Here is a 144,179-nt window from a genome sequence, read left to right as displayed (position 1 = left end):
TATTTATGTGCCTAAAGATGGAGATAGGTGCCTAGTGGGATCTTCAAAAGCATCTAGTGGCTTAATTCCATTGAAATCTATCTACATAATTAGGTGCCTAAATACCTTTGAAAATCTGGCGTTGTCCTTTAGGGATGAGATCCCTCCTCTTTCACCCTTCATAAAATACCTTCATAGTTTCTTTGCATGAATTAAAAAGCAGGTACTGAACACTGGTCACCCCACTCACCCCTACATACATACACCCTGAAAAAGGTTTTATTTATATTCTGCTGCATTGCAAAACACAGGATCCTGATTCTTCTTTCCTCCATACATAACCCCATGTGGCATGAAGCATGTATTTAATATGACCCGCTGACTCTTCAAAATTAACAGGAAGGCCATTAATGGTATTAATATGCATGGCGAGTAATGTACGAGGCAGATAATTAATGGCTCAAGTAGACCAGGAAAGCAATGAATAGTAATCAAGCACTTTGCTTCCTGTGGCTGACTCATGCTCCCCAGTGTCTCTTGCATTTCTATTGATGGCTGCAGTTAGGTCTCTGCCCATTACCATTTCGTGATCCTCTCCTGAGATGACCCCAAAGACCAAACATTGTGTAATTATTAATAATTAATAGTTAGCACCTACAGCACTACAACTTCAAAGTGCAATGCAAACATTAACTAATACAGTCCTCAGACCTGCCCCCATTAATGGCTATGCTCCCATTGACATCAAGGGGAGCAGGACTGGACACTTTTATACCCTAACCATTAAAGGTCAGATCGTGAGAGGCCCTTGGCGTGTCTGCAAAGGGGCATGCAAGAAGCCACCCCACTGTTGCAGGACCTGCTCTGCCTGCATTCTGTGATTGCTTGCACCATACGCAGGGAGCAAGAGGCTGAAAAGGGGGCGGTGAGGAAGAGGAAGCAGGGCCGCTGCTGGGCCTTCCTCCACATCTGCTTATGGAGCTCGGCTGGCACGCTGAGGGGCAGTCTGCCCCAGAGAGACTAGCTGGGCCTGAGGCACTGTGTCTCTTGTGTTCTCTAGGGTAACCTAGCTCCACAGCTCCCCCTACACAAGCCCAGGACATGAAGAGAAAAAGCATTATCCAACCCTTACATATTTAAACACACTTATAGCACAAATTTACTCCTTGAGAAGGCTCTTCATCTGTCTGTGTGTCTGTCTGTCAGCTGGAGGCATATACAAAAGAGGACTGGAAGAATCCCACTATTCAGAGAAGGCATAGTTATGGGAATTCACATAGAGAATATGCAAGGAGAGACCTAGATAGACAGAGCCTTGTTCAAGCCCTAAGCCCAGCCTCATGGCATGGGAAGGATCCAGATTTCTGTCTTACAGGTACACAAGCACCCTCTGTCTTTCCTTTTCTCACACTGCACCTCTCTTGAGCTCCTCTGTGCAATGAAAGCCTGCCAAACTCAGGCAAGGTTGTTTTTTTTCTTATGACTCAAGCTGTATTTACATAACAGCCTGGCATTTCTATCCTCTTCTGTGCAAGGGAGAGCCCCTAGCAACAAGCGATACAGAAAACAAACGAAGAGGAGCTTTAAATCAATGATGCTTCAAATGGATCTGCAGACTAAAATGTACCACTGCGTAATTCATGTGCCCACGTGCTTTCCAACAGAGCAAGCAACTGCCAGACGATTAAACAAGCATACACTGTAGATGTCTCTCTCCACTGCAGAACTGAGACAACCAGAGCTAATAGCTGCACAATGGTGAGTGGCAGGGGAAGGAGAAAGGGGGACATGGCATGGCACCAAGCCTTGCTCCCACGTGTGAGTTACAGCTGCTCTGCTTTCTTCTTTCTCTCTGCTATGTAAATAGTTTTAGTGGAGGGTGGATCCTCAGAATTTCTGCCTCTATTCCCCTTGGAAAACATGTTCTCTTTTGGGGAAGGGACCTCTGTGCTAATCCGCTCCATTTTTGAAATCTGTCTGCACTACCACTTATATTGGTATAACTTATGTCGCTTAGGGGTGTGACTTAAGTTACACCAATATAAGCACCAGTGTGGACAGCGCTATGTCGGTGGGAGAGCGCTCTCCCGTCGGCATAGAATAATTACACTAGAGATCTTACTGCGGTGCAGCTGCATTTCTAGTGTAGACATAGGGCTTGTCTACACTACCCGCCGGATCGGCGGGCAGCGATCGATCCAGCGGGGATCGATTTATCGCGTCTAGTCTAGACACAATAAATCGACCCGCTGAGCGCTCTCCCGTCGATTCTCGTACTTCCCAGAATTCGACGGGAGAGCATCAGCAGTCGACTTACCACAGTGAAGACACTGTGGTAAGTAGATCTAAGTACGTTGACTTCAGCTACGCTATTCACATAGCTGAATTGCATATCTTAGATCGACCCCGCGTGGTAGTGTAGACAAGCCCTTAGCCTCAGTTTGTGATGTGTCTGGCTGTGGGTGCTATTTTTGGGTGCTACTGCTCATGCCCCTATAATATGATATCCTTGGTGCATTACTTCTACAGTTTTTCTTTCTTTTTCCCCCATTCCCCCCCACCTGATTCTTCCTCTTCAGCATCGCCATTGTGTTTTGCAGGCACTACCCAGTATGCTAATTTTCTCTCATTAATTCTCGCAATGCTGAAAGTTCGACAGAGCTTTGCACTGTTCTGTTGAAAATGCTAGCCTTGCTAAAAAACAAACAAACCCCAAACATATTAATGAAGGAATAGCTGGCTGTTTTGCTCGCACATGCCACTAAATCAGTTTAATGGAATAACACAATTAACTGAAAAACCATTAATACCAAAACTGAGCTGCTGAAAGCAGAGACTTCCAGCCCGGAGGTCCCAGTTGTATTGACAATGGCACATTGAATACATTAGCCTTTGGAGGAAGTAAGCTCAAACTGCCCCATTGCAGGGCTCTACACCACTGTTAAGCACTCACAGGCCTTGGCTACACTTGCAGCTGTACAGCACTGTGAGGTAAACCTGTCTTCGTGCAGCTGAGTAGGGAAAAGCGCTGCAGTCTGTCTACACTGACAGCTGCCAGTGCAGTGGCGTGGCCACACTTGTAAGATTTGCAGCTGTGTTGGGAGCGGTGCATTATGGGCAGCTATCCCAGCATTCATGTGGCTGCAACGTGCTTTTCAAAATGGGGGAGTGGGGTGGATTGTGAAAGGGAGTGTGGGGGGGAGAGAGAGTGCTTTTTGGAGAGTGTCAGCTCTCTATTTTGCAAGTTCAGAACTTCCGGCCCCCTGCTCATTCATTCACTCACTCAAAGCAAGCTGCAATCTGTTTGCTTTTTTCTGTGGTAGGAGCTTTGAAACCGGCACTTCTGCATTCCTGCAGCCAGTCACAACAATGGAGAGGATTGGCCACTTGACAAGGTGATTAGTACAGTGCTGCAAGCGTTTACACTCACACCCGTGAGTCCTAGCCACTCCACTGCAGCTGTTATTCCGCTCGGAGATGTGGAGTACCTGCAGCGGTGTACCCAGGGAGATACAGCGCTGTAAGTGCCCTGCCAGTGTGGACGGGGAGTGAGTTACAGCGCTGGGGGAGGCTTTACAGCGCTGTAACTTGCAAGTGTAGCCAAGGCCACAGAATCAAAGAATGAAATCTTGGGCTGTGATCTAATTGCTGTTCTAATCAGCCAGGATCTACAGTTTGTTAGCCTCACTCCTCTCTCCACTCTCAAAAGGGTACACAGTAGTTTAACATTCACTTAATTCTGAGAGTACACAAACTAAAGGACATGACAAATCCAGTTCACACATCACAAAGCATCAGGAAAACAACTGCCCATTCTAATGTGTGCACAATAATCATGATAATAATGAGACATGCGCAGAGCCCAATGTAACATGTAAGACCCAATTAAGCCTCATTTTAGGGATGTCGGTGGAATGCAGTAGTGCATAGTGCCTTAAGATGCATTTGAACCAAAGCTCAAACCCAGATGTTTTTACATGTAGTGTGAAAAGGAGTAACTCAATGGAATCAGAGTTTTACAGAGGTCAGTATCATTATACCCATTTTACAGATGGGGAAAGTGAAGTGACTTGCCTAAGCAGGCCAATGGTAGAGCTGGGAATAGAACCCCAGTCTCTTGATTTCTAGTCTAGTGTGCTATCAACTAGGCAACACTGCTTCCTAGTTAGTTGTGTCCATTTACACCAGCAGAGAATTATGCCCCTCCCCCTTTTTTTAAACAAACAACCTTTCATTCCCATTTAGTTTTGCATGTGATTCACTACTTCGTGTGACAATGGACTCCGGGACAGAGGCTGTTTTTTAATAAGTACCTGTACAGTGCCTAACACAATGGGGTCCTGATCCTTGACTGTTGCCCTCCAGCACTACCATAATACAGGTAATGAACAAGAACAACTAGATTATACTAGTAAAATCCCACGTGGAGTTGTATTGATATGGACACAGGAGACATAAGGGAAATTAAATAAAATGTCTTCTGTTGTCAGAACAGGGCCGCCCGGGGGTGGGGGGGGCAAGTGGGGCTATTTTCCCCGGGCCCCACAGGGGTCCCCACGAGTATGTCGGAGGCTCCCCCCTCCTCCGTCTTCCCCCATCCCGTGGCGTCTCAGCTAGTAAGGGGGCGGGGCTGCGAGCTGCGGCCGAGCGGCGGGAACTCAGGCCCTGCTGGAGACACCACGGCGCTGCAGCGCTGGAGGTGGCGTGCTGAGGCTCCGGGAGAGGGGGTACTGTAAGCGCATGGTAAGGGGCCGGGGTCGGGCACCCCCCGACTCCATCCCCCCACAGCCCTGACCCCCTGCTCTGAGCCCAGCCCCTCTGAGCCGGACACTCCCCGACCCCATCCCCCCCCACAGCCCTGACCCCCAACTCTGAGCCCAGCCCCTCTGAGCTGAACACCCCCCTGACCCCATCTCCCCACAGCCCTGAGCCCAGCCCCTGTGAGCCGGGAACCCCCCAACCCAGAGCCCAGCTCCCCATCTAGCCCTGGGGAATAGCAGCACCACCCCAGGCAGCAACAGCCCATTGGCACCAACCATCACCATCACCTCTGAGCCGGACACCCTCCGACCCCATTCCCCCCCAGCCCTGACCCCCAGCTCTGAGCCCAGCTCTTCTGAGCTGGACACCCCCCAACTCCATCCTCCCCACAGCCCTGACTCCCAGCTCTGAGCACAGCCCCTCTAAGCTGGGCACCCCCCACAGCCCATCCCCCAGAGCCCTGACCCCCAGCTCCGAGCCCAGCCCCTCTGAGCCGGACACCGCCCGACCCCATCCCCCCCACAGCCCAGACCCCCAGCTCCGAGCCCAGCCCCTCTGAGCCGGGCACCCCCCCCCGGCCACATCACCCCCACAGCTCTGAACCCCAGCACTGAGCCCAGCCCCTCTGAGCCGGGTACTCCCTGACCCCAATACCCCCACAACCTAGACACCCAGCTCCGAGCCCAGCCCCTCTGAGCCGGACACTCCCCGACCCCATCCCCCCCCACAGCCCTGACCCCCAACTCTGAGCCCAGCCCCTCTGAGCTGAACACCCCCCTGACCCCATCTCCCCACAGCCCTGAGCCCAGCCCCTGTGAGCCGGGAACCCCCCAACCCAGAGCCCAGCTCCCCATCTAGCCCTGGGGAATAGCAGCACCACCCCAGGCAGCAACAGCCCATTGGCACCAACCATCACCATCACCTCTGAGCCGGACACCCTCCGACCCCATTCCCCCCCAGCCCTGACCCCCAGCTCTGAGCCCAGCTCTTCTGAGCTGGACACCCCCCAACTCCATCCTCCCCACAGCCCTGACTCCCAGCTCTGAGCACAGCCCCTCTAAGCTGGGCACCCCCCACAGCCCATCCCCCAGAGCCCTGACCCCCAGCTCCGAGCCCAGCCCCTCTGAGCCGGACACCGCCCGACCCCATCCCCCCCACAGCCCAGACCCCCAGCTCCGAGCCCAGCCCCTCTGAGCCGGGCACCCCCCCCCGGCCACATCACCCCCACAGCTCTGAACCCCAGCACTGAGCCCAGCCCCTCTGAGCCGGGTACTCCCTGACCCCAATACCCCCACAACCTAGACACCCAGCTCCGAGCCCAGCCCCTCTGAGCCGGGCACCCCCCCGGCCCCATCCCCCTCACAGCTCTGACCCCCAGCTCCGAGCCCAGCCCCTCTGAGCTGGACACCCCGTTGACTCCATCTCCCCACAGCCCTGAGCCCAGCCTCTGTAAGCCGGGCACCCCCCAACCCAGAGCCCAGCTCCCCACCTAGCCCTGGGCAACAGCAGCACCACCCCCAGGCAGCGACAGCCCATTGGCACCAACCATCACCATCACCATCACCCAGCAATAGCCCATTATGGAATTGCAAATGTATACATACCATTAAAGCATTTAATGTTTTTAAATAATTTATTTAGTGTATTGTCAAATTATTACAAATTAATTTTTGAATGTATTTCACTGGTTAGTTTTTACATTTCCAAATACATGTTACTGGAGTTTTGCAACTTTTTTTTATGGAAGGGGCCCCTGAAATTGCTTTGCCCAAGGCCCCTGAATCCTCTGGGCAGCCCTGTGTCAGAAGATAAATATCTGGAAGCGATTGTAATCAGTGTTTCATTTAGTAGAAGGTGAAACTATCTGTGTTATGCAGCTGATCAGACTAGATGTTCCTAATCACCCCTTCTGGCCATAAAATGTATGAGCCTGTGAAAGTGATATGGTTTGGGCACCAAATACCTGAAGCTGGTTGGTGTGGGGTGGACTTGCGGGCTCAGGTATTTCTAAGTCCACAAATGACTGTCCACTCTGCATTGTAAACCTGGGTTTGCAATTGCTGGATCCACATCTCCCAGCCATGCTAACGCATCCATACTGAATCATGCAGACCTTTTGACTTGGGTCTGCAGCTTGAGGTACATCCACACTGAAAAAGGGCAGGGCTTGGACCCAAGTCACAGCAGGACTTGGGTTCCCACCCACACCGAGAGCCCGGGCTTAGTGTGCAGTGTAGACATACCTTCTTTGTCTTAGTTCCCGATCTGTAAAATGAGGATAATGACATTTCCCAACCACATATGGGTGTTGTACATATAAGTACTTTAAAGACTGTAAGGGGCTCATATACTATGCGGATGGGGGCCATGTAAGTACCCAAGGCCTGGTCTGCACTAGAAAATTAAGTTGATTTAACTATGTTACTCAAAGGTGTGAAAAATCCACACCCTGAGCGGTGTATTTAAGATGGCCACACCCCCAGTGTAGACAGCACTAGATTGATGGAAGAATTCTTCCTTTGACCTAGCTACTGTCTCTCAGGGAAGTGGATTAACTACACCGACCGGACAAGCCCTCCATAATGTCTACACTGAAGCACTACAGCTGTGCGGCATTTCAGATGTAGACAAGCTCTAAAATAAATAGCAGCTACAGTGCTGCAACCATAGACCAAAAGCTAGTAAGAATGATTTCATTCTAAAAACACGTTGAGAGTGGACATAAATAGGAGGGGGGCATGTGCTGCTTCCCTAGTTGTTGTGCTATAATAGTGGGAGAGCAGGGAATAGAACCATGGTCTCTTGATTTCTAGTCTAGTGCGCGATCAACTAGACATTTGGGTTCAAATGATACTTTAGGTTACAGGTGAAGGTGAGCTTGGATGCAGATGAATGTTATAGGGTGGGCTGGCCCTTTAAGGGATTTTGCCTCAGCTCAGCTGCTTCCCTAGGGATGCAAGGTCAGAGAGAATGAGGTTTGGCTGGAGCTACCTGCAGTGAAGGGTATGGCAGGAGCTGAAGCTTGAAGGGGCAGGATCTCAAGGAAACAGCAGCACCTGAGTTCAGGACATGCATGGTTGAACCCGGCTAGGAAACAGCAGTGTGAGGAAAAGGCTTGTTTGATTTCAGTTGTTATTTGAAAGGGGATGTTTTAACAAACCAGGCCCCAAGAAGGGTGGGTGATTTGATTGATTGACCAGAGCCTGGGTGTAGATTTTGAGAACAGCAAGAAGGGGAAACTGAGGAAGCGGCAGGGTTTGTTGCCTGATTGAGTAACATCCTTTTACAATGAAGAAGTCAGCACGCAATTCAGCACTGTTGGCTCTCTTTGTGGGCTATGCCAGTGGTGCTGGGATAACAAATGACATTGCAAATCGGGAGTTGGGGACCCATTGTAGTAGGCACTGTGCATATAAATAGTACAGGTAATAAAAGACTCCTACCCTAAAAAGCTTACAATCACAGTAAATTGCTTTGAGTTTCACAGGAAAAGCACATTGCCCTAGATCTTCAAAGGTATTTTTTAGGCACCTAACTCCCAATGCTTTTCATGCGAATTAGGCATCTAAATACCTTTTGAGGATCCATGACATTATGTTTGGTTCTTGACCATGTGATTTGTATTTTTACTTCCTGACTATTAAAACTCATTCACCAAAAATATTTAACAAGAATAAGAAAGCTCCAGGGCCCAATTTTACTCCCATTGAAGCCAATGGCAAATTTCCCACTGACTTTATTAGGAGCAGGAGCAGATCCTTATAGCCTTTTCATTCTCCCTTTAAGCAGTCATAATGCACTATTCACAATGCTTCGCTGTCATATTATCTGAGTGTTAAAGGCTGAGCCACTACTCTCTATTGGAATAGGCAGAGTGCACTCAACTAACTCCTGTGTAGAAGGCTGCTGGCAAAGCTCGACTTGCAGTCAATAAATGCAGAATTTTGTAACCACTTCTCCACTCCCCACCTATTCTTTTTCTCCCTCGCTCTCCAGAACGGGATGACTCACATGTTATACTAACCTACATTTGGCTTGGCACCCACCATATGTTATAACTAGATGACAGAGTCACCCTGTTCTCCCTCTAAAGTTCAGTGTATCTTACTTTTTTTAGACCGAGAGCAGTGCTGTGGGGACTGACTCGCTCATAGAAGCAGTAATAGAATATAGAGCCTTCCAATTCTAGGCCAGGGCCAAAGTGACTAGTGATTTGGGGGTGTACCCATTTGTGGGTGCCCCGTTTGAGATACCTTAAAGAGGCCCGGTTTTCAGATAATGGTGAGCAGCCCCCTTCACAGCCGACCTTGAGACAACCAAAAATGAAGGCACCTGAACTCAGAAATCATTTTTGAAACTCTTGGGTCTGTAGCAACCAAACGGTGCTGCCTGGACAGATGGATGGTGGCTCCTTGGTGAGAGAAGTTTGGCAATCTCAGTCCAATTAGCAGAAGACAGGTGTCCATGTCACAGACAACTCCAGCAGTTATTGCCCAGCCTAACTGCAGTCTCAGCAGAGAGATCCAATGACAGAACAGTCACAGGTTGAATTACCTGCTCAACACTAGTAATGGTCTGTCTAGGTCCAGGCAGAGAATGGGGCAAGCTTACATTTCTGCTATCTATGCTGCACCTGTTCGGTGAGTCAAAAGAAGGCTTCACTCTTCAGGATTATCAAGCCAGCACTTCAATGTACAGACTTTTTTTTATTGTTAAAATTGCAGGTATATTGGAAATACCGGCTCAGTATAATGAGCCAGTCAAATCTAGTAACTACTGTTACAATTTCTCAATGAAATAAGCATTAATGCATCAATTTTGTTGGAGGATAATGGCTGTTGCTCTGAAGCGTAGTGCAGCAGGTCAGGTTTGGAAAGGAGCTTAGATGCTTGGCCTTGGGATCTCAGGAAGGAATTCCTGCAGACAAGGTAAAACAAAGCTGAGAAGCAGAAGAGGTTGAAAGTTTCTGTCATGGGAGCGCTGCTTCTGCTGCTGAGCAACGTAGGTCAAGTGGTGGAGTTCATCTGTCATGGCATAGTCCCAATGCTTCTCCTGCAGGAAGGGCAGCTGGACAAGAAACATCAAGGAGTGCCTGGGAGGAAGCAGAAGAAAACAGATTACAGTTACTGCAATGGGAACATACTGGGTTCAAAACAGGACAATTAGATCAAAGGCCAGTCCATGAAATTTCAGAGATACAAGGCCAAACTAGTCCTTATTGTAACAGCACTGAAATCAGTTGAAGTATAGCATGGATTCTGTCCATGTGGTCTATTGTTCATTAGCATGGTTTGGCTGTAATGAGACTATTACAATATGTGTTCATGCTGATCACAGAGGCTGTAGGTCTCAAGTGGAGATAGGCTTAGCCCTAGATTTCCAATTCAGATCCAAACCTGAGTTTCCACAGTGTTCAGGGGGGGTTGGATTCAGCAACTCCAGTTCCAGCCTACTACTGAGACAGATATGAGCTTTAGTGTCCTGATTTGGAACCTGAAGCTGAATCTCCCTGTAATTCAAGAATGGGAAGATTCTTGTACCTAGTGTTTCATTAAAGAGAGGTTCTCCAAGTATAGATGCAGATGCACACTTCTCCATCATTCTGTGTGTCCTGGATCTGGTGTTCCCATTTGGGCCCATCTTTAGCGAGAACCGTTCTATCAATAAAAGTATTTAAGCAACAGGGGCCAGATTCTAGGCTGATCTAAATCAACATAGTTTCTTTGACTTCAGTGGAGCTATGCTGATTTACACCAGTTGAGGATTTGGCTCCATTGTTACCCAGTTCTAACCATGTGAACCTCGTCTACAGTAGACAAATGACTCATTTATGACATTGTAAACAATCCCAGGTAGAAAGAGGGAGGGCGGGGGGAAGATGGCAGTGAGAGGGACACAAAATAAGAGCATACAGTGGCTGTCCAAAATATTTCATAGAGAGACAGACAGGTTTTCCAGTTCTTTCATAACATTAAATCCTGCTTCAGGGAGATTGCTGCACACAGCATTCTTTGATATGTTATTCTGAACATCGTTTTACAGAGAGGACATGATTGCCCTTCACTGGAGCAGATGGGTAGCCCCCAGGAACTGCTGTACTTTTTTATGCTGCTTGAATACTAACACAACACGGCAAAACGGCCTAGGATATCCCAGCCCCACAATATACACTATTACGAATGTCTAATCTGTTCAGTCCTGCAAAAGCCACCCTGGATTGCAGCTGTGCTGATAAAAAAGTTTTATTGACGACTGGGCATGTTACCCAAGGTCCCACCTGACTGGTTCATAGAGACACCTGATTGACAGAGTCTCCCATATGTCCTAACAAAACCGTTGTGGCCAGCTATGCTGAGCAGAACATTACAGCTGCTTCTCCTGCCCCTCCGCCTGCAGTGAAATCGATAGAGAATAGCAATAAGGTTCAGAGCATCCCCGATGACAAATCTATTGCTAAAACCAATGTTTCATTAATGACAAACAAGGTGCTCTCCAAGAACTTCAAGGTTGATTTGACCTCAAGGCTTTTAGCTGGAGAATATTCATTTTATACAAGGGGGAAAAACAGTGTAAGATTAACACTTTACACTCATATCACACCTACTATCCAAGGATATTAGGGCCAGATCCTCAGCCACTGGAAGTATTTATTTATATTTAAATAGTAAAAGAGATGCCTATACAAGAGCTCCAGGGCAACCTGACACTTCTGTTACAACAACAAAATACTCCCAGCAGCATTAAAGAACACAGGAACACAGAAATCTACTTGAAAAGCCAGCCAGATGCCAAAAAACTCCTGTCCACTTGCTAGTATTCTGGGCATATACTTTCAACCATCTGGAAAAAAACCCAGTCAACAGAGAAGGCTGGGAAATGATTTTTGACCCTATGATTGGCAACAAAATCCCTGAAATTTATTAGTGTAAGTAGAATTTTTAGCACAAAAAAAAATTTGTTTAATTGTAAAGCCGTTTTCCATTAGGAAAAAAAATTGGAGTGAATTTTTTTGAGCAGCTCTACTATCAAATAGGTGGCTTTAAGTAGAATTGTGCTGATTGATGTCATTTGTGGGTTTGGCCACAGAGGTTAAGTGACTTGAAACAGATCACATAGCAAGTCACTGGAAGAAATGGGAATGGAACAAAGAAGTCCTGACTTCCAATCTGTGGCATGCGAGATGATGCCTTTAAGGGCTGAACTTCCCAGTCAGAGAGTCTAGGCAGGGCACTGGGAAGCTCTTGCTATGCACAGCCAGTTGGAGCTCTCTTGCATGCACCTTAAGCACTGAGTGATCACTTAACACCACATAACCCATTGTTCTAATGATTAATCAGTGGTTCTCCATACTCTGACATTGCGTTACAGCCGAAAATGTTTTGAGGACCCCCCCATAAAGGGAGTGGTCGCCAACACTCCCAACTTGTTTGAGACACCCTTGATCCTCAAGTTAAGAAGCCGGGTTCTAGAGTAACAGAAAGAAAACAGAAGCATATTCTACTCAATTATAATTGGGGTAAATCTGGAGTGAGTCCAAGGTGTCAAACTCGTTCCGTTAAGAGGGTTATAATACAGTTTTAATTACGGTTACAAAGTTGGCATCACATTACTCTCAAGCCACACGCCGATCTCCCACTGATGTCAGTGAGAGGTTTGCAGAAAGACAGATGTCAGGATATGCCTCTTGCGCAGTAACAAAACTCAAGCTCCCATTGCATTCAACAGCACGCTGAAGGGAAAATGTTAGGCAGGGTGCCTTTGGGACCAGCACTGTTTCTGACCTTTGTTTATTAGCAGGTGGAATTGCCCAGTCTGCACACACAAGTAAAGTAGATGCAGCCACTAGTTTGGTGGACAGCGATACACCTTCATTGTTTTAAAATCTGGCCCTTTTCTGGTGATGATGTGAGGCTTAAGAATTAGCCTCCACCGAGATGAACTGAGTGCAGTTCACAGGTCTCAAAGGGCTAGATTGTGACTGGTTCTACAGCCTAGAAAGGAGGGTAAGGAGGAGTAAAAATCCCCTTTACACCTTCTCACAGACTACCTGGGTCTTGGGGCCTGGTACAGGGATAAGGAGGTGCTGAGTGCCAGGTATGTCTGAAACATGCCTCCTAATGTCACCCAATAGGTCTCATATTGTGTCCTTGGTCCTAATTCTCGTTCGCACTACAGATATGTCTACACTTAAAATGCTACAGCACTGTAGCGCTTCCATGTAGACACTCACTACAGCAATGAGAGGGGTTCTCCCATCGCAGTAGTTAATCCACCTCCCGGAGAGGCGGTAGCTGGGTTGATAGTAACTATGCACATAGAAGTTTTTGGTGTAGACCAGCCCTAAGAGTACGTCTACACTGCAATCGAAGGCATGATTGCAGCTCCAGTAGGCATACCCTCACCAGCTTTAATCATGGCTAAAAGTAGGAGGGTGGCACAGATGTCACTGCCTAGGATCCTGGGTACATACTTGCATTGCTAACCCATACTGGTGTCAGTGCTGCTACAACTCCACTGCTATTGTTACCCAAACTAGTTAGATGAAAGCTAGCAGGGTCACGTCAACCTGAGCTGCAATCACACCTCTGAGTGCGGCGTGGACCTATTCTAAGGCTATTATACACTGTTCCTCTTTACACTGTCAGAAGTGATGTAAAGCATCCGTAGAGACTTAGACCTCTTGTTGGATCCAATAGATGATATCTAGTGGGATTTTCATATACACTCCAGCCCCTTTGCCCCATTCTGGCAGTGTAAATGAGACTTAAATGCAATTTGTGCCCATTTTTACGCCAGAGCAATGTAATGTGGCCTTAGTGCAAACAAGGATTAGGTCCTTTAGGCTTTGTTCTGCCACCACTGCTTGACTCCAGTTTTACCTTGGTGCAGCTCCGTTGAAATCAATGAAATCAGTTACACCATGGTAAAACTGGAGTCATGCGGTAATGACGGGCCCCTGACGAGCCAATTCTGCAAGCCTTGTTCCTGTCAGAAATCTTGATGCGGGTAGCCCCATTCACTTCAGTGGAACTACTCACAGGAGTAAGGGTTTGCAAGACTGGACCTTTGCTTTGTGGAGTCAATTCCAACTGGTGTCCCACCACACTGACAATGATGCGTCTTGTGAAGGGTCAAAGGAGACGGGGGAAACTACCCAAGGCAGCTCACAACCTACTTACTCTGCTTGCTTACTCTCTTTGCAAGCTCCTGTGCGATGATGGAAGATCCAAGTGGCTAGAGTGCTAGCCTGAGATAGGGGTTGATTTTCCTGTTCTGCTACAGCCTTCCTGAGAGGCCTTGGGCAAGCCGCTGTCTGTGCTTTAGTACCCCATGTGTAAGATGGGGCCAATAGCTCTTCCCTATGTCATAGGGAGTTGTAAGAAAGAATACGCTGAAGACTGTGAAGACCTCTCATCACATAGTAATGGGGGATAGAAAAGTGCCATAGAAAGTTGTGGATCAGATAAGGGCCTGATGATTCCTAGCTGCTTTTATATGTTCCCACAATGCTTAACATATTCTTCCTCACTTTTCAGTGGATTCTCGCTGATCAGATGCAAAGGCTCATTTCAGGTCAAAGCAAACTTTCCTTGATCAAGTGGTTTGTTGCTTTTTTCAAGCAGATGTTACCATCCCTGTAGTGAGGCAGACTGCCCCACTCCCTGAGAGTGCGGGCTGCAGCAAGCCAGTGCACCTGCGCAGACAGGGAGCCAATTAGAGAAGGGCTTATTAGGAGCCAATCAGGGCACAGATTGGAGGCAGCCAATCAGGGCCAGGCTCAGCCCTATAAAAAGAGCTGCTCAGGACAGGAGCACTCAGTCTGTCCCAGACCTTTGGGGAGGAAGGTCTGTCTCCTGAGCAGGAGACCAGCACCCAGGACAGTGCAGTACCGGGCATGCTCAGGGAAGCAGAGTGGAGCTTCAGCCTGATACCTGCCGGGCTGCTGGCCCTGAGTAGAAGGGCCTAGAGGGTGCAATGGGGTCAGAGGGGAAGTGACCCAGGGAAGGCTGAAGGCAAGGGCAGAGAAGGAGGGGCAAGAGGCTACCGTTAAAGGGTCCCTGGGTCAGGACCCAGAATAGTGGGCAGGCCTGGGTCTCTCCCTTTCCCCCTTGTGCTGCACCGGGCCATGGAGCAGTGGCCAAGTCAGGCTGCAACCTGCCCCTTGATGGAGGGGCTAGACTTGGGGGTTGTGGCAGGCCGGTGCAAAGACTCCTGTTAACCATCCCCCCCCCCCCCCCCCGGAAGGGGGTGTGGATGGACTAAAGGCCACTGCCGCAGGGCAGTGGTCCTGAAGAGGATGCCGCAAGCTGGTGAGCGATGTGGGCTCAGACGCCAACTGAGGGCGAGATGACGGACGGGACACCACCAGGAGGGGGTGCTCCATGGGACAGAGCTAATTCCCAAGACGACCCGTAGGAGGTGCTGTGGTGGTGAGTCCCAACCCCGTTAGAATCCCTAATTGATGAAGTAAGCTTTAGCTGTCCAAAAGCATGATGGCCAAACCATAAAACCAGGCGGTGGGAGCAGCGTGAAGTTGGCACTAACTTAAATGAATTCATCTGCCTATAACTGCGTGTGGGATGTTGTTGATTCCATTTTGTTGCCAAGATCAAGGCTCTATAATAAAGGGAAATGATCAAACAGGCTCAAGAATAAATTCAATGCATTGGCATGATTGTTTTTCTGAGAATTGACTCGCCAAGTTTTCATAGTGCCTTTTGAGTCCCCTTTTCTAGGCAGCGTCGAACCACGTATTAATTTTGTATTGCTTCAAACTTTACGGCTCTCATCTTGAAACATGCGGATTTTGAATTGCTGATCGGACTCCACTGCTGAGCTTGCATCTTTTATTCAATAATTAACATGAAAGGCTCTTGGAAGCCAGCTTTACTTCCCTACTGACTCATGGACATCTACTGCTCAGAGCATCACCATGGTAGTTGCTTTGTGTGATATCCATTTCTACTCACAGGGGATTCAAATAAGACCACTCTGATTTTAACAGACACGCAAATGAAAGGTCAGTGCTTTTAGCCATTAATAAATCCCTCTGGCCTCTTCTGAACAGAGAGGGAATAGGAAAAAAAATCCTACTAACGTTTGTATTGTCTGTATAATTTTATGCACTAATCCAAGTGCCAGTTGCTCACAACATTGGCTTTGATGACTGGAGATTTGAGCACAGCAGTTAATATTTTGAGATGAACACTTCAGGTAGATTGATGCCTGGATACCAGTGTGATGAGGACTTTAGAAATGCCCAAATATCTGGGGCCAGTTCCTCAGCTGATATAAATTGGCACAATTCCCTTGAAGTCCGATACATCACTTGGAACAGATACTCCATCAGTGTCTATCAGCATTGTCCCAATAGAACTACACTGGTGCAGGATCTAAGCCATATGATGGTATCTGAATTTTTGTTATACAAATCAAAGGATCATTATAGAATTGGAGACAGGAGGGTCAAATTGCAAGGCGATGTGTAAGTTAGAGACCCATAGAAATACTTACACTCACTTACTGATGTGTATGGAAGCCCTTAAAAGGTGCAGGCTAAAGTCGGGCGGGGACTGCTTTGACTTACCCCTTCATATACCCTCCGCTCATTGATTTATTGTGAGCTCTTCTCTTCTGATTCCTTGGCATCCAAGCTGCACCATCTTAGACTCACTTGGGTCAAATTCAGAGGTGATATTTAAAGTGGGGGCATAAGTTACACTTTGGTAAGTGATTCCTACAGGAATCTTGGAGCCTAATCCAACGCTCATGGAAGTAACATCACTGAGCAAACCAGGAGCCAGAGCCAAAGCTCACTGAAGTCAACAAGAATCTCTACGCTGCCTTCTGTGAGCTTTGGCTCAGGCCCCATGGGCCATCAGCAGCCTCCCTAAAGAGTGCAGTATCCTCTCTGCACAGCACCAGTGCAACTTCTTCCTTGCTGCAGCCTGTCCATCACTAAGGTGTCTGCAGATCACTGGACTGGGCTTCTGACTTACAGCCAGTCTGCACTGCGTTCCCACCCTCCCCGGCACGAGCAGCTGTCCTTCCCTTCCTAGCCTTCTCTCTTATGTTGGCCATCACTGCAGAAACTCTCCTGCACTGTCCTTTATTAAAGAGCTAGTCTGCACTTCAGATGCTCTGCCCTTTCCTCCTGCTGCTGAGCTGATGTATTATCTCCTGTCCCCCCCCTGCACTGAAATTGTCACTGGCTGGGAGTTTTCTTTATTGTGCATCTCAGTGGGGAGATAGAGCTGGATGCAGTTCAGCTATCATCCATCAAAATAATTCAATGGCCTCTGCATAGTCTGGGACTCGGAGCTAATCATGCTTTGGTTTTTCCTCCCCCACCCCGAACCACCCGGTGGCCCAAGCTACATCTCTTTGGAGCTGTTTGGTTCTGGGCAGCTCGTGTTCTGAATGGGATATAGAGCAGAACTGTGTGAGGTGAGTCTTCAGAAGGCTGAGTCAGCTCTCTCTGCAACGGTAAATCTATCGGTGACTCCACCAAGGACACTACAGAAAGGGCAAAGGCATATGCTGAGGAACATAAAACCAGAGGCTCGGAAGCAGGAGGGTGTTTCCTTTTCAATTCACTGGCCTTCAGGCCTGAGGTAATTTTTCCCTCCTTAAAGGGACAAAAAACCCTTCCCCCTTTCTATAAGATTAAATGCATCTCCTATAATTGTGCATTAACCTTTGCTCCTGCATTAGGCTGCTGTGGCTTTGCACCCTGATGCTCTTAGCTCAGGATTCCAATTAGCCAAAGTGGCTCTTTGAAAGACTCCTTTGTTCTGAGCCACCAAATAATGGAGGAAACCCGTTAATGCGAGGGGAGATGGATCGCTGCTCTTCTTACAGCTCACCAGAGGTTTGGTGCCCCAAGGACAGGAATGAAGGCTTATTTTCTTAAAGCGTGAGCTAAAGGGGCCTTTTTGTTCACCAAAGGGCATTTCAAGGCAGCTTTCAGAGTGGGAAATCTTTAGCTCACCCCTGTTCAAATGTGTTTGCCTGACCAGGCTCCCCATAGACTAAATTGGGGAGAGTAGGGCACTCCCTCATCTGATGACATACAGCAGGGATATTTATAGGAAAAGCTTTTTGATGGCCTGAGCTGGAAATCTCATTTCTAGCAAGCCTCTTCCCGGGTAATTAAATAGCATACTCCAGGGTAAGAATATTGATCTGGCCCTGCTGCTTCCGGCCACTCCTTCTCTGCAGGGAGACCAAGGGCCTGATTCTCAAGAGAGCTTCAACTCACTTTAGGGGGAACAAGATCGGGCCCATTGCTGCCATGTAGAATAAATACCATGCCCCTCAGCTTGAAAAGACATGAATAAGAGCTGGCCAGATGCCATGCAACTATGTGAATTGCGTTCCCAAGAAAAGTTAAAAGCCAGCTGAGAAATTTTTCAACAAACAGCTTTTTGACTAAAATGAACATTTTCTTTCCGAAGTTTCATTTCTGACTATTTTCTGGGGGTCTTTGAAGAAATCAACCCCCCAAGAAAGTCAGGAAACATTTCCATTTACTAGGACAAGTGTTGGGTTTTTTGGAACCCCAAAATTGTTTTGTTTTTTTTAAACTAAAACCTAAACATTTTTACTGACAGTGGTCTTTGCCAACCAAAAGCTTTCAGTATTGAGTTTTGGTTTTTCACTAAAAAAATTCAAAATTTTATGTGAAATACTGAAGAAAAGACCATTTTATTCCTGAAATTTCCTAAAAAAAAATAACTGGTACTTTTTGACCTGCTTTACTGACTTTACATCTTCAAACCCACTTTGAGTGTTAACTAGTTACCCAAATCAACACCATATTTTCAATATTTAAAGAGTTTAGAATGTATCTTATTGCACTACAGTTATGTTCAGTGATTGCCACTGTGGATGGGATCAAGGAATTAGGATGGGAGGTCTGATTGAATCGGGAGTTGGGGCACTCTTCAAATTACAGCAGTATTGAAACCACAGCTCAAAATCCATCTAACTACACTCAGGAGCAAAGTTACCATCATGCTTAAGCAGGATCAGGTCCTAAATGAGTAGAGTCTTTCTTTGTAGCAATTTCATTGAAATCTTTTCTTTCTTACCACGTGTATTTTAATCTTTTTACCATGTTAAATCATCTGACGCGCAAGACTTTAGTATCTTCCTCTGCTCATGTAAACTTTAATCTGGTAATAAGAATTAACTATTCTCTTTTATATGTACGATTTAATAACCCCGTTCATTTTTTTTTAAGGCTCATATGTGCATGATTGCCAAGAGACATGCTACATTACTGTCGGGATGTTGCATGAATTGCCATGTTACAGAGTATAAGCCACAAATGGTGGAGGCAATAGAAATAGGCTGCAAGGTTGTGTCATCTTGAGTCTGGTGCAACTCCTTTTGAAATTAGAGGTAGGCTTTCCATTGACTTGATTGGAAGTTGGCTCAGACCCACAGTACATGTGATGTATACAGTACTAACATATGGATACATTATGAGGGGCACTACCAGCCTCTAGGGTTTCCTATTGAGAGTAAAGAGCTTATACTCAAAGAAATGGAATAAAGCAGTGTTCAGAAGAATGCAAATATGCTTCCACTAACATGAATAATTTGATCCACATTTTAGAGTCAGTGTCCATCTCCTCACTCTCCACCAGTGGACAGAAAATTCACAAGACCTTTTAATTTGCATCTGTATTTTGCAGGCTTCACAGCTGAGAGGAACATCTTGGTAGTCACATTTATATAGAAAATGGAATTGATGTTTTGTGATTATAAAGAGTTCAGAGTGAGTTTGTGCTAGGTGTAGTGGGGCTCACAATAAAATAACCTTGATTCTCTGAGTATGAAGGCTGGGTCAGGGACACCCTGAACGCTGTAGAAAAGAATTGTTTAGTCTGCATGTAAATTGCTTGTGCAATCTGATGGGAAAGGCTTCTGCTCAGTCTAAGTGGCTGTTCACCTTTCTGTGAGCAGCAGTAGGATCATGAGGTCAAACTGCAACTGTGCACCATGTTTTTTCTTGTAGAGACAGAAGACATGCAAGACCGCGTTTGAGTCAGGCCCTTGACCTCCCTGCTATTGCAGAGAATAGATGAATGGTATGGGATCTTAACTCATGCAATACAAGCTTCCCTCTTGTGCACTGTGATGGGGTCTGCTTACCCTGCACTAGTCCAGAGAGGGTTAAGCCCATATTATTGACAGAGGAAGTCCCGCCTCCCAGACAGGACTGGGCATGCTTCCAATGCTCTAGCAGTATAAAGGGAGGAAGCCCAGCTCATTCTGGGCTGGAGGCTGCAGGGGAAAGACCTCCCTGGGAAATGCCTGTGGTGGACCAGCTCCTGACTGTCCTGGAAACCAGAGCCTCCCTGGGCCTGCTTGAATTCCTGTGACTGGAGGAGCCAAAGTGGGTGACTGGCACAACAGACCATGGAGAATCCAAAGCCTCATGGGAGACCTCAATGCAGATACTAGTAGGAAATAACCCAGGGAGGGTGACAGAGTGGTACCTCCCATCTGGGAAACTTCAGTGTGTTTTGGTAGGACCCCCTGCTGAGTCAGTGGCAAATTGCTCTGCCACTGTTAGGCCCTGGGTTGGGGCCTGGTGGAGTTGGAGGGGCCTGGGCCCCCCTACTGGGGTGCCACACCCCTTGGTGGGAGCCCCCCATTGAACTCTGGCTGCTAGACCACACTGCCCTGATCCTGGGGGCCATTGCCCTTGTTTTGGACCTTAGACCCTGACCTGGTCATCTTGAAAGCCTCAGAGGATTTGTAGGTGGTGCTCTTCCACCCTCGACACTCTGTTTGTGTGATGGGTGGGGGAGGGGAATAGACTGCCACATGCCCCTACACCATCCCAGCAGATGACTGTGAAGTTCATTGTCTATGCCAATCCAATAGCAATGCTTCATGAACTACAGTAGAAACCCTCTTTCATTAACTAATTGGGGGTTAAGGAGTTCATAAAATTAAAAATCATAAAATGGAACATCTCAAAATGACAGTAGGGATGGTGTTTAAGTTGCAGCATGGTGCATTGTCACCAGGGCCGGCTCCAGAAATCATGTGCTTGGGGCGGCACCTGGAGGGGGGCGGTGCGGCGGGGCGCTCCGGCCCGAGAGCGGGGCCGCGACTGGGCTCACCGCCCTCCCTGCGGTGCTCCTGCCGCCGGGGGCTCTCCGCCCAACCCCTCGGGACTCTGGCCGCCAGGGAGAGCGCCGCTCCCCGCCCTGCTCCCGGCGCTCTGGCCGCCGGCCGCTCCCCGCCCTGCTCCCGGCGCTCCGGGCGCTCCCCGCCCTGCTTCCGGCGCTCTGGCCGCCGGGCGCTCTGGCCGCCGGGGAGATCGGAGAGCCCCGCCGGGGGCTCCCTGCCCTCCCCCGGCGCTCCGGCCGGTGGGGGATTGCTCGGTGCCCTCCCCTGCCGTGCTGGTGGGGGGTGTGTGGCTTTTTTGCCTAGGGTGGCAAAAAAGCCAGAGCTGGCCCTGATTGTCACTTTCTTCTTGTACTTCAAACCACTGCAAAGAGATTTCTAAGGCCCTGAACGCATCAGAATGTGAAGGGATTTCAACTCGTTCTTCATCAAGATCACTTTTATGTGATGTTGTTGTTCTTGCTGCTGTTGGGAATGATAGTTTGTTCATAAGATTGGTGTTCCTAAAATCAAGGTGCTACTGTATACACATTCAGTGCCACTGGAATGCAGCCATCTCTGGGGTGGAGGGGCATATACAGCCCAAACCATCCTGCACAAAAGCTGGACGGTGGGAAGTTTTGGTCACGGCTGAATGGGCGGAGGGGCCGATGTGGCGGAGACAGGACCTCATTTTTCAAAGGTCTAATCTACTAAACCCAACAGGTACTTGATGTATCTGTCTAAAGCTTTGAAGAGTTACCATAGAATGTGTTTGTCTTGGAAGGACTGAGCTGACCTTGGTGGTGGTTGAAGCTGGGGTCAGATCCTCAGCTGGTATAAATTGGCATAGATCCATTGAAATCAATGGCCCTGAGTTTCCAGGATCTATCTGTTCTACAGAGCTGGGGGCTGATTCCACACGTTTCTCTGGCTCATTGTTGAGCAGGACTAGAGGGTGTTCAGCACCCTCAGACTGAGCAATGTTTGCTTAGATGTATAAGCCCTTCTACCCTCCAGCAGCTCCTCCTTACTAGTTAGGAAGGGAAATTGAGTTCAGTGGGAGCTGAGGACCCATAGCACTTTGTAGGATCAAGTCCCATAACAGTGAATCCTTTTTAAAAGTGTGTACAGTAAAAAGGATTGTTATTTCTGGTCTGACTAGGGGTTACTTCCTGCACCAAGGAAGTCGGTAGAATCAGCTTCTCTCTCTAGGGCCACTGAATCCAATGAGCTACCCAATGATGCAGGCTTAGGTTTCCAAAAACCTTTGCTGCATCATTATCCTACATAGGGGGGCCATGTGTCTTCAAATGTAGCTGTCAAAACAAAAGTAAAAAGAGGTTACAACCAAGGCTGTTACTAGTTCTCTGGAAACCTGGTGGTAGCTGCTGATGGCCTGCCCCTGTAGACTTGCAGAAATCTATGGTAATTACATGTATTTTGACAGCTCTGCAAGAGCAAAAGTAAATGTTATATTGAATTGATTTTAGAACTTATTAATCTTCTTAGACACACTGAAAAGGTAGAGCATGGCCTGGCCTCTATTTCTGGTCCTTGTATTAACCTGCATTTTCAAACATAAATATCTTTAAGTTAAGCACCTAAAGCCATATTTGGACACCTGCCAAAAATTGGCGCATGGTCATTACTGACTTGAAAGAAGTTGAGGCCAGTAGTATAGCACAAGGAGATAGGAAATCTAGGTTCTAATTCGCAACCCTGCCACTGAATTGCTGTGTGACCTTGGGCAAGTCTCTTTAACTCAGTGGTTCTCAAACTGGGGCCACCGCTTGTGTAGGGAAAGCCCCTGGTGGGCCAGGCCGGTTTGTTTACCAGCTGGGTCCGCAGGTTTGGCCGATCGCGGCTCCCATTGGTCACGGTTCACGGCTCCAGGCCAATGGGGGCTGTAGGAAGCAGTATGGGACAAGGGATTTGCTGGCCGCCACTTCCCGCAGCCCCCATTGGCCTGGAGCAGCAAACAATGGCCAGTGGGAGCTGCGATCGGCCGAACCTGTGGACCCAGCTGGTAAACAAACCGGCCTGGCCCACCAGGGGCTTTCCCTACATAAGTGGCGGCCACAGTTTGAGAACATCTACTTTAACCGCAATGTGCCTCAGTTTCCCTACCTGCAAAATGAAGATAGCACTGTTTAACTACCACTGTAAAGCACTGGAGGTGAACAACCAGTATCCACTATAAATGCTAAGTTTTATTATTTGATCCAGTGGTCAGGGGACAAAAGGCCTGGGGTAGGGGTTTGGTGAGAAGCTACACAATCAGTTCCCAACTGTGTGTTTGGGGGGCGGGGGGTTGTTTTCCCTAGCATTGATGGAATTCAGCTTCAGTAACTGGCTTTGCAAATGAGGTGACCCTGGATGGAATTAGAATTTTAATCGACAGACTTTTTTTTAGCAAGCCATTTGTTTCGTTTTCTGTGCTATTAGGCGAACCTCAGAAATTAGACATTTCTTCCTTGACATTTTATTATAAGGTGGAAAGAAATATTAGCTTTTGAGAAGACTGGCCCTCTGAAGCCATTACACTGAAGACTAATAGAGCATTGGCTTTGCTTTTCTACAGATGCTTGATAGGGCTGTGCAGCAATTTATTGTCTTTGTGAAATTAAGGTGAAGGTAAAAATGTTACAGCTTTCCAGTAACAAGAATGTTTCAGCAGTTTCCCCCCAGAGGCTGATTCCCATTTGACATGTTGGCTTCAGAATAATGGAGACAAATAAACAGTTTAAAGTTTCCAGGTCCCTTGCAATAGGTTTTGGAGACTGAGTCATAAGTAGAGCTGTCATGGGCAATACACTGAGGTCTCAATTCAGACCAGGAGAGGAAAGACCTCCTTAAAACTCTCCTCTGCTGAGAAGCTTACAAAAAACTTGATGAGATGGCTGTTTGTGCTGAGACTGCTGCCTGGAGTGCTGACCAATACAGTCTCATTATTTCTTTGTGCTTTCCCTGTCTGTGTATAATTCCCCCCCATTGTCTCTTGTCTTGTACTTAGATGATAAGCTCTTTCGGGCAGGGTGGACTAGATGCAGAGACCCCCTGCTGGAGGCCTCAGGGTCCTGCCACACTTGTCCCAGGTAAGGAGCAGTGGAGAGGTCCTCCAAGCAGGCTGGCTACATCCCTGATGCCACTCTAATCAGGGCCCAGGAGGACTCTATAAAAAGAAGCTACAGGTCCTGAAATAAGCAGTTCCTTGTTGGAGCTAGAGTGTAGAGGGGCTCCTGGCTGGCAAAGGAAATGGCAGCATAACAGATAGCTTAGTGCTAGTAGGGACTGGGAGAGCAAGGAAGAGTTCTTGGCTGGCTATTGGGCCTGAGCTTAGAAAAGCCCTGACCTAAAGGTAAGGCATTGGTGAGGGCTGGGGGGAAATGGGCCATGGAACTGAAAACAGTTTCACTAAAGGGACATCATGGTGTGTGGCTGCTATTCTTACAGTTCCTGGGCTGGGAGCTGGAGTAGTGGGTGGACCTAGGTTGTCTTCCCCCCCCCCCCTTCCCCCCACATAGGCCACTGGGGAAGGGCCTACAATTGGACATAAGCAAACCCCCAGAAGGGGACTGAACTGTCAGGAGGCCCAACTGAAAACTGGGGTAAAACTATTGCTTCCAGGGAGGAAGCCTGGGGGTACAACCTGAAGGCAGGGCTGAGACTGCTTTAAAAACTGGACACACAGAACCAGGAAGGGTGCTCATGAGAGATGGGTGCTGACCCTATTACAGGCAGGACCTATAATTTTGTTCTGTTTGTACAGAGGCTAGCACAATGGGGTCCTGGTCCATGATTGGGGCTGATAGGTACTATGGTAATACAAATAAATACCAATAATAATCTCAGCTGACTTTGTTGTCAGGCAAGCTGATTTCAGGTGGCTGTGGAAGTAATCAGGTCTGGGAAATATTGGAGCATATCAGAGTGGAGGTACCCCTCTATCCAGTAAGATTTTTTTTTCAAAGGCATAAAGGGCAGTGAGGCACTCAATTTGCCTTGACTTCCCATGGGAATTGGATGCCTCAATGCTCTTTATGCCTTTTGAAACTCCCCCTAAAAGCTTCAGCTTTTGCAAAAGGGGAGAGACATAGGGTGTAATCCTAACAGATGCTGAAACTGCTTCCACCAGTGTATTGGCTCTGCGGTGCTTAGAGGAGCAAAACACTTGTATTTGGTGTAGTGAGTAGATACGGCTCAAAGGCAAATTAGGGCCCATGATGATGACAAACACTGCTGATAACCCACAATGCATGAAGAAATCAATGGGAGTCAAAAAGCTGTTCAGCAATGTGTTGGAGGTACTCAGCACCTGGAAGGATTAAGCCTATAGTACAATAAGAACTTGACATAAAGGTCAATTTCTTGACTTTTTATGTCAAGTTCTTAGTCACATGATCTGGACCAGGGTCACAAAGGTCTCATGTAGTGATAGGAGTCAGAATCCACTGACTCCAGTGACTACTGTTTAAGGGTGAAATTCATCCCTGTCCAGCATAATACTTATGCACCAAGTAATTCCTGGATAAGCCCTATGTTGCATGGTGCTGGTCCTCTGCATTGGTGTCCATTTCACCATTAGGAAGCAGACCTATTGAGTAAGCAGGGACTATTTTTTTTGTCATTTTTTTAACTGTAACCACACAGTAGCACTTTGAAAATATAGCCTTAAGGGTTCAATTTATGGCACTTTATGAAGCCTGCAAAATTATTTGCTTCCATTAATGACACCACTCTCCTATAACCCATTATTTTTTTTAAAGGACAAATGTGCAAGTAGTAGAGACCAAAAATAAGTAAACTAAAATAACTCTAAGAGCCTGAACTAAATGTGCACACATTCAGGTTGGAAGCAGGGCCTTTTCGACCGCCTAGGTTTTCTATTTGTCCCCAAGAAGTTAGGGCCCTGACACAATTATGACTCCCTTCAGTGGGAACAGGATCATGTCCTTGTTTATTCTGCAGGCGTTTGAGTAGCATACATGGGCCTCGATTCTCATCTGACTCATCTGCTTTATATGGATTTGACTCCATTGAGTTCAGTGGAGTTTACAGTGGCCGGAGAGGAAAACTGGGCCCTGTGGGATGTACATTCTCCTCCCACTTTCCTTTCCTGTTTGCCTTGTGGGTTTCCCTGTAGCAGACTGGGACAGCCTGACAATTTTCAGCACTCCTCACTGCAGTGAAGTGGGCAGATGAAAGCTTAAATATAAAGATTTTTGTTTTTCAAACCACAAAGGGCAGTTATACACTCAACTCCCATTGACTTGGGCATCTTCCTGCCCTTTGTGCCTTTGAAAATCTAACCATGGTTGTGCTTCATGGACAGACCTGTGCAAGGGGCAGGCACACAGGCATGTCCTGTCCCCACCCCCTCCCTCCCCCCGAAAGTCTAAAGAGCCATCACAATTATTTCCTTCCTTCCCCACTGGAACATTCTGCTACTAGCCTCCAGTGTCCGACACATGAGCCTGTTCCCTGTCCTGCCTACTCTGTCCAGCTGCTGCTCCTCCACACCTACTGCTGAGATGCAGGGAGGTGCTGGAGAGCAGTGTGCCCCTGTGGAGCTACTGGTCCTTAGTCAGTTTATGGCCCACTGATGGAGGAGTGCAGCGATGGATCAGTAACCTGCTCCTAGCCCATTTGGTAGCTTGTCTGAGCACCAGGGCTGATTCAATGTCATTTTACCCTTGAAGTTCACTTTAGTTATATCCTACTGCTGTAAAACTTCCAAATCTTGGCCATTTTAATTTGGCATGGAATATATTCCAAGACCAGTTAGCTCTGTTACCTCTGCATTCAGCTGGAAAATCTAACTTTAAAGCCATTTGGTTTGGGTGTTATAAAAATGCAAATAAAGCTCAGTCCTCCCTCATCCACATTGTCCCCTTGTCCAACTGACAGTGGGCCAAAGCCTTTCATTTTAATATTAGCCTGATCTTGCCTGCCTGCCAAGATTCACTTCTGAGTGAACTTGTTTGTTTCAGCCAAAGTATAAATCCATCAGAAAGAGGGATTATAATGGTAAAATTGACACTCATAACTATAGCCCTGATAGTGAGTGCTGATATGAACAGAGATTTGCATGCTCTGGATTTTAGCTTTTCTAATGTAGTCTGGGTGAAATACAACTCAAAATAGACATCCACTTGCTATGTTGTCTGCTTATAAATCTGTGGGAATGTCACATCCATAATGTATATTCTTTTTCCTTTCCTGTTTGTTCTGCCTTTAAACATGCTGTATCTTAACTGGACAATCAACCCTGAAAGCAAGTTTGATTAGAGATGAGGCATAGAACAATGCCAAATTTTGAGGATGTTTAGATTCATAAATGAACTTTTGTGTCCTGAAACTATTTGAGAACTAGGATTTAAACTTCTACACCAAATAAGCAATATCAAGGACCTGTATATTCAAAGTAACTTAGTCATTCTAGCTTACTGTCCTGGATAGTCTTGTCCATTTTCTTGATCTTTTTAGTATAAAAAAATATACATCTTGCCTCTAACTGAGCTCCACCAACATACACCAGGTGGAGGATCTGGCCCTATCCTAGTAATTAGGGTCAAGGTTTTCCAGAGTGATTTGTGACTTTGTATCAAATTTTCTGTGGTCAGCTTGTAAGGGGGCTGAATTTCAGATAGCGCTGGGCATCCCACTCTGAAAATCAGGCCTTGCCTAGGCACCCAAACTTTGGAAAAATTCAGTTTGAAAAAACTTTGGCCTATAACCTTAAGCAATTAAAAGGAAGGCTAAATTTGGGTCCTAAAATATGTAAAGTTTAAAAAAAAAAATTGCATTAGCCTCAGTAAATACACTGACAATATTTCAGTTAGTTTACAAGAGTGATCTGGATGGTGCTATTAGTGGATGTAATAATCAGTGTGATACATCATGCTTAATATTTTTCTCCAGCAAGGGGTATTTCCAGGTCCACAAGTAAAACTTCTAGGAATACAAACATGACCAGACCAATGATCTGTCCAGCCCAATGTCTCTGACAGTGGCCCTTGCCAAATGCATCTGAGGGAATGAACAGAACAGGGCAATTTTGAGTGAACCAGTCCCCACCTCTGTTGGTGGCTTAGGGACACCCAGAACATGGCAAAGCATCCCTGACCATCTTGGCTAATAGCCACTAATGGACCTATTCTCCATGAACTCAACTAATTTTTTTAACCCAGTTATACTTTTGGCCTTCCACATCCCTGGCAACAAGTTCAACAGTTTGACTATGTTGTGTGAACAAGTTCTTCCTTCTGTTTGTTTTTAAAGCTGCTGCCTTTAATTTCATTGGGTCACCTCTAGTTCTTGTGTTACATGAAGGGGTAAACAACAATTTCTTATTCAATTTCTCCACACCATTCATGATTTTATAGACCTCCATCATATCACCTTCATCTCTTTTCCAAGATGAACAGTCCCAGTCTTTCTCTCCTCATATGGAAGCTGTTCCATACCCTTAATCATTTTTTGTTGCCCTTCTCTGCACCTTTTCCAGTTCTAATGTATCTTTTTGAGATGGGGGGTGACCAGAACTGCATACAGTATTCAAGGTGTAGGCATACCATGGATTTATATAGTGGCATTATGATATTTTGTTTTATATCTACCCCTTTCCTAATGGATGTAAACTTTCTGTTGGCTTTTCTAACTGCCACTGCACATCAAGTGGATATTTTCTAACCATGATCAAAAAGACTCCAAGATCATTCTTGAGCAGTAACAGCTATTTTAGATGCCATTTTGTATGTATGGTTTGGAAAATAATCCTATGTGCATTACTTTGCATTTATCAACATTGAATTTCATCTGCCATTTTGTTGCATAATCATCTAGTTCTGTCACAGGTCCATAAGAAACACTTAGGGCTTGTCTTCACTACCAGGGTCAGTCATCCTAAGCTATGTAGCTGGAGTAGTGTAACTTAGGCCGACTTATCCCGGTGTCTTCATTGCACTGAGTCGACAGGAGCTGCTCTACAGTCGATTTACAGAGGTGGAGTACCAGGGTCAACTGGAGAGTGCTCTGCTGTTGATTTAGTGGGTCTTCACTAGACCTGTTAAATCGACACCGACTGCATCTATTGCAGCAGCATTGGTCTCCCTGGTAGTGAAGACAAGACCTTATGGTGGATCTATTGCAACCCAGTCTTCTGTCTTTATTAAAACATTGGTCAAGCACTAAGCTATTAAGAGATGTTCTAGCCAAAGTATGGTAGTCAGCCAAATCTATTAAAGTTCCTAAATTAATGGCTTTAAAGGACACACTGAGAAAACAGACATGATTTCAACTCCAGATGCCTTTAGTCTTTATGCAAAATTTATACTAAAAGCCTCTTGCCATTTATTTGTAGAACAAATGAGGCTTTTCTTTTTTCCTTAGTCTCTTCAGTCCCTATCACTGTCACAAGATCAGAATTTCTGCCCTCTCCTAGTCTCTCTATTTTAAACCGAGATCCACAACAAGCCCTACTACCCCCTGATCTCACTGAGAAGCAGGAGGCTCCCATTGAAATTAATGGGAGTTGGTGCCTAAATCTTTGAGGATCTGGTCCTTAGACTTATTGACAATGAGCTTACGAGGCAGCTACAGCAGTGCAAAACCCTAAGGTAGATTTGGTGCAAATCTGGATAAGCTGGAATGCAAGTCATAGTTTACCCCAGTGCAGGGCAACTCCACTAGGGTTTGGGATTAGTGCAGTTACATTGATATAGATACAGTGGGAGCTAAAATCCCCAATGTAGACGGGGCTTGGCTTTAAGCAGTAATGGGTGAATATCCGAAGATGTAAATAAGCATCCAAAGAGAAGCCTAATGCTACAAAGTTTGGATTTGAAACTGGGTCCAAATGTTCTTTATCTAATATGTAAGGGGGAAGAGTATATTTCTAATTTGTTTTTCTTTGCTTCCTTACAAACCAAAAAAGGGGGACCAGCTCTGAAATTCAGATCTAGCTCTGAGGTCTTCCAAAGCTTTAGGAGGCTTTGGATCTGGGGTTTTGTCAGGCCAGTTTGTAAATCCAAAAGTCTCAGGGCCTGAGTCTTTTCCCACTTACACCAGTGTAATTGCATAACACTCCAATGGGAGCTCCACATTGTGGAGAAGGCTTCTGGGATTGGGCCCCTAAACTTGGAAGACGTTCAGATCCAAAGCAAAAACCTTTTAGACGTGCCTATTTTTTTTTTTTGTGACATGATCTTGTTTTACTTTACAAGAGAGCTTAACCCCAATCCTATCAGAAAACACAGGCTGTCATCACTGACAGCAGAAACAGCACCCAAATAAGTCTCATGCAAGCATAATTTTGTCTTCTACTGAACAGAAACAGACCCTTGTTGTTTCCTAGATACTGGAAGATATTTTATACTTTTAGCTCCTGATGTTCATGTTAGCTGAGACATTTTGAAGGTCCAATCAAATTGCTTTCATTTATCAGAAAACATTTTATTTTTACCTGTTCTGATAGCAATATATTATTCTAAGGCAAAAGTAAATGCCAAAGCTTTCTGTTTAATGTCCTGGTGAGATATTAACAGTAACCAGGGGAGAGAAAGGAAGGTTATCAAAGACAGACTAAGATGGATCCTACACAAGATTGGCACAGTTAATTAAAAATAAATGATTCCTAAACTGATAGGTAGCACACAGAAGCAATAGGTCCACAGATTCATTTCATAGGAGCACAGCTGAAGATGCAAAGCTATGAAGGGAGTGTTTTTTTAACTCCTAATCACGAGACAGTTTTAGCTGAATTGCTTTCAACATCTTCTCATCCAAATAGGAAGTCAGGAGCCCAAGAAAAATGGCATTGGTCAGTCCTTTCATTGCCCATAGAAATTGCACTTTTTTTCTGGACTTCAACTTCATGGGACAGATCCTCAGCTGGTATAAAAGCAATAGCAATGCACTGACTTACACCATCTAAGGAGCTGATGGTTAATGTAATTCTTCTATTGGTGGGACCTGATTTCTCCTCTTATTTACACATATTTTACTTTGGTAACTGACTCCAGTGCAGTTATTCCTGATTTACAAGTATCAGTGAGGTGAAAAGGCCTAAGTATTTTGGTGGCCATTCTGTCTGTTAAAGGCACTTGTATGGCTCCCATCCCTGTTGTATTTGAGGCTATATCTACGCTGCAGCTCGGAGAGAGCATCCCAGCCCAGGTAGACAGACTTGCACTAACAGGGCTCAAGTTAACTTGCTAAAAATAGCAGCATGGCTCAGGACCTCACATCTAGGGGGTCAGGTGGTCTTGCAAACCAAACTGCAATGTCAACACTGTTTTTAGTATGCTAGCTTGAACCCCATTAGTGCACGTCTGTCTACCTGGGTTGGAAGACTTGCTCCCAGCTGCACTGTAGATATACCCTGAGTGCCTCACAATCTTTAATGCATTTATCCTTAAAATACCCTTTGAGAGTGGGAAATTCTATTCTCCTGCAGTACAGATGGGGAATTAAGGCACAGGGAGGCCAAGTTCACACAGGAGGTCTATAGAGGAGCAGGAAATTTAACATGGGTCCCCTAATACAGTGCCAAACCACAGGACCATCCTTCCTCTCTAACTTACCACTGAATATTTTTTCATTTTTCTTTAATTACGAGATCCATGAAAATGGAGTCCCTAGCAATTACTCTGGGTGCAACTTTATCATTGTAAATTTAAGCAATTATCAAGGTAGACTGCTTTGAAAATCCCCAAGGGGGTTAGGTGCCATACTCACTGGAACTGTGGGAGTTTGGCACCTAATTCCTTTACACAACTTTCAGAGTAGCAGCCGTGTTAGTCTGTATCCACAAAAAGAACAGAAGTACTTGTGGCACCTTAGAGACTAACAAATTTATTAGAGCATAAGCTTTCGTGGGCTACTGCCCACTTCTTCGGATGCATAGAATGGAACATGTATTGAGGAGAGATAGAGAGATACACATACAGAGAGCATGAAAAGGTGGGAGTTGTCTTACCAACTCCAAGAAGCTAATTAAGTAAGAGGAAAAAACTTTTGAAGTGATAATCAAGATAGCCCAGTACAGACAGTTTGATAAGAAGTGTGAGAATACTTACATGGGGAGATGGATTCAATGTTTGTAATGGCTCAGCCATTCCCAGTCTCTATTCAAGCCTAAGCTGATTGTATCTAGTTTGCATATCAATTGAAGTGCAGCAGTTTCTCGTTGGAGCCTGTTTTTGAAGCTTTTCTGTTGCAAAATTGCCACCCTCAGGTCTGTTACTGAGTGACCAGACAGGAGAACAGTTTAACCTACCGGTTTTGGAATGTTATGATTCCTGATGTCAGATTTGTGTCCATTTATTCTTTTGCATAGACTTTCCAGTTTGGCCAATGTACATGGCAGAGGGGCATTGCTGGCACATGATGGCATATATCACATTGGTAGATATGCAGGTGAACAAACCCCTGATGGCATGGCTGATGTGAATAGATCCTATGATGTCACTTGAATAGATATGTGGAAGAGTTGGCATTGGGCTTTGTTGCAAGGATAGGTTCCTGGATCAGTGTTTTTGTTCAGTGTGGTGTGGTTATGACCAGAATAACTTGATTCCAGAGTTTAGCCCATGTGCAAACATAATTAACCCTTCAGTTACTATGACAACAGTGAAAGAACACAGCTAACACACCAATGAATTCCTGTGCAAGGCAAGTTAGTGAGCTTTTTAAAATCAGGGCTTCCTGATTATCTGCACCCAGACTGAATTTCATACCAGTGTCTGGAAAGGTCAGCCCTCTTAAAATTTCAACATCTCTCTTGCAGTTCCTGTAGATCCTGTTGTCTAAGCAACTGATGAAAAGCTTTTGTCAAGTAAGATTGGTTGCTAGAGAAGAGGCTGAAAAGCTTGAGCTCAAGCAGGGCAAGCAGATAGTGATTCAGTTTCATTACTGAATCATCTGTCACTTTGTTCTCCTGATTGCATGGATGCTGTAGATGGATGAGTTTGCCTCTACGCAGTCTAAATTGTGTCAGATCTCACCAAATTAATTTTATTTTCAGGTGTTTGTAGCTCAGGAATTAAACAGGGCCCCTTATCTGTCCAGGCAGAAAAGGGATCTTATAGTTCAAAGTAAATTTAATCACCCATTTCAAATAGCAACTCTGTCTGGCCTTATGAGCCCCAAATATTTCAGGGTGCTTTTTTCTATGCTTTGCATAACTCTCAAAGACCTATGCATTTATTGTATAACTACCCACAGCTATTAGCATTAACATAAGAGGGGCCATACTGGGTCAGACCAAAGGTCCATGTAGCCCAGTAGCCTGTCTTTATTGTGGCCAATGCCAGGTGCCGCAGAGAGAATGAACAGAACAGGTAATCATCAAGTGATCCATCCCCTGTCGCCCATTCCCCGCTTCTGGCAAACAGAGGCTAGGGACACCATCCCTGCCCATCCTGGCTAATAGCCATTGAGGTTTAATAGCCATTAAACAAAGACAATAGAGCAAGGGACTAGAGCCTCAGTTCAGCAAGATGCTTAAGCAATGGATTGTTCATATGCTTAATGAGACCATGTGGGCAAGGTAATATCCTTTAATGGTCCAATGCTTCTTAAGCTGCTTAAGCTTTCAAGCTACAGAGTTGAAGAGCTCTGTAGCTCAAAAGCTTCTCTTCCACCAACATAAGTTGGACCATTAAAGGATATTGGCTCACCCTCCTTGACTCTGTCAGATCCTGGGACCAACATGGCTACAACACTGCAAACAGCATGTACTTAAAGTTAGGCACTTGCTTAAATATCCTGTTGAGTCAGGGCTCTATTCCTAACTCTCACTGGATGTGTGAAGATGACAGTGTCATTTAGGACCCTTTTTTGTTCAAGATCAGGTTAATCAAAGAATCTGGCTAAATTCTGGCTTGCCAGCTGGGGAGCTATCATCTGAGTACACTAGAAAGGGTGAGCACATTTTTAAATACCTATTCTCCTGTGTATGTACTTTGTGTAAAAGCTTTTCCATTACAACAGCCCATGTTTTACTATACCACAATTCCATAGGAGAAGGACCAGTTTTTTAAGGATCAAATCCTCAGCTGGTATAAATTGGTTGAGCAGCATTTACTTAAATGCCAACGTTCCCCATTTTGAGGATCTGACCCTAAACTTGGGTACATAAAATGCCCTGATCAATAGTTAGACACCTAAATAACAGACCTAAATTGCCAGAATTGTTTGATGGGACTCGGTTGACGTCACAGGTGCTCTGCACCTCTGAATATCAAGCTGCTTTTATTTAACTTCCTAAGTATGGGTATAGCAGCCTGACTTTAGGCACCCTGATTTGAAAATCACTGACTTCAATGGGAGATTCACACCCTGAGGTAGGGTTACCATACGTCCTCTTTTTCCCGGACATGTCCAGCTTTTCAGCACTCAAACCCCCATCCGGGGGGAATTGCCAAAAAGCCGAACATGTCCGGGAAAATGGCGGCTCTGCTCCTCCCCTGACTCTTCGGCTCTGTTTAAGAGCCGAGCGCTACGGGCTTCGGGCAGCCCCCATACCTCCAGACCCTGCGCCGCCAGAGCCCGGGAGGGGAAGTGCCCAGCCGGGCGCGCAGGGTCCGGAGGCAAGGGGGCTGCCCAAAGCCCGAGTGCTACCGGCTTCACGGTTTGCTGGGCAGCCTCCAGACCCTGCACCCCCGGCTGGGTGCTTCCCCTCCCGGGCTCCAGCTGCGCTGGGGAAGCGCCAGCCGGGGGCGCAGGGTCTGGGGGCTGCCCGGCAAACCGTGAAGCCGGTAGCGCTCGAGCAGCCCTTTCTGTGTGGCTGGGAGTGGGAGGGAGGAGGGGGCAGAGTTAGGGCAGGGAAGGGGTGGGGCTAGGGGTGGGGAAATGGACGGGGCCAGGGCCCATGGAGGGTCCTTTTTTTTTTTTTTTTTTTTTTTTGTTAGATATGGTAACCCTAACTGAGGGCTTGTGGGATCAGTCCTCTGTTTAGTTTATTAACCTGTAACTGATTTCCTTACACAAAATAAACCTCCCCAGCAAATCCTCCAAACCCAATAACCAAATGGTGCAATCTCACTGTAGTGGTTTCCTGTGGAAACAAGTGCAGGGGTTAGCTCCTGTAGCATATATTCACTTTGAACAATGACAGTAATGCTCTCTGCCCTGCATCTGGTATAGGTTTAATTCAGAACCTGCGGCAGCTGACTCTCAGTTGATGTCTTTATTTGACATGACCTGGAGGAAGGATTTCTTTAATTCACTCAGACCTTGATGTGTAAGATTTTTCTCAGACTGCTTTTATTATTTCTCTACAACCAAAAATAAATCCCCTTCCCTTGCCCCAAAGGAGGTTTTATAAGGGTTTTTTTAAGGTTAATGTTACCTAGACTAATGAGAACCTTTCAATCAGATATTTTAAAGCCTAGGACTTGGATCTCAAGTCTGTTTTGTGATTCCTTATTAAATAAGGAACCTGTATCTACTAAATTACCCTCAGGCAACCAAGAAACACTCTGCCACCTCTTGAGTAAAGTCATTTATCAGAACACTGTTAGGTCATCTGGATAACTATGCTTCTATCTTGGACAAACCAAGAGGTCATATACAGTTTATGGGGACAAAAATGATGCAATTAGTTGTTTTAGTGCACTGAAGTAAGAGACCCAGCCCAAAAGGATACTTAACACTTCTTGAACCTTCTCAGTAGGTGCTCAGCACCTAGCAGAATCAGGCTCTTGCTGCCCAGTTGGACCCAAATGGTTTAGGGCCTAATCCAACTCTGACTAATCAGTGAAAGTCTTTCCACTGATGTCCATGGGAATGGAATCTAGCTCTTGTAGTCCCAACCACAAAGCTTTGTGTGCCCCATTGCTTTACCCTGGCATTTTTTGAAATCTGAAACTGCTACATAGTGGGATACATTTCATAATACAGGTACATCAATTAGTGTTTTATACTGCATTTACACTATAATTATAACACTTCTAATTCTGAAGTGTATCCAAAGAATATAATCCTCAAATCATGGCAAGATACAAATGAAGAGCTCAGTCTCAGAATTTAATAGTCTAAATAATAACCATTTCCTGCTCCCATTACCTTTGTGGGCATGCTTTGAATCTGCAATGCAATGTACAGTCCTGTTCAGCAGAAAATTCAAATCTGATCCGCCTGTCCTATAGGACTCAGGAAAAGCTTGCAGTGGGGTCTCAGGTGGGTTTGAATGTTGACATCTAGATGATCATTTGATGACCGAACAAATCCCCACTGTCAGAAAGCATCCTCTCCCCTTGCTAAGGACTGTGTGAGTGGCATATATCCGCAAAATATAATCCTACTGGGAAAAGGAGTCAAGGGCAGGCTGATGTTTTTTTTATATATTAATAGCAATTCCAAAAGGTGCTTCAGAGCAGTAAGGTGGGAAAAGGGGTGAGTAATGACATAACAAAAGGAAACTAGCTGTGTAACTTCACCCTTACTGATTAACAGAAATCTGTCTAGAAAATATCAAAATAGATGTCTGCATGGGTGTTTATGCTGCAGTCATCCAGAAAGGTTTCACCAAGGAAAACAAAATAGAATCAGACACAGGCACTGTAGGTGAGGGAATTCAATTCAGTCCTATTGTATGAGGTATTTTTTGATGTTGTTGATCATAGCACTTAGAGCTCCGAGTAAAAACTAGAGGCCTAAGCTGCAGTGTTTGGATATGGATTCAGTTCTGGTTCTGAGCTTCCATTTGTTTTCAGTTGTAGCCATTGAGAGAACTAAGGGCTAGCTATAAAAAGCTAGATTGTGATTTTTATTTTTTTAGACTGCACAAAAGAATAACCCACTTCTATAAGCTACCTGGACCTTGGGTCTGGAGTCCTGGACACTTAAAAGTAAACAGGGCTACTTGCCTGTCTACTCTCTCCCTGGGGCAGTTGAGTGGGGAGTGGGTGGAACCTTGGCTCTCCATTCCTCTTAGCCCATTGGCTGGGTACTTGAGCTAGTGTTGGTGGTACCAGTGGTAAATTTCTGCCCCCCCTGAAAGTGAGCAGCAGGGAGAAACTTGACTCAGAAGAATGTCTCTGCAACACAGTGCATCCTTGGGGTACAGCACCTGGGTGGTGCAGCTTATACCTAGCTCCTTGCTCTAAAGTCATAAACAAGTCCAGGGTTTGGATGAGCATCAGGATCAAAACTTTTCTAAAGTCCACAGATGGAGGCAAGCCAAACCCCACATCCCAACATCTCTGGAATGAATCTGAGCTAATGTAGGATTGTTCAATTAGGTGGGGAAATTGGCACCCAAAATTCATTAAAGCCTGTTTTATGAGCAAAAATGTAGAATATCTTCATAAAAGAAAAGTGCACAAGCAATATTGGCCTCTGAAATTCCACTCAAGTGGAAAATAAGGAAGAATGTCACTGCCCTTGGAAATGTTATGTGTATAATTGTGCAAAGTTGCTCTTGAGAAAAATTTACAATGTCTGAAATTCAGTATGGTACTTAAAGTCCTTCAGAATATCAGCTTTCAATTCTGGATGGAAGCTTGTCGTGTGTCTATTCCAAGGGGCCAGATATTCAAAAGAGCTCCTCATCTGACATGGTGGGCACTTTTGAAAATCTGGACCCAGTTAGTGAGTGGCAAATGTTGAAAAATTATGTTCAATAATACCTATCTTATCAGGAAGTGCTTTATAAATATTTATTTGCCACCCCACCCTGTGATGTAAAAAGTCCATAGGGGTTGTGGAAGCAGGGTTAAATGACTTGACAAGGCTGCACACTAAGTCAATAACCTCATCAAAAATGTTGAAGTGTTGATTCCCAGTCCCTTTCTCTATTTATTGTAGCACTTAGGAACCCCAGTCATGGACCAGAACCCCATTATGCTAGATGTTAACATTCCTATGTTTGTACAACAGGACTCACTTGGACTGTCTCAATTACGCCCTTTTACCCCCAGCCCTTCTCTCCAGGTCCTTGCCCAGCCTCCATCCTAGCAGTGTCTGGGCCTCCCATCTCCTGCCAACTGTTTCCATGGTGGCCTTGCCTCCCTGGACCCAGAAGATGAGCCATAGCCAGGTGTGGATCCAGGCTCGCTGTGGTCCTTCAGAACAGCAGTTCTTTCCCCTTTTTACCATTTCCCCTCCACCCTCACTGAGGGGCTTGTTCCAGACAGGCTGCTTGACTGGGCTTCCAGCAGGCAGTTCCTCTGGTTACATCGTCACTAGACCTCTTTTCCCAACCCCACTGTTTCTCTACCAGAGGCCTCCTATGTAGCCCCTCTGTGATGCCTGCACTATGCATTCTAGGAGAAACAGTGCTTGGTTAGGCCTATTACAGTCATGCCCAAAGACCAGCCAAGCAGGGTGGGGGGGCCTCCATTGTGCTCAGTGTGGTACAAAACACAGATGATCAGATGGTCCCTGCCCCAAAGGGCCTGCAATCTAAGTAACAGATGGATTACTTTCCATCACTCAGTCTTAAATTGCAGAAGTTTACTCCATTACCTGTTTGTAGGTGGTTTGGGGAGGCACCCGCCAACAGTATTTCCAGCCATTTGTTAGCATTTTGGGTTTCAATGTTGACTGAGGAGAATCGCTTATATAAAGTGATTCCTGACAGTATCTCAAGAATGCAGAATTAGTATTGACTTTCCCCTTGGCCATCTCAGATGGTTGGGCAGGGCAATCCCAATTGCACTTAAATTTCAGCATATGCCCTTTGTCATGATGTATTTACTTACTTAGCCTATTCAAATGCAACAACTGGCTGTCTCAGATGTCTGTCAAGCATATAATAAATACAGTTCCAGCACTATATCCGCTCCGCTATTGGCAAGATGTTGACCTTTGACAAACCAGTTGAAATTTTTTAAAATGGTCTGAAGTGGACCTTGAACTGGTCCTACTTAGCTTTACAGCAGAGATGTGCTGCCTAATCTGGGGATAATCTCTTTTTAAGATGAACTCCTTGGAAAAACATAGTGAAGAATTTTGCTTCAGAATGAATGGGCTGATGTGGCCCAAGGAATTTACAGCTATAAAAGTATAGGGTCAGATTCTCAACCAAGAAAAATCAGTGTTGCTCTATTGAAGTCCACAGAACTATGTAGATTTACACCATCTGAGGAGCTGGGATAAAATTTTCAAGAGTGCCCAAATGACTTAGGAACCCAACTCCCATTTTCAAAAAATGGCTGAGGCACTTAGCCTAAAAGGTAGATTTAAAAAAAGTGTAGGTGACTAAAGATGAATGCTTCATGGACAAATGTGCAACTCTCCTTGCAATCATTGTGAATAAGCATAAACAAATATGCTTGTACCCATTTTATTTTTATGACCAAATAAAATGTAGCCTAGATTTTTTTCCAAAGTGACTAGTGATTTTGGGTGGGGACCATAGGGGACTAACTTTCAGAGGGCAGGTGTTCAGCACTTTCTGGAAAAACAGGCCTGTTAAGCCATCTCAAGTTGAGGAACCCAAATCTCTAGAGACTTTTGAGGCCAACATGTGCATGTAAATTAGGCATGGTCCCTGAGTCTCTGGGAAGTGACTAATACAGTCCATAACTTCAACAGGTGCACAAGTTTTATAGCAATGGGTCTAATCAATTGACTAAAGATAAGTATGTGCACAACTGCATGTGGGACTGGGCCCTTAATATTTGGTTAATTTACAGCATATCCTAACTGAGCACACAGGGAAAGCACAAGCACAATTCTGATGGTAGATCATGGACTCCAGCTCATAGAATCATAGAAAGGTAGGGCTGGGAAGGACCTTGAGAGGTCCTCTAGTCCAGCCCCCTTCACTGAGGCTTGTGTAAACTGGCAACCTTCAAGAGACAAAAATGAAATGGTAGATTGCAGCAAAAAACCCTGCTCTACCAATAAGGCAGAGAAAGGGAAACTACTAAAATAGCACACCCTTTGCCTTCTATAACCCCTGTAGAACTGTTCAGACTGTGGAACCATAAAACAAAATTCATTTCATGTACCCTGCAAAGAAATAAGATTAGATGTTAAGCTTATGACCTTTGACAGATCGAGGGGATAATGGAGAAATTGGCATAGTCTGTGGGGTGTTTTTTGTTAAATCTCCGTCAAAGAAGCAACAGAATGAGTATAAAAAATCCAGTCAGACCAAAATGTCCATTGTCTTTTTAAAAGACATTTCTGAAAGAGCCAGAGGCTGAAGGTTAGTAGAACATGCTTCAAGGAGATTTAAAGCATATTTAGCAAAATCCTGTTTAGGGGAGGGTAACCTGCAGTTAGGATTATCCTGCCCTTGGGTCCAATGCTCTGAGGGGCTGATGGTGTCTCCTGGGAAGTGCTAGAAGTTGAGGGTATTCAGCACCTTGCAGATTTGAGACCTTTGGGCCAGATTCAAGGCACGTGTGCGCACAAGTTGTACCACTGTAGTTAGCAATACAACTCCCCCCACCAAGTGTGGCTGCAGTGATAGCTGTATAAGGGTGTAGCTATTCCAGTACAGGAAAAGGAATAAGCTCTACTGGTATAATGGAGTTGTACTGGTTTAACTGCATACTCAGTCACTGGGGCCATTTGTGGGAAGAAGGGTAACAGAATATGGCCCTGTGGAGTTACTGTGTGAAGTGGGATGCAGCATGTTGGCTGATAAGTACCAGGGGAGGAGAGGAAGGTAGGCACTTTTTGAAAGGTCCTCTCAAATTTCTGAAATATGAAACCTTCTCCTGACTTAAACAGTGGAAACTAGGGACCAGTGCAGGCCTCCTTCATACCAGATTTATATGGTGTTCAATTCAGGGAAACTAAAGCACTTGGAAGGAAAAATTAGGTGAGCAATAAATCATGAGATAAAAGGCAATAGGGGAGAAAATAAGCCCTGTCAGCTAAATCTGAGGAGGACACTTCTAAATAGGTGGGTTCCCTTTCACCTCTAGAATGGCAAAAGATTAATAACTAAAGCAGTTAGGAGATTAAGGGGGTGAAAAACACAATGCTGCTGCACAAGTTACATTAATAAAGGGCCCAATCTTGCTCCCATTGAAGTCAAAGGGAATTCTGCCACTGGTTTTAATGGGAGCTGGATCAGGCTGTAATACTCTGCTTCCTGAAAAGATAATCTATCACCAAAGCAATGATACTGGTTGGACAGCTGTTATCCAGGGGTGTCTTTGGCACAAGTGATAAGTGTGTTAAGGTGACTGACCCAACAAATCTCAGGACCCAGGATGACATTTACAGGAAGGACAAATATATCTTTTGAACCAACACCCAAAAGAGAACCCTTGGAAATGTTGCTAAATATAATTGTGGTTGTGAGAGCTAGAAAATTTGATACAGTATAAATCTGAGCAAAGAATCTCCTAGATTGCACATAGCTTAATACTATAGGGTGAAAATAATCAAATGTATACAAAGTGATGGGGCGGTAGAAAAGGATGGAAGAGCCTAAGTTTCAGAGAAATCCAACTAGGGAAATTTTTGCAAGCTGTGAACAAGTGGAGTGAGATTGTCTTTAGGCAGAGCCCTAAGCACAGGGCAGTGTGTGGGGTCTTCCCCAACATGGCGGTAGCCACAGGAGGCCATGTGACTCTCAGACTCCAATCTGATGCCTAATGCCTTTGTTGCTTCCTCCTTGCTCTGGGGTGTAGTAATCTACTCTTGGTTTATGCTGGTAGTGCAATACCAAAAACTTCAGTGCATTTACGTTCTGTTTAGACAGCTGTGAATTAGGAGTATCTTAAAAGAACTATGGGAAGAATATGCAATTTGGTACAGCTCCATTGAAGTCACTGGTGATATGTTGTTACACTAGCTAAGATGTATGATTACTGAAATGCCATTCTTTACAAAACCCACTCCAGTGTCCTGTGGTACAGTGCTGGTCCTACTCAAATTGTAAGTGCTTTGGGGCAGGGACTGTCTTGTGTACTGCATCTAGCTCAAGGATGTTCTGGTCCATGAGCAGGGCTCCTGGGCACTAAAAGAATAGAAATTATTTTTAATACTGATTTATAAACATTGCAGTTCACTATATATTTTAGGCCCTTATAAAAATAAGAATGTGGGTAGGTGCCATTTTCCCCCATTTTATAGACAGCTCAGTCAGCTGAAGAGACAGTGGCAGTAGCAGAGTTTGAAATAGAACCTAGTTCTTTATTTGCAACAAAACAAAGTATTGTTTCTAAGTAGATATCAAAAAGGGAGACTGAAAAGGAGATAGGTGGGAATGGGAAAGGTTCACATATAGACTAAACAGGCCTCAGGTATTTTCAAAAGACACTCGGGGCAGGTCTTCACTACGGGGGGAGGGAGGGGTTGATAGGTCGAATTCACCTATCAAAGCCAACTTACCCCGCTGTGAGGACGGCGGCAAAATCTACCTTGGCGGCTCCCTGTCGACGGCACTTACTCCCACCTCCGCTGGTGGAGTAAGAGCGTCGATTCGGGGATCGATTGTCGCATCCCAATGAGATGCGATAATTTGATCCCCAAGAGATCAATTTCTACCTACTGATTCAGGCAGGTAGTGTAGACCTAGCCTCAATTAAAGGGGTCTGTGGCAGTGCTGAGAACCAGCACTCTGGTCACTTAGTCCAATTAGTTTCCCTGGAGAGGGGCATGACTGAGGGAAGCTGGAGCTAACTAGATCAGTCTGAGTTGGGAAGCACTAAGGAGCTAGTTACCCCATTAAGTGGAAGAGCAGACAGGCACACAGGAAGGAAGTGCAAGTGGGGAATGAGAGAGGCTATCAAGGCCAGGTAAAAGGAGGTCTCTGCATGGAGGGATCTTTTCCCTTCACTTGTCTTTGGCAAAGGGGGCTGAAGTTGATAGTTGGTGTAAACAGAGTGATTGCACAGGGTGGTGATTGAGATAAATAAGTAAACAACATGGGTGTTCACAAACCGGAGGCAAGAGCCATTTGAATGAAGACAGAAGCAGAAAGCCATGCCCTGTCAGTTTCCAACTAGATTAAATATTTGTGATCCTCAATCCAGAGCAAGGATTAATCCTGAGTCTATGTTGCCCTGGGGTTGAATGCTTTTTAAGTTATCTGAGTCTATCTTGGTGCTTTTGGACTCTTATGAATCTTGGAAATTTAGCACCAGTAATCCCATTGCTTTTTCCTTAGTGACTACATATTAAGAGTTTAGTGGTGGTGCCCCAGTAATATGCCAAATCTAAAAGGTCAGTAATAGATATGGAGAGAATCTCTAATCAGATAAAATTGATTGAAAGCAACTTCAAGTTTTCAAAGTCAACATGAAGCTGAAATGCATATTCTTAGAATGAGTGCATGTCCATCAAAATCAGATAAAATATATTCCCATTAGTCACCATGTAAGAGTGCGGCATTTTTACTGCCATTGAATTGTTCTTGCCGAGGTATTAATAGCATTTTTCAATTTCCTATATTTTCCTTCAAACTGCAAAAACTTGAGACTTTTATCGTTTTTTAAATATTCTTAGTGATCACATGACCTCCATTTGCAATCACAGATTAAAGCAGTTGTTCCGGAATCTTGACAAATGCAATATTTGGGACAGATTCCCAGATGACATAAATGGGTGTAGCTCCACTTGCTTCAAAGGAGCAATACTTGACAATTTAGCCCTAAGCAAAAGAGAGCTTATGGAAGTGGTTGTGGCCAAAACTGTTCTTTGTCTCTCTCAAGTTGCTAATGGACCAGGGTCCCTATCACAAAATGGTTAACTGAATTAGCATTAATTTGCCTTTTTTCTTTAAGGCAAATGGGCCCCCAGCAGTTCTAGCTATCTGAAATTAACCATGTACAACAATCAGAAGAAAAAGATCCGTTCAGGATCCCTCTTTGCAAACCTGAAGTGGGAGATCTGAGCCCACCAATAATGGGTGAGTATCTGTGTCCAGATCCTAGCATAATGAGCCTCTGATTTGGTTGGAGCTTATAGGCTCTAAAGTAACAAACTGTTAACAGTAATATGGAGGGCAAAGGCATGGAGAAATTTGCCTTTGGAAGTTCCCTGAGGAAAAGCATATTCAAAGCATACAAATAAAGTGGCTAATGTAACCAAAAGGCACCTAAGTTGCCAGTGTGAAAACTGTATAAACTGGCAGTTTGGAGGCACATGTGTCGTAAGGCTATTTCCTTGTAAAGCTGGTGGAAAGATTTTTATATCCATTCCTGTTCCTCATAAAATGCTAATGTAAATCTCCCACATGCTGCAGTGCCAGAAAACTAGATTATCTAATTAGACCTATAAAACTTTACCCAACTCAGACCCATTACCCAAATGAAATGTGTCCACTCCACAGCATTTTTTGCTTTGCTCCATGCTTCTGTAATTGCCTACTATAAAAAAATTTGGTTGATCTCTACCCCAAAGCAGGCCCTTATATTTGCAACAATTTTCAACTGGAATCCAGATTCCTTACAGATGAACTTGAGTGGTTGAGATAATCTTTAATGATGTTACCCCAATAGTATCCCCTTTACTCTTACACAGATTTAGAGGTACAGAATATGAACTTGATTCTCTATAATTTCAGAGTGAATAAGGCATGAAGCTGTTGGAGACTAAATCTTGTAATTAGCAAGAAATATATGTTAAATATGAGCAAGAAGGAAATACTTTGAATGCATGGGATAAAGACCAACCACATGTTCACAGCTGGAGTCTGTAAAAAGCCTCTTCAGTATGGGCTGCATCCAACTCCCACTGAAGTTAATGGAATACATAGATGGGAGTTGCATCAAGCCCAAAGAGCCAGACTCTTTTGGAAGTAATCTCCATGGCACCAGGTTTTCAAAAGATCTTCACTCCTAGTTAGGCACCTAACTAAAAACTAGATTTTTTTTCCAAAGAGTTCAACAACTTGAGTGTGCATAATGTTACTTTGACAGGGGACACCAGAAATAGGTTGAATGGAAATTCACTGTTCTGGCAAAAATGCCAATAAGCTTGTGGTTAGGCCTTGTGTGTGGGGGCCCAAGATAGGGGGAGTTTTTTTTGTCATCCTCTCTCCCACTGCACATTCATGTAAGGGCCCTTTGCCACCTGGACTTTAACCCCTCTGTGCCTCAGTTTACCTCATATGGTTGTTGGGAGGCTGAATTAAAATTGTGAAGTTTTGGAGACTCCTCTGATAAAGCATTCTCTCTTTACATAGTAAGATCTCTCTGTTCTGGGTTCCTAGATAGTTATACTTTAGGATCACTCTCATTGGAGTGTGTGTGTGGGGGCGGGAGGGTTGGGCAGATGGTGTCAGTTATCCATATGCTGGAAATGAATAAAAGCAACTCTGCATGAGCCATCTCTCTCAGAGCAGCAGCTGACAGGAGGCTGGCCTGAGGGTATCCGGATGATGACTCAGGAACAGCAAGTTTACTTGCCTCTCCTGTGGTGTAATTAGGTACTGGAAGGAAAAGAAGTGAAGGCCAATTGTTATGCTCTGGAGCTGAGCTAATGCAGCATCAGCTTATGTTGCTGACTCACTACTCTCCAAGGTCTAAAGACTAATGCCTTCCAAACTTCAGAATAGGACCAGAGAGACTGCTCCAAAATCAGAGCTCTGTAAGCAGGTGCACTTCCCAAGGCACACCTGCTGAGTCACTCATCTGGAGAGAGCATCTGATGTCTGTCACTGTCAGTCGCCCCCACTCAACATCAGAGCTGCAGGTTCCCTGCAACTCCTCCTCACCATACCATGGGCTGCTGAACAGGAAACCGAGATTGCCCCCTCACTCTCCCTTTCTCATTGCTCCCTCTGCTGGATTCCTTGCTCCACACTGTATGCAGCAGGTGGTGAGGAAGAGAGACCGCCAACCAGTGCTGCTGCTCCGCCCTCTTGGCCATGAGCTGCAGGAGCTATAGGTGTGGTGATATGCATGTATGGGCAGTAGAAATAAAACCTGGTGGGACAGTGTTGTGGGGGAGAGACAGGATCTGGGATGGACAAATTGAACAGAAGCAAATGCAGATGGACTGAACCATTGGGTACAACTGAGAAGCAGATAGAGCCCTTTAATTCTAGTTCTGGTCAGCTGAGGACACTAATGAAATATTGAAAACACATTCAACTTCATCCTTGTGTCCAGCCACCAGGCTGCTCAGGTATTGGGAACTTGGCTGAGAGCAAAGCAACAGCAGGATATTCAGTCCACTGGAAGGTGAGGAGGTGAAGCAGAACAGCTGTTCCCTGTAAGTGCATGGCAGCTGTGCCTTTCTCTTGAGCTGGGTTAGCAGGAAACCATTTAAACTGGGATGTACCCTGCAGGCTGCTGTTCTACTTCCTTGGGTAGGAAAGATCTGCAACCAGATAAGGGGTTGTGTTGGGCACTCATTTTCAATGTAGTTCTGTTGCCTCCAAGGACCAGATTCTCAGTTGGTGGCATCATTCATTGAAGTTTCTAGAGAAACACCACTTTACCCCAGCTGAGGACTTTTTTCCTTCCCCTGAAGAACTCTTCACTTTTTTTCTTGAGATTTACACACAATTCAGCATGGAATCTCACTGCATTAAGCATACCGGCTTCTGTCATCTCTGCTGTTCCTATTGAAGGATTATCTAATGACAATCTGGATCATAGCAAAAAGAGGTGCTTTTCTATCATTCAAAGCCCCCCCTGAAATATCTGAGCTGCTAACCCCCCAAATAGTAGGGGAATTTCTAAACAATCACAAACAGCCAAAGTAAGGTAGGAGAAGATGGAACAGTGAGGTCAGCATAATGCTGAAAGTTTTCTACAGGAGTCTTTCATATAGAGTTTTACTGAAGTTGTGACCATTTGCAAGTTGTGAATAATATAGATCCAAGAGACCAGGTCAGATTCAGTAAGAGAAATTCATGTATGTAACCCTTGGTTAATCTCTCTTAGGATCTGATTTTTCTCACCTACCTGGCAAATCAGGAGCAACTGTACTGAATTACACAAGTGTAAATATGAACAGAATCAGGCCCCCATGTATATTTTGCTCAGCACAATGGTATGACTGCCTAACTGAATGCCAAAAGTCTGACCTAAAATATGAATACTCCATGTTAAAGGCAAAATGACATCCATCATTCACTCAGTTTGGGCCAAATCTCACGGACTGTCATAAACCCCTGCTGTACAGACTAAACCACTTTTCTTCCCTGAGTTTAGAATAGAACCCAGTAATCCTGGCTACTATCCTAACTCTAACCGTGGCCTTAGTGCTGAATCTCTGCTCTTGTGGACTTCAGTTAACTAACCCACAAACTCTGTCATTTGGCAGCTCTTAACTCACATTTTAAACCAAATTAATGAGTAGCTCTTAGATTACACTAAAGGGCCTATTTCTCTACTTGTTCCTTATTTATACTGGTGAACTTCCATTAACATCTGTGTAGTGGCACTGGTGTAAATAGTGAGTGAGAAGAGAATCAAGCCCCTTATATGGGTATTGTAACTACTGTTCTTGGATGCTAATGTGAACAGGAAGATGCATTTCAGATGGCTTGTAGCCACACTATCCTATTATAATTTGTCTGAGCTTCTGTTATCTTTTTGGCTATTTCAGTTTTGGCATTGGTCAAGGTTAAGCAACTCCCTCTAGAGTCCTTTTGTTGCCAGTATTGAAGGGTATTTTCAGTCTGGGGGGAAAAAATTGCCTTGAACTTAGAAGCAGATATTTCTTAAGTTGATTTAGCTGTGCTTGAGTCTGTAAAATGGGGATATTACTACTTGCCTAACAAGCAAATCTAGTAAAACAGATGTCAAGGTCTTGGTGAATAGGAAGACCACGCTCTCCCTGCAACATCTTAAATCCCACAAGCCTTTCTGGGGACATTTGTTTAGCCTCATGCAATCAGGCTGTGATCAGAAGGAAGCTTGGAAAGCAGATTGGGCTAAACAAGACTTTAAAAATAAGCACCTTGTGCCAGATCCTAGGCAGAAGGTTCCTGGGTTTAACTTTCCACAGTCATCTTGGTCAACTCTGAACCAAATTCAAACCAACCATGGTAGATGCAGATATCTAATGCACAAATGGAACATCAAGGACTCCCCAGTGTGAGTGTGGTTCCCCAGGACAGACCAACTGTACTGCCCAACTTATAAATATGAAGGAGGCATTACTGCAATAAATTCTGGCTACATCAACTTCGGGTGAAATTGTAGTTGCTGCTCTGCACTAGCCATATGAAAGAAGAACCTAACAAGCCCTGGGGGTACCATGAAGCTCAATCACTTACAGTATTTACAGTAAAGCACTTTAAGGATGGAAAACCCCATGTAGTTAAGAGCGCAGACAACCAGGCATCTACATACTTAAAAGGAGAGTTAAGGTATATCGCCAGCATGGGAAATACATTGCCTTGGGAGATTAGAGTTAAGGACAGAAGCTGGAATTAGGAAAAAAGGCTCTAGGTAACTTTATGAGCATTAATAAAATATGTAATTAAGTTAAAATAAGGATAATCAAACCTTGTGCTTCAGAATGTTATCTGGTCATCCAATGGAACACCTCATTCCCTCCCAATGGACAGAAGGGCTCTGCTGGCATTAGCATCTTAACCTGCAGTCCGTGGAGCACCAGTGAGCAGCCAAGCTTTTCCCTATGGACCAGAACATTTAGAGAACAAAGCAGGGTTGGGACTGAGGGCAGTGGGCTGAGGGTCCACGAGAGGATCCTCCTCTTACAAAGTGATGTTGGCATCCTGGGCTAGGTATTTTGTGAGAGGAGCCCCCTTCCTCTGATATATCCGCTCCCAGCAACAGCCAGTGGCAGGATACAAAATACCCTGCCCAGTCCACCATGCTGAGATCCCAGGTCGATAATGTAGGGGTCATTCTTACTCCTCCTCAGCATAGTCATCAAGTCACAAACAAGCCCTCAGAGGAGACTTTGGCCCAAGATAGCTCCTTAGGGGTGATGTAGGGAATGAGTTCTGTTCTTTTGTGGGAGGATCATTTAGGCAGCCAAGAGAATAAAGAATTCTAAACCTATTTGAACAGCTAGCATGGCACCGAAACCAGCATAGCTTTCCTGCTATGGCACATGGCATCACTTTCCTGCTACTAATTCCTGGCCCGCAGCCCACTGACAGTGGTGTACAGAATTTTATATACAGCAGTAGGCACCATCTCAACTTACTAGATGCTTTTTCTGCAAGGAGCTTTCAAGGTGGAACTCCTGCTGCCTACCCTCCTTTGGATGGACAGTCTCTCCAAAAAGTTGGACTGGTTCATGGGGCATATGTTTGGACTTGGCTAACTTGCAGAAGTGCTGAAAGGTTCAGTCAAATGGCAGACATAAGCCTAGAGTGAGAGACAAAGAAGAAGATTTAATAATCTTCACACTGTCCTGCTCGATCTAGGACTTCAGTATGTCAATTTCCAGCAGTGCTTTATGATGCATGACCACTGGCAAATTTCATCTTGCATGGACTGTATGTTGTATGCCATAGAGTGCTTAGAGAACTACAAAAATTTTAATGTAATGAAAAGCACCATGCTGTTTATCATTCTCTTCATTATTGCTATGTCTTGTATACAGAACCTAATCCTGCTGCCATTAAAGTTAGTGTCTAAACTCCCATCGGCTTCCATAGGAGTAGGATCAAGCTCATGTTTAATTCCTTGTGTAATCTCAAAGTCAATCAGGCTTCATCAAAGATGAATTTGTCTCATAGTGCCTTACTATTAGTCAGGGCTGAGTCCTTAACTCAAGCAAAGTTCCAGTTGACCTCAGTGTGAGTTTTGCCCGAGTAATGAGTCTGTATCTGCCAACGATATTGTCCCCTAGTATTCATCATTGTTCCCATTATGCCTCCTACGTTTAGGGCAGAAACTAAGCTTCTCCACAGCTGTCTGTTTCTGACAAGTCTTTCAATGGTTCCCCAGGTTTTTCAGCTCCGCTTCCACAGCTCTTTGCCATGTTGGTTTCGGGCAGCCTCACTTTTGCTTATTGCTGTTCTGGTGATGGAATCTGTTTCCATCTGAAGCACATGGCCAATCCATCTCAAACACCACCTGGCAATGATGGTGCTCATGTCCTCTTGGCTGCACTGTCAATAGATCTTGGTTTGAGGTTGTTCTGGGCCAAAAGATACAGAGGACTTCTTTTTCTGAGGCAGGTTGCATGGAATGAAGACAGTTCGGACATGTCCTACTTTCTCATTCCCCGGCATTCTGCACTGTAAAGTAAGGTTGAAAGTACACAGCTCTGATAAATCTTGAGTTTGATTTTGGTGGTGGTCTTTGATTTCTAGACTGTATTGAAGCTCCAGTGCTTGGTGGTATTACCAAGCATTTATAATCCTACATCTGTGGATCACTAAGATCCACAAAAGGGACTGGGATTCAGAGTTGCAAAGACTAATGTTTAGGGCTCTGGTGCCTGCTGGGATCCACGGCCCTGAGTTAGGTGCCCAGGCTCTCTACAATGCATGGGGAGTTAGTCACTTATGATTGGGATTCACAAAATCTTGCTGAGCAGAGAGCCGCCTAAGATCACCAGTAGGAAATGGTGAGAGAGCCTGATTCTCATTTACACTAAGGCCCTTTTACACCACTCTGGCAGTGTAAAGAGGACTTGGGGTATATCTACACCTCAATCACAGGTGTGATTGAAGCTTTTGTAGACATAACACTAGCATTAATCTCACTAGCTCAGGTGCTGGAGCAGTGAAGTTTCAACAGTATGGGCATCAGCATGGAACCTTGTGTAATTACCCAGGGCGCTAGTCCATGCTATCAGCACATGCATTACCTGCATGGAAGCTAGCTTGGGTAGGTCTACACAAGCTGCAGTCACACCCTTTGTGTAAACAAGAATCAGGTTTTCAGCTATTGTACAGCACCCAGCACAATGGGGCTTTGATCTCAGTTGGGGCCTCTAATATAAAAATAGCATCGGAAGCAGCTGATGTCTGGGACATCAAATGTATTCATATACAAAAGGCTGTGGATGGTTGGTGCAATTAGTGGGTAAGTGACTCTATTGCAGCTGCAGGACTATACAATTCTGTTACAGCTCTTTGCTAGTGGCGTTTTATAATATTGATGACAGGATTAGGAGACTGGATTTTATTGATATTATGGCAGGCTGGCGTGCAGCCAGATAAAAATGGTTTCAATGTAGACTCACTTCACTGATGTGTTTCACTGCTTTATAGATTAGTTTGCTGTGCTCAGGCTAAGTTCTTACCTGCAGCAGATCTTCATTTCCCAGTCTGCTGAGAGTTCATATAAGTAACTGAAAGTCTTCCAAGTGGCAGAAGACAGAGCATTCTGGCTTGAGCCATTGCGTAAGGTATTGGCAGAGGCAGACATCCAGGTTGACTTTGCAGCTTTTTAATTCCCAAAGTGAACTTGAATTAGAGTAATATATACAAAGAGAAGCAAAACTGTGGTGTGCTACAGTTTTGCTAGCATGGGAAAGGATCAGGGATCCTATCCTCAAGTCTTTAAGTCAAAATTCCCCCTGGGGCAATGAAAGATTTGCCTAAGTAAGGACCAAGAGCCCAGTCTAGTAAGTGGAACTCTGACATTTGGATTAAGTCCAGTTGAACAAAGTTAATGAGTACTCTCCCTTGATGGGAGGGAACTTGTGCTGCAGAAACTAAGGTCTGGTCTATACTACACGCCTGAATCGGCGGGTAGAAATCGACCTCTCGGGGATCGATTTATCGCGTCCCGTCGGGACGCGACAATCGATCCCCGAATCGGTGCTCTAACTCCACCACCGGAGGTGGTAGTAAGCGCCGCCGACAAAAAGCGGCAGAAGTCGATTTTGCCGCCGTCCTCACAACGGAGTAAGTCAGCTGCAATACGTCGAATTCAGCTACGCTATTCACGTAGCTGAATTTGCGTATCTTAAATCGACTCCCCGCTGTAGTGTAGATGTACCCTTAGCTTTCCTTTAAAAAAAATAAATCTCTAGCCTTTGTGCTTAAGAGAATAACTTTATAAATGTGAACTGAAGGTACATTTACCTGACTCTGCAGACAGACTGAAACAATAGTTTGTTAGACAGGGCAGTTCTTGTTTCTGTCTTTGAGAGCTGGTCAAAAAAGGGAAGTGTTTCTTGAAAAATGTTGGAAACTTTTTTCATGCAAAAATATTCATTTTTTAAAACATTATGTCCAAAAATTGGAATCAAAAGCTTTTTTAAAAAAACAAAACAAACCATTTGGATTCAGTGGGGAAAAGTCCCCCTTCTCTCTCTTTTTTTTTTTTTTTTAAAGAGAAACTAGAGAAAATACACTCCCCCCCCCCTTTTTCCTCTTCTTCCCCCTCCATTTGCAATGAAATAAGGGGGGGAAGGGTTTTTAAAAGTGATAAATATTTTTATCCCCATTTCCTCTCACTTCTCTCCTTTTGTCTTTTTATTTGAGCAGGGGGGAAAAGGACAAGTACAAAAGTATTTTTCCCCTTAATTTTTTTTTCTTGGAAATGAAATACTTTAACCAAAATAAATTTTTGGTTAAAATATTTCAAGTCTAGAGTTTTGATTTGGCCCATTATAGTGATATGGTTGGCTACAAAAACATCTATACCTGGATTTGGATTCAGAATGTCCTATAGCAGTACAGGGACAAAATGGGAGAGGGGAATGTTCGTAGTAGAAAACTTCAATGTTTAAAAAATTAAAACAGAAATTTTCAGCTGGAAACTGCCAAAATTCGGGGTGGGAGTGTGTGTGTATGTGTAAATGTATATAATTTGGGGCAAGGGTTCAGATTTCTGATGAAACAACATTTTCAAATCAGACACTACTTTGGCTTTTTTTTTTTTTTTTTTTTTGGCGCAAAAAAAAAGTCCCAGTTTTCCTTCTAAGACCATTTTCCATCTAAATGTTTACTGGCCCCTGAATCTTGCCCCCTCTATTTGGGGATTTTCAAACCCAGGTGTTTAGTTGAGGCCAATTGCTCCTTTCAGGGCAAGTTCAATTTGAATGCTTCGGATTCTGCAGAATTAGGCTGGAAATCATACAAAGGCTTTTTGAAAGGGAGATTTCCAGGGACAAGTCCCTCCTTTTGTTGGGGTCGGCTACTTGAAAGGCAGAGGTATGTAAAAGGTGACCCCATGCTAATAAATCTTTACCTAGTGTAGAAGGTCTAGGTTGGTGTTGTGGTTTGTAAAGGCTTCAGGGGGCCCCTTATTTCACTCCAAGTGGTTTATTCATCCATCTGCAGTGGAGTATTAGTGGCATCCTTTCCAGTGCCAATGTATTCAGTTTAGACATGCTAGGACAGCAGGGAAGATGCATTTTTGCCCTTCAACAAGACAGCACTAGAGAAGCTACACCAATCTATACTACTATGGGGTTTTTGTTAATTCAGCTGGGGAGGCAGCATGGTGTAGTAGACATTAGCTCTTTTCCCAGCTCTGCCATTGACTCGCTGTGGTCCTGATCCTGCACTGTTGCAGGCTGTGGAAATTTTGCCACTGACTTCAATAGCGGCAGGATCAAGCTCTGTGTGATCTTGGGAGAGACCCCCAGGGCCACCCAGAGGATTCAGGGGGCCTGGGGCAAAGCAATTTTGGGGGCCCCTTCCATAAAAAGTTGCAATACTCTAGTAACCTGCATTTGGAATGTAAAAAAATAACTAGTGAAATACATTCAAATTTGAAAATACACTAAATACATTATTTTAAAGCATTAAATGCTTTAATAGTATGTATATGTAATTGCAAATGTAATGGGCTGTTGCTGGGTGATGGTTGGTGCCAATGGGCTGTCACTGCCTGGGGGTGGTGCTGCTGTTGCCCAGGGCTGGGTGGGGAGCTGGGCTCTGGGTTGGGGGGGGTGCCCAGCTCACTGGGGCTGGGCTCAGGCTGTGGGGAGATGGGGTAAGGGGGTGTCCGACTCAGAGGGGCTGGGCTCAGAGCTGGGGGTCAGGGCTGTGGGGGGATGGAGTTGGCGGGGTGCCTGGCCCCTTACCATGCTGCTTAGGGTACCCCCTCTTCCGGAGCCTCAGTGCACCACGTCCAGTGCTGCAGCAGCAAGGTGTCTCGAGCGGGGCCTGAGTTCCCGCTGCTCGGCCACAGCTCGCAGCCCCACCCCCTTACCAGCTGAGACACCAGGGGATGGGGGAAGATGGAGGTGGGGGAGCCTCCAACATACTTGTGGGGGGGCCCCTGCGGGGCCTGGGGCAAATTGCCCCACTTGCCCCCCATCTGGGCAGCCCTGGAGACCCCAATGTCACACTTTAATTCTCTTGCCTCTGTCCCCATCTAAGCAATAGGGATAATGCTAACTTTGCTAAATACTTTAAGATCTACAGGTGAAAATTACACTCTCAATGCTAAACTGGGTAATTAATATAACTATTGCAGGGATATTGACTAATAAGAAAGGATACCCTCTTTGCAAAGGATTAAATCCTCCTAGAGGGCTAAAAGATGGCTTTAATGCAAAAAAGGCAGCTTTAGAATATCCAAATAATGTTAGCTCTTAAAATCGGCCACAATGAAAGTGGGTGGGTATGTGTGTGCTTCCTAAGGCCAGTCTTTGTCTAAATTAATGCTGATCATTTGGGGTAAGGAGCAGCATGAACATAAGTGCTTCTAGTCTGGTGATAGAATTCTAGCTCTCCAGTCTGATGGGCTCACTGCCAAAACAACAAAGCTGATCTACATTTTATCTGCAGTGTATCAATAGTTTAAGTGCAGCCCTGTTAGGCAACATTTCTGTGTGCCTGTGCACATGTGCAACTCAGAATAAATGCTGCATTCATCTATAACTATTGGATTGCATTTACTAGACAGCTGACATTTTCCTGCACTGCAATCCCTGGTTTCCAGAAGAACCCAAGAAGAGATCTTTACTTGAAAGAACTTTGTAATTAATCCTTTAAGGTCATTTGAAGACTAGCATAGGTGTAAGTGCTGTATTTAGTAATAAAATACAGAAGGGGGGGGAATCTCAGAGCGCTTCAGTCTTTAATGTATTTATCCTAACCTCACAATTGTGAGGTAGGAAAGAACTCCAGAGGATTATAAAATTCTCAGGTTACTCCATAAGGCTGGCTGGTAGTGTTGGGAGATTTTGTGTGTGTGTGTGTGGGGGGGGGGGGGAACACAAATTTCCTTTTGCTGCTTTGATCACCAGTTCAAATACAACCCAGGTCTGCAGCCCCCAGAATTCATTCATAGAATATTAGGGTTGGAAGGGACCTCAGGAGGTCATCTAGTCCAACCCCTGCTCAAAGCAGGACCAATCCCCAACTAAATCATCCCAGCCAGGGCTTTGTCAAGCCTGACCTGAAACTCCTAAGGAAGGAGATTCCACCACCTCCCTAGGTAACCCATTCCAGTGCTGCTAGTAGTATTACCTTGTACATCTTTCATCTGAATAACAAGCCAATTGAGATTTTTACTTGAAAAGGTTAAATTCTTAAATGATCTAAGTCATCACCAAGAGATAAACATAATGGTAGAAGATGAGCTCAGAAGAATCATGGAATTCATATGATTTATAGCCCACATGAAGGTACAAAGTAGTTACTAAGCCTCTAAGCACAGGTGTACACAGGATAAATTATACCCAAGCATTTTAGCAATCAAATTAATTTGCTGCATGGATAAAAGGTTAAAAATGCAAGAACATGGCAATGAAAATTACTTAAGGGATGTAGAAAAAGAGCTTTGATCCTATTAGTATTTATGAGAGACTTTGACATGAAGAATGCAGAGCATTATAGAAATTACTATATAGAAGAGGCCTTTTAAATGAGGACTCCAGCTCAATCTGTTTCTCCCCCTCCCCTCATTGATCCAATTAGTTCTTTTCGTTCTTTTGTAGCTGTTACAAATAGGGGAAAACGAGAGTTGTTTTGTCAGAATTTGCAGGGTTTTGACCCTTGTGTCCTGCTTTGGAATGAAACTGAGACCTCTATGCAGTCTTCCACACAAAGGGTGTGATAGCAGATGAAGTTACATTGTGGGCAAACGGTACCCCCAAGGCAACAAATAGCCCTAAGGGTGTCAGGTGCTCTGCACGTCTCATAAGTGACCCTCAGGCAATGGGCAGCCCAGCTCTGAGGTCTGATTGCCATCGTGCAAGGCCTTTTCGAGAGGCATGCTTGCAAATTGCCTATATAAGTAGAAGTAAAGGGGGGGGGATAATGGGGACCATAAAGAATCCCCTTCTAATACACAACACTACCCCAAGAAGCTGTTACATTTCAGAACACGGAGGATGCAGAGTGCCATGTTAGCGTCTCAGTAATGGAGGTGACTCCTGCAGAATGCAAGAGGCAGATGTCATTCACTCTGAAATCCTGAAACAGAATGAATATGGAGGATTTGAAAAGCTGCTGAAACGGTCATTTGCCAGGGAAAGGTGTGCAGCTGGGCAGGAGAGCTCTCAGCATTAATTAGTATGTGTACCGACCTTTGACGTGGAGTATGGATGAAGTTGCTATCCAGGGACATGACCAAACTCCTAATTTTCTGTCAATTCAGGTGAACTGAGAGGAGACCGACTATAATTCTAGTTCGTTATTGGCTAATACTTTGCCCTTCAGTGCATTAAGGAAATCAAACACTGATTTGAGCCATCTACCACTAGTGAGTACAGGAAGGGAAATCAAAGCACTGAGGGTCAGATGTTTAGGCACCTAAAGATGAAGATAGGTCCTTGAAGAAGTTTCAAGTGTCTAGATTCCTAACTCTGATTGGGAGCTATCAATAAATATCCGTGTATTTATTCATATAGTGGGAGTTAAGTGCCTAGCTGTTGGTCTTTCAATACTGACAGCGTCACTATCTAGTAAAGTCTCAGCAATCAGCTTGGGGGGTTGCTTAGAAGTAGGAGAGGACTTCTTGAAAGGAATTAATTGATACTGTTTTCCTTGTACCAATTGCTGGACAACATGCATTTGGAGTTAATTACATTCATTTAAATAGTAATTGCTGTAAGTACAAAATATTACATTGGCCATTGAAGATGGCATGTGACTTTGAAAGGATTACATGTAATCAGTCCATAAATTACTATGGGCCAGAACCTGGGTGTAAATCAGCACTGACCACATTGGCATGACACTAGTTTATACCAGCTAAATTTTTCGAGTTTTCATCTTTGGTTTTAAGGCTGGGAGCTCATTTTCCTTTAAATGGGTTTTGCTGTTTGATAATTAAACAATGTATCTATGCAAACAAAAATGCCTTCATTTATGATTTCTCTAGTCATGAAAACACCACCATGGCCATTTCTGCAGCTTCTGGTCCTTGATTTTCAGAAATGCTGAGCACCCAAAGTCAAACTGAAATCAAGTGGAACTATGGGTGCTCAGCACCTCTCAAAATTGGAGATGCTTAGGGCTCTACAAATACAGTGAAGTTCTCCAATGCCATCCAGTTGCACTGTGCCATCTGATGATGGATATGTTGCCTGAAAAATCTAAGTTCCTCTTGGTAAAAATCCCTTTTCTTCCAATGAAGAAAGATGTGCTTTTCACCTACACATCTACCCCAATATAACACTGTCTGCGGGAGCCAAAAAATCTTACTGTGTTTTATAGGTAAAACTGTGTTTATATCAAACTTGCTTTGATCCGCTGGAATGTGTAGCCCTGCCCCCTGGAGCGCTGCTTTACCGCATTATATCCGAATTCATGTTATATTGGGTCGCGTTATATCAGGGTAGAGGGTGTAGTTTCATTCCTCCTGGCTTGAAGATTTAATCCCTGGTGTGAGGTTTGCTTGATCCATCTTTATGGGGATGGAGAAAACAAGATGAGCTATAACGAGATGAATAAAAATGGAGATAAGAATAACAACTTCAAAACGCTACTGAGGCCTTTTTAAGGTCCCTAGCTTCAGTATGTTGTGGAGATAATATCCCTGTAAGGCACAGGTCAATATACAGACTTAATCCCAATGACTTTATAGGGACCATCTTTTTGTTCTGTATTTGTACAGTACGTAGCACAATGAGGTCCTTGACCATGACTGGGGCTCCTTGGCACAACCAGAATAATAAGAAATGAAAAGTGTGGATTTGGGGTTAATGATATTACCTAACGGGTAATATGGTAGCTGTTTCTTCATTAGAAACAGGCCTCTTTCTTCTGGAACATTTAGCTCTTCCCTCTGAATTCCTGCTTGCCATCCTTCCTCTGGCAGCAGCGTGGGCTGGATTTCCAGTTAGGCACAGTAGGCATGTGTTTAGGGGTACCTAACTTTTAACCCACTTTTAATACATACAGCTCCACTGCGGGCAGCCAGGCTCCTGGCAAGGGTTGGTGGCCACCAGCATGTGGTACTAGAGCAGGGTGAGCATCTGAGTCAGCCCACCTGGGGCCACTGAAAGCCATGGCCAGGCACAGAAGCTGCTGAAGATGCTGACAGCGTCCCAGCCAACTTCTCTATCTCTGCTGCCCCTGTGCCAGGGAGGGGAGAGGAAGGGGCGTGGCTGGTGCGCCATTCACTTGCATAGGCAGAGCTGGAGTGCAGCTGCTGGGCTGGGCTGCAGGAGGGATGGAAAACACTCAGGGACTGCTCACCAAGGGGAGAAGTACAGTTCCCCCCCCCCCCCCCCCCCACACACACACACACTCCCTTGCACCTCACCTGAGGCACTCGGGCTGGGAGCTCTGTGTGACAGAGGGTCTCGTGCCTTCTCAGGGAGGCTGGGTTTATATTTCTTTCCATATTTTACAGAAAATATGAAGGTCTGCTATAGGCAGGTGGAGGGTGCTGAAGATGCTGTGTCTCTAGGGGTGCAAAAGGTGTAAATCTGGCCCTGGCTGGGAGTGATTTGTTTTGTAATCCTTTGTATGCTCTGTAATTAGCCTTAATCTATGTACTTTGTTTCACTTTCTGGAGTGAGCCGAAGAGCCATTCTGGTTTGAAGAGATTGAAGGACAAGCTCAATGATCTACCTTGTGGCAAGGATTTTTGGATATTGCTCTTCACTTGGCAGGCAGAGAAGAAGCAGCCAAATGTAGTCTCTCTTTAATGAGCCTGAAGGGCCCATCCTGTCAAAGGAAAGAGGTTCTCCCCCTCCTCTCCCTCCCCCACTCTCTCTAGTTCCTCATGAGACAGCAAAGCCAATTACAGACTGAATCTCATTATGAAGTACTGCAGAAGACTTGGGAACAGTATACAGTCACCCATCTGCAGTGTGCCCAGATGCCATGGTGATGGGCAACCTGATAAAAAGCTAGATCTGGGCAGTCAATTTATTTTTGTCAAGGTCAAAATTTCTTAGGCAAGGTATAGTTAAGGTCCAGACTCCAGAGCAAATACTTTATATTTAAAAAAAAAAAAAAAAAAAAAAAAAAAAACCCACAATGATAGTAAATAAAAAATGTTGGGGTCTGTTCAACAGCAGCTGGCAGTCCAGATTTGGTCTCTGGTTCCCCTATTGACTACCCCGGTGCTACATAGATCGACATGGGGAAAAGTAATATATCACTTCAGACATCCACACTCTGCAATGGCTGCCAATCCAGTTTTGCATTAAGTGTAAACTCCTGCTTCTTATCTTGAAAGGCCTAAATTGGCAAGAGCCCAGCTATGTCACAGGTCCCCTCTACCCCCCAGCTCTGCGTATACCACCACGAGACCCATTCAGAAGGGATGCTTCTGTGCTCATAACCCAGGTGTAAACAGCCTTGCCCCCTTCTTTCTAGGTATCTTGGGGAAGTCATTCCTGCCTGATAGCAAGCTCAACCCAGGTTTTTCTATCTGTGGGGCCAGAGCCCTAGGTGGGTATGTTATATCTTCATTGTAATGAAGTGACACTGATTTGCACTGCTGAAGATCTGGCCCTTGCAGTGTGATACAATATGGCCATGGATACACACGAATTTCCCAACTAACCAGGCCACAAACTGGATAGACAAGGCTCCCTGGGATGCTGACTGCTGAGATCTAACCAGTTTAGTTTCTGTCTAGCAGATGGGAGGAGACTTCTTCCTCTTAGTGGGATAATGAAGTGTATCAGAATTTTGTAGGATGCCCTGCTACTTTGGTGTTGGATGCATTAGAAAGTGGCAACAGGTTGTCACTTAAGTTACTATTTTATGAAATGAACCAGCTTTGAGCAAGACACAGTGGTGCTTTTTTTTAATAAGAGCTGGACGAGAATAGCATGTCTCTTCACGCACGACTTCTAATCCCCATCCTCATCTGGAAGTAGTTCATGTGGGGCCAAGATATCCATTTTAGGAAACGTGGCTCATCTGCAAAAGTGCTTAACTGTTTCTGACTGAAACCTTCCTTTGGTTTCCTCTGCCCTTAGTGGGACTGAAGGAAGGAAGGCTAGGAACCAGACACTGAAAGGAAAATATGCATACACCATTTTATGTACACAGCGTTTACAAATTAGATTTAAAATAAAATATTTTTGCTGGAAGATTGCAACACATTAATTTATTTCCTAGAGTTAAGAATAACAACCCAAAACAGAGAGAGAAAGCAGGCTGCTCCCTAAGGCGGCAGTAACAACTTATGCCATCTTGTTTTAAGCTGGCTCTTTCCAGAATACATTTGATCACACACATTGCTACAGAGCTCCATAGCCTGCAAACAGGACCAGGACCCTCCACCCACCACACTCTTGAAGTAATAGTTTGCCATGCCAATATAGTTTGTGATATACCACATAGATGATCACCACCACAGTGCCCATTTCCAACAGTTGACAAGAAGGTGTGAGTAACAGTAGGGGAAAAATTAGCATGGGGAAATAGTTTTTACTTTGTGTAATGACCCATCCACTCCCAGTCTTTATTCAAGCCTAATTTAATGATGTCCAGTTTGCAAATTAATTCCAATTCTGCAGCTTCTTGTTGGAATCTGTTTTTGAAGTTTGTTGTTGTTGAAGAATTGTGACTTTTAGATCTATAATTGAGTGACCAGGGAGGTTGACACGTTCTCGGACTAGTTTTTGAATGTTATAATTCTTGATGTCTGATTTGTATCCATTTATTCTTTTGCATACAGACTGTCCGGTTTGGCCAATGTACATGGCAGAGGGGTATTGCTGGCACGTGATGGCATATATCACATTGGTAGATATGCAGGTGAATGAGCCTCTGATGGTGTGGCTGATGTGATTAGGTCCTGTGATGGTTCAAAAACAGACTCCAATGAGAAACTGCAGAATTGGAATTAATTTGCAAACTGGACAGTATTAAATTAAATTTGAATAAAGACTGGGAGTGGATGGGTCATTACACAAAGTAAAAACTATTTCCCCATGCTAACTTTTCCCCTACTGTTACTCACACCTTTTTGTCAAATGTTGGAAATACGCCATCTTGATCATCACTACAAAAGTTTGTCTCCTGCTGATAATAGCCTACCTTAAATGATTAGTCTTGTTTAATGTTCTGTGTGTCTTCCTACTGTATTGTCCACTGCATGCATCAGATGAAGTGGGTTTTAGCCCACGAAAGCTTATGCCCAAATAAATGTAGTCTCTAAGGTGCCACAAGTACTCCTCATTCTTTTTATAAACGTAAAGATTGATTCAACTGTAATTTTTTAATGCCTTTTTAAGCACCTTCTCAGCACTTTGTCAATTTAGTCTCCAAGTTTATTACTCTTAATCCTAGATCAGTTAAATTCTTCATTCCTATATAAAAAGAGCCACTCAATGTATACAGAAACTGTAAGTGCTGCTATTTATTGCTGTTTCCCTCTCCTGTTTAATCTTACTTTTCATGTGGAAATACACTTTTAAATCCATTTATTGGGTGGCTGGGTTGCTTATTTCATCTTTGGGATCAGCTTCATAATCATTTATTTTACTTTGATGGCTGCCCTGTCCTTGCCATCCCCAGGAGTTTACAGCTGTGCACTTTTATCAACAGCTGATTCAGATGTTCTTGCCTAAACTAGTCTAAATCAGGACATGCTGCAGTCCGGTGGGACAACCCAGCAACTTAAAGCAAACTATGTGGGCAGCAGGGAAGGGAAAGGAGCTAACAGAAACATGGAGTATTAATGATGTATTATAGATACAAAGGGCCAGATTCTCAACTGGTGTGTGCATTGTCATAGCTCTATCAACTTCAATGGAGCCATGCCAATTTAGGCAAGCTGTGAATCTGTCACAAAGCAAATATATGTTCTTTAACGCACAAAGAAAAAGGGGAAAATGCCCAGCGTTAACTGATAATGCTAGGTATATCATATTAACAGAGATTAGGGCCGCTGAGGACATTTTTCTTATTTGACAACAGTATTGCAAGTTGGAAAAGCCCCAATGGAAGTAGACTTATGTGAAAGGAGAAACAGGCCCATTGAACATAAGGTCTGATCTACGCTACACGATTCGGTCAACATAAGGCAGCTTATGCCTGTCAGTGTAGGCACTACAGCCTTGCTCCCACCAATCTAAGTACCCTACTACACCAACATAACTCCATCTCCACAAGAGGCGTAGAGCTTATGTCAGTGTAGTTAGGGGCGACACGGTCTCTGTAGACACCGCGTTGCTTACATTGGCTGTCTTGTGAAACCTGACCCTTTCTCCAGTTCCACTCATCATACTCAGAGGGTTTCCCTTCTTTGTTGACTCTGATAGTGACTCCAGAACAAAGATAACGTACTACTTAAATTCTACTTAAGCCTTAACCCTAGATCTTAAATGTGACTTATCAGGTGAACAGGCCTCATATTGACCCTCTGCAAAGGGGTGAATTCCATTCATTATTGCAGCTGGACTCTGAACGTGACCCACTGTGAGGAAGACAAAATAGCAACTAGGGGATGTTCAAATGACCAGGTTTCTATAGTTATAAAACCAAACTAATGATTCTTTATAAAAACTGAGTGGGACCTTTTATTTGCACCAATGGCTGCTCTTCTATAACAAGAGAGATTTTTTTTGGTAATAATTTTATTCAATATTTATCTACCCCTTCTTAATGAATATTAATGAATAATGATATGAAAAGTGGCCTGAACAAAGTTATAAATAATAAACTATATATGAGGATTATTGCTACTCATCAAAAATAGAAGAGAAATTTTGGGTTTTTTCCAGTTTGCGCAAAAGTCCCAGTAATTGAGGCTGTGTGGCCTGCTGGTTTCAAAGGACATGTATTAATTCTTGGAATACTGCCAGGCATCCGATTCAACTAACTTTCTTGGTCTGTTGCTTTAAGAGTCACATCCAATTAGTTCATCTCAACCCTGAGACAATCAATCAATGGCTCAGATGCCAATTTCTGTGCTTTTATTTGACTTATTTGTAATAGAGTAGGAAACTTTGGTTAAAAATAGGAAGCAGGTAACTTGGCATCACCTCTCTCCCCATGGGTAAAGCTTAGGTAGGTCTTTATTTCATTTGCAGGACCCTTACACTGGTACAAAGATAGTTTAAATGTGTTGGGCCTGGTTCTCATTGGGACTAGGGCCCCTTTACGCTGGCCTGTCAATGTAAAGGGGCCTTAAGGTGGGCATCAATTAAATTTGGACACCAATTGCACACATATTGCCAGGATGACATTAAGATTTTTTTGCCACATTTTGGAACTGGCTTATTTTCACACTTTTAGGGGGTGTTAGGGAACAGTCCCTCCAGGAGAGTAGAAGGCTAAGGCAATATCTCTTCTCGACGGTGATAATCTGCAGCCAGCGGGCCTGAGCCACAGAATTCAGTTAATGGGGACAGAATGACAGGCAATGACCTTCAAGTCAAGGACAGCATAAAGGTAAATGTTTGCACAAAACCATTCCATTAGCACTTCTCAAAGCTTGGCTTATTCCTAAGAGCCCCTTGAAGCTTCTGTAGCAATAGATCAGAGGTAGACAACCTATGGCACATGTGCCGAAGGCATCACGTGAGCTGATTTTCAGTGGCACTCACACTGCCCGGGTCCTGGCCACTGGTCTGGGGAGCTCTGCATTTTAATTTTAAATGAAGCTTCTTAAACATTTTAAAAACCTTATTTACTTTACAGACAACAATAGTTTAGTTATATATTATAGATGTATAGAAAGAGACCTTCTAAAAACTTTAAAATGTATTACTGGCACGTGAAACCTTAAATCGGAGTGAATAAATGAAGACTCGGCACACCATTTCTGAAAGGATGCCGACCCCTGCAATAGGTAGTGGATTGTCTGGAAACATTTCACCCACAGAATGTTTTTAGTGGGAGCTGGAGAGTCAGATTTCCATAGACTTGAAAGTGAATTTCAAAGGTAACATCAGGAAGGTGGTGAAACGTCAAAGGGAAAGTCATGTGTCAAAGGTCAGCATCCACAATGGTTAACTGATATTACCATGTAGCCAGCAGCTCTGACGCCACATCCAGAAACTTCTAAATTCATATTACAATTCAGAGGTGAGTCTAAGTGAATCTGAAGGCAGCTAAGATGATCCAACATGCACACTGAGGAAGTCAGAAAAGATGCAAGTTTCACTAAACTCCGTTCTAGTCTATGTAAGTTCTTATGCCATTCTATATAGGTTCTCATCACCATAGTAAGTTTGACTTACACTCACATCCACTTACTGAAGTGGTTAAAGGGCAGTCTGCTCAAAACTGATACCCTTCAGCTAGTTGCTTTCCCTGCTGCACTCCTGCCTCATGACCCCTCTGAATGCGAGTTGCAACAGCTTAGGCTCCCTTCAGCTCCATTAGCCTCAGTGGTTGAAATGCAGAGGTGACGCAGCAAAGGATGTGACATATCAGTGACATTGGTAAATGGCTGAGAGTCCAAAGCAGTCTGAGTCTAAAATGGCATCTTATATTCTGTGGTGGGCTGTGAGAAGATGCAAATTACACCAGTTTAGACTCTCATTTGAATTTGGCCCTCAGCATCAAGATGTGTGATGGTATTTTAGAGAGAGATCCTGTCTCACAAGAAAGCTTGAGTAAGGTGATAGGGATTATAATTGAAGGTCAACATATTTGGGCTCCCCTTCCCCCCACCCCAGCCAACAGGGCCAGTGAAGTCCATAACCTAGGCCCCTTCACTGAGAATGCCCTTGATGGGCATTCTGAGATGTTCAGATCTAAGTACTGTCTGCAAGTGAGCACAAAGGTGTAAAGGAAACTCTGTCTCTGATCTACATCTAGATCTGAACACTCATACAAAATCATCACCCCCACACTAGATAGCTACAGATACATGTGTGTCTGCTAGTCATAAAAGCCTGTAGGTATGACAGACACACTGAAATTCATAAAGAGAAGGTGTGGGTCAAAGAAGAAATGCTATTATAAAGTCCCCTGTGTTAATGAAAATGGGTAGCTAATAGCTCTCTGGAGAAATAGGTCTAATGATGTCTCTTTAGACCATGGAGAATGTCTCTCTCTCTCAAATAATTGTCACACCGCATATAAGTTTAATTCTGTTGCAGAAAATGATAGCAGTCCATAATGCAGTAATAAGATTACTTGGACAGTTCCCAGATAGACACAGCTGAACTAAACCAATATAAAGGCTTTCTACTGCCAGCCCCAAGAGAACAGGGTCCTCTACAATGGCTAAATATGCTTTTAGATGTTTAGAATGCTGAGTCTGAATCCCACAATTATCAATGTGACACTCTCTCTCATATTTTCCAATTATACATATGTGTATGACCAATTCCACTGGACATCAACATGGGCCATTACTGAGGTCAGGGGGAAAATGTTATAAAGATAGATTGATTTATCTAATCTTCTAAAGATACAATATAAGCCTTGCCACATTTTACTTGCCTGATGCCTGTAGTGAATAAGGTTTGGCAAATGAAACATCAGTTTTATCAACATTGTTTTCTTTATTATCATCCATCCATGGTGAGGAGGAGGGGAGTAGATGTAAAAATGTTCATGTATTGTAATAGGGCAAAGCTATATCTATATATGAGGCCAGATCCAAAGCCCGTTGAATTCAACCTGAGTTTTTCCGATACATTTAGTGGGCTTTGAATCAGGACCTTACAGTTTGAGCCTGATCCTGCAAATCCTTACTGACTTAATAATCATTATTTACTCAAGTAGTCCCATTGAAGTTCATTAAATCAATGCGAGAATTTGTGTGCACAAGATCAGGCCCTGCATCTATCCCCTTCTCTCCTCCCCCTCCCCCCCCCCCACACACACCACAGACAATGAGTTGATACATATACCCTGCTGGCATATTGTTGTTATAAAGTTATTAAAGAGAGATTTATACCAACTCTCATGATCAAATATATACATCTGCCATCCATTCACAAAGACAAAAATATGCCTCACAGTTAGTTTAACACAGATTTTTGGTATCTGTTTCATATTATTCCGGCTATAGATATAGAACAGCAAATAGCTGTTTATTCCCTGAAATGTAGGGAAGTTATGTTGGAAATCCTTTTAATAAAATTATTAGATGGGTGAGCTACAGTACATCCTTCACAATTCAAGGTATCTAAAGGTGCTTTGTGGACCCATGAGCCTCACTGTCTGTATAAAAAGTATAGTCACATAAGACTGGATGAAACCAGTGGTTCATCTGGTTCAATATCCTGTCTCCGATAGTAGTCAGCACCAGCTGGTTCAGAGGAAGCAGCAGGAAATGCAGTGTTAAGTAACATGCCCAAGGGAAATGTTTCTCACTAACCACCATTAGCTAGAGGATGGCTTGTCCCTGAAGCAGGAGGGTTTACATCCGCTCTAAAAATCTTTTAACTCAACTCTGGATGTTCTCGTTATCCATGTAAACGTCCAACCTTTTTTTGGAACCCTGTTAAGTTCTTGGTCTCCATGATATCCTATGACAAAGAGTTCCAGGGACTAATTGCATGTTGTGTAAAAACTTATTTCCTCTTCTCAGTTCTATCTTTGATGCCTTTTGGTTGCATGAAGGCTACTCCAGCTCTGAGCCTGGGGTTTCAGCTCTGTGACAGCTGCACTACGGCCCCATGATCTGTCGGGATGATCCTTTGCCTTCAGCCCCAATGGAGCTACTTAGCACACACCTCAGCTGGCCAGGCAGTGCACTGGAGCCATGTTGCCCAAAGCCAAGCAGCAAAAGATAAATGATTAGGCCAAGTGCATTGCAATCAAATAATTGATTGTAGGGGTGCAGACTACAGCAATTCTGCTTCATTGGCAGAATATTTGCCTGGTGTGCAAATCCTTCGTTCAGTTCAGAATTTTTTTAAAACTAATATAATGTATAGAGATATTTTTATCCCTTTCTTTGACAAACACAATCATTATTCATCATTTAAGCAGCAGCCACAGAGGACATTTGACTTTGCTGGAGGAAGTAAATAGCACATCCCCTCTATGATGAAGGTTAAAAAGCTGCCTGCTTAATGAGAAATGTTCAGTGCGGATCTTCTAAAGTTTTACAGATTACTTGGTTGCCCCATTAGAGGAGAATTTCAATTAATACAGAGAGAAGAGATGACATGCACATGTAGCTCTCTTGGACTACTATGGAAGATATTCTTCTGGGGTGATATTTACCCCTATGTAGTCCCACAGATCTTGTGATAGGGTGTGGGCCTCACATTGGCCCTGCAAGAGCTGAATTAGGCCAGGTGGGTCCAATCCGTTAATTAGGCTGCAAAGCAGGGGAGCTTTAGGCTGGAGGCAGCTAATTGGAGAGCAGCTCACCTCTGATGGACAGGTGGGCTTTGTGACATTGTGCAGTCTATATGGTTTTATAAAAACATGATAATAAGTGACTATAATGTAACTGGGATAGTTTTAGAAAAATATGGTAATAAGTGAATATAACAACTGGGATATGCTTCATGCAAAAGGTCTCTTGTAAGGTATCATTAAAAAGCTTATAATCTATTGAGTATGATCATCTGATTTATATAAATGCACCATTCTTGTATCTAAAACTAGAAATATAAAATGTAACTCTGAGGGCCTATTGTAATTATGTAAAGTGTGGGCCATTAACGATGGTTTGGAATCTTGATGACTCCCATTAACAAGGACCATTATCCGCAGATGGCTGTGTTTACCTGTGAGTCTTCCTGTATATGTGTGTGCTGGCAAGAGGGCAATGAAGTCTTGCAGTGACATGTGATCATGTCACCTGAACTAGAATTCATCTTTAACCTGGTGCTTTTCCAGTATGGCGTAGAAACCCAGAAGGACAAAGGGTTCCCTCCTTATGCAAAAGATATATAAAGGGGTGGAACAGAACAAAGGGGGAGAGGAGCCATCATGAAGAATCCCCTAGCTATCACCTGAGCTGGAACAAGAGCTATACCAGGGGAAAGAATTGTGCCCAGGCCTGGAAGGTGTCTAGTCTGAGAAAAGCTTACTGAAGCATCTCTGAGGGTGAGATTATCTGTATTTAGTTTGATTAGACATAGATTTGCGCATTTTATTTTATTTTACTTGGTGACTTACTTTGTTCTGTCTGTTACTACTTGGAACCACTTAAATCCTACTGTCTGTATTTAATAAAATCACTTTTTATTCATTAACTCAGTATGTATTAATACCTGGGGGAGCAAACAACTTTGCATATCTATCAGTGTTACAGAGGGCGAACAATTTATGAGTTTGCCCTGCATAAGCTTTATGCAGGGTAAAATGGATTTATTTGGGTTTAGACCCCATTGGGAGTTGGGCACCTGAGTGCTAAAGACAAGCACCCTTCTTTGAGCTGTTTTCAGGTAAACTTGCAGCTTTGGGGCAAGTGGTTCAGACCCTGGGTCCGTGTTGGAGCAGATGGGAGAGTCTGGCTCAGCAAGACAGGGTGCTGGAGTCCTGAGCTGACAGGGAAAACAGGAGCAGAGGTAGTCTTGGCACATCGGGTGGCAGCTCCCAAGGGGATTTCTGTGATCCAACCCGTCACAGGCTTTTACAAAAGACAGGAAATAGGAAGTAGAGAGGGCTGTAGGGAAGGAGTCTGGAGTCACTTCCTGGTAGAAGGGAGGTGTGTTTAGGCAGTTCCTCTCTATAGCCCCCAAAGTTACTACTTGGGAGGAGGGAGTAAAGAGCCTGGCAATGTCAGAGGAATGGGAAAGACCAGGAGGTATGGAAGTGGCTCAGGGAAAGGCCATAAGGTGCAGGGAATGGGCTGTAGCTGCCATTTAGAAGGCCTGTGGGCCTGGTTTCCCTTGCTAGCCACTGTGGGAGTGATACTGTGAGGTAGTGAAGCAGAAGACTGCTGGAGAGCAGGAATCTTGACATACTACCCTGGAATGGGGAAACCCCAATAGTGACCTGGCTGAGTTATGAAGAGGATGCTGAGACTCCTGAGAGCGAGGGCGGGGGGACTGTGGAGGAGAACCTGATGGGGGTGTAATAACTGGAAGGGATGTCGAACTGACAGAGCTAATCTCCAGGACTGCCATCAGGTGGTGCCATCCAGTGGTGAGTAAAGTCACATAGACTGACCCTACAAATAGTCCTGTCCTGTCTGCAAATTAATGTCATGTTGGTATAACCCTTCTGCCCCTCTGAGTTGGCAGCAACAAGGGCCGGGTTCAGTATCTAGGGGTTCCATTTCAATAACGCAATGCAAAACCGGCTCGAGCCCCCACCCAGTGACCTGGGACAATTACATACCACCCCCTGGGCACCTCGAGGAGCCAATACTTCCCCTCTCGCAAGCACAGAGTCTGAGTGTAGCAAAAGCCTTTTAATAAAGGAGGGAAACAATGTGGCATTATGTTGGGGAAACACCACAAACAGGATTCATAACACAAACCATTAGCAAAAGACTCACCTCCAAGTAAGTTTGGCAGTGTTCTTTTCCCCTCAGGGTCTTAAGTCCAATCACCCCAAAGTCCAACAACCCAAAAATCTCTGTCCCTGGTCACTGCCACCCCAGAGTTCAAAAGTTTATCTGCAGAGTTTTACCACCACCACCCCCAGCCTGGGTGGAAATGTGGAGGGAACACATGGTGCTAAGGGACACTTTACATGGTCCACTCTCTGTGGAGTTCTGCTGTAGCCTTCACCACGAACGGCTCTGCTCCACCAGCCGTCCCGTGAGCTGCTCCAGCTGTCCCTGCAAACTGCTCCACTGGCCGCTCCAACCATCCCGCCAACTGCTCCACTCTGCCAGCCACTTAGAAAGATATCTTCAGGCTCCCCTACTAGTTAACACAGCACTCAGTGATCTCAGCCCACTAATTTTAGCTCTTTTAGTGATTTCAGCTTGTAGTAGGGGAGCCCCAGTGCTGGTACACCATTGGCCCAAAGTGAATTCAGCTCAGCAGTCTCTGGCTAGACTCTTAATGAAATCAAAATTAGCTCTGCTATTCAGCAGTGGAGAGAGGAGACAGTTCAATTGGTATTCCAAGGCACATACCCATTAGGTACAAATACCTGTCCCCCAACCTTTCTCAATTCATTGGGTTTTGGAACCAGTGTCCCCTGTCTAGCGAGTGCTACTTAGTTGATGGTGAGACCCTCTGTCATAAAACAGTTTCATTGTCCTTGATTCACATAATCAGGGTAACAACACTTTATTCCTCCTGCCCCAATAACAGAGAAACTGGGGATCACCGAGCAGCCAAAGTGACCATTTTGGGCTGCCCTGGGCTCATGCTAGGCAGGGTGGGTGTGCCTATGCAAACAAGATCAGCCCCTGAAGTTCTTTTCCACACTCACTACAATTCACCACCAGATGTCAGGGTAGAGCTCATCCTGACTCTGCTTACATTGGTAAAGGCTAGATGTCTTTCTAAAAGATCTATTCTAAGGGCAGTTATTCTGGAATAAGGTAAGGTGTGAATTTAATGTGCAAAAGCTACTGTGGAATGCTCCCTGTTTGAAGACTCTTATTTTAGAGTTGGAATGCTTTTTTCCAGGTTTGCTTAATCTACTTCCAAAGGAGTTTAAGCTAAATAAGAGAATTTGTTGGAACCCTTTGCTATATTGAATGCACAAGTTCAGTGTTGCATGTAATAAATAAATAATTCCAAATGGGCAGAATCAGACAAAAAAAATGAGTTTACCCTCCTGATACTCCAATTTGTTACACTAGTTTTACTCAGTGTAACTCCATTGAAATAAACATATTGGCATGAATTTGCAGTAAGAGTGGAGAATCTGGCCCTAGACTTTTCATTTGAAATAAAAAGAAATGAATGCAACCTACTAGTACCAGCAGCTTATTCACCAGTATACTGAATAAATAGCTTTGCCTGTATGCATCAATACATGGCAGTTAGCCAAACCAGCTCAGTCTATCCCCACACACATTCCGAAACTGACAAAACAGTGCCTGTTAATTATAACAAATGATTTTATTTTCTTGAAAACAAAATAAGCTGTCTTAAAAATAAGGTGAACTGCCATGTGTTGGCTTGGAGTTAATTAGTGCAAGTAACTTCCCCCTATGCTCAGAAAAGAACAATCAAAACCAGCCCATGGTGAGTTTCTTTTGCCTTGCTGAATCAGGGCTTTTGTTAGCAGTAATGTACTTAAGTACAAGCCTCTCTAAATACATGATTAGTCCCACTGACTTCACCTTAAACCTTATTTTGTGGTCTCTAATGAGGTTCTAGTAGTGCGTAAGGCTATGTAGGACCTCTGTCCAGAGGTGACTTTCACGCTAGCTGAATTAAGCAAACTTATTCTTTCTTCTGCATTCGCCTGTCAGGTCCAATCCTACTCCCCTTGGATCAGGCCCTTATATCTGATAGTGAGTGTAATTTTCATGAGTCCTAAGTCCCATTTTTAAAAGCATCTATGTCACTTAGGAGTCTAGAGGTAGATTTTTTTTTCAAAGGCACAAGTGCCTTAGGCACCTAGGGCCAGATTTTTAAAGCTGTTTAGGTGCTTAAAGATCCAGATAAGTGTCTGTGAAGATTTTCAAAAGTTCTGAGGCACATAACTCCCTTAGGCACCTGGATGCTCTTGAAAGTCCTCCTAGATACCTATCTGCATCTTTAAGCACTAATACCTTTAAAAAATTGTCTTCTAACTCTCCTTGACTTCCAATGGGACTTAGGCTCCTAAATGACTTTTGAAAATGGTACCCCATGTCTCTCAAAGCATGGAATTAAGTTCTCATGGTTTCTGTGTGTCAGATTAGTGTGTGTAGGCTTAACGATTAGTGCACTTTATTATAGATTACCTTTTATTGGTCTCTAAATAGTTTTGCATCTGAAATTTAGGATGTCTCAGTAGATCTATTGATGGCTTGTTTGGAAAGAAGTGCTTTCATCCTGCTGCAATTAATTCATTCAATCCTTCTAGGGAAGATTGCTTTCCTGATGTGATTTGTCATAATTATTTTTATGCCTTTTCAATGGATTTATTGCCTTTTGCCTAACTATCTCATTTCCCTGTGATATTGAGAAAGCTCGGAGGTATATTCCATGCTTGAAGAATGACCTGTATTGAGAACATAATATATAAAAGCCTCATGTCCATAGCTGTGTGTGTGGGGGGGGGGGGGGAATTCATATCCTATATAGATTCACTGCTGTGAGGTGTGGGGGTGAACATTGTCAGCTTTTAGTGATTTACAAGGTCAGGTGGTAAGTAGTCATCTGCTGAACTAGTTGAAATCAATGCGAAACAGTTCTCCTTCAGGAATGGGGTGCAAAACGACACCTTGGAGAATGTAACAAAGTATAATCAGGGCTTATATTTCTCCAAATATAGGATAGATCTTCTAACTTTTTTAAACGCTAGTGGCAACTTAAAAGATTGCTGTCAAAATAGAAATTATGAGCTTGATTCCCCTCATTTACACTGGAGTAAATCCAATGAAATCAATGTCAGATTCTTTTATGAAAAAAACCTACTGTAGTGTGTAGAAATTGGGTTGTATCCCTTTAAATAGCTTGTCCATCTTCTAGAACATAGATGGTGAGGCCCACTGGAAGATGCCAAACCCTGCTAGAGTAGCTGTGTAGTGTAGCCTTGCATGTGTATATTGTTAAACAGTTATTTAAAAACCAACTGTAGCCTTGTGATTTCTTTGTTCTTAATGTTGTACAGAGAACAAAGACATGACACTTGTTTTACTTATTTAACTAATAGCACAGCATATTAAAATAAAGATTTATTGACAGTTGACCATGTATCCCATTTTTCTCCTTGTTTAGGTTTTGCAGTTCACTCAGTCCTTGGCCATAGAATTAACTTAGCAAGAATCTCATTTCTTTCTAGTCAGTTTCGTTTTTGTAGTTCTTGAAGGGTAGCACAATACTACTGCATTGGCATAAACGGCACAGCCGGGAATGTATTCCACTGACACATTCAAAGGTCTCGAAAATAGCTTCATTGATAGTGGGCTGCATGCTGGTTTGCAAGGGTGAAACAAATCCCTGTGCAGAGGGGTTGCACAAAACTTGTGAAGGACTGAAAACAAGACTTTCAGACTCAGAATGGAATTGAAGTGGTGCACAGGACTTTTGTCTTCTGCACATGGATGAATTGCATCTGAAGGGAGTACAATGTAGCTCATTAGATTTTTTTTTTTGTATCACATTCTCAGTCAGATTTCCTTAGTTTTTAAGAACCATTAAACAGTGTCTGCATTTTGATTTAATTGTATTATAAAGTTTTCCATGTAACTTTCTTCCTCTTACCTTTCTTCCAACTTTCGCAAGCAGATAGGATGATCTCTAAAGGTTTCTCCTACAAAATGCAGTTAGTCATTTTATATGCAATCAAGCTCTCATATAGCAAAATAGCTACACAATAATACCATGGAAAACTTATTTATCTTTCCTGGTTGTTAAATGTCTGGTATATTGCCAGTCCTAAAATCTGCGCCTACTGTATATCTTGGTTTGCAATTTGTTTTAACTAGAGCTGAGACCCAAGGTATGATTTGTTAGATCTGAAATTGAACTTCCTCCAAAGTTCAGGGTGTGACTGTGGCTAAGACTGGCTTTGTAGCTAGGAAAGATATTGGATCTCCCCATGTTGGCTGAGAAGTTTGGATCTAAATCTGGGCTCTTTCAAAGTTTGTGTGGTTTGAGATCTAGGGCTTTGCTTTGGGGTAATCTGTACATTTAAAGGCTCATTTTTACTCCCATCTAATTAATGAATGTCTTGCTTTTGACTTCAGAACTTCATGGGGAGCAGAATCTGTCAGATCCTGCAAAATAAAAAACAACATGAGAAGACCCCTGCACTCTCACTGAGTCCTGTTAATTTCAGTGAAGCTATGCAGGGGCACAATTCTGCTTGCAGAGAACCCCTTACAAGATCAGGGCCTAGTTGAGTATCTAACACTATTTCTGTGACAGGAAGATGGAGAGCAATTCATTTATGGTTCCTAACAAGGAGCTTACACAGACTCTCCAGTTGCCAAAGTACAGCATGCATCACTGGGTGAAATCAGTACTGAAATCATTGATATCATCAGGGCTGGAATTTCACTCACTGTATATTAAAGAAATTTGGGCTCAATCCAATGAAAAGACTGCCCTTGACTTCATGAGGAACTGGGCCAGATCTATAAAATAAAAATACACAACCAAATTTTTCAAAGAGTGCTTCAGCTTTTGGGTGCCCTGCTTGAGATAACTAGGGTCAGTTTTTCAGTGGCCCCTGACCACCTACAATGCCAACTAAAGTCTATAAGAGCTCGGCATCTTTATATGGTGTTCCTAGAACAGTGGTTCTCAACCGGGGTATGTGTACCCCTTGGGACACTCAAAGGTATTCTGGGGGGTACTCAACTCATTTAGATCAGTGTTTCTCAACCTGGGGGTTGCAGCTCCTGGGGGGAGGGTTGGGGGGTTGCAAGTGCAGGGCCAGCATTAGGCTTCAGCCCTGGGCAGCAGGATGTGGGCTTCAGACAAGGCTCAGAAGTGGAAAAACAGGGTGAAGTATTGCATTGACATGGAAGTACAATATTTATATTCCAGTTGATTTACTTTATACTTGGTAAAAATGAGTCAGCCGTTTTTCAGTAATGACCAATGACATGCTAAACCAATACAAATCAGTTTTAAACTGATTATAAGAGTGCCTGCAATGGGGTTGTATCAATTTAACTGGTTTCTAAATGGTTGCAACTTCTGCATGTAGACAAACCCTAAGAACTGCATCTTTCCTTATTGGGTGGGTGCACCCCATATTCTTAAGTGATGATATTATGATAGGATTATGGCATAAATCTGATGTATTTAATGCAAGATAAGTCGTGTGGTATCATTTGGAAAGGCTGATTTTATGCTGATTATCCTATTTGTATGCATGTATCATCTTGTATCTAAAGTTAGGAATATTGTCTCCATCTGTATTACAAATGTGTTTACACCTGGGGAATGCCCACTAGGCAAAAGACTGTCTGTCTCAATGGCTGGCTGAGAAGGTCCCATTCAGGCTAAAGGAACATTAGGAGAAAACAATAGGCCTTAGAAGAAGTTTATCTCCCACCAGACGGTCTTCCTGAGGATGCTACAAATAGCCTCTGAGCAATGGCTGCTGTGGCACTACAGGGGCATGTAACCAGTTCACCTGGTACAGGATTCCATCTTGGAATACCAGTGTGTTCCCTCCCACTGACTGGCGTGGGAACCAAGCTATGAGACCAAGGGTTCCTGCCATACACCAGCTATTTAAGGCAGGGAAGTGACAACATGGTTCTTCAGACTCCTTGCCCAAAGACTCTTGGAAACACCTGAGGAACAAAGACTGAACTTGGGAGAAGTACTACGCCCAGGCTAAAGGGATGTTTAGCCTGTGAACGGGACACCTGGGCTTTTAAGCTGTAAGAAGTGTAGCTGGCCCCTTTAAGAATCTCTGCAGCCTGCTTGAATCAATTAGGGTGAGAATTTGCTACTCATATCCCATCTCTTTAGTACATCAAGCTTAGCTTGTGTGGGTTGCTAGGTAATCTGCTTTGATCTGTTTGCTATCCCTTATCACTTAAAATCTATCTTTTTTTTTTATAGTTAAACTTATTTTTGCTTCGTCTAAAACCAGTGTGTGGGGTTCCTAACTTGGGGCAGGAAGCTGTTGCATATCCTTCTCCACATTGAGGCAGGGGGCAAATTTAATGAGCTTGCGCTGTACAGTTCTCTGTGCAGCACAAGACAGTATAATTTTGGGTTCATCCTCCAGAGGGAGGTGTGCATTTGAGTTGCTGGGCAGTTCCTTAGCTGTAGCCTCGCCATGCAGAGCTGATCACAGCTCTGTATGTTCTTCAGCTGGGTGTGTCTCTACCTGGATGTGTGCTGGAGCCTGGGAGAGGGCTTGGCAGGCTGGTCACAGTACAGTGTAAAGGGAGTTCAGGCTGGTGGGTCAGGGGGCTCAGTAGTACCCCAGTTCCAGGTTGCACCTTAGAGAGAACCCATCACAGTGGGTTTATTGCAGCAAAGACAGCCAGGAGAAAACTGTAGGTAGGGATCGATCTCTCTCGTTCTAGTGGAAGAAGCCAGGGTGGTGAGGGTGTGTCCTTTCTCTTTCTGGCAGTGAGTCAGGATATACAATAGTTAATTTCACTCAAGAGGCCCCTGTCTTTTGATTTAAGTGAATAGCCTGCATCTGCACTCAATCTGACTGACAGTCCTGGAGAACAAAGCCGCTGAAGCACCTTTCTCTCTCCCCTCTTCCCCCATCCCCCATGGAAGAGGCTAGGGTATGGGCAGTCAGGGCACAAGATCCTCCCACTATTGTGCCAGTTTTCCCTCAGCTCTGCTACTGGTATGGGACCAGGGAGGTCAGTCTCCATGACTGAGTCCTTGGCCTCTCTGCTAAGGCTGCCAATTAGTGTGCTGGCTTTTGTGAAGATGACATTGCTCCATTCAGAACTGGAGCAAGGCCACAAACTCACTTAGCACAAAGACTTGTAGGTGGTCTGGATGATCTGTCACTAGACTCAGACTGGGTTTGAACCAATGAACATAAGAATGGTCATACTGGGTCAGACCAAAGGTCCATCCAGCCCAGTAGCCTGTCTACTGATGGTGGCCAATGCCAGGTGCCTCAGAGGGAGTGAACCTAACAGGTAATGATCAAGTGATTGATCTCTCTCTCTCCTGCCATCCATCTCCGCCCTCTGACAGACAGAGGCTAGGGACACCATTCCTTGCCTATCCTGCTAATAGCCATTAATGGACTTAACCTCCATGAATTTATCTAGTTCTCTTTTTTAAACCCTGTTATAGTCCTAGCCTTCACAACCTCCTCAGGCAAGGAGTTCCACAGGCTGACTGTGCACTGTGTGAAGAACTTCCTTTTTATTTGTTTTAGGCCTGCTGCCCATTAATTTCATTTGGTGGCCTCTAGTTCTTATATTATGGGAACAAGTAAATAACTTTTCCTTATTCATTTTCTCCACCCCCGCTCATGATTTTATATACCTCTATCATATCTCCCCTTAGTCTCCTCCTTTTCCAAGCTGAAAAGTCCTAGCTTCTTTAATCTCTCCTCATATTGGACCCGTTTCAAACCCCTAATAATTTTAGTTGCCCACTTCTGAACTTTTTCTAATGACCTAGACAGACAGGGCTGGACACTGAAGAGGCACAGCACTGAAGGTTCAGTGCAGGCATGGTTTCGGGTTTTTTTTTTTTTGGGGGGGGGGGGGGGGGAGGGGACTCTAGGCACATTAGTGTCACCCTCTTTCTGGGCCTAGGCCTCGCAAGTATGTCAGAGTGGTCTTAGGGGATGGGCTATCTCAGGTTCTCAAACTGGATTGGGACCCCAATGTGGGTTGCAACCCCATTTTCATTGGGGTCACCAGGGATAGAATTGCTGAGTCCCAGGGCCAAAGCTGAAGCCCAAGGGCTAAAGCCCTGGGTGGTAGGGCTCTGGTTTTGGCTTTTGCCCTTCTGCCTGGGGTGGTGGGCTCAGGCTTCAGTGTGTCAACCCCACCTGCCCCCGGGGTCACATAGTAACTTCAGTGGTCAGAAGAAGGTCATGGTGCAATGAAGTTTGAGAATGGTTGGCTCTTATGCCAGACTTGCACAGCTGCTTATTAGCTACTCTGCAGTCCAGAATAACCAGAGCCTTTTGCGCTCTGTTCACTCCCCCTTCTGGACCCAGCATGTGCCCTCTCATCTCCTGCAATACCGCAGTGCTGGAGGCTCTGCAAGAAGGTAGTGCAGGGCTGCCTACCTTGATCCTACGCTGCCCCTGCTCTGGGGAATTTCTAGGGGGCTGCACATCCCTCTTGATGCTTTCAGTGGGGAAATCAAGCCATAAAGGAGATGCAGCAGGAGCCAGAATCTAGTCCAGTAGGTCCTGCATCCTATTATGAACCCTTTTAGCCATCCAGTAGCTCTGTTTGACTACCTTACTCCATCTAATCAGGGAGTGTTGGCTGAAGTTCTGTTCCTTCCCACCTACTCAAAATTTCTAGGCAAACCTGATGTTCCTTCGCACTCGGTCTCGTCTTCTCTCATGTCTTGCATTAGATCAGGGGTTCTCAGAACAGAACAATTTTTTTGGTGGCCTCAGGGTGCGGCTACCAACTCTTGCTGGTGGCTGTTCTCTTTTTCCTAAAATACTTAGCCTTAGGAAAACCAAATACTTATGCACAGATGAACGTCAAAATCATTGTAATTTATTGTTAGCTAGAAAGTTGTAAAATGTGATATTTGTATGTTAATATCACATTTCACAGACTTACTCAGCACTGGCAAACCTGGGGATAAATTAAGCCCTGGATGGAGGGTCAGGGGAGGCAGCAGAGGGCTGGAGCTTGAAGTCCCATGGCCAGAGCCTGAAGCCCTGCAGCTGGGGCCCGGTAGGGTGACCAGGTGTCCATTTTTCAACCAGAACACCTGGCCAAAAAGGGACCCTGGTGGCTCTGGTCAGCACTACCGACCAGGCAATTAAAAGTCTGGTCAGCAGTGCTGCAGAGCTAAGACAGGCTAGTCCCTATGTCCTAGCGCTGCACTGCACTGCACCCCAGAAGTAGTCAGCAGGTCCAGTTCCTAGGCATGGGGGCTCCAGGGCTCCACATGTGGTCCCCATCCTGAGCAAAGGCTCTGCACTCCCATTGGCCGGAAACCACAGACAATGTGAGCTGTGGGGGCAGTGCCCGCAGGTAAGAGCAGCGTGTAGAGCCGCCTGCCGTGTCTCTGCCTAGAAGCCGGACCTGCTGCTTGCCACTTCCGGGGTGCAGCGCAGACCACAGTGCCAGAACAGGCAGGAAACCTGCCTTAGTCCCTGCTGCTGACCAGGAGCCACCTGAGGTAAGCCTGTGCCCTGAGCTTCAACCCCCTGCTCTGACTCTGAGCCCCCCCTGCACCCCAATCCCTGCCCTAGCCCAGAGACCCCTCCCACACCCTGAAGCCCTCTGCCCCCCCCACCTAGCGCCCCTTCCTGCATTCCAAACCTCTCCTCCTCAGAGCCCACACCCCCAGCCACAGCCCTAGCCTAGTGAAAGTGAGTGAGGGTTGGGGAGAGTGAGCCACCGAGGGAGCGGGAATGTAGTGAGTGGTGAGCATGGCTTTGGGAAGGGGGAAGGGGCACGGCCTCGGGGAGGGGGTGGGGTGGGGCTAGGGTGTTCAGTTTTGTGGAATTAGAAAGTTGGCAACCCTAGGGCCTAGGGATGGAGTGTTGATTGCTAGGGCCTGCCACTGCACAGCCAGAGCCCAGGGCTGAAGCCCTGAACCCCAAGGCCAGAGCCTGCTGCTCTGCCACCCCAGGGCTGAAGCCCAAAGCCTGAGCCTCACTGTCCCTGGGAAGGTGGGGAACTCACCAGCTCCTCCAGCATTGTGCCCCAAGTGTCTCTGGAGGCGGGCAGGGCCCAACCCCTGCTGGCGGCCCCAGCAACCAACACCAAGGCAGTGCAACCAGGAGCAGGAGTGGCTCCAGGCACCAGTGCACCAAGCGCGTGCCTGGGATGGCAAGTTGCAGGGGGCGGCCTGCTGGTCATCATGGGGGCGGCAGTCAGGCTGCTTTTGGCAGCATGCCTGCGGGAGGTCCACCAGTCCTGCAGCTTCGGCTGCAGGTACACCAAAGGCGTAGGACCGGTGGACCTCCCGCAGTGATGCCGTCGAATCCGCGTTACCAGCGGACCTCCCGCAGGCATGCGGCCAAAAGCTGCCTGACTGCCGTGCTTGGGGCGGCAAAATACATAGAGGCGCCCCTACCAGGATGGGGCTGCTACTTTGGTCTGTCCCCAATCACAGCCCAAGTGGCCACATTTGAGAGACTGCACTATATTCTCTGCTTTAGGGGAAAAGGGAATATCAGTTCTCTTCACACACACCCCACACCAATTTCCCTCCGCAGTAGCTATTAGTGAACAGCTGCAGTAGCAGCTTCCCAGCAGTGATCGCTCAAAACATAAAGGTGAATCCTAGTCATTAGAAGCCAGTGGCTGCTGCTTGACTGAGAGTCGGAGCAAAGCTATAACAGAAGTGATTTTACACGACATTGTTCTTGTGGGATCTCTTACATAAAAACACCCACTCACGGAAAATACAGGAATGAAATAAACCCTGTAACTTTTAATGAGCCACAGTTTCACTGTCTGGAGGGAAGTCTCCTGAGAGAGGCAGGGGCCTGGACATTAATCTTCCAAAGGCTGGGATAATAAAATCAAACTTGAAACTTTTGTAACTTGGGAAAGATGAGAGCACTTCGGGCCATACCATCAGCTAGTGTAGATTTGAGTTGACTTCACTGAAGCTTGGCTAATTTACACCAGATGAGGAGCTGGCCATGTTTTTTCTGCAGGTTAAGCTTTGATAACACTGGATTTTCAGCCTGCATTGCGGTTTGATTTCCCTGTATTTAAAAAGCTGGCTATATCAATACGTCAGGTCTCTGCAGCAGCTGTTACTTCCTAAATGTGTTGTCTTTGGAACAGACTGGGATGTTGATAAAGAGGCCTTCTTTACCAGTATTTAGCAGCTATCCCTGTAAATGATGCACAGAACTCTTATACTGTCTACCAACTGCTTTGCCTTTTTCTTTTAATTTTATTACTTGCAGTAAGCACTGGAGAGACAATTGCAAAAATAGAGATGCTGTAGTCCAGGGCAATGGCCTGGGTGTCAGGTGGTCTAAGTTCTAGTCCTGGCTTGGCCTTTGACCAGCTGTGTGCCCTAGGGCAAGTCACTATGCCTCTGTTCCCCTCCCATCTTTTGTATGCTGTTTCTAGTTACATTACACACACTTCACAGCAGTGACTGTCTCCTGCTATGCTATGCGCAGAACCTAGCACAACAGGGCCCCTGGGCACTACCATAATACAAATCCAGACAGATAATCTGTATAGAATTCTTTCCATGATGGCATCCTTATTAAAGCTCCAGTCCTGCAAGTGGATTCATATGACTGACTTCAATGAGTCAATAGGGTTCTGTATGAGTTCCAGGAGCTACCTGCATGGATCCAGCTGCAAAATTGGAACCAAACCTTATATTTTTCAAGGATACATTTGTTTGTGTCAGGCGACTGGGTGCATCAGGCTAGCTGGTTCAGATGCAGCCCATGTTGGTAGTGGTAGAAGCTGAAGATCTCCTCAACACTATGGTATTAGTGCTTTTTGTATGTCCTTGGTAAATCTAGTGCAGGGGCCTCAGCCACTGGTGGCACCTTGATCTCTCCTGCTCTCTCTCTCTCTCTCTCTCTCTCTCTCTCTCTCACTGGCACACAGAAATTTAGTTTGAGGACTAAAATGCTTTAGTTCAACTGAAGACACAAGCAGAGGGTGTTGGGTGATGTTTAATGGTCTGTGCTAGACTGAATGATCCCTTCTGGCCTTCAACTCTGAATCTATTAATTATATTTGGGATTTTACCCACAATTATATACCATATTTTTGAAGATCTAAGTATTGTTTCTTTAAATCTGTAGCAAGAAGCTATTGATTGTAGTGATATGATTTCAGTGGGACTACACATGTGCCTAAAGATAAGTACGTGTTTTGCTGTATTGTGGCTAGACAACTTTTTAGGCTGTCTCTACTAGATGTTAACATGCAAGTACTCTGCCAGTAGAGAGTGGGGTGCATATACACACCAGCCAGTGCATTACAAGAGGGATGGTGTTAATTTGCAATTATAAAGGTTTGTGAAATACAGAAGCCCTAAAAGCCAGCCTGCAGCCTTAGGAAATCAATCAAGGGGGATATCCTCGGCTGACACTCACAAATGGTCTCTGCTCAGTGATCTGGGGGATGGCAAAAATCTCAAGTCTCCACCAACGTGCCTGGAATTTTCAGAAACACTCAGCACCCGCCACTGGGGCCAGATTTTCAAAAGTGCTTTTCTCAAACTGTCAGAAGTGGAGATGTTGTGAAAATGAGCTCTTCTTTGCAGGTCACAGCTCCTGCATCTCCAACATGATTCACAGCCACAGATGGAGCCAGCTTTGGGAGCTGGTCTGGCCCTAATTTAAGGAAATGAAGATAAAGGTAGGCCCGGACTGAAAAAAGCACTTGCTTAAGTGGGCTAGAGTCTCATTTACTCTAAGGTCCCTTGAACCTGTTCCAGCAGAGTGACAAGCTGCCTTAAAGTGGGGAGAAATTACCCTTCCATGCACTTATGGCTTCTTTTCACTACCAGTGGTGTAAAGGGACCTTCGTGTAAATGAGAATTGGGTCCAAATACAGATTTCTTGCTAAATCTGGACCATAGACTAAAAGGTTGGAGTTGCCTGCAAATCTTGTTTAATTCTATGGTGCCTGCAGGCTGACTTCCCCACTTAAGGGGTTGGATTTGTCTAGTTGAAAGGCTATTTCCTCATGTCAGAACACTTGGTAATTCTCATCAAAGGAAGTAATAAAATGTCCAAGGATGTGGCTGGGGGCTTGTTCCTGTCAGAGTCAAGATAACAGAAGTGCATTTGAACATCTCTCATCTTTATCATTTTCCACTGCTGGAGCCAGTACCATAAACTAGATAAAGAAATTCAAGATCTCTGTGCTTACGAGTGATCTCAAGCAAGATAAAATAGTCTAAGCGTGGGCTGATGTGGTTTAGAGTAAATAGGGTTTTGACTGGGACAGCAGTCAATATATTTTAACTCCTCCACCTTACCTTAAAATGCTGGATCTGTTTTCCATTGCCCTGAACTTGATGCAGTGTATATTGGATGCAAATTGCTAGCATTCTACTTTGGAAGCATTTTAAATTCTCATTGCACTGGGGTAGAAGCCATGGTGCATAGCAACGGAGAATGAAGCCCAATGTTTCTAGGCATGTGGGATCTGGGTACCACTGGGGTACCTTGATCCCACATGCCTAGAAACATTGGGCTTCATTCTCCATTGCTATGCACCATGGCTTCTATCCCAATGTATATTGCATATCTTTCCCATCTTGTTACACCGGATTATATTATTTAAATCAACAGCCCCAAGTTCTAAGAGCATGACTTTAGCATTCTCTGCAGCTGAAGAAGCAGAAGCTTAAAAATAAGGACACGTACAATTCTGCATGTGAATCCAGGGTTTGCCAGTGATTCATTGTGTGTAGTGGCAAGCCACCGCCCCCACTTTACAGATGAGGACCCTGAAGCAGAAGGAAGTAATCATAATTAGCTGCCTCAGAGTGCTCGTGAGGATTGACTAGTAGCATGTATGTTCTGTACAGGATTATTAGTGCTAATGCATTACTATTACTCTCTCAAAGAACACTTTATCCTGAAGAAACCCTAAGCTTTATAAACTAAGGGCTAGACTGCTCCCTTGCCTTATATGGCCAGCCACAGAGTGGAGTAGGAAGGAGTAAATTCTATTTGTGTACAGGCTGTTTAATGTTTCCCCAGAACCACAGCTAGAGCTGGCTGGAAAAGGTTCTCTTCTTCCCCCTGCACCCCCACATTTTCCTCTCCTGGTGAAAAATTTGAGTTTTGGGTAGAAACATTGACATATTGTGATAGCTTTCTTTGATAGGATAACGAGCCTTGTGGATAAGGGTGAAGCGGTGGATGTGGTATACCTAGACTTTAGTAAGGCATTTGATACGGTCTCGCATGATATTCTTATCGATAAACTAGGCAAATACAAATTAGATGGGGCTACTATAAGGTGGGTGCATAACTGGCTGGATAATCGTACTCAGAGAGTTGTTATTAATGGTTCCCAATCCTGCTGGAAAGGCGTAACGAGTGGGGTACCGCAGGGGTCTGTTTTGGGACCGGCTCTGTTCAATATCTTCATCAACGACTTAGATATTGGCATAGAAAGTACACTTATTAAGTTTGCGGATGATACCAAACTGGGAGGGATTGCATCTACTTTGGAGGACAGGGTCATAATTCAAAATGATCTGGACAAATTGGAGAAATGGTCTGAGTTAAACAGGATGAAGTTTAACAAAGACAAATGCAAAGTGCTCCACTTAGGAAGGAAAAATCAATTTCACACATACAGAATGGGAAAAGACTGTCTAGGAAGGAGTACGGCAGAAAGGGATCTAGGGGTTATAGTGGACCACAAGCTAAATATGAGTCAACAGTGTGATGCTGTTGCAAAAAAAAGCAAACATGATTCTGGGATGCATTAACAGGTGTGTTGTGAGCAAGACACGAGAAGTCATTCTTCCGCTCTACTCTGCTCTGGTTAGGCCTCAGCTGGAGTATTGTGTCCAGTTCTGGGCGCCGCATTTTAAAAAAGATGTGGAGAAACTGGAAAGGGTCCAAAGAAGAGCAACAAGAATGATTAAAGGTCTTGAGAACATGACCTATGAAGGAAGGCTGAAAGAATTGGGTTTGTTTAGTTTGGAAAAGAGAAGACTGAGAGGGGACATGATAGCAGTTTTCAGGTATATAAAAGGGTGTCATAAGGAGGAGGGAGAGAACTTGTTCACCTTAGCCTCTAAGGATAGAACCAGAAACAATGGGTTTAAACTGCAGCAAGGGAGGTCTAGATTGGACATTAGGAAAAAGTTCCTAACTGTCAGGGTGGTTAAACACTGGAACAAATTGCCTAGGGAGGTTGTGGAATCTCCGTCTCTGGAGATATTTAAGAGTAGGTTAGATAAATGTCTATTAGGGATGGTCTAGGCAGTATTTGGTCCTGCCATGCGGGCAGGGGACTGGACTCGATGACCTCTCAAGGTCCCTTCCAGTCCTATAATCTATGAATCTATGAATCTATGAACCTCATGGGAGTGGCAGTTCAGGGGGCCCCCTGCTCGCGCTCTCTCTCTCTCTCACGCTTTCTCTTTCTCTCTCTCTCTTTTATAGATAGATAGATAGATAGAATAGTGTGCTGTATGGGATTCTAGCTGGGGTGTGACCCCATTAAACAGCCATAGCTGGGATTCAGACAATATTGACAGCTTAGCTTTGTTTTTCTTTAAACACCTTGGGTCCCTTAGGATGGCTCCACTGATAAGTTACACCAATTTACATGAGCTGATAATCTGTCCCCTCCTGTTTGAGGGTCTGTTCCTAGAGCTGGTCCCAAAAAAAAAAATGTTTTTTTTTTTTTTTGACTAGCATCAGTGACTCCATACATAACTGTCAGATGCAGCCATTGTCAAAAAAGCCACTAGCTTCTTACTAGTGGCTTCTCTATATAACACACACACACTGTAAGCCTGAATCTCCTTGGTGTGTGTTCACCAGAAGTCCACATGGAGGGTCCCAATGGAAATTTATCATTTAGGACACAGTGGGAATTCCCTGGTTTACCTGAGTAAATGTGACAAACTGAAGTAAGAATAAAAATGCACTTATTAATTGCATTTGGAACATAATTTAAGAATGGTCTGACCCAGTACGGCCAATGGTCCTTCTATCCCAGTATCCTGTCTTCTGACAGTGGCCAGTGCCAGATGCTTCAAGGGGAATGAACAAAACAGGGCAATTGAGTAATCCATCCCATCATCCAGTCTCAGCATCTGGCAGTCACAGGTCTAGGGACACCCATGGCATGGGGGTTGCCTCTCTGACTCAGTTGGCTAATAGCCATTGATGAACCTATCCTCCATGAACTTGCCTAATTCTTTTTTGAACCTAGTTAGTTTTTGGCCTTAACAACATCCCCTGGCAACCAGTTCCATGGGTTGATTGAGTGTGAAGGAGTACTGCCTTATATTTGTTAAACTTTCTGCCTATTAATTTCACCATGTGACGTTTGTCTTGTTACTTACTCCTTCCCATAACATTGCCTTATTCATTGTCTCCACACCATTCATGATTTTATAGACCTATCACATTCCCTCCCACATAGGCATCTATCCTATTCTCTCCCCACCCCCTCTTAGTCCCTTCTTTCAGAGACACAGAGCACCAAAGGGGAACCATGGAGTATCTAAAACATTTATGAGGAGCTGAGGCTGCAGAGGTAAAAAACAGTTGACTAAGGGGGAAAAAAATAAAGTATTACATGTCTCTGTGTCCTTAAGAGCTGACTTGTATGTGAATTGCTTCTCCTGGTAGTGTCACTGGTGAGGGGCAGGGAACAAGTATGTAAATCATGCATTACCTTTTGTTAAACTCCTTTATATGAAAATTTTACATACCCATTAGTCTTGCAGTACGAAATCATGTGGTAAATTTTCTGTGCAGTGCCCCTTGGCTTCTGCTTTATTAATGGAAGAATGTTCGTGTTTTTTTTTTCTTTCCCTCTCTTCCCCTTCTCCCTCTTTCCCTCCCTCCCTCCATACATGTGCACACCCCTCTGAATATCTATTCCATGTGGGTTAAGCACAGCTCCCATTTAGGCACCTCCGTAAGGGCCTTGATTTAAATATTCCAAAAATCTGGCCCTGGTTGTGGGCACAGAGCCCTTCTGAAAATTCCAGTCATAGAATACAAGAATGGCCATACTGCGTCAGTCCAGTGGTTCATCTATCCCAGTTTCCTGTCTTCTGACACTGGCCAGTGCCAAATGCTTCCGAGGGAGTGAACAGCACAGGGCTATTTGAGTGATCCACTCCCTGTTGTCCAGTCCCAGCTTCTAGCAGTCAGAAGTTTAGGGACTCCCAGAGCATGGGGTTGTGTAGATATCTTTGCTTTTAATGATCTATGTGTATCTTAACTGGCACCCAGTATCTAAGGATCTGTCTTTAATGTATTTATCCTTCATGAGGTAGGGGAGGACAACTAGCTCCATTTTACAGAGGGGGAACTGATGCACAAAGATTAAATGATCTTGTTTAAGATCACACAGGAAGAAATTGAACCCTGGTTTTCCCCAGTGCTAGACTCACACTTTAACCCTGGGATCTGCCTTCCTTTCCAAAGATTATGATGATTTTCAAAAGCACTTAAGTGACTTGGGGACTTGTTCTCCTAATTTGTTTAGGTGTCTTTGAAAATCCTCTCCCTTATTTTCTACACTAGAACAATTTTCCTTCCTGAGACCCTTCTCTTGTATATGCCTCGAGCTATGTATTCACACCACAGGTGGCCTGGCCTTAACATAAATTGATTGAATTTTCTTTCATACCACAAAGCACTTTGAGGCTGATCATTAAGATGGATGAATGTATCCTCTCCACAGAAACGGGGCACCCCCAGGAGGATGTAAAAGATAATCTATAACCTATTAAAAAGACCCTGCCAAGACAATGTCAGACAGTGGAGTAAATGTCAGCACTTTCCTGAATAGCTGCTTTTTTTATTATAAATCCAATATGCAAATACATTAGATCTGAGGGCAGTGGGTTTGGGTCCATACGGACTTCTGTTGAAGCATCCATCATTTCTATTGCTGTGCTAGTCAATGGGCTTGATTACCCTCTACTGTATGCCTTTTTTGTGCTAGTGTAATTCCATTCTGCTGGGGTCCGGTGGTAGGAAAGGGTTGTACGATGGGCAGAACCAGTTCCTGGAAAACACTACTGAACTGGGATTGTTTTGCAGGGACTGTGACATGGAGGGAGGGGGTGCAGCTGGAATGTAATCACTCTGACTATTCCCAGCTGTCCAGGACCCCATGGAACCTGAATGGTGCTTATACTGGGAGCTGGGCTGGCTCTCAGCTGCCCCAAGAAGAGGAGTACACATGTTTCCCTTTGTAGCCTGTACGTATGCCAAATGCAGCACTGAGAATCAAGGGACAGACCCAGGTCTTCCAACTCTCCCTCTAATACCTGACCCAGTAGACCACATTGTATGTGGCATGGGTTGTGCATTATGAAATAAGGAAGAGCAAAGCAGATGCACAGAGAATCTTCCACCATCCAACTTGTACTTTGGCCTGTTTCTACAAATGAAACACCCCAGCACACTCTGCTCTCAGTCTCCATTGACACATGAAAGTGGTGCATGCCATGACCAGACCTAGCTCCACCCTTAGGGCCACCTCAGATTTGTGGATTCTAGGGAATGAGCCAGACCTGGGAACTTCACAACACAATGCCTAGTGTGACGCCATCAACCTTGGTCACTCTGGCTGACGTAAGGGTCCTTAGTTGATGATGGATGTTTGATACAAAGGAAACTGGTCCTTTTTGAAGGTTCTAAAATACCCATTTACCTTTTTGTTCGTGTGTGTGTGTGTGTGTGTGTGTGTGTGTGTGCTGTTTCTGGGTTCTGACCAGGACTAGAATCAGAACTGATGAAAGACTAACTTTTCACTCTGCTTTTGTTATGCTCCTTCCCTGGACCCTTTGTCCTGGCTGGTTCAATTGTAAGCTATTTGCAGCAAGGATGCTCTCCTGCTCTGTTTGCAGTGTGCCAACACAATGAGACCCCAATCTTGGTTGATGTTCTCAGCCATGTTTTATTACAGTAGAGCTAAGCAAATTTTGTTGCCTTCCTCATGGAAACATACCCAGTAGTCTTGTATGGAAAAGAGTGTATTTGAATTTGAATGACTAGCAGTTCTCTCCCCAGCCAAGCCTACCCCCAGAAAAACACTGTAAACTACATATCGTGGTCCGGCTAGGAGGTAAAATGTTAATTAACGATTCCATTGTCTAAAGGAAGTGGATGTAATACCTGGAGGATCCATATAAAGTGTTAACTTCAACAATATGCATATATTCGTAATATAACACAGAATGCATAAGAGAACACTAGCAGAGGTCCCAAAACATTTTGGGATACAAGAATTACTGTGGAAACAGAACAGCTCAGAATTAAATCCCATTTTGTAAAATAGCTTCAGAAGCCAGAATATAAGTTAGGATCTGAATCTATAGGGCTAAATCCACAGCTGGTGTACATCAGTGGTGGCAAGTGAGAGGCACTGGAAGGGAGGCTGATACACTCCTGCTTGGATCTTGTGTCCAAGGAACTGATGCTCCCATTCCTATGATAGCTCAAGCTGCAGAGGATTTTCCTCATGGCATAAAACTGTCAATGATTCCACCCAGTAGAAGACAGCTGCTATCACTGACGCTACATTGATTTGCTTCAGCTACGGATTTGCCCTTGGACATTGTTTTAGACTGTAAAGCAAAAACGATTAAACATTTCATAAGGATGTGACTGGTATGTGCACCACGGCCTCCTACTAGAATCAGAACTGGATGTCACCAGTAAGGCTGCGACATAGTCACAGGTCACAGAAATCACTGATTCCATGACTTCCAAAGACCTCTGACTTCAGACAGCCCCGGCTGGGAGCTGCAGGGACCCTGCCAGAAGGCGGCGGCACCCCTGGCGGCTCCTCACTTTATCATAGGTATTTTTAGTAAGTCATAATCTTCGCTTTAGTTCCTTGTACGTGAGATCAGAGGATGTGCATTTGTATCCAGTGCACTCAATCCCAAGTACAATTTCTTTTCCAGCTCCTCTTGTGTGTGATTCGGCCCTTTCTTGCATGTCCTACTGAATATCATATTTCCTTTAGTGTTGTTCATCCTCTTGTTAGAGCGTGGCTAATATTACACAGTGGCTAATATTAGAACTGGTCAGAAAATGTTTGTGGGGTTTTTTTTTTTTTGCATGAAAAATATTTTTAAAAGACCAATTTTTTGTAGTTTGTCAAATTGGTATAAAACCTGAAAATGGCAAAGATGTTATTTCACTAACTCTGTTTGGCCAACAAAGCCGTTTTCACTAGCTTATACCTAATATGGTTTAGCTTGATCAGCCATTGTTAATACTCCAGGAGAAAATTGACTCAATCCATTTTTATCCTGCAGATGGTAATTTACTGAATATTCAAAATTCAACAAAGTTTGCAAAAACATTTGAACATATTTAAAAGAGAAGTTAACATTTTTCATAACTTGCTGTTTTTGTCTTCAACCAGTAAAACTTTCAAACATTTTAGGTTTCAGCAAACATTTTTGTGAAGAATCCTGAATATTTTTTTTTTCTTGCTATATTGCAGGTCCCTCGGTTTAGGTCTGGGTTTCACCCTAAACAAAATAATGAAGCAAATACAGAGCGTTTCATGTATTTGCTATCCTAGGCCTCAATCCTGCCAACACTTATGTTTGGTAGTCCCATTGATTTCTATGAGCTTCGATTTGACTATTCATGACAGTGAAGTTAAACATGCATAGAAGTATTTGTGGGATCATGCTTCCACTTGGGATCAATGGAAGAAGAAAAGACATTCTGTAATTATCAAACACTTGCCATTCCTTATTTTACTTATTGCTGCATCTCATTTGACAAATTAACATATCTCTAGCAATAATAACTAGAGCCTACAAATTCTTAATGGGGGATCATGAGTCTGATTTGTCATTTTCTGGATGCAAACATTCACATGGTAGAGGTAATTCCTATTTAGAGTGGGATGTTGTCACAGGTGTCGAGGTAATGATATTTTTTAGCCTCAGAATATATGCCGTGGAACCTGGTGGATATAGCACCATTCAGCTTTATGCTCCAATTTCACCTCTATGTGCATGACAGAAAAGCAATGACATGGTGTTTTTCTCTCTGCTGAACCTTTTTACATACCTGGTGGAATAAATTACTTTCCAAAAGAGAGCCTGTCAGCATTAATAAATTGGGGGGAGCATAATTTTGCTGGTGTGAAGAAACTAGTAGATTTAGAATTGCAAATGTAGTCACTGTAATTGTGCTGTATATTTTACTGTTGAAATGGAAGTAGTACTCTCATAGGGCCTTTGTCCTCCTTTAAGGCCCTGTTTCATCAAAGTACTTGAGAACATGTTTAATTTTAAGCATGGTAAGTGCCACTGGAGTCAAAGGAACTTAAGCATCGCCTTAAATCAGTTCCTAAATCAGGATGAATTAAAGCATGTGCCTAAAGTTAAGCATGTGTTCAAGTGCTTTCCTGAATCAATGCCTAAATCAGTCCTGCCACCACTGTATCTCGTGAACTACTTAAAGAACTTCCACTAAGCTCTAGAATGGCCATTGCTGTCAACTGCATGTGTTGTATGGCTCAATCTTTCTAGAATAACAACTTAATACTTATTCCGAGAGGAAGAGAATTACATTTCCTTCATGTAACCTTGCATGAGGAACATAGCAATTAGGGCTGCGAGAGCTTATTTACCAGAGAGTCAAACTTTGCTAAGCAATCGTTGCTAGGTTCAACTCAGGAAATCACAATGTTTGTCATCCTCTGGGTGCCTCTGGTTGTCGTATTCTTGTTACTTTATATAAAGAATATAAAGTAAATCTACAGCTGGACAATATTTTATTCTGAGGGCTACCTGCTGTGACTGGGGAGTGAGACCAGGACCAAAAAAATCACAAGTAATTCTGCTCTTGGAGGCTTTTCCTTTGGTTTCAATTCAAGTGGTCTATGATCAAGAGCTTTTAAAGAGAAGATTGTTTATTGGATTGATGTGAGCTTAGAAGAAAAATGTTCTCCTGAAATATATAAAATGTGTCCTGGGAGATTCAATTTTATTAGCTTGAAAAAATTCTAATCTAAAAAAAACCCATTAACTAAAAACCGTTTCATGGAATTTCCTGGGACAGCAGGATCAACTGCACAGTCTGAGTCAGGCTGCCATAAACCAATTAGTGTTTTAAAAGATGCTTCTGTAATCACTTTTCATGGCAAATGATATGTCCTTTCATCTGATTGTAAATAGCATTTGCTGGGTTCCCTTGAACAATGCTTATTGTGGCACTAAAGCCAGTTTTATATTCTAATTTTCTTTTTGACGTTGCAGGTCTGCCAAATTGTATGCTACTGTTAATTTGCATTAATGTTGTGGATTACATTTTCCCCAGCACAAATATACCTGTTGATCTTGTAATTGTATTTAACTCTGTAAAGCATCCTGGGATGCAGTTTATATGAAAGACCCAACTAGGCTTGATCCTGAAGTCCTTGGGCCAGGTGCTCAGCTGAGGTCAAGGAGTAACACTGATCTGCACTGTAATGTGAAGCTCATATTTACATTGCCCTGACCCCAGTTCTAGTACATGAAGAACTAGTGCTACTGTACCAAGTTACAGTAGCCTCATATAATTACTTAGTTAGCTGGTCTGCTCAGAGCTACAGCAAAGAGCAGGTTCTCATTGTGCTATGTGATGGAGCTATACATAGTGAGACACAATCTTTGCCCTGAGCTAATATGACCGCTCCCCTCTTAGCTGACAAACCAGGGATCTCCAGAGTTAAAAGCATGAGACTCTTTTTACAGCTGGAGCTGAAGAGCTAAGCCTCTAGCCAGGGGCTGTAACAACTCCTATCCTTTGTGGATTGGCACAGCTGGGAAACCATAGCACACACTCACCAGTGAGTTACACTTCCGGTCTAAATAGACGAGATAGGCAACTTATCCTTACCTCACAGATGGACTGGGACGCAAGGATTAAATAACTTGCCCTAAGTCTGTGGCAGAGCTGGGAACTAAATGCACATCATCTGAGTCCCAGTCTAGTGCTTTGACCACAAGACCGTCCTTCCTCTTAACACTTTAGAAAAGCCTGTACATCTAATTTAAAAAAGACACTCTCCAAAAAAAGTAGCAGGGTACCAAGGCATTACAAAGATATGGCATCAATTGCTGATTCTCACTTGCATTAAGGCCTCTTCACTTTGCTCTAGTAATGCGAGGGCTTTAAATTTACACTTGTATCCACTTTAAGGTCCCTGTATGGTGCAAAGGGACCATAAGCATAAATGAGAATTGGCCCTTTTCCGTTTAGCGTGCCCATCATCAAAATATCCAGAGACAAGAGAAAAGGTCACATTTGTCTGAGAAGGGACCTAGTTCCCTTCCCACTGAAATGAGTTCTCAATTTGGAGCTGCTCTGGTGGCTGTTCCAAAAGAATCATCGCCTTTAATTTCAGGCTGGAGGATTATAAGAGTAACACCTGATTATTGAATATATTATTGTGCTTGTCTAGCATATTCCAGACAACAAGTGATAACCCCTGCATCAACCTAGGGATAAGCCTATCTTAGTCCCTAAACCTTACTGCTATCATGTGCACAGGATGCAATTATACCCATATGGGGGATTCTTATTTAGGGTCGGATGTAAGAAGGGATGGATGGCTGAGCTACTCCAGGAGTCAGTTCTTCCCTTGATCTTGTTCTCCCCTCCCCAGCTTACCTGGACAACCTCTTCTGCTCCGAGCAGGATCTCTGGGTCAGATGCGTGGTGGTGCATGCAGAAGAGTCTTGATTCCTCTTTACTCCCTGGCTCAGCAGTGGACAGTAAGTTATACTCTTGCTCTTATTTTTCTTTAGACAGTGCAACTATGATGTTCAATAAGGAGTGCTGGATAGTCTGAAAAATTATGGCAATATGGCCCCTTGTTCTAATGGTTTCCTTGCTCACTTTGTTCTGTAGTGCAGTATTTGGCCTGCGTCCCGGATGTTGTCCTCTGAACACTGAATATTACTGCACTAGATCATCCTGAGCGTTATTCATAGTGGAGATTGAAACCAAGAACCTAATAAGCATGAAGGGGGGGAGGGGAAACAGCCATATTATTTCTTCTTGCTGCCTTGATGTGTAATTGTCTTTCTAAATGTACCATCTGTACAATGCAAATACTACTTCCCTACTTCACAGGTGCTGGAAGGCCAAAAATACAATAGTGATTGTGAGGTGCCGGGATACAACAGTGATGAGGACTGTATACGTTGCTGATAAGTCAGGAGTTGGGTCTTAATGTTGGCAAAGCGAGTGAGCTCAGAATATTGAAGTCAGTGGAAACTGCAGATGCTCAGCACCTCTGAAATGCAATCCTCTGAGATGGCTGAAAGAGGTGCCAGGAAAGTGGGAAGAAAATCAATGACTCTCTTGTCTATTTTCCCCCATCGACTAAGAAAAGAGTTGGCCTATGACAAACATAACACACTCATCCCTCCAAATGTCTCACTTTAATAACCAGTGAAGTGCACTAGGACTACCTGGGTTTCAGAGTAGCAGCTGTGCTGTAGCCCACAAAAGCTTATGCTCAAATTTGTTAGTCTCTAAGGTGCCACAAGTACTCCCGTTCTTTTTACCTGGATTAAGTGGTTCTCTGGTGTGTTGCGTGACTGCTTCTTTCTGCAGCTCTGAAGATGACTCATTCTTGCAGTAAAAAATTCATGTTTTACAGCTGCAGACCATGTTTATATAGGTGAAGTAAAATCACTCAGCTAGAAAAGTCTACTAAGGACACAGCCCAGAGAAGCCGCTGACTCTGTTGAAACACTCAAACACAGGGGTTTGAGAATGAAAGTCATTCTGTATCTACCCAGATTTGTCTGTGTGTATAATTGATGATTAGTTACATTCTATTAGCACTTTCTGCATGAGGATCTCCTTGTAAGGTATGTTGATTGGCATTACTGTAACACCTATAAACTCTAGTCGTGGGCCATGTCTAAACATAGAAGAAAAGGGACAGTCCATACACTGTGTACAATGTCCCCATTGTACATAGGAGGAAAATAAGGTTCAGTGAATTGTCTGCTGCAGTGACTCTGTGGCAAAGCAGGAATTAGAACCCAGATCTCCTGCTCAGTTTGCTGTTTTAACCACTAGAGTATATTTCCATCCTTAAGGCAAGATTGTCTCTTCTATGTACCAGTGCAGGGAAAAGGGTAAGGCACTCGCTCCTATAGGGATGCTACTCCCCTCCTGTACCAGTGTGCAAGGGCAGTGCTTGAGAACAAGCAAAGCTTTAAATTCACTCTCCTCCCTTTCAATGCAGCCACAGCAGATGAAATCTGCTATTGTTATAGACTAGTAGTAGGCTACTATTCCTGAAGCAATGCAGGGAATCAAATGACTTTTACTCTGAATCCCAGTTCATTTCTTGGCCTACTACTGGTGCAAAGCTACAAGTTCTAGTGTGACCCTAAATAAGTAGCTAATCAGTCTAGGCCCATTTCTACCACCCGTACCTTGCTGAGTAAGACTGAGTTATCCCACTGCGTTTCTATGCTAAGATTAAAATCCACAGCACAGAATCCCTGAGCCCAGGTCGGATGACCCTTCCATCTTGCAGGGTCTCAGAGTCTGTGCTCCAGCCTGAGCCCAAATGTCTACTCTGCATTTTTATAGCCTCACAAGCCCAAGTCAGCTGACCTGGGCCAGCCACATCCATGCTGTAGGTCTTTTACTGCAGTGTAGATATATCCCCTAGAATTTTAAGAGATCCTGTTAATAATGGCAGGAGAACAAGGGCATCTAGAGAAGTGAGCTTTTCAGTGATCTCAGTAGGGCTGGTTGAAAATGTTCCACAGATCTTTGACAGAAAATAGGGGGGTTTGGCACAATGAAATGGAAAATTTTCAGTTTGTTTTTGTGTTCTGCTGAAACGCTTCACTTTTAGTTGCTGAAAATATGAAGCATTTTTTAATTACTTTTTTTGTAATTTGGGCAGAAACAACTTAACTTTCATGGACATTTTCTGTGTAAAACAAGCCCATTTTCCAACCAGCTCTAGATACAGGCACACGCAAGACAGTTAGAGCCATAGAACATGTTATACTGATGACCAGAACTCCATGAAGCTGGCTTAGTTTTGAATGTCATTACAAACTGGCCACTTAGCCTCTGTTTGCTTCGTTCATCGTGGGTCTACCAGAGAGTCCACAGTCCCTTTGAAAAGCTACATCAGGGTTAGTACAGCAATCAGAGAAGTCATTCAATAGACTGCATTATTTCCTCGTTGGCTCAGCAGCAGGTGACCATTATTGGGAGGGGTGTGACGTTGCACTCTATATAATTTTATAAAAATATGCTAATGAGTTTAAATATAATGCAACTGAATATGCTTCATGCAAAAGGTCTCTTGTAAGATATTGTGATTAATTTGAGCAAGATTGTTGTCAAGCTTAAGATGAACACCAATATTGCCAGTGTTAGGCCTAAAACTTCCAGAAGCTTTATAAAATGAGCTTTGCAAAATTATCTTTAAAAAGCAAGCTTTGCAAAATGAAGCTACAACTTGTGATCAAGAGACGCTGCAGCCAAAGAACTGATTCCTATGTGGGTCTGATGGTCTAGGCCTTTAGGCATAGATCATCAAGATAACCTTACCCACAATCAAGCCAATAGCCCATTTAGAGGTAAGTTACCTAGAAAACTAAGGGAAACCACAGCCGAGACAGTGGGCTATATAGAAATAAGCTATCTCCTTGAGCATAACTTATAAAATTAAAACAATAATTGGCTACAAGAAAATAAGTAAGCATGAATTATACAGCCAAAGCGATAACACTAAATTTGGCCTAACCTGATTGGTTGACCTGCTTCAAAGCACGGCGGGCAGATGAGATTAAATGTGTAGAACCTCAGGAAGGTGGTGTGTGTGTGTGTGTGTCTTGGACTAACAAGTTATTCTCTTTGATCGGTCTGACCCGCACCCCCTGAACCGAGGAAACCTAAACTGCACCGACTATCTGCACCTGGCCAATGCAAAGAGCGGTCGACTAAAGGGTAATGTATTCTTGGCAGGGTAAGGTTTTAAAGAAAAAGTCTGGTTGCATGCAAAATAAGGTAACGGAGTAAAGAAGTCTGGGTTGCTCGAGCTGTTTTGATCTCAAGTTGTGCTGACACTATAGTATTAAGAATGGTAGTGTTGGTTTAATTTGATCTCAGGTTATATTAATGCTGCAGTATTAAAAATAGCAGTAAAAGTTTACTTGTTCTTGTGCTTGTTTGCAATATAATTTGTCATTTATATTAATCCTTATTCAAGGCTGGTCTTTAAGTTTTCTTTTCCTATTCTGTCTGTGTTGCATTTATAGGCTTTTAATGACTTACGGCTATCTTAAGGAATAATCAGTAGTTTTAATTTCTTTATACGGACACCACTTAACCTCATTACATCTGTGTTGGGTGGTGGGAAGTAGCGATCACCCAGAGCCCCATTTGGGCCCTGATGTGTGTCCCCTTCTTCCTATATCTCCGCAGATATTATTACAAAGCTTAGAATAACCACACTCAGTAGATTATATTTGTATAAATGTACCACTCTTGTATCTGAAACTAGAAATATAAAATATAACTTTGAGGGCCTATTGCAATTATGCAAAGTGTGGGCCATTAATGGTGGTTTGAAATTTTAATAACTCCCATTAACCAGGACAGTTGTTTGCAGCTGGCTCGGTTTTACTTGTAAGTTCCCTGTATACGTGTGTGCTGGCAAGTGAGTAATGAAATCTTACAGTGACGTGATCATGTCACACTTGAACTGAAATTCATTTTTAACCTGGTGCTTTTCCATTGAGAAGGAGGGGGTGGAAACCCAGAGAGGGACAAAGGATTCCCGCCTTATGCAAAAAATATATAAATGGGTGAAACAAAACAAAGGAGGCAGCCATCATGAGGAATCCCCTAGCTACCACCTAAGCTGAAACAAGGGCTGTACCAGGGGAAAAGACTGCCCAGACTACGAAGGCATCCAGTCTGTGAAAAACTTATTGAAACACTTTTTTCAGGCTAAAATTTTACCTATACTCTGTTGTATTACTGTATTAGGCTTAGATTTGCATGTTTTGTTTTATTTTATTTCACTTGGTAATTCACTTTGTTCTGTTTGTTACTACTTGGAACCACTTAGATTCTACTTTTTGTATTTAATAAAATCACTTTTTACTTATTAATTAACCCAGAGTATGTATTAATACCTGGGGGAGGGGTGCAAACAGCTGCACATCTCTCTCTATCCATGTTATAGAGGGCAAACAATTTGAGTTTACCCTGTATAAGCTTTATACATGGTAAAAGGAATTTATTTGGGGTTTGGACCCCGTTGGGAGTTGGACATCTGAGTGTTAAAAACAGGAACACGTCTATAAGCTGCTTTCAGTTAAGTCTGCAGCTTTGGGGCATGTAATTCAGACCCGGGTTGGTGTTGGAGCAGACGGGTGTGCCTGGCTCAACAAGACAGGGTGCTGGAGTCCTAAGCTGCCAGGGCAGGAAAGCAGGGGCAGAAGTAGTCTTGGCACATCACGTGGCAGTTCCCAAGGGGGTTTCTGTAACTCAATCTATCACGGGGAATTAAATGGATCCCCTGGATTAAGGAGCAGTGATGCTTATCTTCTAGCTTCTGTCCCATATGGATTCAATGTTCCTATTTTAGTTTTGTGACCATAAAGACCTGGACCATAATAATTTACCATGTTCATAGCCATTTCTGTTTGACAGATGTCCAAGTGACTTTCTTGGGCATTATCTCAAGATGGTCATTTTAAAAATCTTGCTGTATTGATGAGATTAGCATTTTAAAAGGGAAAGTTGCACACACCACCATAAATTAATGGACTTGGGGGGGGGGGGTGTGGGGGTGTGTGGGGGTGTTTTAAATGCTTGCTGTTGCCTCCTATCAAAGCGTCTGGTGTGATCATGTATTTGTTAATACTTCCATTTAGGGGGAAAAAATATGCATTCACTTGCCAACCTTGGAGGTAAATTTACATTGATAAAGGCATTATTTAAAGTCCAGGGGCTGATGTATATTTAAAGTGAGAGAATGACATATATGAATATACACTCTTTTGTGTGCACACACACATAGTGAACCTCATTGAAAAGGTAATATTTGACAACCGTTACTACATAATGGGATTTGAGCTAGCACAGTTTTTTCCCTGTTTTCAATAGGCGATAACCCTGATCTCTAATATTGAGGTCAGATACTATGGTTTACAACTGATGTAAAGGTTAAGTTTATACATACAGTTCTCTTCTATATTTTTATATAGAAGAAGTGTGTGGAGGTGTCTGTATTTTGTGTCCATCTATATCTATAATATATGTATAAAAAACTCTTTATTATGCATCATGCAACTTTATAAAATCTGAGACCCATTTAAAACCAGGCAAATTTAATTGAATTTGCTGTTACAATATGACAGGCAGTTACATTAGGGGATTAAAATGATAGATTCTTGAGGATGCTGTGAAATGAGGTAATGCAAAAAGCTCCATTTTTTTTGATACATCATAATGCCTTTTAATCTGATGGCTAATCTATCATGATAGAAATTCATAGTGTGCTGGTGGTCTCAGAGGTCAAATCTGAGTGAAGGGTTCAAAGACTTGCTCTGTTTTTTTTGCCTTGCATTTTCAGTCCGTAAACACTGATTTTTTCAACCTTTTGTCTTTTTCAGAATACATCGCTTGTATCTAATTCTGATGCACATTGCCATACAGTAGAGGCACACAAAATGTATGCCTCATTTGTATGTCAAATTGCCACAATTGTGCACACGCATCTGGCATTTGCACATGTAAATTGCTAACTAGATGCATTTGCACATGTATAACGCCAGGAATTTACATGTTCATGTCTAAATTGTACATAAATCAGGCCCATACTGTACAAAGCAGTGAAATAGACATCTGTACAAATACTGAACTTATTGTTCTACTGCCTTGAGATATAAACTTTGGAGGAAGAATAGTGCACAAATCGTACTTTTCCTTCCTATTCCCACAAATTTGTCATTTTAGTATTTGAGTGACTCGTAAATATTAATGTTGATGAATTTTAACATCTTCCCTGTGAGGTAGGGAAGTATTATCTCCACTTTCTGACTTGGTTTCCCCAGTTGTAAAGTGAGAGATTAGGGGCCAGATCCTCAAAGAACCCATGGCAAGACTTTTAAGTGTTCAATACTCACCATCAATGCCAGATTTTTCAAAAGAGCTCATCATTCAGTAGTTCCCCTTGTGACACTTATGCACAGAGTTTTCAGAAGAACTCTACTACACAATGTGCTGCGCTCACGTGAAAATCTGGCCCTAAGTGATTTGTAAAAAGTCTCACAGGATGTAATTCTGGCTCTGCCTACATTAAACCCAAATCCCTCTCTAGTGCCTTAACCACCTTTCTTGCCCTCCTCAATTCATCACAACTTCCAAGAGCATTCACTGCTGTAAACTGTTCTTAATGGCAGGTGGAAAATGAAATGTAGGGTTCACTTCATTGTTGCTGGTTCAAGCTTAAAATAGGAAATGCAGTGGAGCTCTTCTGAAAATGTTTGCACGGTAGCTTGAGCAGACCTAGCAAACATTTGCTGAAGTTCTTCGATGCATGGCAGAGATAGTGCTACAGATGTGAAGTTCTGATTTTCATTTTGATTTTTGACAAAGCTCCAACTGGGATGTTAATGCAACTGGCTAAGGTGTAATTGTGGGATGGCTGGAAGCTTCATTGCTCCAAAATGGAAGAAACAGAAAGGAATGGAAAGAATAATAGTGTAAAATTGGTAGGGCACTCAGTTACAGACTACAATTGTAGATAAACTAAAAATCACAAAAGAATAGGGCAGTGTATTTTAATTCTGATAACTTTAGTAAAAAAAAAAAAAGTGGCTTGAATGATTCACGGGACTGGGTGTAATATTACATGGAACCTTTCATCTCTGTTTCAATGCATTTAAATCCACCCCAGGCGCAAATTCATTATGAGAGAAAGGATGGTTTGTAATTAGGGCACTAGGCTGGGATTTAGATAATCTGGATTTTATTCCAAGCTCTGCCAAAGCATCTGTGCACTGACAAAGTTCGGGATCCATCAAACCTGCATCCTAGCTGTACTGTTCTACGGGTCAGAAACCTGGAACCCTCTTACAAGTAGACATGGAGTTGCCAGAGGCATTCCTTGTGCCCTTTGAGCTTCACAAAAAGGGGGGTGCTTTGTTTCCTTTGATATAGAGGCCACTGGTATCACAGCACAGAATGTCTTTCACCCTTGAGCTAATTCAACCAGCAACAATGAAGTGAACCCTACATTTCATTTTTATTCCACCAGCCATTAAAAAATATGTGACACTTTCCAGATAGTTGGACACATCTTTCAGGTCCATTACTGACTGCCCCTGCATCTTGTACACTGGCTCAGTCTATGGGGCCAGATTCTAAACTGGTGTAGCTCCTTTGACTTCAGAGAAGTGACATCGATTCACACTAGTTCAGGATTTACCAGGTAGTGTGCAAATGACCTAAAATTATGTAAGTGTATTGATGGTGCCTGCTTAGCTCACCAGAGAATCGGGGACACCCAGAGGCAGAGTCTAGATTTTCAATAGTGCTCAGCTCCCATTGCTCCCAGATAGGGTTCTGGGTGCTCGGCGCCTCTGATAATCAAGCTACAGTTTGTTTGTTGGTGCGGGTGAGGCAGCTGCAGCAGATTACTGTAACTGCAGACAATAAACTGGCAGGGAGTAGGTGTTTCTAAATGATGAGGCTGAGACACCTATTATTCTCCTCATGTGTGTGTCCTTTATGTAACTAAAAAACCATGTGGATGCTCTAGCCCAGTGTCTCAGATCTGGTGCAATAGTCAATGCCAAACTAAGGAGTAAATATAGAAGCTTAGTGCCACAATCTGTCCATCTCCCCAAGGGAGGAAGTATAGTCTAATGGTCTGATCAGCGGGTTTTGGTAGAATTGGATACTACCCCTGATTGTGCTACTGGTCAGGGCTGCCCGGGGGGGGCAAGTGGGGCAATTTGCCCCGGGCCCCGCAGGGGCCCTGCGAGCCCTGGCCAAGAATCCCTTCCCTGGGTAGGGGCACCTTTTTTTAAATTTTACTGACCCGGCGGTGGTCCAGGTCTTTGGCAGCACTTCTGTGGCGGGCCCTTCAGTTGCTCCAGGTCTTCGGCAGCGGGTCTTTCATTGCTGCCGAAGACACAGAGTGAGTGAAGGACCTGCCGCCGCCACCGACTCAAAGCGCCGCCCGGTGAGTACAAACGCCGCAGCGGGTGGCACCTTTTTTTTTTTATATCTGCTCCCCCGCTTTGCCCCAAGCCCCCTGAATCCTCTGGGCGGCCCTGCTAGTGGTGGTTAGTATGCCAGCCTTGACTCAAACTCTGGGTTGAGGTCCCTGTCTACTACAGATGTCCTGTGCAACCTTCAGCATTTTAAGGCCAGATTTTGAGCTCGTTAGGTGCCTAAAGATCGGCACCTAGTGGGATTTTTCAATCTTCATCTTTCGGCACCTAACGTCCTTTAAAACTTTCTATGCCTCAGTTCCCCATCTATAAAATGGGGATAATAGCACTGACAAGAGTGAGGTAGGATGTGAGGATAAATGCATTAAAGATTGTGAGGCACTCAGATATTATGGTAATGGGGGGGCCCCCACAAGTGCCGTAGATAGACCTTCAGTGTGACCTTGAACAAGTCACTCTGCCTTCTGCGTTTCAGTTTTTTTCCATCTGTAAAAATGATACCTTTTGGAGCCTCAGATGGAAGGTCTCTATGTGCAAACATTATAGGCTTGTAAGCATGCACTAGAACAAGCACTTTGCTACCTGATGCTGTTTCTCCTAGTACTGGTGAGGGTGCTATATGGACAGGCTTGACCTGTACAGGCGGTGGTAGTGAGAGCTTTCTCCACATTCTGACCTGGAGGGACTGTCTCTAGAAATCAGCGTGGAGTTCAGCTATCATGGCTCATCTAATTTCTCATGAAACTCCTACAGAGTGACCCTCTGTTTAGGCTGGCTTGTGCTGAGGTATGTTATACTCACTGGGAGAGAAGGTTGTCTATTGCATTTCTCTATCATGGACCAAATCCCAAGATGTGCCGAAGTCACTAGGTGAGATTCTTGGCTGCTCTAAATCAGCATAGTGTTGACATGATGGAGGTAGGTCTATTTATTTTGAGGATCTGGCCTCCTAATTTCAATGGGAGTTCAGCCCTAATCCCTTTTCAGAGGTGTTATCCTAGAGCACCCTCCTCCTAGTGAATCTGGTTTTGCTTTGGCTGAGTCAGCTCATTCCCTGGGTTAATTCTGTCTGTGTGCTCTCAGCAAATCCAGGAAAGCAGTTTCCAGCAGGGTTAGTTGTTTTGTTTAAGCTTTCCTAACAAACAATCTAAACCTTGTAGACTCTTTTCCCCCCCTCAAAAGTCTGTGCAGGCCAAGTAGTCCCTTCCCCAAGTCTGTCCCTCACTCCAATAGCCCCTGTAACCAAAATGTCTTGGCTCTCATTTCAGTGCCTCAGGAATACAGGACTCCACCCAGTCTCCCTTCTGTCTGTTTGGTTTCTGGAGCAATTCCTCTCTGCAATAGCTCCAAGAACAGTCCATTGGGAGCACTGCCCCTGGCCCCTCAGCTTTCTGGAGGATATTGCAGCTTTCTATAAGGGTCAGCTAATGAAATTCGAGCTTTTAGAGGTGCAGAGGCTGGGGCTAATCAGCCAGCTGCAGGCCTCTGATACCAGAGGAATGGTGTCTTATACCTTCACAATCTCTTGCAACTTGGCCCCAGGGGTTTTGACACTATTTGTACAGCGCCTAATGCAGTCTGATCCTAGCCCATGACTGGGGCGCCTAGGTGCTTCTGTAGTACAAACAATAATAATAAACCATACAACCTTTCTGGATAAGATGCTCCTCTGCACCATGATTTATTGAAAGCACGTTTTAAATCTATCCATTACCAGGCAAAGCTACCTGTAGCAGTTAGTCAATAAATAGAATCAAGTATTTAATTTTCTGATTGTTCCACATATGAAGCTATTGAATAACAGCTTGTACCAAGCTAATCACCCATTCATAAAGATGATGCTCCTCTAACAGCCTGTTGGATTGCTGGCTGACATACTGGGCATCTTTTAGTTTCCTGCTATTTTAATCTGTTTTGTTGACCGTAACTAATGAAACATAACCCAAAGCTCCGTGTTAGAAATGATGAAAGGAAAATATTTCCTTCATGTAGCTATTGATTATCTTGTTCAAATTTTGGTCCCAGATTTAGGTCTGCAGCAAATTACTTAGCAAAGAAACCAGGCTTGGGGACTCAAATTCTGGTAGGTGGTGTCTAATATAGGAGCAAAAAATTACCATTCAGGAACAGAGAATCTAGTGCCATATCCTGCCTGCTGAACGGGTCTGCAGCTAGTGCTTGAGAGAAGCAATTTGCTTGACAATTCACTGGCCCATATCGTTGAAGGTATTTAGGTGTCTATCTCCCATTGAAAGCCTATTGAGCTAGGTGCCAAAATAACCGAGGATCTGGATCCTAGTTGTTTGTGCAGTATTGTACCACATTGAGTCCCTCCTGACCCCCCAGCTGGTGATCATTTAATGCCCTGAAGCATGAGAATTGGTAGCTCTAATGGCTGCAGGTGAGAGCCACCCACAATGTTGGGAGGTACAACATGGAAAGAACCCCTGGCTACAGGTTCACCATAAACTTGAAATTGAAATCAGGCTGCTCAGAAAGTTTTCTGGGTTCCCAATGGTGTTGAGAGAGCTGAGTTCCTGGTCTATGGGCTGGTGGGGAGAAGTCATGGTGACCTAAAAGGGTTGGGGATTCCTGTTGATGACAAACTCTGACTTGGGGTCCCAAACGTGGGAACTCTGTCAGGGGAATGGAAAGGGGCTATAACTTGTTTCCTTCAGAAAGCCAGGGTTGCCCAAAACAGGCAGTGTTGAGTGGGAATGAGGTGTCCCCTGTGCAGCTAGGAGACACCTGTCCTTTCTCGGGGTGAATTTATACCTCCCCACACACCATGCCCACAAGCCTCCCATGCAAAAGGCCTGGCTGAAGCAGAAAGGTGAGTCCGATCTAGGAGAATAGGTCAGATAAGGAGTTTGCCTTGTAGCTAAGGCACTGGACTGGGAATCAGGAGATCTGAATTCAATTCCTGCTGATTCCTGAATAACCTCTCAGACTCAGTCCACTTTTGCCTCAGTTTGGGTCTCTGTAAGAGGAGGATGAGGATGATGATCTTCTACCTCCCTGGGGCATTGTGTGGGTATCAATGCTGATGAGGTGTTTGGGTACACCGGAGGTGGGGCTGGAGAAGTAACTAATTCACAGCAGTGAACAGTGGGTGCAAGTCACTACCAACTCAGAATAGTAGCTTTTCTCACTGGTGTAAAGATACTCCATGCCCTCATGTTATCAGTCCTATAGAGTGGAGGAGCGAGGCATGAGCCTTACAAATATATACAAAATGTCTCCAGGAAGTGAGTGATGTGTGAGTTCAGCATGAAAATTACGCTGACCATAACTAAGTGCCATTTTCCCTTGGAAACTTGAGCCTGGTTCATTCCTGTGTGATATCAGTCCACGAGAGCAGGGAATAGGGGATCATGTCATTTTGTGAGCACACAATGTTCCATTTTACGCTTTAACTTATTTTTTGAGTTCTCCGTGACTATTTTACTATTGCAGTCTGGCCTTGGACGGCAGCACTACACAAAAATGACCACCTCTGTCAATACTTGTCCAGGAATTCTGTTTCCTATGCTAAGCAGGGAGTCCTTATTTTCATGCTGCTTCATTCACAACAGGGTGCCAGAAAGTTACAGAATACCTGATTATCGCCAAGAATTAAATACATTTCCCCCAAAGTAGCTGAGATGTTAGATGCCTCAGCAGGTATTAGGGTTGGGTGGCAGAAGCAAGTGGTGGGGAAACGGGACTAAAATGCAGGAAATTTTAGAGAGCAGGGGCCAGGGTTAGGGTACTAGCCTGGTACCTGGTTTCAACTCCTTGTTCTGCCACAGACCCCCTGTGTGACGTCTCTCTGGCCCAGGTCCTCAAAGATATTCCTCATCTGTAAAGTGGGGGTAATAGCACTTCCCTACCTCCCAGGGTGTTGAGGATAAATGCATGAAAGATTGAGATGCCCAGAAACAATGGTAACGAGGGCACATAAGGACCAGAGATAAAAAAATGGCTTCTTTTCCCAGCTACAGATGGATCTTTTCTATTGTTGACCTGCTGGGTGACCTTGGGCAAGTCACTTCCTCTCTTTGTGCCTCTGCTTCCTATTTCAGCCTTTGTCTATATATACTTCGGGGCAGAGATTGTGTATGTAATCTAAATATCGCTCATCCCAACTGGGGCCTCCAGTTGGTGTAATAAATTCTTTTCTAGAGGTTTTTTCCAGGCTGGAGGAAAATTAATTGATAATGGTAGGGCCAAATCTCAGTCCTTATCTCTTACTATGCGTATGTATTGTGCCTATCTGGCCTCTGATTGCTTTATGAATTGTATTACAAATAATAAGAGGGCTTTCCAGCTTAGTGTCTGGTGGTGCAAGGTGCTAAGTGCTTCCTGAAATAGGTGCAGCTACCTGTATTCTTGTTACTTGCAAATTTTGGATTTGATGGTCCAGAGTGCTGAGTGATTCTGAAAGGTCCCTCAATTCCCCCTGACTTTAATGGGAGCTGAGTATGCTCCACACCTCTTGCAAGCACACCATCTTGCAGAATTGGGCCCTTTATAATAATCTCTGCATGTATTGCCTGGACAAATTGCACAAGGATTTTATTTCACTTGTATGTTGTTGATGTGAGCTCACATTGTACAAGCCCCAAGATAAATAGGAAGTAAAAGGACCCTCTGGGATTTATTAAAACTAGTGGTGGTCACCATGACCTGGTAGCCCACTTAGCTTATAACAATTCATCAACTAAGCAGAGGAGCTATCCACCAGCTGGGAGTTCCCCAATTAGAATCTGTAGCTCATCTGTCAGACTGCTCTGATATTCCAGAGGAGCAATGAACCATGCCCTAGAAGTTATCGTCATCAAAGACAGGAGATTGAGACCAATCACCAGCAGTTTGGTAAAAGCCCTGGGACCAATTCAGTTTTCATGTTGTCCTCTCCAGAGGGTCACCGTGTGGGCCTGTCTCAGACAGCTCAGACCTGGAATATACTGGCTGAGCTAGGAGGAAATGTTCTTTCTTCTTCCTTTTTATACGTTAGTGACAAATCCTGCTGTTCTTTCTGCAGGCACCAACAATACTGGTGCACCGCTGCTGCACTAGTGAGGTTAGATTTTTGTTTGTTTGTTTTTGAACCCCCTGCAGGGAAGGCACAAGTTTATGCTGCAGAACCCATATGAGCTGTTGGGGAAGGCTAGGGGAAAAGGAAAGACCGTGTACTGTCTGCCATGCACATTCACTGGCCTTTCTTCCCATGGAGAAGGAGTCCGCGCAGACTCATGTTAAGAGTTGTATATAAAATGCTGCCATTTGCCAGAGAGTTTATTGTGCCTAGAAAACCTATGAACATGGCTGGCCAATTTTTTTCCCCATCACAAAAGAAAATTGCAGTTTATCCACTAAATTGTTTTCATGAAAAATATCCAAGTCCCACAATTTTTTTTGTCCAAAAAACCAAACACCTGCAAACCAAAATATTTCAATTTGAAACGGCTGCTGCAGAGCCTCCTGGAAGAGGTATTGTGATTGCCTCCTGTCCCCATTCTCTTCTATGGGCTGGGCTCTCTAGCTAGACTACCTCTCCCATGATGTACCATGGCCAAGGACTCCCATAGTGCACTGCCTCTCACCAGGAGGGCAGGCCAGCGTGCACCATGTGAGATGTAGTCTGACCATGATTTTCAGCCAAAATCTTTTGCTATTGAAATTTCTTGCAAAATATTTTGTGTGGAAAAACAGCTGATTTTTTTTTTTCGCTCTGAGAAATGCTGTGTGTTCCTGAGCACTGTTTACATTGTTACAGACACCGATAACTCTCCTAACTTCGGACTGTGGGATTACCTCCACTGCCGCAGTGTGGTCTCTGGGTAGGGGAGGGTTTCTCATTCTCTGCCCCCTTCCACTCTTTTCAGGCTGTGCACTGGGGGCGAGATCTGCCCCGATCGTTTTCAGGTTAGCTATTAAGGTTTCAGACATGCCTGGAGCTAGCCTCCTGAATGAATACAATTGTGTGCTCCATTTAGCATCACTGTCTTTATCCCTTCTTTGTTCCCTCTGCTCTTGCTTAGCCTACTTCCCTTTCTCCTCTGGCTAATCTGACAAGCTCTCTACATAAATGACCGGCTGCATGTCCCCAGTGTGAAGCTCTAGGGGTGGCTGCTGTTCACATCCATGTTTTTAACTTGGAGAGCCCTTTCAGACCAATCAGCCACCTGGAGCGCTGAGCTGAAAAGGGCCAGAACATGCTCCCTCCTCATCTGTCTCCTTAAATGGAGCTCGGCAGAGCAATGTCTTGGCTTCAGTTCATTGGCAATGTCTGTCAGAAACAGCCTTTGGCTCATCCACCCTCTCATGAGGTGGACATCGCTCTACAGTTCAGGCAGGGCTCAAAGTGTTCCAACAGCTGCTGCCTGCTGGATCCTGCCAAGATTTTAACACAGTACAATGCTTTGCGCTCCTGAAGTACCTTCTGCCTGAGAGTTTTGAGCTGCTTTACATTCACTGATCGTACTTCACAGCACCCCATGGAGCAAGTGTGTATAACAGCGCTAGAGAAAGGTAAACTGTCTAGGGAAACCTGTACCAGGGTACCTATATTTACATATTTACGTCCATACACACATCTAACATCATCACCCTACCTCTGTGCAGAGCAAGACTTGTACCAAGCTTGGCTCCCCATAGATCCCTTACAGAATCAGCTGCATGAGTGCAAGCCCCATTTTGCACTGGTGCATTGTATCTACATTAGAAGTGGGCACCCACCCATGTAATTATACTGTTAATACTACATTGATTTGCTGTGTGATTTGGGAACTTTACATCAATGACAGAGCTATCACTATAACTCAGGCTTCCAGCATTGGGCTATGCCCATGGCTAGGATGGTTTCTATTTGCATACAAAAATCTTTCTCTCCCGTTGATAATTAAACAAGGAAGAGTCGTGCATCTATTCTATGAAGGGAAGAGAAACACTGATGTCTTCCTGTTGCTACCACAAGAGAGCCCTGATCTCTGATGGGTGGGACCTCTAAACATTAATGTAATACAGACAGTCATAAAGATCTCATTAAAACTTCCTTGCTTCCCTTTATGAAAGAGATCCTTACTGAAATCCTTACAGAAAACATTTGCTTCTGTGTGGCATGGACTAGACACTGCAGTCTACTCTGGTTTGGGGCACTGATGGTGCTCCCCCTCTTCCTCTGCCCTCCTCCTTGAAGGTAAAGCGAAATCTACACAGTGCCAGGTGTGACCAACTCCTTTTCAGTAGCGAGGACGGCTTGTCTGCATCAGCCTCTGCATATTTTAAAAGTGTGAGCTTTGTTTCGTAATGTTACCAGGGTTCTTAAGCATCATAAAGTGTTCTGGGTCTATTAAGGTGAAATTCTAACTGCCTGGAGTGCTTTTCTTGCTGATCAGTTTGTCTAGGCTGGTGCTGTTTCTCATGCTATTTTTAAATCTTTGCAGCAGAGAGGGGAAAAAACGCCTTAATTACTGCAGAGGAAATAAATCAGGAAACTCTCATTGCAAATGCAGGGAGGCGAAGCAGCCCTCTCTACAGCTCCCTGAGTCATCCTGCCTATAAGGGCTATTAATTTTAGTTTTAGAGGGAGCAAGTTGCATAATCAGAGGCGCTAGTGACAGTTTAAAGGGATTATAGGCTTTCAAATATATAAAATGCTCGCTCCCATGCTGATGTGGTGGATGGGTTTAGAGGACTCAGATGATGTAATGGATGGGTGATTGTCAACCAAAGGCATCCCAGGGAGAGTTTCATAGGGTAGAAACTCCTGAACCAGTGATTTCTATAATAGGATTGATAGACATGAATCAGCCTTATGCATGTAATCAGAATGTCTATTTATAAGCTGCTCTTGTCTTCAAGAAATTTAACTGCATCGGTCCATGCCTCAGATTTAGGGTCAAATGGGACTCCTGCTGCTCAGACTAGGAAGGCAGTCAACCAAGTTAGAGGCAGCTCGGTCCAGTGGGTAGGGCGCTGGCTTTAAAATCAGGAGACCTGGGTATTCCTGGCTCTTCCACTTGGGTAAATCGCTTCCTCTGCTGTGCCTCATTTTTTGGCCCTCTCCCTTTGTGAAATCTGTATAGACTCTGGTTGCACAGAGACTCTATCTAAATGTCTGCATGAATCTCGTATTCCACCCATCAGGTAGGTGGAGAGATCCAGGCCTGATTTTTGCCTTGCATAATTTAGGTTTCTCCAAGACCAATTCCAGGTGACTCCATCTGCCAGCCATGTTCTCTTGGTGTCAGGGCCGGCTCTAGGATTTTTGCCGCCCAAAGCAAAAACAATTTTGGCCGCCCCTGCCCGTTCTTTAATTACCCCACCCCCGGCCCCGCCTCAACTCTGCCCCTTCCCCAAATCCCCAGCCCTGCCTCCTCCCCCCAGGCTCTCAAGTCTGGGAGGGAGGGGGAGTAGCGGTGCGCGAAACGGCCGCTCGGGATCTCCCCCTCCCTCCCAGGTTTGAGAGCCTGGGAGGGAGGGGGAGACCCCAAGCCGCCGCGGCGTGCGAAACAGCTGATTCTCGCGCTGCTGCTCCCCCTCCCTCCCAGGCTTGAGAGCTTGGGAGGGAGGGCGAGTAGCGGCACGCGAATCAGCTGTTTCGCACACCGTGGCAGCAGCAGTGGAGGTGAGCTAGGGCGGCCAGGGCACATTTTTAGGGGTGGCGTTCTGGCGCCGGCCATGCCGCCCCTAAAAATGTGCCGCCCCAAGCACCAGCTTGTTTTGCTGGTGCCTAGAGCCAGCCCTGCTTGGTGTAAAAGCTGCATGACATTTGTCCATGCAGGAGGCTGCAAATCTGTCAGGATGAGCCCTAACTTTTTTACACAACTGCAGATTAAAGCAGAACAAGCAAATTTGGGTGGGGAAAACACAGATAGCAGGCAGACAGTTATACTTGCAAAGAATTATGTTGGTTACTCTAGCAAGATTTCATCTTGCAAGGTACTTGGAGCTCTCAGCTTCCAGTAAAGGCTGCAAAAATTGAGGGGGCCGAGCACCATGCAGGAGACACTCAGCATCTTGCAGAATCAGGCCCTACATTGCCTTTGGCTATATTCCGTTACACTATTGATAGGCTGGCTGCCTCCCTCCATGGGCACCACTTTTCAGTGCATTCCTCTCCTAATCCAAGCTGCTTGTATCTAGTTATCGATTTCCATCTTGCTTGCGGCTACTGATTTTTTTGAACTGAGCCTTGAATATGAAATCTCCATAGATTTGTAATTCCTCCCACCCTCACTCGCCCCTACAGTGAATGGGAAGTTTCCCTACTTCCATTCCTACCATATGTTTTTTTGTGGGAAATTTGCTCACTGCACTTAGAGCTGTATCCACGCAGGAATTATTTGAGCATTGCTTTTTTTTTTTTTTTTTTTTTTTCTTTCTTGCAATGTGAGTTTTAGCTCCACATTAAAATGGTGCAAACTTCTCTTCCCCTTCCCCAGTCTTTCATTTTCTTTTTTCACAAACACTCCCCTCCCAAAGCTATGATCAGCAGTGTTGGACAAAAGTGAAGGCAGGTGTTGATTATTTATTTGGATTTAAAATAAGTTGGCTATGTAAGCGTCCTGATGTTAATAACATAATAAAGCCCCCGTAGGATTAAGTAATCAGTTTAACAGGATTAATATCACCCATCATTCTGGTAGCTATCTCCCCTCCTTCTAAATGGCAATTCCTAGCCCTTTCCAGTCACTATGCAGGCTGCAGAAGCAGTCGCTGGCTCATTCAGGCTGATTCTGCACCTCCTGCAGTGTCCCCTTTCTGCATTGGATCACAATGGAACTTAAGTGGCTCCAATGATGCAGCACTGACCTCATTTGGGAATTGTAAGGATGTATTGCTGCTTTCAACTAGCTTTATGGTTGGTGGGGAAGAGGGAATATACTTTTTCTATGAGGGATATAATAGTGGTTGTTCCTTTAATTAGATATCAATTGTTTACAAATGAAATACAATTCAATACACCTAGAAACACAAAGTGACGATAGGATTGAATTGGAAATCAAAGGCCACATTATGTTAATCCATCAGTTGTTGTGGTGGTTATCCATTATTAACATTTTAGCAATTCTGCCAACAAAGACTTCAATGGGCTTTGGATCAGGCCCTGGGTCAGTAATTGGTATTATCTCAAGTTAGATTGAAAATCAAACTCTAAAATTTGATTCTCTGTTGCCCTGCAATTTGTGTTGTCCTTTTCACCTGTGCAGGTTGGGTGTAAAACATGGCTGTAATATTTTACATCCACTTTGATTAGACATAAATGATGGCCCAAGATTCAAGGCAATGGAAAACCAGCCTGTCAATAAAGCACATAGGATACTGTGGACCTGATCAGACACCCATTGAAGTCAATAGGATTTGACATTGTTGAGAGCTGGATCACACCCTGTAGAAATATATTTGATTGACTCCTGATATCAGTGGTAGGAGTTGCTTAGCACTTTGTAGTATGGAGCCCATAAAGACACCTGCAACTTCATTTTAAATTCTTTGAAAACCGCAGGCTTGATAGTTAGTTCCTGAAAGGTGCCTAAGAGAATTAGGCACCCAACTGCCATTGCATTTCAGTGGTATCTAGGCACCTAACTCCCTTAGGGTCCTCTGAAAATCTCAGTCTTTTTAATCTTATGCCAAGTGGGCAAGTTAGAATTCTGTTGCATACATTAACCTTCCGATATAAGCAGATGAAAGTGTATGTTTGTATACCCTATCAGCAGGCTCTGCTGTATATCCTGTTTGCTAAATGCCACCATTTCAGTTCAAACCTTATAAAACACCTGTAAGGGAGTTGAAATGCTTTTTCTATGATTAAAATGTTTCTTACTTCATCTGCATAACACAGCACTACTTCAATTTACTTTCAACACACAAAGGCTCATTAGTCTTCTGGCTGGTCAACAGTGTGGTTACATCTTTAAATCTCTGTCCTACAGTGTAGAAAGGATTTTTATATATATATATATATATATTGAAAACCCCACCCATATCTCTGCAGTATCTGCAGCATGAATTAGAAAGTCCACTGGGACATCTAGGTCAGCATGAGCAGATCTGACATCAGTCTGCAGAATATGCCTGCAATCAACAGCGCTGTAGGATTTTCTCCCCCCCCCCCCCCGCCCCCAAAGAGACTTCTTTTCACATGGCAATGAAAAATTAAAGTGCCTCTGCAGAATGTCACATCCAAAGGCGACTCTCTGCATCAGAAAATCCTTCTGTCTCTGCACAGAGAAAATGTATATAATCCAATAACCTACATTTGCTAATGCAATACTGAAATGCCCTCATGCACTTTGCAACACAACAGGGATTTAAAAGTAAAGCAGATTAAATCAGAGAGAAGCATCTATTTTGTAAATATGAAAACCAAACTGCATCAGCTGATAATAAAAACTCTCAGCAGCAGAACCGAGGGCCAGATTCTGATCTCTGTGAAAGTGCTGCATAACTGTAGTAAACCAATTTAATTTCAAAAGAATGACTCTGGATATGCATTAGTGTAAATAGCAGCAAGATCTGGCCCTAATTTAACACAACTGCACCAAGATATCATTACTTGCTTCTGTTTCCTTAACCTCAGATGCTGCCTGCTTGTGTTGCTTACAACTTTTTTTAAACAACTATAGAGTGGAGCTTTGTTCTGGTTTCCTTTGCTTTCACACACTGGGACTGACTCTCCTATAAACTTGCACTAGTTTTACACCACTGTAACCACACTGACCACCGTGGAATTACTCCTGAGTTACCCCAGTGTGAGATCCTGATCTCAGTTACCCTGGTTTTGTGCTGGTGTAGACTTCAGTGGAGTTACACCTACCTGACAACATCATATCCAAGAATAGAATTTGACCCAAAGGTTGTGAATAAATCAACAGGGAAGGGGGCATGCCTCCCTTAGCATCTATTCTTTAAAGCAAGATGGAACCTTGTAGCATTCCTTGTGCTAGTGAAATCCCTGCTTCGCCATAGGATGGAGATGTAAAAATCTAGTCTTGCTTAGTTCACCAAAGGGGTGTTAGCCAGTATTATGTATCTATCACCCTGTAAACTGTGTCAGTGTGACCATTTCCAACTAAGAAAATGGGCAACTATGGGCAGCGTCTGCATAATCTCAAAGAAAAATGACCCACAATCTCTCTTCAAATCTACTGCTGTTGGAGACATAGCCAGGGGAAATATGCAGAGTCAAAGGGATTTCACCCCAGCTGTGAGAGAGAACCACATGTCAAAGGGGAGAATAAAAGATGGAAATATTCAATGTTCCACTGACAAGTATGAAAAATGTGACGGAAGTCAGTCTAAGTGGAGGGTGGAAGGATCAACTCAAATGTTTATCTCAGGAAGGAGTGTTTTTAAAAGCATGGCTAGCTGTTTTAGAATCCTTTAATAAGCAGGTGGCTACTTTAGATTAGAAATTCCAGGGGGTTGAAATTCACTGTGCATCTTCTACCAAGCGGAAGGGGCTCAACACCTCTGAAAATCCAGCCATATCTGTGATGTTCATGGCATACAAACAGGAAAATAGAATATTGTGTGTTTTATCATTCTGGAAGGTTGCAGTGCAGCACTCCTTTATTTCTTAAAACCGGGAACTCTCGCGCACCCGAACCAGAAAGAGAGAAAACCGGCTGCTCCCTAAGGCAGAGGCTGGGTCTTTGCAGATTGACTGAAGAAAACCCACATCACACACTGCTCTACAGAGTCCTCTAGCCTGCAATCAGTAGAACCAGGAAACCCCTTACAAACTTAGTTATAGCTTGTAATTTTAATACAGTTCTCAAGATGTCACTGGTATCTAAATCTGGCACCAGAAAACCAAGGCACTCTAAGTTAGAGGCCACTTCTGGGGCCTATTTACCCATCTGTGAAATAAGTATAATTTGAGATCCAGAGTTCCCTTAGAACATTTTCAGGGGACTTCTCAATATTTTCTATTGAATTGTAGTTGATGGACTGACTTACGAAACCCCAAAGATACAAGACAGGAGCAAATGATGTGTACTCCTAAAATAGTGGACGAACACTGTCTTACTCTAAGAACACAAGAGACTTACTGGTGGTGTATTAAAAACGTATCGTACCTGGCAGCTGGCTGGAAAGTAGTACCAGAGTCAGAGTTAAGATTAGGAGAGTCAGGCAATTGCCCAAGGTATCAGAACTAGACAGGAATCCTTAGTGAATATTTATCCCTGCTAGCCAGATTCTGAGATGCAAAGGCCATTCCTGGATGGTACGCTTCCATCACTTAAATTATGACAAGCTTAGATAGAGGTCTGGTAGTTGGATCCTCGTGCCTCTATAGAGCTCCATTGACTTCAGTGGGATTCCCTGGGGGGAAAGGGTCTGCCTTTGTGTATCAGATTGCAAAGTAAAGACTTTATTTCTTAGTAGTAGAGGCGACTGTTAGTATTTTCCTATATTCTATTCTAACATGAACATCTGCCAACACTTGAAGGCAGTAAAAATGTCACTTGGCAAGTAAAAAAAGGTGACACAGCTTTAAATTCCATTGATATACAGTGGAATAAGAAAGCTTTGGAAGGACAAAGTGGGGGAAAATGTTAAATATTCTTCTACAAACAGGAACTACACCTCATAAATGGAGACAGGTGGCGTGTGTGAGAACTTGTCAGTCTGAATGTGACACGCTAACATTTCTTTGCTTGTTTCTTTTTGAAATTCTACCAAGATCAACTAGCAAATGATGCCAATTCTTTGTTCTAACCTCTTTATTCCCAATTATGGGGCTGAAAAAAAATCCCTTAATATGGTAATTTATATAGAATTTCATTAGCATACTACTTTTGTAATAAAATCATGCAAATAATGATCCCAGTTGAGGAAAGCATCTCCAAGAAAATATTTGCACACCTGCTTAAAACTAGGGAGGCGCGTAAGTGCTGCCCTGAAAAAAAAGGATGAACTTAAAATCCTGGTCATGGACCAAGATCCTAACATGTAAGGAACTGTACAAACACAGAACCAAAAGATAGTCCCGACCCGAAAGAGCAGGGGCCTGATTATCCACTGCCTTATGCCTTGTGCAGTCCTCTACATCTGTGCAAAATGGATGTGAGATGTTACACCTGCTCTGCGCAGCATCATGTCTTTGGTAAATGAAACCACTCTGGCTCCCTGTCAAGTAAAGTAAGTGAAATTCCAGTCATCTGGATTTGCTCTGGTAAATTGACTTAAATTAATAATAGATTTAAAGACGTGGGAGGCTGAAATGTGCTTTGCTTTTCTCAGTTCCTTGTTGTCACCTGACTTGCCTCTGGTATGTAAGGGTCTTGGTGGCCATCAGTTTGCAGAGAAATTGCTTAATTTTAAGGTGAGATCAAAAGCTTTCCACCCACTCAGCAGTCTTAAGTTCAGTGCTCTGTTCTAGAAGAGATTTGCTTGCATGCTATGTAGTCGTGGTTTTAGGGATGTCATCAGTTGTCTGAAAACTTGCTCAATAGGTGTACAAAAATATATTAGCTACTATTTTAAAATGTATTTAGTTGTAATTTTTAACCCTCCATTCTATTACAAGTTTTATGGAGGGCAGTGGGGTTAAGTGGATAGGGCACTGGACTGGAAGTCAGGAGACCTGGGTTTTATTCCTGGCTCTGCCACTGACCTGCTGCGTGACCAAGTTATTCCCTCTCTCTGCTTTGGTTTTCCCTCCCACATTTTTGACTATCTTGCATATTTGGATTATAAGTTCTTTACAGCAGGGATTTTCTTTTCCTAAATGTCTGTATAGTGCCTATCACAATGGAGCCTTGATCTCTGATGGGTGGGACCTCTAAACATTAATGTCATACAGATAATCATAAAGATCTTATTAAAAACTTCCTTGCTTCCCTTTATGAAAGAGATCAATCTAAAAAAATCTGATTTTCCCCCCTAGATTATTGAAAAATCATGAGCCAAATTCATGCCTGTGTAATTCCAAGGAAGCTGTACTGGACGGGAGTTTGATCCAGTAGGCTTGGATTTTCCTGTTGGTAATCGTGGGATACAGTTACTACAGGAGTAGCTATTTTTGTCAATGGACTCAGAGTGGTGTAAGAATAAGGCTCAATGTTTTAAACATTGCAGTATAAGTACATTTGGGGTCCAGGAGATATGTTCTGATCCTATTTCTATACTGCCCTGCATCTTCTAGCCATTTACACCTATGGAGAGCGGTATAAAATAATACCGTTCTGATCTGCCAGTGCATTACAACCACTTGAGGCTGGTGTGAATCATGACACAAGGCTGAAGACAGTGGAGAAGCAGGCTCACGCCCAAAAGGTCTTATAAGCTTATGTTAGTGGGAACTGCATGTGTGGCTCAAGACCTGATATAAGAATTTAATTCCTATATTGAAAACCTTGTAATAGAAAGGCAATATGAAATGTGAGGTGCTTATGGTCTCTGAACTTACTCACTATGTCTGGAAGACCATTGGTTTTGTATAGTCCCATAAAATTTTATGTCTGCTGTCAAAGCCTGTCGATTCCTTCTAAATTCTAAAACAAAATCTTCCACTCAAAGTCTGCTCTCAGCTTTATAGCTGTAGAATGCCATCCTCCATGCACAGACCGCTCACTGAGCAGTTTTGCCCAAAGGAGGTCCCTTTTTCAACCGGAGGGACCATAGCTTCCTTTCTAACTGAAATCCCCAGTCTGTGCAGGTTCACCCCTGCAAGGTGCTGACCTCTCTGGCCTTGATTCAGCAAAGCACATGATTTACTTTAAGCATCTGAAAAGCAGTCCCATGGAAATCATAGGACTATTCACATGCTTAACTTGAACTTGTGCACAAGTGATTTGCTGGTTCAGTACCACAGGGAGCACTGTAGTATCCTCCTTTTTAAAAAAGAACTGCCATAGCACAGCCAGTGACAGAATTCCTGCAATAGAAACACCAGCCATCTAATTAAGGTGAAATTCACACTTCTGCAAGGTGCTAGCACGCACTCTGTATCCCATGTAAACCCTCAAAATGGGGTTTAAGTGAAATTTAAGGGGTCTATAGCTCTTGTGCTGGCATACAGGTGAATATCGCCTCTAGTGAATGAGAAATGGGTTTACAACATCCATTTAATCTACTTATTTATTATTTTATTATATTGTGAGGCGTACTTAATCAAAGTTTGTCAACTGCTTTGAGCTCAAAGGAGAAATGATGAAGGGCAGATGGATTAAGGCTGTAGATGGATTAATAAGAGTCCATTTTATGCTACAAATATGCTACAGGGCGAGATTCAGCCTCTAAGGTTCCCTATGTTCTAGGTCAGAGGGTCATTTGTATCAGCCAGTCTCCTCCTAGTCAGTCAATGCTTCTCTGGCAATAATGGAGTCTCTCACCCATGTGAACTGTATTTGGCAAACAAAGGGCGTGGCAGGGAATTGGAAGATTAGAATTCCAAGATTATTTGAAAACAAATCTTGCTAGCCTGCAGACACAGAGCATGCATATGTGGCACATGAATAGAGGATAATAAGCTTTTATAAAGAACAATTTCATCCAAGGATCTGAAATCATTTCCCAAGTATTAATTAAGCCTCCCTATTAAGTAGGTATGTGCAATTATATTTTGCAATTGGATAAACTGGCCCAGTGAAGTGACTTGACTTGTCCAGTGTTCAATAGTGAATCAGTAGACAAGTCAGGAATAGAATCTAGGAGTCCTGACATTAAATTCCTCACTGTAATTACTAAATGAAGTTCATCCCTAATGCTGGGGAGAGAATTCAGGAGTCCCCACTCCCGTGCCCTACTCGAACCACTAAACAAAGCTGGGAATAGAAGCTGGGAGTCCTGGCTCCCAGCTCCCTGTTCCAGCAGCTCTGCCTTGGCAGGATATGAATTGGAACAGTTAAATAAAAATGTAATATATTTTCGGTCTTTTTGCAGCCCAGAAGTCATTGCAAGTGGCAGATGAAAGATTTGCTTAAAAACAAAACCTCCTATTAAAAAGAGAGGCTGAAATGCCCTCTAATTACAGTTTGAAGGGTGATAAGATGCCTCAGACAATGAGCCTTGGCAAAGGAATTTGATCGGTGCCCAGAATAGCAACCCATAATGGAATGTGGTAATGTGACTGCCCCTCCCAAGTGATAGCCAGTCTGACTTTGCCTCTAACAGGCTACAGTTATGCGCTGCAGTGGCAAGAGGGAATTGAGACTCCCTTAAGCAATAATTTCCAGCTGCTGCTGCAGTCATTCGAAAGGAGTCTTTTGTTGCAACTCACTAATGTAGGCAGAAGGACTCTGGGTACAGGTTTTTCAGAGATGAAAATGAGTCAAATTACAATAAAAAGCCTGTAAGGGCTAGATCATTCGATGGTGCAAATCAGAATAACTCCATTAACTTTAGTAGAGCTATGATCATTTATACCAGCCGAAGATCAGACCCTCTATACTTTACAGGCACAAAATATGATGCAAAGTTGAATGTTTGCAGATGTAAGTGGAATTCTTTGTAGGGTAAAATGAATCTGCAAACTCTTCGTTATACTGATATGGTGAAACCTAAAGATCCCAAATGAGGTAAGGGCCCCTTTGGGCTAAGCAAAAAATACAAGTACAAAAATACAGTAGGATACAGTGCCTGCCCTGAAGAGCTTGAAGGATAACTAGATGAAGTGTGAAAGGAAATAAAAGTCCAGAGAAGTGAAGGTCATACAGCAATTTAGCAGCAAAGCCAGGTACAAAACCCACATCTCCTGGCTCCCAGGTCAGTGCCCTTCTCTCTGAATCACACTGCCTCTTTGATTTTTGCTTTTTTTACAAAAATTAAGATTTGTAGTTTATATTGTGTGTTTTCAGCGCTGTGAGTTTGTTATAAGCATGTTCCATTCTGATTTGCTGATCTATAAAGACTTGGCCGCAGCACTCTATACATCAAGGACACTTTAACATCCTTTTAAAATGGCACTGGAACTTGTTACTTTGGCCAACATGTTGAAGGCAAGCTTCTGTGAGCCTCCTTCAACACTGTACTATTGCGTGTCTTTACAGGTCTGCTCCAAAGCTTATTGAAGCAAATGGGAATCTGTCTGGAGTTTAGCTCAGGCTCGAACAGTTCACTAATATTAACCTTTAAAATCAATGAAACAGTTAGGTGGTGCCTTTCAAACACAAGCCCTCTGAGTGGATTACAGGGCCAAATCAATTAAAAATACTAAACCAAATGCACACTTAGCATTTCCAGAAGTCCACATTCTGGAAAGAGATATTGTTAATTGATGGGCAATTCCCCAGGAAGATCTGGAGACTCAAAGATAAGATCTATGCTAGAATCCATATATTGTCAGATGAATGAGATGGGGAATGCAATGGTTCTGATTCTGGTGTCTCAGCAGTAGCTGGGTAATCAGCAGTAATGACAATGCCTGTGTAAAGCTGCATCAGTAAGATCAGAATCAGGCTCACAGTTATTTAAACAGCTCCTTTGAATGAAAGAACAGGAGTACTTGTGGCACCTTAGAGACTAACAAATTTATTAGAGCATAAGCTTTCGTGGGCTACTGCCCACTTCTTCGGATGCATATAGAGTGGAATAAATATTGAGGAGATATATACACACACATACAGAGAGCATGAACAGGTGGGAGTTCATGCTCTCTGTATGTGTGTATATATATCTCCTCAATATTTATTCCACTCTATATGCATCCGAAGAAGTGGGCTGTAGTCCACGAAAGCTTATGCTCTAATAAATTTGTTAGTCTCTAAGGTGCCACAAGTACTCCTGTTCTTTTTGCGGATACAGACTAACACGGCTGCTACTCTGAATCCTTTGAATGAGTGATGCATGCATTCAATAATGAAGTCTCAGAACACCCTTATGAGATGGGTAGGTATTGTATCCATTTTACAGAGGCACAAAAATAAGGCTCAAATAGCCGCCATTCAATGCATCTGCTACAGCTGATCCTCTTGGCAAATTCCAAAGAGAAGAGGTGGAAGCCCCATTGCTTAGAACATGTCAATTAGATTGGATAAAACACTAATATCAGTGTGATGGGGTACATGGGCAGAGAGATGGCTTATATGGGGTACCGGGTCTCTTCAGTTTCTAGAGAAGGGCAGAGTAAAACACCTAAGTCTCTGTGAATCCAGGCCTTAGGCACTTGGTATGTGTCTATGCTGCACTCTAAGGCCAGGCTCAGATTCAGGTTTCAGTTCAAGCCCACTTTCCATCCTCTCACAAATCCATCAGGCTTTGGACCCAAGTCCTACCACCCTGCTAGAGGAATGGGCACAAGCCTGTTTTTCAGCGTGGATGCAGAACTGCCTGAGGTCTGCACAGTGCTGTATGGATGCATTAGCATGGCTTTCTTACTCAGGGTATGTCTATACTACAAAATTAGGTTGAATTTATAGAAGCCGTTTTTTTAGAAATCGTTTTTATACAGTCGATTGTGTGTGTCCCCACATAAAATGCTCTAAGTGCATTAAGTCGGCGGACCGTGTCCACAGTACCGAGGCTAGCGTTGACTTCCGGAGCATTGCACTGTGGGTAGCTATCCCACAGTTCCCGCAGTCTCCACCACCCATTGGAATTCTGGGTTGAGATCCCAATGCCTGATGAGGCAAAAACAGTGTCGCCGGGGATTCTGGGTACATGTTGTCAGGGCCCCGCCACCCCCTTCTGAGAGCAACGGCAGACAATTGTTTTGTGCCTTTTTTCCTGGGTTACCTGTGCAGATGACATACCACGGCAAGCATGGAGCCCGCTCAGCTCAGCTCACCGTCACCATATGTCATCTGGGTGCTGGCAGACGTGGTACTGCATTGCTACACAGCAGCAGCTAATTGCCTTTTGGCAGTAGATGGTGTATTACGATCGCTAGTGGTGATAGCCCTGTGGAAGCTTGCAATGCCAGACAGCTTTGGGAATCAAACTGGAGTGGGCAAATCTACTGTGGGGGCTGCTGTGATCCAAGTAGCCAACGCAATCAAAGACCTGCTGATATCAAGGGTAGTGACTCTGAGAAACATGCAGGTCATAGTGGATGTCTTTGCTGCAATGGGATTCCCTAACTGTGGTAGGGCGATAGACAGAACCCATATCCCTATCTTGTCACCGGAGCACCAAGCCAGCGAGTATAAACCAAAAAGGGTACTTTTCAATGCTGCTGCAAGCCCTGGTGGATCACAAGGGACATTTCACTAACATCAACGTGGGATGGCTGGGAAAGGTACATGATGCTTGTGTCTTCAGGAACTCTGGTCTGTTTCAAAAGCTGGAGGAAGGGACTTTCTTCCCGGACCAGAAAGTAACCGTTGGGGATGTTGAAATGCCTATAGTTATCCTTGGGGACCCAGCCTACCCCTTAATGCCATGGCTCATGAAGCCGTACACAGGCAGCCTGGACAGTAGTCAGGACCTGTTCAACTATAGGCTGAGCAAGTGCAGAATGGTGGTAGAATGTGCATTTGGACATTTAAAAGTGCGCTGGCGCAGTTTACTGACTTGAATAGACCTCAGCGAAACCAATATCCCCATTGTTGTTGCTGCTTGCTGTGCGCTCCACAATATCTGTGAGAGTAAGGGGGACATTTATGGCGGGGTGGGAGGTTGAGGCAAATCACCTGGCCGCTGATTACACGCAGCCAGACACCAGGGCGGTTAGAGTACAGCAGGGCGCAGTGCGCATCAGAGAAGCTTTGAAAACGAGTTTTGTGACTGGCCAGGCTACGGTGTGAAACTTCTGTTTGTTTCTCCTTGCTGAACTCTCCCCCTCCCCCCCGGTTCACTCTACTTCCCTGTAAGCTAACCACCCTCCCTGTCCCCCTTCGAGCACCGCTTGCAGAGGCAATAAAGTCATTGTTACTTCACATTCATGGATTCTTTATTAATGCATCACACAAATAGGATAACTGCCAAGGTAGCCTGGGAGGGGTGGGGGAGGAGGGAAGCACCGGGTGGGGTGGGGGAGGAGGGAAGGACAAGGACACACGGCACTTTAAAACTTTAACACTTATTGAAGGCCAGCCTTCTGTTGCTTGGGCAATCATCTGGGGTGGAGTGGCTGGGTGAGGAGGCTGCAGAACTTGGGGAGGAGGGCTGTTGGTTACACAGGGGCTGTAGCAGTGGTCTCTGCTCCTGCTGCCTTTCCTGCGGCTCAACCATATCCTGGAGCATATCAGTTTGATGCTCCAGCAGCCAAAGCATCGACTCTTGCCTTCTGTCAGCAATCTGACACCACCTATCCTCTTCAGCCCGCCACTTGCTCTCTTCAGCCTGCGATTCAGCCCGCCACCTCTCCTCTCGTTCATATTGTGCTTTTCTGCACTCTGACATTGTCTGCCTCCACGCATTCTGCTGTGCTCTGTCAGTGTGGGAGGACATCTGGAGCTCCGAGAACATATAATCCCAAGTCCACCGTTTTCTCCTTTTAATCTTCAGTAGCCTCTGCGAAGGAGAAACATTTGCAGCTGATGGAGGAAAAGGGGAGAGGTGGTTAAAAAGACACATTTTAGAGAACAATGGGTACACTCTTTCACGTTATATTTTGCTGTTCACATTACACAGCACATGTGCTTTCGTTACAAGGTCGCATTTTTCCTCTTATATTGAGGGCCTACCGGTTTGGTGTGAGAGATCACTCATGCAGTGCCAGGCAACAGAATTCGGTTTGCAGGCAGCCATGGTAAGCCACAGTCTTTTGGCTTTTTTAACCTTCATAACATGTGGGAATGGTTTCAAACAGCAGCACCCTCATTTCCCATACCAAGCACCCGTTGGGTTGGCCATTTAAAATGGGTTTGCAATGTAAAAGGAAGGGCTGAACAAACCCAACTAACCCCCCTCACCTCCCACACCCAATTCTCTGAGATGATCACTTCACCCGTCTTCCCCCCCCCCCCCCCCCCCACTGTGTGGCTAACAGCGGGGAATATTTCTGTTCAGCCAAGCAGGAACGGGCACCTCTGAATGTCCCCTTAATAAAATCATCCCATTTCAACCAGGTGACCGTGAATGATATCACTCTTCTGAGGATAACAAAGAGAGATAAGGAATGGATGTTGTCTGCATGCCAGCAAACACCGGGACCATACGCTGCCATGCTTTGTTATGCAATGATTCCAGACTACATGCTACTGGCCTGGCGTGGTAAAGTGTCCTACCATGGCAGACGGGATAAGGCAGCCCTCCCCAGAAACCTTTTGCAAAGGCTTTGGGAGTACATGAAGGAGAGCTTTCTGGAGATGTCCCTGGAGGATTTCTGCTCCATCCCCATACACGTTAACAGACTTTTCCAGTAGCTGTACTGGCTGCGATTGCCAGGGCAAATTAATCATTAATCATTAAACACGCTTGCTTTTAAACCATGTGTAATATTTACAAAGGTACACTCACCAGAGGTCTGGGAGCACGTCTTGGGTGAGTCCGGGGGTTACTGGTTCCAGATCCAGGGTGATAAACATATCCTGGCTGTTGGGGAAACTGGTTTCTCCGCTTCCTTGCTGTGAGCTATCTTCATCGTCTTCATCATCATCTTCCTCGTCCCTCAAACACACTTCCATGTTGCGTGATTCTCCATTGATGGAGTCAAAGCACAGGGTTGGGGTAGTGGTGGCTGCACCCCCAGCATGGCATGCAGCTCCACGTAGAAGCGGCATGTCTGCGGCTCTGCCCAGGACCTTCCGTTTGCCTCTCTGGCTTTGTGGTAGGCTTGCCTTAGCTCTTTAATTTTCATGCGGCACTGCTGTGCGTCCCTGTTATGGGCTCTGTCCTTCGTGCCCTTTGAGACTTTTTCTAATGTTCTGGCATTTCATTTACTACTACGGAGTTCAGCTAGCACTGATTCGTCTCCCCATATGGCGAGCAGATCCTGTACCTCCCATTCGGTCCATGCTGGAGCTCTTTTGCGATCCTGGGACTCCATCATGGTTACCTGTGCTCTGCGTGGTCACCTGTGCTCTCCATGTTGGGCAAACAGGAAATGAAATTCAAAAGTTCGCAGGGCTTTTCCTTCTACCTGGTCAGTGCATCTGAGTTGAGAGTGCTGTCCAAAGCGGTCACAATGAAGCACTCTGGGATAGCTCCAGGAGGCCAATACCGTTGAATTCCATCCACATTACCTCAAATCCGACCCGGAAAGGCCGATTTCAGCGTTAATCCCCTCGTCAGAGGTGAAGTAAAGAAATTGGTTTAAAGGGCCCTTTAAGTTGAAAAAAAGGGCTTTGTTGTGTGGACATGTCCAGGCTTAATTCGATATAACGCTGCTTAATTCAACCTAAACTCGTAGTGTAGACCAGGCCTTAGATTCAGCAATTGTAAGCCCAGGTTTACAATGCAGTGTGGAAGCTCAAGTACGTGCTTGGAAAGCCCAACACACAGCCTGGGGGCCCACAGACCTGGCCTTACAATGCAGAGTAGATGTACTCTAAGGAGCCTTTGTCACTTTTGAAAATGGGACTTTAGTTTCTAAGTTATTTCGGTGCTTTGGAACATTTTACCCAAAGTGACTTGGCAAAGTTCACACAGCTCGACAGTGGCAGGGTTGAGACCTCTTACTTCTTACTGGGAAGACCAGGGGAAAACCAATACTTTGCACCCATATCAAGAATTATTGATATTTTTTTTGGCTCTTTGACCTAGTAATTGCGGTTAACAATGTCACTCGGTGACTGTATGATGTAATAACACACAAGCTTAATCATTTTGATGACAAAAGATCAGCTGGATATTTCTCCTTTCCTTTCGTCCCTCACACTGTCCCAGAGCCTCAGCCGTACTTCAGGCAAAAGCATTTGTAAATGGATGGCATTTGTCGCCTGGAAGGTGAGCAGTCTTGGGGTGCAATCTTTGCTTCATCGAAGTAAATGGCGAAATTCCCATTGACTTCAATGGAGCCAGGATTTCACTTGTTGAGTAGAATGTGCAATGGGAAAGGAGGCTGAAGGAATTAGTCAGTGGGTGAAGTTCAGTTTCCCCCGTAAGTCTCACTTAAGCCCTCCACCAGACCTGAAGTGGTAGAGGGGCCTATCCGCACAAGGATGAATTTAATCCAAAGAGAGTGAAATGGAGCCTTGCCATCAAAGGCTTTGGAGGGGAGCCAAAGTACTTCAAAATCAATCTACGTCTTTATGGGAAGCTGGTCTCGCAGAATAGGGGCCATGGGTGACTGAGCAGGCTGGTTTGACTCAGTAGCTGGATGCAAAATATGGTGTGATGAGCAAGTGAAGCAGCAGCAGCACCATGCAGGGCCAAGTTTTTTCAGAGTCCTTCCTTCCACCGCCCGCCCCCCCAACCCCAAAGGGAGGGGTGAGAAGCAATTCGGTTCCACATGGCAATGGAAATACTTGTGTACATAAATGAATAAATAAGGTAACCACAATGGGGGGTGGGGGGAGAAACCGTTCCATGGCAGGATAAAATCAATTCTCTATTATTGGGGCCTGTTCCTGCTCAGAGTGAAGTTGATAGCAGAACTTCTTGGCAGTCACATCAGACTCTGTAATAATTCTCCATGGCTGTTGACTGCATAGCTGAATTTATGGTCTTTACAAGTTTTGGTGGTGCATACCAATGATTTAATATAGACAAGGCCTTATTTACAACAGTGAAACGGGGCTTAGAATCAGAGCCAGATCCCCAGCTGGTGTGTAAATCAGCACCACTCCACTGGCCCTACTCTGCAGAGTCACACTTAAGCAAGACCCTTTTTGGGGACACAGAGGAATGAGCCTGACATTTAGTCCCTAGTTAAAAGGGCTTTGATTAGTAGAAAACGATGCACATAAAAATTCTGGTTGCATGGCAGATTATGCTCTTTGCAGACAAGAATTGCCTCATTAAGGAAACAGACAGTGATAAGATTTTTTTTTTTAAACGTCAAGCTGTTTTGTGTTCCAAATAAGTTTAGTCCAGATTTCTTTTTGTCTTGCAGGCTAAAACAGTCATAAATATTTAACTGACTTCCTAGGCATCTGCTGAATTTCTTTGCTTATTGGGCAGGTTTGTCTGTGGAGCTTTGTATTAATGCGACAAATGGGTGATGGGGTTGTCTGATCAAGTGTGGCCCAGTGCCAGGTACAGTTCCATTTGTGTTTTTGATGGGTTCTCCACTAGAACTTGGAACTCAGATAAAGCATAAGAACGGCCATACTAGGTCAGACCAAAGGTCCATCCAGCCCAGTATCCTGTCTGCTGACAGTGGCCAATGCCAGGTGCCCCAGAGGAAGTGAACCTAACAGGTAATGATCAAATGATCTCTCTCCTGCCATCCATCTCCACCCTCTGACAAACAGAGGCTAGGGATACCGTTCCTTACCCATCCTGGCTAATAGCCATTAATGGATTTAACCTCTGTGAATTTATCTAGGTTTTTTTTTTTAAACCCTGTTATAGTCCTAGCCTTCACAACCTCCTCAGGCAAGGAGTTCCACAGGTTGACTGTGCGTGCTGTGAAGAACGTCCTTTTATTTGTTTTAAATCTGCTGCCCATTAATTTCATTTGGTGGCCCCTAGTTCTTATATTATGGGAACAAGTAAATAACTTTTCCTTATTCATTTTCTCCACACCACTCATGATTTTATATGCCTCTATCATATCCCCCGATTAATCTCCTCTTTTCCAAGCTGAAAAGTCCTAGCCTCTTTAATCTCTCCTCATATGGGACCCGTTCCAAACCCCTAATCATTTTAGTTGCCCTTCTCTGAACCTTTTCTAATGCCAGTGTATCTTTTTTGAGATGAGACGAACACATCGGTACGCAGTATTCCAGATGTGGGCGTACCATGGATTTATATAAGGGCAATAAGGTATTCTCTGTCTTATTCTCTATCCCTTTTTTAATGATTTCTAACATCCTGTTGGCTTTTTTGACTGCCGCTGCACACTGCGTGGACGTCTTCAGAGAATTATCCACGATGACTCCAAGATCTCTTTCCTGATTAGTTGTAGATACAACATGATGGGGGGCTAGTTTATGTATAGTTGGGGTTATTTTTTCCAATGTGCATTACTTTACATTTATCCACATTAAATTTGATTTGCTAATTTCAAAGCCGATCAAAAGAACTGTCACGGAGGAGGTTTAAGGTAACCATAAAGCAAGGCTTATAATAGATATTCTGTGAGGCCATTGGGTTGCTGCAGTTAACAAAGCTGCAGGTTGTGTTGCAGTTCAGGTAACAAGGGAAGGAGCTGTTACTGCATATCTGCACAGGATTTTCAAATTAACTCTGGCATTCACATTAAATATTGCATTGGATCCTCAGCTGCAGCGGAGATTTGGCTCACAGTCACCTTTGCCCTCTCTGACATTCCTTCATTCCTGGAGTTGATCCAGTCCCTTGCCATAACTTAGAGCAGCCTCGGAGGCTATCCCAGCACTTGGCATAGATGCAGCACATGCCAACAGAAGGAGGAGTTCTACCAGTGTAGGAACGTGACTTCCCTGAATGACATTAGCTATGCTGACAGAAGCATATTGCTGGCATACTTGCATCTTCACTGGGGTTTTTTTGCTGATATAGTTTAAGTGTAGACCTGGCCGTAGATTGCTGAAACAGTTCCTTGGAAATATTGGCAGCAGTTCTGAATCGCTGGACTTTAGCCACAGCCTCTTTCTCCTAGTACCATTCCTTGGGCTGGGGGCTGGAAGGGATGGTAGTGTTGAGCCAGTAGGCTGGCTCTTTGCTACCCAAGGAGTAAGAGCTGGTTAAGCCAGCATTCTTGGTGCTTTGCACCAAAGGAGAGGATGTGAAAGTCAGGCCATCAGCTCCTCTTGCTGTTTGGGCCCTATCATTTTTAGGTTTGAACCTGTCAGGTATTGAGCCCCCTTAGTCTCTGACTGCAATGGGGGCTAAGTGTCCTCAGTGCATCACTGGGATCATTAAGCCTTCAACTCGGCAAGTTAGTGTCAAGCTTACAAAGCAACGCTTTAATTGGCATTAAGAGGGGAGAAGACAACCCCACCCCATAAAAGCGACTTTCTTCCTCTTTCTCTTCTAATTCACAGATCTCTCGGAGCACTTTCTTTTCCTCCAAAAATAAATTCTTGCCCCCAGGCTGAGATCCTTCATGCGAAGCCTCCTCCCTGAGCCCATTTTAACCAGAGTGCTATAACGCCACGGTGGTATCAGTTTAGAATGAAAGCACTCGGAAATAGGTGCCAGTATTTGATTATTGCACGAGGAGTTGTGAACAAGTGTACCTGTCAAGCAGTAGGACAGTAATTGAAGTGAATACATTCTAGACCTTGTCGCAGTTAATTATTCCCTGTTGCGGAAGATATGGGCCCGCCAAGCTGAGCTCCCATCCAACCGGCAGACTTGGCGTTACTTTCACTAGCGGCAGGCTTTAAGAGGCTTGTGCGCTCTGCCTCATTGTTGATTAATGCTCTTCTCCTTTTAACAGCCTTGACTTAGAGGTCTAAGTGGCAATATTTAAGACCGAGATGTTTTGGAATAAAATATTTAAATGCCGTGCTGCTTTCACTCTTCTGGTCACCCCTGAGCGCAGAAAATAGTTTAAAGGCTGGAGAATCTAATAGAACTGGATACCAGAGAGGGCCTGATTGTGAGAGATTTTGTGTGCTCCACGCCCACTGACTTTAATGGCAAGTTGTCAGCATATTGCTGGATTGGGCCCCATAAGCAGTGGGGAAGGTAGCTAGATAGTACTCCTTTCTCTGGTACAGTACTCTGCTATTCTGCTACAACCTTTCCTTTCTCCGTTTATCCAAGGTAAGTCTAAGGTCAGGCATTTGTGCAACTGAAAGGTCCTCAAAGGTTTCAGTGGGATCCCATTGGTTTCAGTGGGAGTCAGGTGCCTAAATACCTTTGAAAAATCTGGAGTCCAGCTCCTCAGCTGGTATAAATCAGCAAAGCTCTGCTTCTGCCAATTTAACTACAGCTGAGGATCTGGCACCAAGAAAGCTGTCGTATCCCCACGGCTTGGAGCCACCAATTCATGCAAATGCAGAAGTGAGGCTTCTATGCCATATAGGCGTTGTCCTGGCCCTCTTCACAGGGATGAATCTCACCCTAGAGGCTTAGAAGATAAAATAATATAACACAGGGAGCTCAGTGCTTAATGTAGTGAGAGATTCTATAGACTGTCATCTTACTGATGTGCTCAATATAATTATTAATAGTGTGATTAAGTGTTTGATGTTCTTCAGACAACTTATCAACATGTTCAACATCAGTTTTGCTTGTACTGCTTTATGCACCATTCATGCCCCATAATATGCATGTTAAGTACTAACGATGCTTAATACTTTTGGTTCCGCTAGGACACTAGCAGTGGAACCCCCTGGGCTAGGGGAAATGAAAAATGGGTAAGAATGAGATTTCTTTGACAATATGTGAATGAAGTAGTAAGAGTCATTCATTGTGAAGAAAAGATAGTGAGGGCTGGGCGGGGAAGTGAGAAAAATGAAAGTACATGGAGAGGGGGGAAGATCTCTTCTCTGTCAATGGGCTGGATTTGAACCAACAACCTAAAGGAAAAAGGACTGGGGGTTTCTGCTCCAATGAAGTCAATGGGAATTCAAAACATTGGATTTTTGGGGGGAGGGGTTGGTTGTAGTTTTTTTCGGGGGGAGGGTGGTTTTTTTGTTGTTTTTGAGAGAAGCATACAGGCTGTTTACATTGTGTGTTAAAACCTGTGGCAGTGAGTCTTGGAGCCTGAGACTACAGACGTGGGCTCATGCTATGGCATTAAAACAGCAGCGTAGAAGTTGTGGCTTGGGCTCAGAAACCTGCCCTCTTCCCCAGGTTCTAGAGCCCAGCCCAAGCCCAAACATCAACGCTGCTGTTTTTAGTGCTGTAGTGTGAGACCTGCGAGCCCCACTCTTTAGATATAGGCTCTGAGACTCACTGCTACAGGTTTTTAAAATCCAGTGTCCCCTTAAAGGCTTCAAAAGAGACCATGGCCCTCTTTTTAGGCACTGTATAGACTGAGCAATAGACAGTTCCTGCCCAAAAGAGCTTACAGTCTGAAGAGACTAGGCAGCCAATGGGTCAGAGGGGAAACCAGGGCACAGAGGGGAAGTGACTGGCCCAGCCAAGCTGAAGGAGGGAACCAGTGTGTGCCATTCCCCAGGTTAGTACCCTATCTACTAGACCACACTATGTCCTGTGACAGACCCAGACTAGTGGGGTACAGGGCAAATATACTGGTCACTGGATGAGTAGTTTTCTGTTCCCTGATTGACCAGAGCAGGGGCTGCACTAGAGCAATCAGGAACCTGCTAGAACCAGTTAAGGCAGGCAGGCTAATTAGGACACCTGGAGCCAATTAAGAAGAAGCTGCTAGAATCAATTAAGGCAGGCTAATCAGGGCACCTGGGTTTTAAAAGGAGCTCACTTCAGTTTGTGGTGCGAGTGTGAGGAGCTGGGAGCAAGAGGCGCAAGGAGCTGAGAGTGTGAGCTGCTGGAGGACTGAGGAGCACAAGCGTTATCAGACACCAGGAGGAAGGTCCTGTGGTGAGAATAAGGAAGGAATTTGGAGGAGCCCAGGGAGTTGTAGCTGTCATGCAGCTGTTACAGGTGGCACTATAGACAGCTGCAGTCCACAGGGCCCTGGGCTGGAACCTGGAGTGGAGGGCAGGCCCGGGTTCCCCCCAAATCTCCCAATTGACCTGGACTGTGGGTTCTTCCAGAACGGAAGGTCTCTGGGCTGTTCCCCAACCCACATGGTGAATCTCTGAGGCAAAAAAATCTGCCAATAAGCGCAGGACCCACCAAGATAGAGGAGGAACTTTGTCACACTGGTGTCAGGAGTGGGATCTTGGGGTGCACAGCACGGCGGAAGAAGGAGGGTGATTTAAAAAAAAAAAAAAAAAGAGGGTTCATTTTTTTTCACCACAATGGATGACGTCGTGCGGGCACTGATACAAGCTATGGCAGCCCAGCAGGAGGCTACCCGTGTCCAGTCAGCCGCCCAACAGGAGGCAGTGTGGCTGCAGCAAGAGACTAATTGCCTGCTGATGGACCAGACTGCTCAAGACCGAGCTATGTTGCGGGAACTGGTAAACCAGGTAAATTCCCTTACAGACCTGAATCGTGGCCATGATGGGACGCGGCTCATGCGGGCCAGCCATTGGCTGCAGAAAATGACATGAAAGGATGATGTAGAGGCATACCTTCTGGCCTTTGAGAGAACAGCCCTACAGGAGGCCTGGCCTCGAGATCAGTGGTCTGGCATCCTTGCCCCATTCCTGTGTGGGGAGGCCCAGAAGGCCTACCATGATCTGCCTGAAGAGGCTGCGGCAGACTACTCCCAGCTGAAAGCAGAGATCTTGGCCAGATCTGGGTTAACGACAGCAGTGCGGGCCCAGCAGTATCACGGTTGGAGGTACCAGGAAGACAAAATCCCGTGGTCCCAATTGTATGACCTCATCCATCTCGCACGAAAGTGGTTGCAAACAGAGTCCCGGAGTCCGGAAGAGATACTAGCGGTTCTGGTCATCGACCGATACATGAGGGGACTACCACCAGACCTTCGTGCCTGGGTAAGCCAGAACGAACCCTCCACCTATGACGAGGTTGTCGCCCTGGTAGAGAGGCGAAGGACAGCGAGGGAGCTGACCCGACCAGTTAAGGAAGAGGCACCCCGGGTTAAATTAGCAGCACCAAGCCCTAAAGTTTGGGTGACTGGGCCACCAGGAGGGCCCAGGTGGAAAAAGAGAGAGGCTGAAGGCCCATCAGAGGCCACAAAGAGTCGGAGCACTGATGGAGAAGAGGATCGTGATGTTAGACTGCCCAAACCAAGAAACCGGGGAACGCCTAGGGCTCCATACAGATGTTATGCCTGCGGGGAGTGGGGACACATAGCTGCACAGTGTCCCAATGCTGAGGAGCCTATGCATTGTAACCTGGGGAACTGGGCAGATCCATGCTCCCTAATCCACCTTGTGGGGGTCTCACTAACCCCACATATGTATACCAGACCAGTGAAACTAAATGGGGTAGGGACCACAGCACTGGTTGATTCGGGGAGTGCTATCACGCTTATCTCAGGGAAGCTCATGAAGCGTAGTCAGCTGCTGCAGGCTAAACATATGGGGATAACATGTGTCCATGGGACAGTTAGTTACTACCCCACCATCCCAGTAAAAATCGAGATCCAAGGGAACACTACTGAGGTAGCAGCAGGTGTAGTCCCTAAACTCCCATACCCGGTGCTCATAGGGAGGGACTTCCCAGGGTTTGGAAACTTACTCCCAGAAGGGATTGGAGAAAGATGGGGACCCTAAAATTGATGAGGCATCCACAGCAGACTGTCAACCCCCAATCTTCTCTGAAATATCCCCAGATTTGTTCTCCACTCCCAGACAGGATAGAAAGACAAAAAGGGAAAGAAGGGCAGCTAAGGCCTTCGGAACCTGAATATTGACTCTGTCAAAGCTGCTTCCCCACTCTGAACTTTAGGGTACAAATGTGGGGGCCTGCATGAAACTTCTAAGCTTAACTACCAGTTTAGATCTGGTCTGCTGCCACCACTCCCAAAGTGCTAATTCCCTTCCCTGGGTAGCCTTGGGAGACTCTTCACCAATTCCCTGGTGAATACAGATCCAAACCCCTTGGATCTTAGAACAAGGAGAAATTAACCATCCCCCCTCCTTTCTCCCACCAACTCCTGGTGGATCCAGATCCAACCCCCTTGGATCTAAAAACAAGGAAAAATCAATCAGGTATTAAGAAAAAGGCTTTTAATTAAAGAAAAGAAAGGTAAAAAAAACCCTCTGGGAGAGATTAACATACCAGCTACTCTCACAGACAACAGATTCCAAACACAGAGGATGTTCCCCTGGGCAAACCCTTAGTTACACAAAAAAAATACCCAATTTGACTCTTCCTCTAATTGCACAAGACAGGTTACAAAGAAATAAACATAAACCTATTTATTTCCTTCACTAATACTCACTACTTAATAAGAGGCTGAATTCTGGAGCTTTCCCACTCCAGTCCAAACTGAAACTTAACAGACAAAGGGAACTTGCCTCCTTCCCTTTGAACCATCTGGTCCTCCCATTGGTTCCTCTGGTCAGGTGTCAGCTAGGCTAGGTGAACTTCTTAATCCTTTACAGGTAAAAGAGGCATTAACCCTTAACTATCTGTTTATGACAGACCCAAAGCCAGAGGGTCGCTCTTGCAGGTAGGCGGACCCGCGCAGCTGAAAAGGAGGCCACGCAGGAGGGAGAAGCAACTGAGTCTGACCCCCACCCTAATGCTTCTGAACCAGTACAGGCAACAGAGACTGGGCCCCTAGATCTTGGGCAGATTAGCCCCGGGAGAGGAAATTTTGGACGGGACCAGGCAGAAGACCCAAGGTATAACAACATTAGGAAGGAGGTGACTGAAATAGATGGGGTCCCCCTGGAAGGAAAAACCCAGGGACCAGGACCCTACTTCATAATGAAGAAGGATCCTCTTATACCGGGTTGCACCAGTACAGGGGCAGAAGGTACAGCAGATCCTAGTACCTCAAAAACACCAGAACGCTGTATTAAGTCTTGCTCATAGTCATCTTTTTAGGGGGCTTTTGGGGGTAGAGAAGACCCTAGCACGAGTCCTACGACAGTTCTTCTGCCCTCTGCAATACCCCCTACTGATAGCCCCTGATTTCACCAAGGAGTTTATCCTGCAGACGGATGCATCAGAAGTAGGGTTGGGGGCCGTTCTATCACAGATGGTCGGGGAGGAGGAACACCCAATTCTATACCTCAGTCGGAAACTCCTTCCAAGGGAACAAAAATATGCAGTGGTGGAGAGAGAATGCCTTGCTGTAAAATGGGCCATGGAAACATTGCGCTACTACCTGCTCGGGCGCAGATTTGTCCTCGTGACCAACCATGCCCCTCTTCAATGGATGCAGCGGAACAAGGAGAAGAACGTAAGGGTGACCAGATGGTTCTTATCCCGCCAACCTTTCCAGTTCCGTGTGCAACACAGAGCAGGGAGCCATCATGGCAACGCTGATGGCTTGTCACGTGTGCATTGTCTGGCGTCCCAAGCTGCCAAACCCCTTGGCGTTGAGCAGGGGGGAGGGATATGTGACAGACCCAGACCAGTGGGGTACAGGAGTCTGGTAGAGGGCAAATATACTGGTCACTGGATGAGTAGTTTTCTGTTCCCTGGTTACTGGTTACAACCAGCCAATAAGCGGAGGACCCACCAAGATAGAGGAGGAACTTTGTCACAGTCCCCATAATAGGGGGTAAGGATCCACCTCAGATATTAGTCTGGTCTGAAGAGGGTCAAAAAATCCCACCAACCCAGTTTCCACTGTACTATATGCCATAGGCTAACTATTCAGAGGTGCTGAGGGCCCATAACTCCCAATAAAGGAAGCAGGAGATGTGGATACTCAATGCCTCTGAAAATCAAGCCCCTTCAATCCTTATCAAACATGCAGAGGGAATTTGTGTATCTTATTTTTTCCTGCTGTCAGTTTCTCCCCTGACTAAACTGTCTGACCAGCTTTGAAAACCGCAATGGAATAGAGGAGTAAGCCGCTACTGTATTCCTAAAAGTACACGGTCACACTCATTCTTGGTTTAAGACGATCGTCCAGTCAATTCCTTTGGCAGTACAAAGGACATGCAAGAAAGAACAGACACAGGGGCAGATCCAGAGTAATTTTCATTAACATGAGTGGATTTTAAGGCTAGAAGGGGCCATTGTGATAATCTAATCCGACCTCCTGTATAACACAGACCAGAGGACTTCACCAAAATAATTCCTAGAGCTTTTAGAAAAACATCCGATCTTGATTAAAAAATTGTCAGTGATAGAGAATCAACCATAGCAATTTTTGTGCTATCTTGTCAATGTGTTGCAGTGTTTTGATTAGGTTACCTGCCAGTCTAAATCTTGGACAGATCTCTAAACATCTCTATGCAGTCACAGTAATAAGATGTCACTGCCTAGCTTCATGTAATAGTGCTTACAGGAAGCCTTCGGTTTTAAACCCGGTGATTTGTGTATATTAGCAGGCTGGAGAAAAAACTGACTTCAAGATAAGAGTTGGTGGTTGACCTTGCTGGAATGTCGGCTATAGACTGAGAAGTTTAATTATTTCAGTTAGCTTTATATCAACAAATGAAGCTAATTACTTTGGCTTCTGTTGATGTGGTAATTGCTGGTGGGGGGCGGAAATGGCTGTCGTTTTCTAACAATTTTTGATATGCCCCACATAGAAGATTTTATGCAGTTGCTCTTCAAATGATACAGCCTCACTTTAGATATGTGTATATTTAACATCATGTGGCTTTACATATCAGTGCATTCATGGACTTGAAAATCATTAAGGTGAATTTGTACAAAGAAAAGCTAAAGAAATGGCGCATCAGTCAACTCTCATAGCCTATAATAATCCAAACCAGCTGCTTCATTTATAGATCCACATTCCTCCTCCCCCCCACCCTCACCCCCCAAAAAATTGGGTGGCAAACTATGTAACTGGCATAAAGAGAACCTGTACTTCTTTCTGGTCATCATCCAGTCTCATCCACTCTAAAGGAAATGACATTAAAAATCAGATTGTATTTCCTTACCAAGCTCCCTACCCAGACAAGCTCCTCTTGTTGTACTACAGTTTGCAGAAGTTTCTCCATATGTCTGTGATAACTTCCTACATCAGTGTCCTTCAGTGAGTCACAATGGGTATTTCTGCACTTCAAAGTGACAGAACATGTTCGCTAGAGGGAATTATAACTCACTCCTTCTCTTCCCCCCCCCCCAGTTGTAACAATTATGCCTGTCTCACAAAAAGCTGTGCTAGATAGTATCAGAGCAGCCTGATATTAATATACCCTGCATTTCAAGGCCCCAATTCTGCAATGCCCCTAAGCTTAAGTGCTTAACTTTAATGGGACAATGGGAAGTCAGTGGCATTTATGCATGTGCTTATGGTTAAGCAAGAGAGTCAGTGCTTTGCTGAACTGGTGCCTAAATGCAGACTTAAAAGGACCAAAGAAGCAAAATGAGGTCCTGAATTTCTTCTCGTTTACACTGGTATAAATCAGGAGCTCCTCCGCAAAAGTCAATGAGTTTTCAGAAATGTAAAACTAGTGTAAGAGGAGAATGGGCCCCTGATTGTGTAATTTAACATTCTACATTTCTGACCAGCACTCGCTCCACAGTTCATGGCAAGGTCCCATTGATTGTCAGCATTTCAGGGGTCATAGCCCCCATCCTCTGTGCACCCTAACCTCTGATTCCAGTGAGATGACTCCATGTAGGCATGGAGAGCCACCCATCTGGTGCTCATTGCAGGATCAGGCCCTAACAATGCATCTTGCCATGGCAGGGAGGGCTACATTTCAAGCACCCATGTAGCCATTGTGAGGTGGGCCTGAATCCAAACCTCTGATCCTAGTGTCCTCAAAGTCTTAGAGGTTCAGAAACTGACACTGATCTGTATCTACACTGTGGGCTTTGTATAATGCCCATTAAAATAAATAAACTTTCCATTGACTTCAGTGGAACCTGGACCATGGAAATGGCCTTAGCTGTACTGTCTGAATTAAAACCTCTGGGTCTGATTGCCATAAACACAAGAAGAGGTTTTGAAACCTAGATTTGAGTTTTGCAGCTTGAGTCCATCTCTGCAATGTTCAGTCTGTTTCCATTTGTATTCATCCTCTCCCCAAATCTTCTTTGCTTCAGTGGGTACCATCTGCAACAGCGCAACGTGTCAGACACCAAGAAAAAAATAGTAAAAGCCATCCCCAGCGCCAATGCAATGTTGATTTAGCATGAGCGCTCTGCTGCCCTTGCATGTTCCTCCCAATTGACAGGGAGGGAATTTCCAAATGGGCTCATAGGAAGGCCCTGCAGCATGCTGACCCCAGCGCAAGCCCTTAGCTTGTTTGACAGCAAACATATATTTAAAAAAAAAAATACAGCATCAGGGAGTAGGCATGGTCTTGGATGCCACTGTAGGAGACAGACAGTTGAAGGTCTCGGATGTCAGGATCTTAGATGCCAATATGTGTGTGTCGGCTGCCAAAACAGTTGCTTTAGCTGATTGAGCAGGGGGTCCAAAGGAACCTATGTATCACTAACAGGAGCGTGTGCTGACAAGCCAGCTTTGAAAGTCTCTGCTAACATCACTTACAGCAGGGTGCATTCTTATCTTCAGTGCACGTGTAATCCACTGGTGTGTGTTTATAGGTTTCCCCCTCTGGGACAATCCACAGAGGGTACGAGTTGTTTAAGCCAGCAGTTGCAGAGCCCTGGTGTTTTTATCTCAAGCTGTAGTGGTTTGTGCTTATAGCTCTGGAGGTCCCCTGTTCAGTCCCCGGTGTGCAGGCCAAGAGGACGATCACCACACACGCTTTAACTTCAACTGGTGCAAAGAAATCTGCATGTTTTACGCCCCTAGCTGAGAGAAGCTGATTGGATTGTAAACTTTTTTTCAGACTTTAAATTCTTTGGGGGCAGGGACTGTCATTTTCTATGTATTTGTACAGTGCCATGCACAGTAGGCCCCAGCCTGGTTAGCCTCTAGGACAGGCACTTAAAAAATGGAGTCCGAGCACTTTAGAAAAGGAGAAAGATCACTAGCTTCACTGGAGAAACTGAGGCGCAGATAAAGGGAAGCAATTGCTCCAGTTTTCAGAGCTGGTCAGAGCCAGAAATAGAACTGAGCTCCTTGACTAGATTTGGTTGTTATTTCATGGAAATGTTTAGAGTTTTCTTTACAAAAATTTTTTTTATTAAATGGAAATGGTTGCAAATTTCAATTTTTGTGAAAAACAAATTAAAACTGAAAAAAGAAAACCATTTAGAACTGACTTTTATAGTTTTCAGTTGCTGAAATTTTTCAGTTTTTAATAAAAAAGCTTGTGTGTGTGTGTGTGGTTTTGGTTTTTGTTTGTTTTTTTGACAAAAACCCTGAGAGAGCCAATGTTTTCTTTTTGTTTGTGGGGCAGGGAGAGGAGAACATTTCCCAGCCAGCTCTACCAGTGACCTATCCACTGGACGACACGGCCTTTCATTGCCTTTGGAGCACCTTGTGATAGAAATCAGTGTATGTGAAAGAAGAATCAGACAGGACATTTGAATCCAAGAGGAAATATTGAGCTGTTGTAAATAGACCGCAAATGAAGAGATCCACTGAAGAACCATGCCTATTTACATCAGGTCATATAATAATGAATAATATAATAGCTAATTTTTATGGAGAGTCTTTCATCTGCATATCTCAAAGCACAGTGCAAAGGAGGTAAGTAGCATTATTCCCACATTCGACTGAAAAATAGTGTGGATGTAAAGTGGGTCGTAAGCTGCATCTCCAGTAAATCCTCCATTTCCTAGGTTAAAAGAATGGGGAACAATTTTAGAAGAAAGCTGCTGCATGGAAAAAAAGCAAATTTCTGAGAAGGTAGGTGAGGTTGAGGTTTCAGTGTCTATTCCTGTACATTCAGGGGTCTGTAGTAGAGACAGATTTATGAACTTTTTTTTCTTAAATAAACCCCTCAATTCTTATCTTTTCCCTAATGGGGGCTCTAAGCATAACTGGCAAGACCCATGTTCTTGCTTGTCCTCGAATTAAAATGTATTGTTTATGAATTCCATTATGAACACTCATAATGAAATGAACAGCTGGAGTGGGCCGTGCTGGGTTATAGTCAGAAACATGGTAGGCTTGGAGTTATAACTGGGGTAGGACTGCAATGCAGAGAAAAAGAATATTCAGAAAGTCTGAAGATTTATGATCTACTTATAACTCATTTGCATTGAACTGTATTTCCCTACACTCATCAGGTAGATTTTTAACTTTAATGCAGGGTTTTAGGGTTTGGGAGAGGGGCTTGAAGGGGAGGTTATGGTCGCAATTTATTTTCTTAGGTCTGCTGCATTTTCTGTAGTGAACAGCATCAGTCCTGTCAGGCTGGCTTCCAAAAGGTAATCTAATTCATACAGTCAGCATAAAGAAGCCCAGGCATTGTCAGCCGACAGTTCCTTGCACTCTGCTTGTTTGTTTCCCAGAGACTGAGAGGAAGTAAATTATCAGAGGGGTAGCCGTGTTAGTCTGAATCTGTAAAAAGCAACAGAGGGTCCTGTGGCACCTTTGAGACTAACAGAAGTACTGGGAGCATAAGCTTTCGTGGGTAAGAACCTCACTTCTTCAGATGCAAGAAGTGAGGTTCTTACCCACGAAAGCTTATGCTCCCAGTACTTCTGTTAGTCTCAAAGGTGCCACAGGACCCTCTGTTGCTTTTTACAGGAAGTAAATTGTGTAATATGCAGATCATCGGAGGGTATGTAAGATAAGACAGTCAGTGAACAAGATGAATCCATACCAAGATGCTTCATCAAGATTAGGGATGGGAAAGCTGTTTGGGACCCAAAAGTTCACCATAAAACTAAATGAACCTTTTCTGAGGTTGGGATGTGGCCAGAAGCATCAGCAAACCATACAGAAAGCCCTGTTCATGCAGAATCCCAAACCAGGTTGAGACAGACGTACAGAACAGGAAATCCTGACTGAGGCTCCGTTGTGATTGAACCCGCCCACCCCACCCAACCCCCAGCATGGAACAACGTGAAGTAAGAACGTTCTTTTTGTCCGTGGGTGTTGGTGTGTCAGTGCAGATGGAATAAATGAGCCCATCGAGTAAGCGAAGTTAACATGACCCTGTAACTGTCCAACATTAAGCTGATTTTAAACAAAGTTCAGGGTTTGCTATACCGAGACCTCTGCCTGCTGACTACTGTGGCAAGCCCATCATTAAAAATCCTTGATACAGGGAAAACCAAACAGTTAAAGTATTTGACACATAAAGCATTAAATAAAGAGACAAGGTGAGGGAGGCAATATCTTTTATTGGACCAACTTCTGTGGTGAGAGAAACAAGCTTTCGAGCTCACACAGTGCTCTTCAGAAGCTGGTCCAACAAAAGAGATTACCTCACCCACCGTCTCTCTCTAATATGTTGGTAGTGACATGAAATATATCTTCCATTTTAACATCATCCCTTGCTCCTTTTCTTTTTAGCTGGAGGGCATCTTTAGAAGGAAACCCCCATGTGACAGTCTCTTAGTAGGTATAGATGGTAATAACTGTCCTGTCTGGGGAAAAGAGAAGTTAGATGAATTGGGTTGGAGGATTTGCTTCTGCTGTTGAAGTCCAATCCCATTTCCTAAAAGACACAACAAGACACACATGCACAAAAGGAGAGAGAAAAGAACAGCAAAGATAGAAAATGCAGCTCCTGTCTCTGGCTTTGACTCTTACTTGTAACCTCATTGCTGGAAAAAGACTGGCACAGCACACGGTCTTAGCCACTCTCTAAAACCTGGCAAACTTGTACCAGCATTGGTATGTTTAGTGCATTGCATTCAGCTGCTTCTTTCTAGTCACAGGTTCACAGCACTGTTGCAAAATAGCCCCTCCTCACATTATTTTGTCCACCAGCTAGGGCTAACTTCCACCACACCAATGTTGGTTCATTGATTTCTGGTCCCACACTGTTCTTGTTTACCAGGCGTGATCTCCGCACAGTCTTTGAATTATATCTGTAGGTCTTTATCTTGGTCTTTCTGTCTCTTTTCCAGCTTTTACCCTTCAACATTTGTTATAGGTTGTTGTGGCATTTTATGAACTTTCACTCACTTTTCCACAGTTGAGTTCACAATCCAGGTAAATCTGTAGGCCTGCCGAGCTACCCTGCCCTTGGGTGCAGGTGTACAGAAATAAATGAGTACTCTGTGCCTGCTCCTACTTCTCCCATGCAAGCTGAGGGAGGGGCAGGAATCTTGGTTCCATCTCTTTATCCACCAGCAAGTTAGAGCTGAGCTAGTACAAAGGGTGTGGTCTTAGGCTGACCAGATGTTCTGATTTTATATGGAAAGTCTCGATATTTGGTATATGCCCACTCCCTGTCCCTATTTTTTTTCACACTTGCTTGCTGGTCCCCCTATGTTTGCCTCCGACACAATTCCCTTCCTGCTTCCCCCTTACTCTGGTAGCATTCTGCCTCCTAGGGCTATTCCTGGGGAGCGGGGGTGCAGTTTATCCACCCACTCTTGCTCAGGGCTGCACCTGAAAGCAGAGTCTAGCCCTTCATTAGCAGAGACATTTTTAATGCATCTTAACACGTGGCACTTACCATGTACAGCCCACCCATTAATTAAGACTCACCCCCTCCTTGTAAGTGAGGTAGGTGGTAAGTGACGTTAGCCCCATTTCATAGGCAAGGCAAATGTGATGTAGTGAAGTTAATCAAGTCATCTCAGGACACGCGCACAGTCTGCTGTGGAGCCTCAGAAGTTCTTATTTTCAGCTTCATCTGCTATTCGCTACATCACCCTGCCAAGCTGAATAAATGTATTCACTGTAGACAAGGTTGCCAGGGCTGCATTCTCCCCTCAGTGGCACTGCTAATGGGAGTTACGTGTACACTTTTTGAGGGGAAGGCAAGATTCCAATGTCTTATGAGATGCCACAATGCTGTTCCAAGTGCTGAAGTGCAATTTCAGGCAAGCACTGTTGTACAGACTGCATTGATGATGCATGTGACCTTTTAACCTTGGCTAACTTGAGAGGAGTGTTATGTAATGAGGTTGCCAATTAATGACTACTTTATAAATAGAAAGATATGAAATCTGTATATTTGTCCTTCCTAATGTCGATCATTTAACTTGTTAAAAGCCTATTGTGGTAAACTCTACAATACCATTAAAATATGGTAGTATTTGTCTGTTGGGGCAGGTAATTAAGGATTAAGAAATACTAACAGAAGAAGAAAAGAAAAGCTGGTGTAATTGCTACTGACATTCATTTGAAAGGTAGCAAATTTAAAACTGGTAATATGAAATACTTTTCTACACAAGTAGCCTGTGGAACTCATTGTTACAAGATATCACTGAAGCCAAAAGCTCAGCGGGGTTTAAAAAATATTAAACATGTATCTGTGTGACAGGAACATCCAATGTTCTTCTAGTAAGGATTAAAAACAAGCCCAGAGTTTTGGAAAGAATATAAACTCTCATTTTTCAGGACATAAGAAACTCTAATGGTGGTTAAGAGGAAAATTTCACTGTGAGCCAGCAGGTTTGTTGCACCTTTCTCTGAAGCCAATGCCATTGGCCGCTTTCAGAGACAAGATACTGGGAGAGATGGACCACTGGTCTAGTCCAGTAAGGCTGTCCTGTCCGTCAGTTGGTCTATCTAAATCTATTTTATCTATCACTGTCAAATCTAGTACCTTCAGTTCCTTAAATTACATAATCCAAATGAACATAAATATGATTCCACTTAATCCATTTATTTATTTTTTTTAACTGGGGGCCTGATCGACACAGGAGTGTCTTGCTGCTGTGTTAGGTTTTTCTGAATTGCTGGTCTTGGCAGCAAGACACACCGCCTCACTATCCCAATGAAATCTACAACTCCCTTTTGGGAATGTTTTGACAAAGGGTTCTGTGGAGTCATCCTCTCTGAAACAACAAGGTGGATACTGAGGCTAATGTAAAAAGGCTCTTCCTTTGAGGTCGTATTTAATTTTTTACTTCCACAGACCAAGGACAGAGCCCCTTTAAACCCTGTTTTCCCAGAGCATCCTGGTAAGAGCACTTGGCTGGTGCTCTAGTATTAAACCAATCTGAAATTATGTTAAAGGGCAGTTTACTTATTTGCATCCCTACTTTTTGGTATCTTTGTTTATGGTGCCCACTTTATCTTGGAATCTCCTTTGTTTTACACCCCAACCACAGTGTTATATCACAACAAGGATATGCTGCTGCTATTTCTTCCTATTCCATTACAAATCATTTATATTTCTTGTAGTGTTTGCATCTCTTTAAAAGTGGAACAATTTCTTTAAAAGGAATTGAACAATATGAACCTCCTAACCAGTAACAGTGCAAGAGACCCAGGCTCTAACACGATAAATTTCAGAAAGGTAATCTGCTGTTTGGAAGAGTCTCTGATGCATGCCAGGAGAGGACTCTCATCAATCATACCTATTTTCAGACATTAATAAAGAGGTGTAAGGTATTCAGCTTAAACTAGGGACATTTTCATCTTCGACTCAGAGCAGTCTTAGAATCACTTCCCCAGTCATCACAGCAGCTCTCTCATTATGGACACCTGTTCTTATGACGATTTATAGGGGGCACATTCTACCCACTTGAAAGGAGATGAATTCTTTCCCTTCCTCACTGCGATGCTTCACACTCGAAATGAAATCCTGAGGATCAGCTCCAGTATATCTACTTTATAACCCTGCACATCGGAGACGCAAACTTCCAACCAAGGATGTCTGTACCAGGACTAGATGTTCACCAAAACCGTTCCTAAATCACTTTCCTACTACTTAGCTTGAGGAACTCATCGCCACAAGCTACCATTCAGATCAAGAGATTACTGGATTGGATGTTTATATGGATAATGAGTAGATCTGGGAGACTAATTGTTTTTTCAGTGCATTTTTTGGCAAATTTACTATCCATTGAAACATTTTGCCCAGCTTTAATGAGAGCATGTAGTGTTACAATAAAGGTTTTTTTTGTTTTGTTTTTTTGTTAATTCAAGAGTCTTTCAGGGGATATAAGTCCTCATGCTTGAAGGCATGAGCCAAGTTCTAACTAATGCAGGTTAGGAAGAAACTTCCTCCTGGGGGCAGCTTACTCCACCACTGTTCACTACA

Source organism: Malaclemys terrapin, chromosome 2, assembly GCF_027887155.1.
Source record: "Malaclemys terrapin pileata isolate rMalTer1 chromosome 2, rMalTer1.hap1, whole genome shotgun sequence".
NCBI lineage: Eukaryota > Metazoa > Chordata > Testudines > Emydidae > Malaclemys > Malaclemys terrapin.
Note: the sequence above shows the minus strand (reverse complement) of the source record.